This window comes from Schistocerca americana, chromosome 3, assembly GCF_021461395.2.
Source record: "Schistocerca americana isolate TAMUIC-IGC-003095 chromosome 3, iqSchAmer2.1, whole genome shotgun sequence".
In the NCBI taxonomy this organism is placed as follows: Eukaryota; Metazoa; Arthropoda; class Insecta; order Orthoptera; family Acrididae; genus Schistocerca; species Schistocerca americana.
Window position 1 is genome coordinate 530,258,689 of NC_060121.1, and position 121,896 is coordinate 530,380,584.

At 40.8% G+C, this 121,896-nt stretch overlaps 1 protein-coding gene across 1 annotated transcript; it reads right to left on the bottom strand.

Annotated features, from left to right (window-relative positions):
* Positions 1-24,669: 24,669 nt before the first annotated feature.
* Positions 24,670-112,467, bottom strand: LOC124607171 (gamma-glutamyl hydrolase-like). Its single transcript, XM_047139385.1, has 7 exons — positions 112,157-112,467; positions 108,469-108,589; positions 105,579-105,629; positions 72,603-72,832; positions 53,352-53,458; positions 53,035-53,263; positions 24,670-24,868 (listed from the first exon to the last, which is right to left on the bottom strand). Exons 1-7 carry the CDS (start codon positions 112,236-112,238, stop codon positions 24,744-24,746), a joined length of 945 nt encoding a protein of 314 aa, XP_046995341.1. The 5' UTR covers positions 112,239-112,467; the 3' UTR covers positions 24,670-24,743.
* Between the last annotated feature and the right edge of the window lie 9,429 nt (positions 112,468-121,896).

Genomic DNA, 121,896 nt, shown 5'->3' on the forward strand with positions numbered 1-121,896 from the left:
GATTCTTTATTGGTATGGTGACACACACTTTTGTAAATCTATAATAATCACATGAGTGTTTCTTCCGCTGGTTCTTCTTTCTACAATTGTCTTTTTTATAGTAAATATATTATTTACACAAGATCAGCCTGTGGTAAAGCCACTCTGTTCTATTATATTTCAGTGAATTACAAACATCAGCTGTGTCTGCGACATTGACTGAAATCAACGGGGAAAGTTGAAAATGTGCGCCTAACCAGGATCCAGCCCAGGATCTCCTGCTTACTAGGCACATGCTCTAAGCCCTAAGCCACCGAGGACACAGGAATTAGCACGGCTGTACAGACGTATCCAAAGCATGTCCCCCAACAGACCCACATTCTCAACTTACTCCACACACTACGAAAGTAGTGCATCCTGCCCATTAATGTCAGAGCTCGTGGCAAGGCCTATTCCCACATGAGTTCAAGCGTATGTGTGCATCCACACAGAAATGATCCTCGGCTTGTGATTGCCGTAATTATGTATGATGGTGTCTGTTCTATTATAATTTCATTCTCCAGATGTTCTTTTATAATTCAGCTATACAGCCTTCTTGCTGATACAGTAATGTTAATGTTCCTGTAGTTGTTGCAACACTTTTTTTTTAAAAAAAAAATCCATTCTTATGAAATGCTATGAAATTCTTTTTTTTTTTTTCATTTTTTTGAAGGTCTTCTTGCTTAATCAAACACATGTTAAAGAAAATTTAGAGTGTCTTCTGTTGTAGTTTTTACCAGCTCAATGGAAATCCCTCCGAAGAAGTAGTTCTTTTTTGGAAGAAGCCCATACAACATGTTCCCTTGCATAAAGAATATCTCTATCAGTTTACAAACCTCTGCACGAAGCACTTACAAGACAGGTACTCATACACCAAAAGGAACACTTACTACATGTCATAAAAAAGAAGATCTCATTGAGACAAGTAACAAGTTGGGTTAAATCCACAGTAGAAAGCTTCAAAATATTTCATGAGGTATGGAACATATATTGAAAACACTGGTTAGATATTTTGGGAGGGGGGTAGTGTTCATCGCAAATGACAAAAATATTGTGTGTATTGAGGTCAAAATTGAGTCTGACCAGGAGGTTGTCTGGATCCAAGTAACCAGCTTAGATGAATTCAAGTTAATCAAATCAATATTTTATTGGCCAACCGATTTTACTATAGTAGCTATACAATAATTCAGATAAAGTCTATGCAGGAGTGCGGACATACCCTCATCACACAGTATTAGTTGGAGGTGACTTTAACTTACCAAGTATAGACTGGGAAGTCTACGGATTCATTACAGATGGTACATACAGACTGTCTTGTACCGCAGATATGAACACATCCTTCAAAACTATTTTGAGCGGCTAGTTCAACAACCCAGAAGCAATAGAAATATTTTACACCTAGGAGCTACAAACAGGCTTGAGCTTACCAACAGTGTTAGTGTAAAGACAGATTAGTGATCATGGCATTACCAAAGTGATTTGGTTATGACAGTTAATAAATCTGTCAAGAATGCTAGGAGCTTTTTATACTGGAAAAAATGGACATCATTTGTGATGAGCACTCAATAAGTAACGCAACACTTTTTTCTGAAAGTAGGTTTGTTTTATTCAGTATTCCAATACACATTATTTCCCACACTTTTGGATGCAACACCCTATTTTTCAACATACTCTCTGTTTCATGCATCACCGTACGCCACCTTAATGGTAGGGTCCTCATGCCTGCATGGTACCACTCTACTGGCAGACATCAGAGCCAGCATCTTACTGCATCAGTAACCTCCCCATCATCTGCATACTGCTTCCTGTAGAGTGCACCTTTCACTGGGCCAAACGGATGGAAGTTGGAAGGTGCAATATCCGGGCTATTGGATGGATGAGAAAAAAGTTTTGTGAGTTCCTCTCAGGTGCACAGATTTGTGTGAGGCCAAGTGTTGTCACAGAGAAGGAGAAGTTCACTTGCATTTTTGTGGTGACAAACACGCTGAAATCATTTTCTCAATTTCCTGAGGGTCACACAATACACTTTAGAGTTCATTGTTGACCATGAGGGAGCATGACCTTGTTGCGATGATGACAGCAGACGCCTTGCCTAATGACTCATCATGCTACATGCTTTTATTCACTGCCACATTCTTCAAAGACATTTTGCAAGCACCTATGAATATCTGCAATGCCCTGGTTTTCCACCAAAAGAATCTCAATAAAAGCTCCCTGCTTGGAGCACACCTCTATTACAGATGCCATTTTGAAAACTATTTACAGTGCCACCACCTATCAGAACTTCATGAAAGCACAGGGGCTGAAGTAGGTGTTATAACCTTAATCACTAATAAATTGCGTGGATATACAAAAGTAGAAACACTAGCGGGTTACATGTTACTAACTCCGTATCTGTCATTCGACTGCCGTGCCGTGACATGCGGCCGGCGCCGTTCATAGTCAGGTGGCGCTCCCGCGCTCGGCCGAGCTGCGGAGCGCCTCTATCGCCGTGTTCGCGTACTAACGTTGCGGCACTTTTGAATGTCATGGCACTGTCACAACACTTTTCCCCCCTTGAAAAAAAAAACTCACTTCCTTGGAGACACGGACAGTGCGGAGACATCCATGGCCTCTTGGGAGGCCCCGAGAAGATCCCGCGGAGAAACACGAGAGTATGGTCGAAAATGTCCAGGACGGAAGCATGCGCGTGGAACGTGCCTCCTGGACGAGATGATGGGTGAAAACTCCGGAGCAGCATCCATAGGTGTCGTGGACCTGGGGGTGTGCTCCAGCGAGATGGGTCCCGGAGAAGGCGGCGTCGCGACTGGGGCCGGTTCCGGCGTACTCGGAAGCGGTAGCGACGGCGGCGGCAGCAACACGCCCGGAAGATCGGCAGCAGCGACAGGACTGGCTTCTCGGGCTGGTGGAGACAAAAGAAGGGGTGGTGGTACCGGCGTGGCCACCACTCGCAGGCACATCTGGTCGTAATGGCGAACAACCATGCCGTCGTCCATACGTATTTCACAAAGCCGGCGGCCGCGAAGAGCCTGGACCACCCCTGGAATCCATTTAGGGCGAGATCCATACCCCCGTGCCCACACGTCGGCGCCCACCGGGTATTTTCCCGCACTAGGGGACACAGTACAAGGCCTGACAGGGTGAAGCAGGTGCAGTAGAGTGCGCGGTTGGCGGCCATGCAAGAGTTCAGCAGGGCCGCGATCACCCAGAGGCGTGAAGCGATAAGAACTCAGAAATTGCAACAGAGCATCATCTATGGAAAAATCACTAAGGAATTTTTTCATTTGGCTTTTGAAAGTGCGGACAAGGCGCTCGACCTCCCCATTCGATTGCGGATGGAAGGGCGGTGCTGTAACATGATGAATCCCTTGTCCAGTACAAAAATCACGGAAGGCCTGCGAAGAGAACTGAGGGCCATTGTCCGTGACAATCGTGGATGGAAGATCTTCTAGCGCAAAGATTTTGGACAAAGCCAGCGTCGTCGCCGCAGTGGTGGGCGACGGACATCGAACAACAAACGGAAACTTCGAGAAGGCGTCAATCAACAGTAGCCAATAAGTGCCGAGGAAGGGGCCGGCAAAGTCAGCGTGCACCCGTTCCCATGGCTGCGCAGGATCAGGCCACGGAGAGGGCAGAGTACGAGGCGCAGCCAGTTGTTGAACACACTGATCACACGCAGCGACCATGTGGGTGATGTCCGAATCAATACCGGGCCAATAAACGAGCCTGCGGGCCAGGGACTTAGTCCGAGAAATCCCCCAATGGCCCTCATGCAATAGTTTGAGAACATCTTTGCGAAGAGAGGCGGGCACCACAACCCGTGGAGATGCGCCATCCGTGGCCAGAAGAACAACACCCTCACGAACAGACAGACGAAGGCGCAAGGCATGGTAGTTGTGAAGGGGATCCGATGCCCGGCCCTTGGTCCTGTCCGGCCAACCCCGCTGAACAAAACCGATCACCTGACGCAGGACCGGGTCCCGCGCAGTAGCCAACGCGACCTGCGAACCTGTAAGTGGAAAACCCTCGACCGCACAACGTTCTTCCTCATCAATGTGGAAACAGAGTATTTCATCTCGATCGAAAACCGGGTCGGGGCTCATCGGCAAACGCGACAACGCGTCAGCGTTGGCGTGCTGGGCTGTGGGGCGATAGTGAATCTCATAGTGAAAACGAGACAAGTATAAGGCCCAACGTTGCAGGCGGTGAGCCGCCTTATCCGGAAGCGACGCCGAGGGGCTGAACAGAGAGCAGCGGCTTGTGGTCGGTGATGAGGTGAAACTTAGAACCATACAAAAAAACGCTGAACTTTTTTAGAGCATAAATGATAGCGAGCGCCTCCTTTTCTATTTGAGAGTAACGCCGTTGGGCATCGTTGAGGGTCTTGGAAGCGTAGGCGATGGGTCGTTCCGACCCATCCTCATACCGATGGGCGAGAACAGCCCCTAGGCCATACTGTGACGCGTCAGTCGCCAGAACCAAGTGCTGACCCGGACGGAATGTGGCAAGACAAGGCGCCGACTGCAAATGAGTCTTCAGGCGGACAAAAGCCTGCTCACACTCGGCGGACCAACAGAAAGGAACGTTTTTGCGTAACAGCTGATGCAGAGGATGAGCCACCACCGCCGCGGAGGGAATGAATTTGTGATAATAAGCAACCTTGCCTAGAAACGCCTGAAGTTCTTTGACCGTAGACGGCCGGGGTAGAGCGGTAATGGCCGCAACGTGCTGTCGTAGAGGACGTATACCCTCACGGGACAAGTGGAAACCAAGATACACAACGGAGGGTTGGAAGAACTGTGACTTGTCCAGATTGCACTTCAACCCAGCTGAATTCAGAACCCGAAACAGTGAACGCAAATTGCGAAGGTGCTCCTCAGTGGAGGCCCCCGTGACAACGATGTCATCCAGGTAGTTGATGCAGCCGGGAACGGAAGCCGTGAGCTGTTCCAAAAACCGCTGAAAAATGGCCGGCGCGCTAGTGACGCCAAATGGTAACCGCTGGTACTGATACAACCCACAAGCAGTGTTGATGACGAGAAATTCCTTGGAAGATGCATCCAACGGCAACTGATGGTACGCCTCCGATAAATCAAGTTTGGAAAAGAACTGGCCCCCAGCGAGCTTGGTAAATAACTCCTCAGGACGGGGAAGAGGATAAGTGTCAATGAGGCTTTGAGCGTTGACAGTGGCTTTAAAATCACCACACAATCACAGACTCCCGTTTGGTTTAGAAACCACCACGATGGGCGATGCCCATTCGCTGGAGGTAACAGGAAGGAGAATCCCCGAAGCTGTTAACCTGTCTATCTCAGCTTTGACAGGTGCACGCAACGCCATCGGAATAGGGCGTGCCCGGAAAAACTTAGGGCGAGCCGTAGGTTTAAGAGTAATGTGGGCTTCAAAATCCTTGGCACGACGCAGACCAGCAGAGAACACGGACGAGAATTCAGAACACAAGCCATCCAGCTGTTGATATGGAATGTCCTCAGATATGAGGTGCACATCATCATCAATGGAGAACCCGAACAACTGGAAAGCATCATAACCGAACAGGTTTTCAGTGCCCGCATGATCCACCACATAAAACGTGAGGGGCCTAACAACAGACTTGTAGGCAGTGGAAGCATCAAACTGGCCAACGATAGGAATTTTCTGCTTATTATAAGTTCGTAGATTTCGCGTAACTAGAGACAAGGGAGGGGAGCCCAACTCCAAATACGTGCGAGAATTAATGAGAGTTACTGCAGAGCCAGTGTCCACTTGCATGCGAATGTCTTTATCCAGAACACGAACAGTAACAAACAACTTATTCGTTTGAGAAAGCACACAGTTAACATCCATGTCCGATGCCTCGTCCTCGTCAACAGGAACTTTAGGGGACTGACACACAGAAGCTATGTGGCCTTTTTTCCTACATGAATTACACGTGGCCCAACGTTTTGGACACGCGGCTCTGTCATGCTGTACGAAACAACGTGGACAAGAAGGAAGGGCGGAACGAACCTGCTTCTGTGGTTGCTGTTTTCGCTGCGAGCGTGGCGGCTCAACGCAACGTTGTTGACGCGAGGGCGCCGCCGCCACATCGTCGTTTCCCTGTGAAACAGGCAAATTGTCCGCGGCGAAAGTGGTTTGCACAGCACCTACATCACACCACGCGTCTATTTGCGCACCAGCAGCGTGAGACACTTCAAACGATTAAGCGATGCTGAGAACTTCCGACAACGATGGGTTTGGCAATTGTAAGGCACGTTGCCGAACTTCTTTATCAGGAGCAAGCCGTAAAATAGCGTCCCTAACCATTGAATCAGCGTAAGACTCATGATGAGTGTCCGTGACAAACTGACATTTCCGACTCAGACCGCGTAGTTCCGCCGCCCAAGCCCGGTAAGATTGATGGGGCTGTTTACGACACCGGTAGAACGCCACGCAACATGGGTGTTTTTTCGGTAATAGTTAGACAATAAGTCACACATTTCTTGGAAGGACAGAGAGGCAGGTTCCCGCAGAGGGGCTAACTGAGATAGCAGCTGATAGATCCGTGGGGAAATCCAAGAGAGAAATAACGACTTACACATAGGAGCGTCGACAACGCCGAAAGCCAAGAAGTGTTGCCGCAAACGCTTCTCATAATCCTCCCAGTCTTCAGCGGCCTCGTCATAAGGAGGGAACGGAGGCGGAGAAGAGGAAGACAGACGATGAGTAAGCGACGTCGACAACGCCTGAATAGCACCCGTCAGCTGTGTTTGTTGTTCAATAAGCGCTTGCATAAGCTGTTCCATGTCTGCCCCGACACGAACACACAATTCCACAACGCAGGAAAAAAAATATCCGACCTCGTCGCCAAAAAGTGTTATAACCTTTAATCACTAATAAATTGCGTGGATATACAAAAGTAGAAACACTAGCGCGTTACATGTTACTAACTCCGTATCTGTCATTCGACTGCCGTGCCGTGACATGCGGCCGGCGCCGTTCATAGTCAGGTGGCGTTCCCGCGCTCGGCCGAGCTGCGGAGCGCCTCTATCACCGTGTTCGCGTACTAACGTAGCGGCACTTTTGAATGTCGTGGCACTGTCACAACAGTAGGAATATTCCAGAATGTCCCACAATCAATTCCACATATTTTTCAACTGAAACTGGCCAAGAAAAAAAATGCATTGCATTACTTATCGAATGCCCCTCATAGTTCAAACCTCTCTCCTGGGGACACCACCTTGACGAAGCACTGTCCGTGAGGGTGGATAGGATTGCGTATCCGCGGGAAGCTGAGGACTATGCCGAAGGTAGAGGACCTACTGCCAAGAAGGCCTCAGCCGATGAGTCAGACTATGAGTGTCCCACAACGTCCCATCTTCCCTATCCACTCCTAGTCCTACCCTATTCCCTGACCCAACCCATGGTGTGATGCGATCCAAGCTGAGGGGTGCATGGCACATGGGAAGATGTGTCACAAACGGAGCCTCAGGGATACCGGGTGACCTCCCTGAGTAATTAGCCTTACACTGCATGGGGTATTCGTGGTGTGGACCTTCTAGATCCCCAAACCTTGTGGGACCAACATGGACATGACTACAGAAAAAGAAACTTGGGGGGGGGGGGGGGGGGGGGCAAATTGGGACCTCAGATACCCAAACATCGGGGACTGAACCGATGGAAGGCATTTCCATTGCTGAATCAGGGTCTAGACATGAGCCAGAAGTGGGAACTGTAACTGAGAAGCTAGACCAGATTAAGATCAAAAGTTTGTCTGAGGTCCAAAGGAAGAAGCTACTCAGGGAACAGAGGGAAAAGGAAGGAAAAGAATGGCTTCCTAAACACAAGTGGAGGAAAGTAAAGGGACTAGAACCCAGGAAAAAACTGTCTCAGATTTAAGGGGACATGCAGACCCCCACAACATCAAAGACAGGTAGTAAGTGGATAAGGGAGGAATCAAAGACACCCTTCTCCCTGGATAAGCGAGTCCAGAAAAACCGAGGCAAGAAATAGGGAAACAGACCTATAGTACAGCAGTCTCGGTTTTTAGGATGGCAGTTATCCAGGAAGGTTATCCACTGGTGGCCATTACCTCACAGCAGGAGAAACTGTACAGATGGCGCTCTTTGAAAATATTGGGGGGGATGCTGGCCCAGGTCCCAACTTCAGGAGGGTCTATCTAGACAGTGGTGCACTCATATTTGTCTGTGAGGGGGTGCACGCAGTAGAACGGCTCAGGGACAAGGTGCCCATGATATCCCCATGGGAAGATGCAAAGCTGCTGGTCAAGACAGCAGCGGAGCTTCTTAAGACCACAAAGATATCATTATGGGTACCCAAGGTCCTTAAGGAAGTCTCTCCCAAGACTCTGTTCGGGAAAATAGAGGCCCAGAACCCAAAAGTCCCGACAGAAGACTGGAGAGTGATTAACCAGAAGGTTGATCCAGAAGGACGTACCCTGGTGGTGGAGGTTGGTGAGAAGTCCCTGAAGGCGATGCGGGAGCAGGACCTGAAACTGTTTTTAGGTTTCTCACAGGTCACCATTAGGGTCCTCAAAGACCTCAAAGATGGCAGTAAGACAGAGCCTGGGGGTGCTGCAGATTAATCTGCAGCACAGTAAAGGGGCCTCTGCTGCCCTGAGCCGCTGCCTGAGGAGACAGGAAGTGGAAATGGCCCTGGTACAAGAACCCTATTTATACAAAGGGGGTTTATCAGGCCTCGGAGGCACTGGAGGTAAGCTGATCTATGCTAGGAATCTAAGAAACTCCAGAACATGCATCTATGTTAGAAATGGCATTTCTTTCATGCCAATGATGGATTTCTGCTCTAGGGACTTAGTGGCCATCAAAGTGCAGCAATGTGAGGAAGGTATCACGAGGGAAATTATTTTGGCCTCAGCATACCTTCCTTACGAAAACAGTTCTCCCCCTCCCTTGGTGGTGAGGAGACTGGGAGAGACTTGCCATCGGCAAGATGACCAACTGCTGGTGGGGTGCGATGCCAATGCCCACAACCTAGTGTGGGGCAGCAAGGACACCAACAGTAGAGGTGAGTACCTTCTTGAATTCCTCTTAGCTAACAACTTAGAGGTCCTGAATAGGGGCAATGAACCTACATTCAGGAATAGCGGAAGGGAAAAAGTAATTGACATAATATTTAGTTCCATGATGATAGGTAGTTATGTCAAACAATGGCATGTGGTGTTGGAGCCATCCTCATCGGACCACATGTACATTAAATTCAAGGTTGAAATGGGAATCAGACAAATGGTTCAAATGGCTCTGAGCACTATGGGACTTAACATCTGAGGTCATCAGTCCCCTAGAACTTAGAACTACTTAAATCTAACGAACCTAAGGACATCACACACATCCATGCCCGAGGCAGGATTCGAACCTCCGACCATAGCAGTCGCGCAGTTCCACACTGAAGCGCCTAGAACTGCTCGGCCACTGCGGCCGGCGTGGAATTAGACAGACCATGACTTAGAGAAATCCCAGGAAAACAGACTGGGAGACGTATGTATAGGAGGGACCTTGACTTAGGCTTATCGGAAATTAAAACCACAATAAGGAAGGCAGTAGAATTTGAGCAAGTAGCAGAGCCCGTTACCTCTGCCATAGTGACCTCAAATCAGGACAACTGCACAATCACCAGGAAGTGCACAAATAAGAGTGTTCCTTGGTGGAATAACAAATTGGAAATGCAAAGAAAACAGGTACGGAGACTGTTTAATATTGCAAGACATAAATGACAATGGGCTAAATATTGTGAGGCCCTTGTCAGTTACAATCTTGCAATAAGACAAGCAAAGGAGGCATCCTGGAAGGCATTCTGTGAGGAAGTGGAAGGCACAGCTGCACAAGCCAGACTTCACAAGATTCTCACTAGAGTACCAACTAATCCAGGAGGTACGTTGAGGAAGGAGAATGGAGAATATACAAAGACAGTACATGAGACGCTGGAATTGCTCCTCAAAATTCACTTTCCTCAATATGCTCTGCCGGATAACACAGACCAGTATGTGACTCCAGAGAGACAACGGTTCTCAGGCACTCGAAGAGAGGAGAGAGGATTGGGAATCAGCCAAGGAGTGTGTGAACTTCAGCAAAACCCAGTGGCGGTGGGAACATTCCAACCGTTCAAGTCACTTGGCCCAATGTTTGGAGGGCAGTGAAGGTTGTCTTCATTCCAAAGCCAGGGAGAATTGATCATACCAAGGCCAAGGATATGAGACCAATCAGTCTGTCCTCCTTCATTCTCAAAACATTGGAAAAACTGGTTAATGTATACGTTGGCAAGAGGAGGCTACATAGGGTCCCTCTACATCTGAACCAACACGCATACCAGCCAGGTAAATCATGTGAGTCAGCTCTCCACCAACTCATCGGGAAGGTGGAAAAAGCACTTCACTTCCAAGAAATAGCCCCTGCATCTTCCTGGATATCGAGGAGGCCTTTAGCAACACGACCTTCGATTCCATGGTACATCTACACCTACATCTACATCTACATTTATACTCCGCAAGCCACACAACGGTGTGTGGTGGAGGGCACTTTGCGTGCCACTGTCATTACCTCCCTTTTCTGTTCCAGTCACGTATGGTTCGCAGGAAGAACGACTGTCTGAAAGCCTCCGTGCGCGCTCGAATCTCTCTAATTTTACATTCGTGATCTCCCCGAGAGGTATAAGTAGGGGGAAGCAATATATTCGATACCTCATCCAGAAACGCACCCTCTCGAAACTTGGCGAGCAAGCTACACCGCAATGCAGAGCGCCTCTCTTGCAAAGTCTGCCACTTGAGTTTGCTACACATCTCCGTAATGCTATCACGGTTACCAAATAACCCTGTGACGAAACGCGCCGCTCTTCTTTAGATCTTCTCTATCTCCTCCGTCAACCCGATCTGGTACGGATCCCACACTGATGAGCAATACTCAAGTATAGGTCGAACGAGTGTTTTGTAAGCCACCTCCTTTGTTGATGGACTACATTTTCTAAGGACTCTCCCAATGAATCTCAACCTGGTACCCGCCTTTCCAACAATTAATTTTATATGGTCATTCCACTTCAAATCGTTCCGCATGCATACTCCCAGATATTTTACAGAAGTAACTGCTACCAGTGTTTGTTCCGCTATCATATAATCATATAATAAAGGATCCTTCTTTCTATGTATTCGCAATACATTACATTTGTCTATGTTAAGGGTCAGTTGCCACTCCCTGCACCAAGTGCCTATCCGCTGCAGATCTTCCTGCATTTCGCTACAATTTTCTAATGCTGCAACTTCTCTGTATACTACAGCATCATCCGTGAAAAGCCGCATGGGACTTCCGACACTATCTACTAGGTCATTTATATATATTGTGAAAAGCAATGGTCCCATAACACTCCCCTGTGGCATGCCAGAGGTTACTTTAACGTCTGTAGACGTCTCCCCATTGATAACAACATGCTGTGTTCTGTTTGCTAAAAAGTCTTCAATCCAGCCACACAGCTGGTCTGATATTCCGTAGGCTCTTACTTTGTTTATCAGGCGACAGTGCGGAACTGTATCGAACGCCTTCCGGAAGTCAAGGAAAATCGCATCTACCTGGGAGCCTGTATCTAATATTTTCTGGGTCTCATGAACAAATAAAGCGAGTTGGGTCTCACACGATCACTGTTTCCGGAATCCATGTTGATTCCTAGAAGGGCAGCAGAGGTGCATGACCTGGGGACCACTGTATGCAGATGGACTTTTCCTTGACTTCCGGAAGGCGTTCGATACAGTTCCGCACTGTCGCCTGATAAACAAAGTAAGAGCCTACGGAATATCAGACCAGCTGTGTGGCTGGATTGAAGACTTTTTAGCAGACAGAACACAGCATGTTGTTATCAATGGGGAGACGTCTACAGACGTTAAAGTAACCTCTGGAATGCCACAGTGGAAGGAAGGTAGAGGCTACCATGATGAATGAAAAGATGGTAATTAAGACCACTAGAGACTGCCCGCAAGGAGGAGTTTTGTCTCCTCTATTGTGGACTCTAGTGGTGAAGGAACTCTTTGAGGAACTAAATTCCAGACAATGCTTCTGCCAAGGATACACAGATGACCTTGTCACAGAAATACTTGGCGAATTCACTGACACAGTCAGAAATATGGCACAAGGAGGGTTGGACATTGTGCAAAAATGGTGCATTAAGGGGAGTTGGAATGCCGGAAAATGGAAAAAATTCACATTTTCAGTTTTTAACCTTATAACTTAATTTGAAATTTTCTGCTTAAAATGGTGCAAAATTTGTTAAGAAATTCCAATTGGAAGTATTTTTATTTAATTTTTCAAAATTACATGTGCGCCCAGCAAAGTTACCCATCTTGTGATTTGTACACATTTAAATCTTCGCATTTCCGAAAACATTACATATAGAAGGCTGTGGATTTCACTCTTCAGTTGTAGAATCTTTGATCCTTCCATAGGTACCATTGTTTTTACGACTAGCTGTGTTTATTGTTCAGTTTTTGATCTGTGAGTGTTTGTTTTGAGCCTCGAGTTTAGTTTGTCGCTCATTTGGAGTTTGTTATCTGTCTTGTTTTGACTTTCAGTGGTGAGTGCGTAGTTTCTACGATGCCTAGGAGTGCATCATTATTTAAAAAGCGAAAGTTTCGCGGTAATAGATTTACAAATAACGTTTGTTCAAGTGATTCTGCTTCAGCACCTGTTGATGCTGGTGAAAGTTCTGACGTTTGTACAGCTGAGATGTGTGAAGGAGACACGCCCACCAGTGCATCAAAAAAGAAGTTATCAAACTGTGCAAGTGAAATTACAGATGAAGCTTCTAATGAACAATATGTTTTAGTCGACTTTCCTGTTTTTACTGAGTTTATGAAGAAATGTTTGTGTTGTAATCTTTGTGGAGGTTCTTTTGATATGAACATAACAAAATCTATAGGACTTTCCTGCAAAATTGCTATAGTTTGTGCCAGTTGTGAAAATGAGACCTGTTTTTGGAGCTCTAAAACATGCAGTAGCAATTTGTTTGAGAGTAATATCAGGCTAATGTATGCAATGAGAGCAATTGGTAAAGGACATACTGCTGCTCAAACATTTTGTGCCATAATGAATCTTCCACCTCCACCTGCTAAAATTGACAATTACACTGAAGTGATAGGAGATGCTGTTCAGTCTGTAGCAGATTTATCAATGAAAGCTGCTGCCAGTGAAGCAAAATATATAAATGAAGGAAACCCAGATATCCCTGTTGCTTTTGATGGAACCTGGCAGAAAAGGGGTCACACATCCAAAAATGCTGTTGCTACTGTTACTAGTGTGGACAGCGGTAAAGTTTTGGACTATGAAGTGCTCACTAAACATTGTTACCATTGTGCATCTGGTAAGATAGAAGCAGCTCACATATGTAGCAAGAATTATGAAGGTACGAGTGGAGGCATGGAGGCTGCCGCTGCTGTGAAAATGTTTAGCAGATCAGAAAAAGAACGGGGAGTATTTTACACAAAATTCCTTGGAGATGGGGACACCAAGGCATACAAAAGTGTTACAGAATCCATGCCATATGTCAATAAGACAATAACTAAACTAGAATGTGTCGGTCATGTTCAGAAACGAATGGGCACTCGTCTAAGGAAACTGAAACAGAATCTGAAGGACAAAATTTTGTCAGATGGTAAAACCATTAGAGGTCGCCTGTCAGATAAAATTATAAATGAATTACAACAATACTATGGTATGGCAATAAGAAATAATGCAAATAATTTGCAGGAAATGAGACAAGCTGTATGGGCCACATATTTACATCGATCATCAACTGATGATAATCCTCAACATTTTGCTTGTCCAGATGGTCCTCAGTCATGGTGCAATTATAGAAAATCTCAAGCTACTGGGGATCCTTATCACCATAAAAATTATATTCCATTGGCTGTTATGGAAGTAATTAAACCAATATATAGAGACTTGGGGCATCCTGATCTTCTGCGAAAATGTCTTCATGGTTGTACCCAGAATCAAAACGAGTCGTTCAACAACCTCATTTGGACTCGTGTACCTAAGAATGTATTTGTTGGGATAAAAACATTGAAATGGGGAGTCAGTGATGCTGTTATTTCATTCAATGATGGTCATATGGGTAGGCTAAAGGTCATGGCAAGGCTCGGCATTGCTCCTGGTATCAACACCATCAGAGGTCTTCAGCTTCTGGACAGCGTGCGAGTAAGGAAGGCTCAGTATGCAGCTGAATTTAATACAAAAAAAGCAAGGGCAGCAAGGAGAAGAAAGCTTCTAGGTGAAGAAGAAGAACTAGAAGATGACCCTGATTACTCTGCTGGACACTTTTGATAATAGAATAAAAGGTATTTGTGAATTTTCATAATAAATTACTTTAATCGCATTTTCTGGCATTTGACATTTTTAGTGTTACATGTACCTTTATCTCATAAACCACTCAACCAACAACATTCAAATTTTCAGAAATGCTGCAAAACAGTTCAAAGAGGCCACTGAACTAGAATCATGACAAGAACTGGCTTATTCTCTGAACTAGGGAAGTTTATGTTATACTTTTTCCAATAAAAAATGGCTTAATGGTAAAAAATTCATAAATACTATACCAACAAAAAGAAAACATTGGTTCTAGTTCAGTGGGCTCACAATATATGCTGAAAACCTCTGCCAGAATTTCAAAGTTCTGAAGATAATAGTTCCAAAGAAAAAGGTACACAAAGTTAGCAAATTTAACATTGGCGAGATAGGGCATTCCAACTCCCCTTAAACAGGATCTGAGAGTTAATCCTAAGAAGACTGTTGTGGTGCCATTTACAAAGAGACTTAGTCAGCATGCAACTTGGAATCCAAAGCTCTTCTATGAAACTCTACCTGTGAAGGGGACAGTGAAATATCTAGGGGTACCCTTGGATGAGAAGCTAACTTGGACCCCTCATATTAAGAGTATCTGCTCCAAGGCAAAAAGCACTTTAGTGAATACTAGGAGGGCTTGTGGCAAAAACTGGGTACTGAGCCCCAAGCGTATGCACTGGATATACACCACAGTGATTAGACCTAGGATTTCCTAAGGGGCCGTAGTGTGGTGAAAGAAGGTAGAACAGTAAGTTGCTGCTTAAGAGCTTACTAAGGTGCAGAGATTGGCCTGCTTAGCCATAACGGGCAGAATTAGCAGTACACCAACTGCTGGAATGGAAGACATGCTGGATATGCCTACACTTCACCTTTGGCTTAAGATGGAGGCAGCAGCTGGGGCATACAGACTTAAAACTGGCCAAAACTGGGTTTCATTCGGATATCCACACACTAACATAGTGAGTGAGGTTAATATAGGTATGGCTGGGGAAAAGCCTGCTGACTATATAATAACTCCCAACTGCTTCGACAAGCCTTACAACATAATAATTGGAAGCAGGGAGCAGTGGGAGAAAACAGTTCGACACCATATGGGGGACATCATTTGGTTCACCGATGGGTCGAAAACAGATCAAGGCATTGGGGCAGGGTGTACAGGGTTCAGCCAAGACTGGAGAGCAGCATCTCTCTAGGGAAACTGGCCTCTGTATTTCAAGCCAAAATTACTGCAATCAGGGCATGTGTGGAGGAGAATACGAGTAGGTGCTACAATGACTGTAGCATCTACATCTATTCAGACAGTCAGGCAGCCCTGAAATCATTGGCACCTCCTGCAACAATATCTAAGATTGTTGCAGATTGCCACAGAGCTCTGGTGGAGCTAAGGGGAAGCAATAGGGTTTACCTATTGTGGGATCCTGGCCACTCAGGGATCTGTTGCAATGAACAAGCTGATAGATTGGCTAGGATGGGGGCAACAACTCCATTTATTGGACCAGAACCTGTCTTGACAATCACCAAGGCTATGATCAAATTAGAACTATGGAACTGGCTTAGGAAACAGCATGTAGGATATTGGACCAAGGTCCATAAACAAAAACATGGTAAGGTAATTATGCCCAAGCCATGTTTTAAAAGAAGCCCTGTAATCCTGGGATTGAACAGGAAAGAAACAAACTCATGACTGGACTGATGACTGACCATGTAAACTTCAAAAAACACCTACACACAATGGGTATAATGGAAGAGGACCCTAAATGTAGGATCTGTGATGAGAGTGAAGAAACTGCATCACACCTAATCTTCGAATGCATGGCATTGGAAAGTAAAAGATACAGAATCTTCGGGACAACTAGACCTAAAGAAATTGTGTCTAACAAAAACTGGTAGAGGGACTCCTTGCACTATTTAAGGGCACTGGATGGCTTTACTAGATATACAGGGAGCGATACCACATAATAAACCTAGTTTTGGTGCGGGCAGTGGCGGGTCAGACCTAAGCTGTTTTAGCTCTCCTGTTAAAATCAATCAATCAATCATAGTTCAAATATGTAGGGTATACAGGAAATATGGGGAAAGTATGAACTGACTGTAAATTGTGCTTTGGGGAAGTATGTGCCTTGTAATTGAATTAAGGATGGAAAATACCAAACATGGTTTAATTATTAAATTTGGTAAATGGTGAGGAGAATAAGATTGTTGTATCATCAGTTCAAAAAGAATGCAGAAATTTTGACAAGCAAAAGTTAGTAGAAATTTGTGAGGGCTATAAAAAGATTGATGCATGAAGTATATAATAACGTCCACAATTATATTTTAGCTAAAGATCTTGCCATTAACGTGAGAAAATTATGATTCTACATAGAATCACTAAGCAAGTCAAAGGCTTCTATTAATTCACTCACCAACCAATTTGGTGTGGCAATAGAAGACAGCAAAAAGAAATATGAAACTTTAAATTGTGTGTCTAAAAAAGCATACATGCAGGAGGATCCTACAGGCGTATCATTGTTTGACTGTTGCTAAAACTGCCGTATGGAGGACATAGAAATAAAAATATCTGGCACTGAAAATCGACTGAAAGAGTTGAAAACAAATAAGTCATCAGATCTTGAGGGAATACCAATTCAGCACTGACCCCTTACTTAGTTTGCATTTATGACAAATCTCTCAACCAGTGCAGAGTTCCAAGTGACTCGAAAAAAGTGCTAGCGATGCCATATGTAAGATGGTTAAAGGATGGGCCTGCAAAATTACAGATCAGTATTCTTAACGTCTGTTTACTGCAGAATTCTTGGGCATATTCTAAGTACATATATAATAAATTTCCTAGAGATAGAAAAGCTTCTTTCCACAAATTGGCACAGATTATGAAAGCATTGCTTGTGTGAAACTCAGTTTGCCCTTTTCTCACCTGATGTCCTACAAACCATGGACGAAGGGCAACATGCAAATTCCATATTTCTAGATTTATAGATAGTGTTTTGACATAATTCCCCACTGAAGACTGTTAGCACAGGGGTGAGCAAACAGAATAGGTTCTCGTACATGTGAGTGGCTCAAAGACTTTGTAAGTTATAGAACACAGTACATTGTCTTGGATGGTGGTAGTTCATCAGAAACAAGGGGATCATGATGAGTGCCACAGAGAAGTAGGATAGGACCAGTCTTGTTGTCTGTACACATAAATGATGTGATGGATATGCTGAGCACCAACCTGTGACTGTTTGCTGATGATGCTGTCACTGACAGGATAGTTTTGTCATTGACTGACTTTAGCAGGACACAAACACAGAATTTATGTTTGGTGCGATGAATGGCAGCTTTCTCTATATGTTGAATAATGTAATCTAATGCAGATGAAGAGGAAACAACATCCTGTAATGTTTGAACACAGTATTATTGATGTGCTCCTTTGCTAGGTCACGTTGATGGAATATCTACGCATTGCAAAGCTACGTGAATGGAACAAGCACATAATATCAGTAGTATGGAAGATGAATGGTCGAATCTGGTTTATTGGGAGAATTCTAACAAAGTGTAGCTCATCTATAGAGGTGTCCACATACAGACCACTTGTGCAACCCATTCTTGAGTACTGCTCAAGTATTTGGGATCCCCACCAAGTCATATTAAAGGAAGACATCAAAGCAATTCAAAAGTGTGCTGCTAGATTTTTTACTGGCAGGTTCAGTCAACATGAGAGTTTTACTGAAATGATGCATGATCTTAAATGGGAATCTCTGGAAGAGATGATGATCTTTCCACAAAATACTATTGAGAAAGTTTCAAGGACTGGCATTTGCATCTGATATAGAACAGCTTCTACTGCCAACAATGTAATGCAATGTACCAGGAAGAAAACATAAGAGACATTACGGTTTATATGGAGGCATATAGACAGCAATCCTTCCTTCACTCTATTTGCGAATAGAACAGGTTAGTGAATGATGTAGATGTAAATAAAGACTGGACATTTCACGGACTTAATAATCTTTCATCAGAATATACAATCAATAAAAGTGTTTGAAGTTCAGATCCTGTCCTTGAATAGCACAGTAGTACGTGTCACAGAACACTGTTATAGAGAAACAAAATTCCAACAACAGTATTACCATTAATATGAAGGGGCAGACTCTTGCTGCAGGACTTCTTCAAAGGATGGTGGATCATGCATTTATGTTAGAAAAGGAACACCATTTACACCAAGACATGACCATAGTGTGATTAACAAAGACAAACACTTTCAAGTATCAACTGCTGAATAACTAGGCTTGACATGGATAAAAAATTAATCACTTTGTGGGTATGTCAATAACACCATTTTTAATAAAACAGCAGAAGTTCTAAACACAGTTTCAGCCACAAAGTCAACATAATTTTATATGGAGACATAAACATAAAGCACAAAATCACACATGAAACTCAATGACAGCATCAGTATTCAATTATGTGATCACAAATACAATCTGTAAGTAGAGTGATGTGTTTGTAAAAGACTGTGTCATGTCAAACAATAACAGTAAAATCAGATATCGAAGAAGGTCTAAACACCAAGCCTGCAAAAGACTTTTATCAAAAATCAAAATGCAAAAATTTTGATGAGACCTAGCAAAATGAAAGTTGGGAAAATGTGTATAAAGAAACCAATGTAGATGTGAAATTCTGTATGGCATAGTGTGTAGGGAAAGGAATGTAAACACAAAATTCAACACTATTTAAACTGAATTTTGAAAAGACATTTACAATAGTTTCCACATCAAAAATAAACAGATAATGGAGAGAGAGAGAGAGAGAGAGAGAAACAAAAGCATAACAACTTGCAGATAAGGGATGGAAATAAGTAAGTAATAAATTATTCATACCTGCTAGCAAACTTCGAGAATGTGTATTTCTCAAGTACTACAAAGAAATAACATTTAATTGAAAAAAGAGAGGGGGGATTAATATCAGCAAATAATTATGTGCTAAGTACAATGATGTTACTACCAACCACAAAGGATGAAGCCAGTAAAACTGTAACAGAAACTGAAACTGTTGTTGCTGTCTTCAGTACAGAGACTGGTTTGATGTAGCTCTCCCTGCTACTCTATCCTGTGCAAGCTTCTTCATCTCCAAATAACTACTGCACCCTACATCCTTCTGAATCTGCTTAGTGTATTCATCTCTTGGTCTCCCTCTATAATTTTCACCCTCCATTCTGCCCTCCAATACTAAATTGGTGATTCCTTGATGCCTCAGAACATGTCCACCAACCGATTCCATCTTCTAGCCAAGTTGTGCCACAAATTCCTCCTCCCCAAATCTATTCAGTACCTCCTCATTGGTTACGTGATCTACCCATCTAATCTTCAGTGTTCTTCTGTAGCACCACATTTCGAAAGCTTCTATTCTCTTCTTGTCTAAACTATTCATCGTCCATGTTTCACATTCATATATGGCTACACTCCATATAAATACTTTTAGAAAAGACTTACTGACACTTAAATCTATACTCGATGTAAACAAATTTCTCTTCTTCAGAAACGCTTTCGTTGCCATCACCAGTCTACATTTTATATCGTCTCCACTTCGACCATCATCAGAGACACTGTTTAACTGTTCTTCCAGGTCCTTTACTGTCTCTGACAGAATTACAATGTTATCGGAAAAAAACCTCAAAGTTTTTATTTCTTCTCCATGGATTTTAATACCTACTTCAAATTTTTCTTTTGTTTCCTTTACTGCTTGCTCAATATACAGATTGAATAACTTCGGGGAGAGGCTACAACCCTGTCTCACTCCCTTCCCAACTACTGCTTCCCCTTCATGCCCCTCAACTCTTATAACTCCAATCTGGTTTCTGTCCAAATTGTAAATAGCCTTTTGCTCCCTGTACTTGACCCCTGCCATCTTCAGAATTTAAACGAGAGTATTCCAGTCAACAATGTCAAAAGCTTTCTCTAAGTTTACAAAAGCTAGAAACGTACATTTGACTTTCCTTAATCTATCTCCTAAGATAAGTCGGAGGGCCAGCATTGCTTCATGTGTTCCAACATTTCTACGGAATCTGAACTGATCTTCCCCAAGGCTGACTTCTACCAGTTTTTCCATTTGGCTGTAAAGAATTCATGTTAGTATTTTGCAGTCATGACTTATTAATCTGATAGTTCAGTAATTTTCACACCTGTCAATGCCTGCTTTCTTTGGGATTGAAATTATTACATTCTTCTTGAAGTCTGAAGGTATTTCGCCTATCTCACACATCTTGCTCACCAGATGGTAGAGTTGTGTCACAGCTGGCTCTCCCAAGACTATCAGTAGTTCTAATAGAATGTCGACTACTCCCGTGGCCTTGTTTTGACTCAGGTCTTTCAATGCTCTGTCAAATTCTTCTCACGGTATCATATCTCCCATTTCATCTTCACCTACATCCTCTTCCATTTCCATGATGTTGCCCTCAAGTACATCACCCTTCCTCCTTTCTGCTTTCCCTTCTTTGCTTAGAACTGGTTTTCCATCTGAGCTCTTGATATTCACAAAGTGGTTCTCTTTTCTCCAAAGGTCTCTATCTTACATCTATCTTACCTGAGTGATACATGCCTCTACATCCTTACATTTGTACTCTAGCCACCCCTGCTTAGCCATTTCGCACTTCCTGTCGATCTCATTTCTGAGACATCTGTATTCCTTTTTGCCTACTTCATTTACTGCATTTTTATATTTTCTCCTTTCATCAATTAAATTCAATATCTCTTCTGTTACCCAAGTATTTCTACTAGCTCTTGTCCTTGATCCTCTGCTGCCTTCACTATTTCATCTCTCAAAGCTACCCATTCTTCTTCTACAGTATTTCTTTTCCCTGTTCCTGTCAATCGTTCCCTAATGCTCTCTTTGAAACTCTCTATAACCTCTGGTTCTTTCAGTTTATCCAGGTCCCATCTCCTTACACTTTTGCAGTTTCTTCTATTTTAATCTACAGTCCATAACCTACAGATTGTGGTCATGAGTCCACATCTGCCCCTGGAAATGTCTTACAATTTAAAACCTGGTTCCTAAATCTCTGTCTTACCATTATATAATCTATCTGAAACCTTCCAATATCTCGAGGCCTCTTCTATGTATCAACCTTCTTTCATGATTCCTAAACCAAGTGTTAGCTATAATTAAGTTATGCTCTGTGCAAAATTCTACCAACAACTTCCTGTTTCATTCCTTACCCCCATTCCATATTCACCTATTACTTTTCCTTCTCTTCCTTTTCCTACTATCGAATTCCAGCCTCCCATGAATATTAAATTTTTGTCTCCCTTCACTATCTGAATAGTTTCTTTTATCTCATCACATATTTCTTCAATCTCTTTATCATCTGCGGAGCTAGTTGGCATGTAAACTAGTACTACTGCGGTAGGTGTGGGATCCATGCCTATCTTGGCTACAATAATGCATTCACTATGCTGTTCATAGTAGCTGACCCGCAGTCCCATTTTTTTTAATCCCTGTTAAACCTACTCCTGCAATATTTGATTCTGATTTACAATCCTGTACTCACCTGACCAGAAGTCTTGTTCCTCCCACCACCGAACTTCACTAATTCACACTATATTTAACTTTAACCTATCTACTTCCCTTTTTAAATTTTCTAACCTACCTGCCCAATTAAGGGATCTGACATTCCACGCTCCAATTCATAGAACACCAGTTTTCTTTCTCCTGATAATAACGTCCTCCTGAGTAGTCCCCACCTGGAGATCCAAATGGGGAACTATTTTAGCTCCAGAATATTTTACCCAAGAGGATGCCATCATCATTTAACCATACAGTACAGCTGCACACCCTCGGGGAAAAATTAGGCTGTAGTTTCCCCTTGCTTTCAGACGTTCACAGTACCAGCACAGAAAGGCCATTTTGGTTAATGTTATAAGGCCTGATCGGTCAATCATCCAGGCTGTTGCCCCTGCAACTACTGAAAAGGCTGCTGCCCCTCTTCAGGAACCACTTGTTTGTCTGGCCTCTCAACAGATACCCCTCCATTGTGGTTGCACCTATGGTATGGCTATCTGTATTGCTGAGGCACATAAGCTTGCCCACCAATGGCAAGGTCTATGCTTCATGGGGGTGCAGACACTAGTATAAAATGGAGTACCAGTGTAAGTGCTGAACTAGGTACACAGAGGATACAAGCTACATTAACAAACATCCACATCAGGGAATTATCCCCAAATATTCAAAACAGGTAAAAGTTGTGCCTCTGCTAAACAAAAGTAACACAGAGTTTGATGAGCTAAATAATTTCTTGCATTTCTTCCTACATTCTTTCAAATTCTACATCATCTGTGGGGCTAGTAGACACATACATGTGCTATTATGGTGGGTCTTGATACTGTGTCTATCTTGGCTGTGATGATCCGTTCACTATGCTGTTCACATCAGTTGAACAGAACTCTTATTCTCTTATTCATTATTAGACCTGCTCTTGCATACCCTTATTTGATTCTGTATTGATAACCATGTATCCATCTGACCAGGAATTCTGTTCTTCCTCCCACCAATGCTTCACTACATCCATTTTCAAGCTATTCATTTCTCTTTTTTAAGTTACCCAATTAATAAGCCCAACATTCTACTCTGCATTCCGTAGACTTGTGCTGATGATAACATCCTCCTAAATAGTTCCCACCACGAGATCCGAGTGAGTGACTATTTGACTGCCAGGATATCTTTACCACGAGGATGCTATCATCATGTAGTACATCTATATATCTTCAGGAAATTGTTGCAGTTTAGCCTTTGCTTTCATCTGACACAGTAACAACGTGGCAAGGCCATATTGGCTAATGTTACAAGGCCCACTAAGTCAATAATGCAGGCTGTTGTCCCTGAAACTAATAAAAGGTTGCTGCCACTTTTCAGGATCCATCTGGTTTCTCAACACAAACCTCTCAAATGTGGTTGCACTTACAGTAAGGCTATATGTTATGTCGAGGCACACACTGTAGCAAGGTCCATTGTTCACAGAACTACTACTACTACACCTACTACTGTTTTTAAGGGGAGATTGTGCCTTATATACCTAAAATGTTAAATTTGTCAATTTATGGTACATTTATCTCAAGAACGGTTCATGATAATATTATAAAATTTAAATGGCTGGTGGAGGAAGAGTCTCTCTCCATTGACCTATTTTTTTAGATAAGTCACTTGCAAAATTTATTTTTTAGAGAATTTTTTGCAAGTTGTAAAATTTTTTCCACATATTTAAGCTTTATTAATTCATAATTTCTACAATATTACACTGAACTTTTTTCAAAAATGCATCATTGACGTTCAGCCCAGTTACTGCAAGTTGTGTAAGTTTCACTGTTCTATGATGGTATATTCCTGAGAAAAATGCACCTATTCTTTAAAATCTCAGGAATCCAGCTTTAAAGATGAACATAGTTTGTTACTGATCTTAGACAACCCTGCACCATATCCTGGGTCATCTGCATTTTCTTCATCCTCCCTGGTTCTCTTAGCATTCCTTGAGTGCATTCTTGCCTTCCTAGGTATCATAGTCACTTCATAATCTACTTTCTTCAGATGGACAGCATCCAATTCGGAAAATATCATCACCACACTTTCCCCAGGTTGTATGCCTAACTTTTGAAGCAGCCTAACTCTCACCACATTGTCATCATTAAATGAAAGAACTGCATCAGGAACACACAAATTCAATGTATCTTTACCTACACATACTGTTTCAGGAATTCTAGATCATATGACACTGTTAAATCATACAAAAAAATGACTCTGAGCACTATGGGACTTAACATCTGTGGTCATACTCCCCTAGAACTTAGAATTACTTAAACCTAACTAACCTAAGGACATCACACACATCCATGCCCAAGGCAGGATTCGAACCTGCGACCGTAGCAGTCGTGCGGCTCCGGACTGAGCGCCTAGAACCGCGAGGCCACCGCGGCCGGCTGTTAAATCATACATTTGGGTTCTGGAAGGACAAGGAACAAGTGAATGTAGTGCACAAACAGGGTAGCCAACTGTGAGCATGAAATATTTTCACAAATCAGCAAATTAGGTTTTTGAAACTCAAGAAGTTGACAGAAGGCAAAAGGGGGGTGTGGCAACATGTGCCACCCTTCAAGTAAATGAATATTTAAAGCCTTTAATGGATAAAATGCCCTCAGAAAACATATTTCTCTAGTAAAATACACTCCAAGGAATATTTACAAGCAAAAATTTTTTTTTTATATTTTTCACCCTACGAAGGTACAATCAACCCTTAAGAAGATAATCTTACCAGCAATTAGCAATAAAGGAGTATTAGACAAAATAGTGACTTGCTCCATCTCATCCCATTTATTGACATATTATTCTTTCAAAAATGTCGGGCGAGTACACCTATAACTGTTAGTAATCAAAAAAATAACACTGTTCATAGATAAGATGATCACCTGTATATGTAGGAGTATATTTATAAATAAGTGCAGACTCTTCAGATTCCACTGATGGAAAGCTGTGAAAGTTCTTACGAGCTGAAAATAAAAGAAACAGAATACTGTTAGATAGTGATTTATCTATATACCTTTATGATGTGGCAATTTCTTGGAAGTAAAATGCATATTGCTAAAATGGAAGCAACATTAGATACTGTCCAACAAGTGCATAACTTTTAGGTTGTACAATTTTATTCATATCGTGAGCTGCAACAGGCAAGAGAGTAAATCTCTATTGCTTTCATAATTAATTATGGTCACATTCATAGTTGCAGGTATTTGTGCAATCTGCACAACATTATAATTTGAGTAATTAGGTTAACTTTTAATGTGAATGCTAGGTGTCAATAGTAAGAACCATCTTCCTTCATCTATATCCTTACAAAATATTGTACAACTGTTTTGAGACCTTCCAATTTAAATTGTAGCTGCAAGGAAATGCCTTCCATATTCTTGAAACATCAGATAACTTTAAACTTTAAAATTATTAATCACAGCAATGTCTCATCCCAGTAGTATTAACACCCAGTGCTGCTGTCATTCTTTTGTTGCTCTTTCTGCCTCCAGGACTTTGTTCTCCTTAACACAATATTTTTGAAATATTTTTACAAGAGAAAAATTTTTACAAGAGACGTTATGATGCTTTTTTATCTGAACCAACCTGCCATTCAATGGGCCAAATCACCAGCCTTGAACTTCAAGGTGGTTTCAAAGGCCTTATTTCACATAACATTTCATCTATAATTAAGTTCCCTCTTCTCTTTCCTTGTAACTATTCTATTTCTAAATCTTCAAAAGATGATGCACAATTACTCTTCCTCTGCCAACACAGAAAAAAAATTAACTTATGCATTCAGAAAGGCCCGCATATTTTTCAACATCTCATTGGAAGATGGCACCAAATATAGTTCTTTACCATGTTAGACCGATTGTCTTTGACACTGCAAATAATAATAAACTTCTGCTGAACAGTAAGTTTTCATCATTTACTAACCATAATTACCTAAAACTATCATACACACTGGGATGAGTCCTCTTTTTTCAGTTTCATCATAAGCAAACTTTGAGATATCAGACTTTATGACCTATGTCAGAAATCAGGCACGCAAATTTGTGCAAAAACTGCCACCTCAATCACTGCATTCTTATTAGCTTACCACTTCAATTCACCCGTTTCTTCCTGCATATAGAGGTCTTTCATAAAAAAGGGTCTTTTATAAAAAAGATATAAGTTCAGACCTTTTGTAGGTTTTCTCAACATACCACCTAATTTCAAGGATGATACTGTTTTAAACCCAAGCTTAAATGCATCAGTATGCTACATGTAAAGACTTCATATCATGATCATTACACAGGTTTACTCAAGTACATCAATTTATCTGTGAACTTACTGGAACTGACTATGAAATTATCAACCTAAACGCTAAGAATTATCTAGTGACCAACAGGATCAATTGCAATGATTGTCCTTTATTCTAATAGCAGTTTAATATTTTGCACTCCTACAGCATCGACTGTACACCGACCTGTGCGCCAACAGAAATAGCAGGCAGCAACACATCTCCAGGAAAACAGAGTTCAGCACCCCCAGTCAACACTGACTTAACCAGCTGCCCATCGCTGGTCAGGTCCAGTTTGGTCACAGACCACAATGCTGAGTAATACAAAGACGATACTTAGCATGCACTCTGTGAGTAGTAATAGTGCATGAAAGTAATTGCATATAGTAGGCACAGGAAAGGCATCAAGCAAGTCAAGGCACTTTATAATGAGAAGTAAAGATATGTTTCTCACATTTTTGGAAATATAGTGATCTATTAATTTGAAAGTGTTATGTCCAGATCATTCTGGATTCCTGCAAACGGCCAATGCAACTTCTCTCCTTCCTTGTTTGTGTCGGTGCTGCCTCCCACAGAAGCTGACACTACACCTGGCACCACGGATTACAGAATCAACACTGTTTTCACTCTTCGCCACTCTGTCACAGAGTGTCACTTATATTTCTTTCTTTTCTGTCAGTGGAGCTTTGCTATTAATTGAGTTTTTTCTTGCAGACTAGCTGCAATACTACTGCTATTCGTGTACTTGTCTTGCTTCTAATTACTTTGTCACGGCGCTCCTCTCATTAAAATGGCCTCTAACTCACCTCCTGTAACACCTGTGTCTATATCTCCAGCTGCTGCTGGCTTTGATCTAATGTAGATTTTTCAGTTTCCAAACCAGAAAATGTCACAGTTGATAATTACAGTCCAGAAGCTCATTAATGCACAAGCTGCTGCTGCTGCTGCATCAACTCCGCCACAACAGCCAGTCACATCCATGGCACTGCCTCCGTGCATTCCACTGTTATGTGCTTTCATTGAACAACAAGAGGAATGGAATGAGTTGTACATTCAGTTCAATGCTCATTGTGCTACACATCAAATGCAAGATACTGTCAGACTTCCTTACTTCTCGGCAATGGCCAACACACAAGTATACCGCCTTGCTTGAAAGTTATTCAGAACTAGTAGGTCAGAGTTGCTAGTTTCTGGAGTTTCAGTTTTGACCCTCACTAGACAATACGAGAATCAGGTACAGGTTGCTGCAGCTCGTTACAAGTTCTTTCAGTTGTGGAAAAAGCTAGAACAGCCATACCATCAGTGGGTCACTGAACTTCAGGGTTTGGCTAGACAGTGCCGTTTTCAATGTAGATGTAGATAGTACTATACTGACGCAATGATTCATGATGCAATTATGTACAATGTGCCATACAGTAGGAACCATGAACAAATTCTCAAAATTCTAATCCTACTTTGAAACAGGTGTTACAAATTATTTAACATCAGGGACTCATGTGATAGTGCCATGGAAAACATTGAGGTAGCTCCTGTCTTCAGTGAAACGCCAAGAGACAAGCAGGTGCAGCCTTGCGACCAACCACCACACACAAAAAGACCACTGCGCTGTGAACAGAGTAAACAAATGTCAACACATGTGTCTGCAGTTGAATCATGTTCCCACTGCTTTTCTGCGCATAAAAAAAAAAGACTGCCCTTCGCGGAACGCGACTTGCTTTGTACAGTCTGTGTGCTTGCAACAGGAAAAGAACTCTACCTGTAAGTGCAGAGCACTTCTCACTCAGTGAGTGCATTTTCATTCTAAACCAGCTACCGGTACTAGTAATGGCCAAATTCAGGATGTACATTCACCCTACCCAAGTGCTGTGTGATGGCAGTCAAAAAAACTGTTTCTGAACTTACACACTGCCCGATGTTGTGTGCAGTTTCAGGCCGCGTGGTTTGAGACGCCATGTCACAGATTGCGCGGCCCCTCGCCCTCGCACCAGAGGTTCAAGTTCTCCCTCGGGAACGTGTGTGTGTGTGTGTGTGTGTGTGTGTGTGTGTTTTGTTCATAGCATAAGTTAGTTGAAGTTAGATTAATTAGTGTGTAAGTCTAGGGACCGAGGACCTCAGCAGTTTGGTCCCTTAGCAATTCACACACACACATTTGTAATTTCAGTTAGACACCAGCATTGCTTAATCATGCCTCTTAAGAACAGTTGGGCTCACCACAGTTGACAAAATCTTGCACGCATCTTGCTGTGTGTAACAGTCATAACATTGCTTGCTTGGTACATGCAGTTTGCCTGCCACATTCCACTCTCACAAAAGAACAGCGACATTTTCATTTGTGAGACTTTGAAAATGTTTTTGAGTTAGATTCATTTGATTTGTTTCGTTTCCATATTCAGGACAATGTACTTTCTATTTCTACATCTACATCCACATATATACTCCGCTAGCCACCAAGCGGTGCATGGCAGAGGGCACAATTCGTGCCAAAGTCATCCCCCCCCTCCATTCTATTCATGGATCACACAAGGGAAAAATGACTGTCTGAACACCTCAGTACAAGCTCAAATTTCCCTATCTTTGAATGGTGATCATTGCATGATTTGAAAGTTGGTGCCAATAATATATGCTCTACATCCTCGGTGAAGATCAGATTTCAGAATTTAGAGAGCAGCCCCTTCCATTTAGGGTGTCAGCTATCTGCAAGTGTGTCCCACTTCAAACTTTCTATGAGATTTGTAAAGCTCTCGCGATGGCTAAATGTACCAGTCACAAATCTTGCCGCTCTTCTTTGGACATTCTCAATCTCTTGAATCAGACCCAACTGGTAAGGGTCCCATCCAGATGAATAATACTCTAAGACTCAAATGTATTGTAAGCAATTTCCTTTGTGAAGGACTGCATCACTTCAGGATTCTACCAATAAACCGCAATCTAGAGTTCGCCTTGCCTGTTACTTGTGTAATCTGATCATTCCACTTGAGATCATTTTGAATAGTCACACCCACATACTTGACGGATGTTACTGCTGCCAAAGATTGGGCATTTATTTTGTACTTGCACATTAATGGGGATTTTCGCTTTGTTATATGCAGTAGGTTCCACTTACTAATATTGAGAGATAACTGACAGTCATTACACCACGCATTTATTTTCTGCAAATCCTCATTGATTTGTTCAGAACTTTTGTGTGATACTACTTTCCTGTAGACTACAGTATCATCAGCAAACAGTCTAATGCCACTGTCAATACCATCAACCAGATCACTTATGTAAATCGTAAAAAGCAGCGGACCTATAACGCTGCCCTGGAGCACACCTGAAGCTACGCTTGTTTCTGTTGAAGTCACTCCATTCAGGACGACATACTGCTCTCTGTCTGTTAGAAACTTTCTATCCAACTGCATATGTCATCGGATAGACCGTAAGCGCGCACTTTTTGGAACAAGTGACAGTGCGGAACTGAGTCGAACGCCTTTCAAAAGTCGAGAAATATGGCATCAGTCTGGGAGCCGGTATCTAGACCCTGTTATATATCATGCACAAAGAGGGCCAATTGTGTCTTGCATGACGCTGTTCCCTAAAACTGTGCTGGTTTCTGCAGATGAGCTTCTCAGAGTCTAGAAAGGTCATTATGTCTGAACACAAAATGTGTTCCATGATTCTACAACAACTTTCAACCAAAATGACAGTGTTACTCAATAGACTAAGGGGTTTCCCAATTTATTTTCTGGCAGACCTGGCACAGCAAATAATTTTGTGGCACACAATAATGAAGGACAATGCGCAACCTATGTTTTTTTCTGGCGCGCCCCTTCCCTCATGCACTTGGAGACAAAGTTGCAAGTGAACTTAAAGAATGGCAGGACAATGATGTTATTGGTCCTACCCACCCTCTTCAATGGGCTCCTTTCTTAGTAATCTTACCAAAGCCTTCTAGAAGACTTTTTTTTGTAGGCACCCCGGTGGTCCCTGTCGCCTACGGTGAACTGGATGGCCGAGCGGTGACCTCTCCAGTTGTCAGGATGCTAGGAAATGACTGTGGAAGTGTCAGAAACGCCAAAGAAACATTATTAATTCATAACACCTTTATTCCTGCCGAGTACAATGTGGCCTGCATAACACAGGCTGGCTGAGTTTGGTGATATCAACGACCTTCCCCGAGTCCTCGCTGACTCGTAGTGATGACACCAGCTCCGGGCCGCACAGTCTTGCTAGCGCAGCACTGCATGCTGTGACATAGCGAAGGAATGTCCTTACTTCGTACTTCGGCCACGTGTGGCTGGTGGCGCCTGGCTGGCCGGCCGGCCGGCTTGGCTGCGGACAGCAAGCCACTTCGCGTATGAGGCTCCGGGTTGGAGTCCCGGCACTGTCGGCACAAGAGGCATTCTCATAGTGCGGAGTGTACTCTATCCCACCCCATCTTCTTCCCTGCTCCTCCTGGTGGTTCGTCCACAGTGGACAGGCGGAACGGGCTGCAGTCCCCCAGCGTCGTCGGCTCACCCAGTTGTGATGGCGGATGCACAGGGCCTAGGCCCTGCACAATCTTTACGACGGCTCACTGATGTGGTCATCATTGGCAGCGAGTGAGTCTGCCGCGATGTGTGCTAATCCTGAGTTGATGATTGACAGCAGCAGCAGAGAGGACCAGAGCTGGTACTGTCCCCTCACGTCTGCTGCTGGATGGGCCGCCCTTACTGTAACATCTCCTTAATAAAGATTAACATGTCGATCACCGAGCTGACCACTACGCAGTGACCCAGTACACATCTTACTGCAAGTCTAACTGCGAGGGCCTTGTTGCTATCAAAGGTGGCGTATTTAAAGGAAGCACGAGCGACATCCTGATGTCATGCTCATTTGTAATGAATGCATTCGTTCCACTTATACTGCTGATTCATCTGTCGTACTCGCCCCTTAGGTGTTCTTGCGACAGAGTTACGTGTTGTTACGGCAGACTTACGCGAAGTTCTGTAATGCAGTACAGCTGACGCTATACCTCTGTCTTGCACTCTACGAAAGTCTCCGTCTAACACAAACCCGCGTGCTAAGCAATTCTCTCTCACCTATTGTGTGTAACCAGGCCATTGCCCCTGCGTGACGACACATTCCAATATATGTGCAATACTCCTACCTCTTGGCTAACCTACTGCCTCTGGCTCTCAGCATAGGCAACGAAACTTTGACAATATTCCACATTTCCAACTCTTTACTATTCCACGACACTACAGTTTTTCTGTTGACTTAAAATCCACTGTGCATCCATAAACAATAACTAATACTTATCCATTGTCTTGCCCCGAGAAATTTAGGAGAGGCTCACTGCAGTCCACTACTTATCAAAAGCTAACTTCCCCGAAGAGTATTTGTAAATTCTGTTAGATGAGGAGTCTCAGAAAGTGTTTGTGGTCAACACACATTTAGGATTGCTCAGGTTTCTGCACTTACCATTTGAACTGTCAAAGGGTACACACATTTAGGATTGCTCAGATTTCTGCACTTACCATTTGAACTGTCAAAGGGTAAGTGCAGAAATCTGAGCAATCCTAAATGTGTGTTGACCACAAACACTTTCTGAGACTCCTCATCTAACAGAATTTACAAATACGCTTCGGGGAAATTAGCTTCCGCACCTGCCAAATTCTTACACTACTTACAACAGCTTACTGCAAAAGTTTCATTCTATTCAAATTACTTAGACGACTTTCAGTTGCAGGTTTGAAATGTACCTGGACAAATGTACCTTTTTTCAGACCGAAATTCAGTACTTTTGACATGCTATTAATCGCCAAGGCATTCATCCCATTCAACTACATTTGCTGGCCAGCCAGGACTTCCCTACCCCAAGGAATGTGACGGAATTGCAGTCATTTTTCGGGAAGATGACATATTATATCCAGTTTATGCCCAATGCAGCCCAACGAGTGTGTCAGGAAGCATTCCAGAAACTTAAAATGCCTTGCTGAGTGAGGGACGCATTGTTCATTTTGAACCCACTAAGTCTGTAGTTTTGGCAATGGACGCTTCTTGGAGCTATGCTTTTGCACAGATTTGGTTAATAGGACAGGCCGATTTCTTTTGCTTCCAAGCTATTCACCAAGACTCAATGTAACTACACCCAAATCGAGAAGGAAGTGCTCGCTACTGTCTATGGCATGACAAAGTTTCAGCATTATCTGTTTGGACACATGTTTTACCTAGTGACACACCATAAGCCACTTCAATCTTTCTTCAATCTGCCCAAATCTGTTGTGCCACACATGGCTAAGAAGCTGCAATGTTTGGCTTTGTTATTGTCATAGTATCAGCCCACCTGGAAGCATGTAAATGCTGACAACCTTTTTCGCCGTCTTGTTGGTCCTGATTCTGAATCCTATGCTACTGCTGTAGCTCATTGTTAGATCGAAGTGCAGGACACTGAACTTCTACAGACTTTTCCACTGCACTGTAGGAAAATTGCACAGGCCATGGAAGCAGACCCTGACTTGAACTTTTTGTTGTACTACATCCATACTGTTTGGCCTTATTCAGTGAAAAAACATTCAGAATTCTTTTGTGTGCCGATATTTTGCTCTTCGGTATAGCCTCTCCATCCAGCACAGTGTGATTTCATTGCAGATTTACTCTGGACAATTGCACGTGATTATTCATAAAGGGTTGCAAAAAGATGTGTTGCGATCGCTCCACCAAGGGCATTGGTGAATTGTACACACAAAACCGTTAGCACGTCAGCACTGTACATGGCCAGGCATGGTGTTGTGCTTGTGCTGAAAATCTATCGGCCCCACCACAAATGTTTTCAGCTTGGCCAAAGTCTCCATCACTATGGCAACAAGTGCGTGTTGACTTTGCTGATACTTTTGGAACACTAGTTGTCTTATTGTTGCGGACTCTTTTAGCAAATATCTGTTTGCAGTGCCCATGAACTTGACTACATCATGTAGTATCATTCAGGCTTTGTCATCTATCTTTGCTTGGATTTTTTTTCCCTGAAGTGTTGGTTACAGACAATGGACCACAGTTTATGCCTTAGGACTTTGAACAGTATTGTACAGCCTATGGTATCACTCACCTTACCAGTGCTCCGTTTCATCCTCAGTCAAATGGAGAAGCTGAGCAGTTTGTACATTACGTTCAAGCAACAGATGAACAAACTACATGCCTCCCACACATGGCAACAAGCACTGCTGCTCTTCCTCGCAATGTACCACTCACAGTCCTGAGACGGCCCATCGCTCGCGGAGCTTCTACATGGCCAGTGTTACCATACACTGCTCTAGTTGTTGCACCCACTGCAGCGCACTGAGCCCCCCACGCTCTGCGAATATCGCTTTGTGCCTAATGATTCTATACTGTTCAGAGTTCTTAGTTGCACCGGATACTGGGAGAGAAGTTTGGGCACTTGCATGTATGTAATTCAATGTCCCACTGGGTTACTGCACTATCATCAGAACAAGATCCATGCTTCTCAGTGGTTAGACACTGGACACGAATTCGGGAGGACGACGGTTCAATCCCGCGTCCGGCCATCCTGATTTAGGTTTTCCGTGATTTCCCTAAATCGCTCCAGGCAAATGCCGGGATGGTTCCTTTCAAAGGGCACGGCCAACTTCCTTCCCTGTCCTTCCCTAATCCGATGAGACCGATGACCTCGCTGTCTGGTCTCCTTCCCCAAACCAACCAACCAACCAACCATGCTTCTCGATTGTGAGACATGCTTGTCGATTGCTAGATTCTTTCGCAGATTTTCTGTTCCCAGATTTGCATCCTACAAGGATATTGCGGCCAGTGCAGACACTGCTGGGAGCCTTCTCTTCAGCAATGCCTGTGGAACCAATGTAGGATTTGCCACTGCAGCAGCTCAACTTTCCAGTGCTCATCATAGCAGCCCCCATGGAGCCGGGTCCGTCACCACTGCCATCAGCATCGCCACCACCATTGTCATTGATGCCTTCTCCGTTTCTCATCAGGCCAGCTCAGGAAGAGGGTGGGCATGCTCTCAGGAGATATCCGAGCGACATTCCCCTCAGAGTGCAGGGCGGATGTTGGGGCGCAGCCGGGGACTTGGCATCGGTCCCAGTTGCACCTCCCAGCTCTTCATGCCACCCAGCTTCCTCCCTCCCCCTGTTGTCATAAAATGGCTCCCTACACGACAACAGTGTGGCAGTCTGGGGTGGAGGAACGTGCAGTCCCAAAGCTTCAACTGCACACCGATCAGCGCAGAACTGCAAAGCGGCAGCAAGAAGGCACTGACCCGCATACCAATGGAAAGAGCGGACAGTGCCACACCTCCAGGAACACAGAGTTTATTACCCCCTGTCAAAACGATTTAACTAGCTGCCCATCACTGGTCGGGCCCAGTTTAGTTGCAGACTTCAAGAGCATCAGTACTGAGTAATAGGAAGATGATACTTACGTACAGTCTGCAAGTAGTAATAGTGTATCAAAGAGCGACCTTGTGGGAGTATTCACTACTGAAGATTCAATGAACATGCCAGCCGAAGTCGAAAAGTTTCGAAGTGAACCACAAAAAGTAAACAAACTGCTGTACGGTGAACTTCCGACTGCTAACATTGTAAAATACGGAAAAATATGTGTGTTAGGCGATAGCCACGGCCGTGGAATTGCCGCATTGCTAACGGAAAAATACAATTACAGGGCAAACGGTTTCGTGAAGCCTGGGGCTCCATTAAGTGAACTGAAAAACGTTACAAAATTACGTGAAGTAACTAGTTTGTGTAAGGATGACTTTGTTGTATTGCTGGGAGGATCAAATGATGTATATAGAAATGAGTCGTTCAAGGCTAGAACAGAATTGAGAAAATGCCTCAATACTTTATCTCACACGAATGTACACGTTGTAAATATCCCGCATCGTCACGATTTACCGAGGTGTTCGTGTGTAAACAGTGAAATTCATGCCGCAAACAAGAGCTTCAGTGAAATATGCTCTCACTTTGTAAATACAGACGTTATTGACATAAACAGTTTGGAGCGAAGGCTCCTACAGTTCACGGTCTTCATTTGAATGCATTAGGAAAGGAGATACTTAGGGAAAAAATTTTTACTCATATTTCGTGGTGCAATGAAGTACCCAGGACAAGTAGAAATCAATCGCAAGTAACAAAGCGTTCTTTTCATGCAGCGAACAATATAGCCATCAATCAGTGTCAAATCACGAAATGGTTTAAAACCAATATGCCAGAAAGTAACATTCAAGCTGGGAAACAAACTCAAAATTACGAAATGGTTCAAGCTAAAAAGAAATGAAGCACAAATTTTGCAAGCTCCAAAAATACTGGAAGACAAACAAGCTGCTGTACGTGTGTCTTCCAGAACAAGGAAAGCTCCAGAGAGGAACAGTGATTTTTTATGGCTTGCACCAGGGAAATCACTTCAGCACCATCCAGATCCAGTGCCATCAAGAATCTAACTATGGATGTAAGTACACAACATCAAAGTGACAAAGAAATATACAAGCCAAGTGAGCAAGGTGATGGGATGCTACAGAAGAATCCAGACCTACCCTTTTGTGAGAATGGCTCATTTTTAAATATTAGGTCTTTAAAAAATAAAAATGATGATCTTAGTAGTAACTATATAATGCATTGTAAAATAAACGGTTTCAGTGCTGAATACTCATGTGACAGAAGCTCTAAGTTGGATGAGCTACAAGTTTTTTTATCTGAATTTCTAAGTGTTAAAGTAATTTGTTTAAATGAACACTGGCTTAGTAGTGATACCATAAAAATCTGAAATAAAATTGAAAACTTCAAGGTAGCTACCAGCTTTTGTAGGATAAATAAGTCACGAGGAGGTTCATGCATACTCATTCATTCTGATTTAGATTACCATGTAAGATGTGATTTCAATTGTTTTAATGAAGAGTGTATTTTTGAAAGTTGCTGTGTTGAGTTAAAGGACTTAAATGTTGTTATAATATCAATTTATAGCTCAGTCAGCCACATGCATGACAATATTTTAACGAATTACGTATTTGAAAATGGATATAAATTTTGTCTAGATCTAGAAATTTCTGATCATTTAGCATTATTCATTGAGTTACCCAGAGCAGGTAGAGAAGTCCCATGCTAAAAAGCTTATGTAAAAAGGATCTTCAACCAAGAAACTTTGACTCTATTCCATGATAAGCTCAAGGAGACAGAATGGCACTTTGATAAAAATATTTCATGCACGGCAAATTTTTAAGCATTTCTAATGGATTTTCTAAGTGTTTTCAATGAAATGTTTCCACAAAAAACTTATTTTAATAAAATGACAAAATTAAAATGGACCACTAAAGGTATAAAAATCTCCAGTGCTAAGAAAAGGCAGCTACATAAGGAACTAAGACATAATAAAAAAATTGAATTTATTGAATATGTTAAACGATACAAAAGTACATTTAAGTAAGTTGTCAAAGCAGCAAAGCAAATGACAAATAATAAATTAATCTAAAACATGAGAATAAATCAAAGGCAGTGTGGTCAGTTGTAAAACACGAATTAGGTATCAAAGCCTCTAGACAATTAAGCTTGAAGATGAGATCATTGTAAATCCGGCTCAAATTTCAGAATGCTTCAATGAGTTCTTCATTAATGTAGTGAAACCAGATGTTAATGTTGCAGATTATGGGAACAATGTATGTCCCTTTGGACTAAATCATAATTCTGAATGCCTCACAAAATTCAAAACAGTTTCAACAATAGATGTAGAAAAAATTATATTAAAACTAAAAAACAAAAATTCTGCAGGTTGGGATGGAATACCAGCAAAAGTCCTTAAATTTGTGTGTAAAATAATAGGATACCCACTATCTAAAATAATAAACCAATCCTTTGAACAAGGAAGCTTCCCAGAGGTGCTGAAGTATGCGGAAGTAAAACCGTTGCTCAAAAAAGGGTCAAGAGAGGATATGGGGAATTATCGTCCCATCTCCCTCCTTCCAGTCCTTTCAAAAATCTTTGAAAATGCTGCTGCTATGCAGATTCGAAATTTTATCGAGAAATATGATATTATTATGGAAAACCAATTTGGTTTCCAGCGTGGCAAAAGTACTACTGATGCAATTAACAAGTTTATCGACAAGATCAGCACATCATTAGACAACCATAATAAAGTTGCAGGAATCTTTTGTGATCTCACAAAAGCCTTTGACTCTGTAAATCATGCACTGCTTATCTATAAGCTTGACAAGTATGGGATCAAGGGTAATGTTCTAAATTGGCTTACTTCATACTTATCAAATAGGAAACAAAGAGTAATTGTCTCATCAAATGCAGCAAATTACTATTCAAAATGGAAAACAGTAGCCCAAGGTGTCCCTCAAGGCTCGATTCTAGGACCTATTTTGTTCTTGTTCTATGTTAATGATTTACCGAACAATATAAATGCTCCATCGATTTTATTTGCAGATGACACATCTGTATTAATTGAAAACCAGGAGCCAGAAAACATCCCTCTTGACATAATAAACACAATGAACAAACTAGAAACATGGTTCCAACTGAATGGATTAAGACTGAACATCCCCAAAACCCACATAGTCCAGTTCAGAACAAAACAGTCAAAGCCCCAAGAAATTTAAATAACTCATAAAAATCAGGATATAGAAGAAGTAGATTCTGTAAAGTTTTTAGGGTTAAACCTAGATAAAAATTTAAATTGGAATAAACATGTTGACTACCTGTTAAACAAATTATGTAGCTTTGCATTTGCTATGCAAATATTAGCTGGTGCAACAGACATGAATACAAGGAAAATTGCATACCACAGCTACTTTCAATCAGTTGTAAGGTACGGTATTATTTTTTGGGGAAATTCAAGCAATATATTGCGTATACTAAAGCTACAGAAAAGAATAATAAGGAACGTGTGTACCGCCCATCCAAGGACATCATGTCGCCCACTATTTGAAAAACAACAGTTATTAACAGTTCCCTCCTTATATATCTATGATATTATCATCTTTCTATATAGCAATTTAGAGTTATTCGAGAAAAACTGTTTCAGTCACTCATATAACACAAGAAACAAAGACAATTTTATGCTTCCCACTCATCGGTTAAACCTATATGCACAGTCTCCTCAGTATATGGCAATGAAAACCCATAACAAGCTAAAAGGAAAGAATGTTCTGAGTATGAAGCTAGAGACACTGAAAACAAAGCTATATGATATACTTGTCAAACGCTGCTACTACACTGTTGATGAGTTCATGAAAGATGAACTGAACATTTGAGCAGGATAAATTTACATATATGTAAATGTAGCTGTCCTTCACAAAAGGGAGGAAAGAAAAATAAAAGTTTACATTAATGCTAAAATTCTTTGTATCGATTAGGCCTAAGTTGTATTATCCATTTTTTGACGTGTCTCCTGTACACTAATCATATGATTAGAAATTGTATGTTATGAGACGAATAAAACACTATTCACTATACACACTATTCACTATTCACTTCTTGTAGGAGGCTCAAGAAGCACAACAAACCACTTCATAATGAGAAGTTAAGTTATGTTTCTTTCACTTTCAGAAATAAAGTGATCTATTAATTTGAAAGTGATGTGTCCACATCATTTTGGATTCATGCCACTGGCCAGTGGCACGAATCTCTCCATCCTTGTTTGTGCTAGGGTTGACACCCACAGTAGCCAAAACAACAAATACATACATGTCAAATATTATAGGAATAGATGCAGATTCCTGAATATTTTAAGCATTTCTTCAAATATAGGTTTTAATTTATGTAATTTGTAGCTTCATATCTATGCTTTAGAAGTTAACTTTTTCTGAAAAACAGTGTTTATTAAAAACAAGTTTCAGCTACATTGCTCTCATGGCAATTTCACTAGGACCAACATAAACATTTCTGAAAAGTCGGAATTCCTTAAAAGCAGGTTTATTAAGACGTATTTTACTGTATTATCTCCTGTGTTTGCAGGCAAGAAATAATGACTGGCTGAGATCTCAGTACACGGTCTTTGCAGGACCAGTCACAGTTACAGGCGACTATTTCAGCTTCCACAGACTTAGTCGAGAAGTTTTCAGTATTTACCTTTTTTAATGACAGGTATCAATGTTGATGCTAATACTGGAAACTTAAAAGTCTAGCTAAATTTTGTACCTTGAGCATAGATTATCCTCTTACTTGTATAAGGGGCAGTCGAATGAAAATGAGACTGCCTATGGAATCAGGATTATACCCCAGTGTGCATCTCTTCATCCAATGGAAATCAACAGTTATAAATGTCTTACTTCAGGGCTCTAAAAACATGGAAGTCACATGGGGAGAGATCGAGACTGTGTAGAGTATGTGTAAGGGCTTCCCATCGAATCTTCTGCAGCACTGTCAAAACAACCTGCCAACAAAATTCCCTCTCCCATATTCCCAAGGTTGTTTCAACTACACTACAGCAGTTCCACTGGGAAGTTCTTACACACACTCTGTACAGTCCCGATCCTTCCCCATGTAACTTCCATATTTTTGGAGTCCTGAAGGAAGACTTCCATAGCTGTCAATTTGTTTCAGACTAAGAGGTGCACCCTGGGTATAATCATTGTTCCATAAGCAACCACAAACATCTTTTCTGTGAAGGTGTTGACCATCTTGACTCACAGTGGGATAAATGTACAAACACTTACAGTGGTAACTTCACTTTTTTCCATTTATCTCATTTTCACTTAATTATACTTTATTTCAATGAAAACTGAACAGTAAGGACTTCATACTGCATGATTCCTAAATGCTGTACGCATACCAGTGAAGAACAGGATGCAACTGTTTCATACACAACTCTCCCACAGATCATCTGGCCATTGCACAGTACAACAATGCACCCACACTTCTGGCATTTGAAACAGCTCAATAATCTGGGGACACAGCCAAGGGAAACAAGCCTGAAATGTCTGGATAAGATAGGTGAACTGAAAGTAACTATAAATATATTTTTAAGCTAGCCATTTATATTCATGCAATTTCTCACTCCTGTTACACCTCCTTCTTCTCAACTGACTTTTAATTTTTAAACATCTATCCACAGTAGATCTGTCTAAATGAAACAACATTCTTGCTGAAATTATGTCCTGTGAAATATTTTTTGCAATTTGTAACAGTTGGACTTGCAGAGAAATAGATGTTTTTGCCAGAAGTTTATGACCTCTGTAACATACTCGATGTTGTGCTATAGTTCATTGCTTTTTTAGAGCTCCCTTTCATGAAGGAGTATCCTCTAGGGAATTTGGTCAGATTTTTAGCTATCAGGCCCATCCCAGTGGGAAAGTTTTCAGTTTGTTCACTTCTTATGTTCCCAACTGAAGCTAGAGAAAAGGAGCGAACTCAGGAAGAGTCCTGCCCAGTAGGTTTCCACGAATGACTGTTTCATCTCAACAAGCACACAGGCCATCAACATGCAGCTCACCTTGAAACAGAAGGGCTTTTAAAACAATGTTGTGCTATATGATGGAGTTCAGCCAAGAGCCTCACTCTTTGTGAAACACAATGTTAACTACTGTGCTCAATGCATTTCCAGATTTTACTGGAGCAGAAGACCAGCGATGACCAGATCTTAGGTCAGCAACCTCATGTATGCCAAACCCATATCCAGCCCAGCCTGGTTTAGTTTCCAGAGATGCTCACCATTTATCATGACTGACAAGCACGTGTAGTTCATCACATGCAAACTCATACAGGGCACACTGTCTACAATTTGTCCTCAGTGAAAGTGTGTGTGGTTCAACATGACTACAGATCAATACAACACCACACAACTCATTAGATATCCTGTCTGCTGAGAATACTTTCAGAGATGTTACATTACAAGCAAAACATATAAGAAAACGATTTTATTGAAGACATAATACTTGATTTTATCCATGACATAAGACAATTACCAGTAAGCCAGTGTTCACTTTTTTGTTGAACCCCCGTATAACATAATAGAATTAATGAAAAGGTCACTCCTGCTGCTCTGTAGAACTTTATTAAGTGCATTACCAGTTTCGGCTTTTTTGTTAAGCCATTCACAAGTGGATCTGAAAAGAGGAGAAATAAAGTCCAACAGTACAAGTACAAGTTTGATAGATTTGAAGCAAGTTTGATAGCTTTCTTGTCTAATTATGTCTTGAAAACATGGTTGTCTCAAGGCTAGTTCAAGACAGTCTTGAAACAACCATTTTCCTGTGTCATCATTAGACAAGCAAGATTTTAAATCTACCAAACTTGCACTTACATCTTTGGACATTACTTCCCCACTTTTCAGATCTATTTGAGAAAGGCTTAACAAAAAAGCTGAAACTGGTAGTGAACTACATATAAAGTTCTACAGAGCAACTATAAGGGGATTTAAATGAAACCCGGTCACTAGTGTAAAGTAACGGTAACAATTTTATTAACTCAAAAATGTAGTTATATACAGTACATCATCATCACCAGTTATCTGCTATATTAGCAGGTCCTTTGCCTCTACATTTTCTGCGATTCATTGCATCCTTCTTAAGGCTGCTGTATGTTGTACCGTCCATCATGTCATCCAGTATCTGGAATCTCTTCCTTCCTCAATTCCTTTTCCCTTCTACATAACCTTCTAAAACTGTTTTTATCAGTCGGTCATTCTTTCTTAATATATGCCCAATTCAATTTCTTTTTCTTCTCTTTATTACATCTAGTAACTGTCTTTTCTCTCCCACTCTTCTCATACCTCTTCAGTTTTTACTCTGTTCATCCAATTTACTCTTTCCATCTTCCGCCATGTCCAGATCTCAAAAGCCTCCAGCCTTTCTCTGTCTTTTTTCCTCATAGTCCATGTTTCAGCGCCATATAGAAGAACACTCCATACAAGACTTTTATGAGCCTCTTTCTGAGTTCTCTGTCCAGACCGCTGCAGAAGATTCTCCTTTTCTCATAAAATGCCTCTTTTGCCATTGCTATCCTTGTTTTAATTTCTGTGGTGCACTTCAAGTCAGTGTCTATCCTGCTTCCAAGATACTCAAAATTTTGCACCTGTTCTAGTGTTTCTCCATTCAGCATAATTTTTATTTCCTTATTTCCTCCTAGTGCCAATACTTTTGTTTTATTTGTGTTAATTTTCATTCCATTTTTTTCTGTTAGTTGCAATGGTGTCCACCAAATCCTGTAATTCTTTTTCCCCTGTGGTTAGAAGGATCATGTCATCAGCAAATCTCAAACACCCTACTCTTCTTCCTCCAATTTCTACTCCTTTGTCATCTAATGAGCATTGGTCAATCATATTTTCCAAGTAGAGGTTGAAAAGAGTAGGTGATAAACAGCATCCTTGTCTTACTCCTTTTCCTAGTCTGATCCAGTTTGTACTTTCTCCTCTCACTTTAACTGAAACTTTTTGATTAAGATATAATGAGTATATAAGTCTGCTGGTTTTCCAGTCCACTCTCTTTTCCCTCATTATAGTCGCCAGCTTGTCCCAAACCACTTTGTCAAATGCCTTTTCTAAATCGATGAAGCACATATACAGGTCTCTTCCTTTTTCAATAAACCTTTCTCCCAAGATTCGTAGGAGCCCTATTGCATCTCTGGTGCCCGTATTCCGTCTCAAGCCAAACTGCTCCTCGCCAAGATTCTCCTCCATTACTTTTTCAAGTCTTTTATTAATTTTTCGTAACATCACTTTGGCTGCATGTGAAATGAAGCTGATTGTCCTGTGCTCGCAGAATTTCTTGGTTCCTTGTTTTTTCGGTACTGGAATCATTACTGTTTTCAGAGAGTACACATATACAGTACACATACCCAAAAATAGTCACCAAAACTGTCGGTATATTTATCCCATTGTGACACTAGCCAGTCGATTCCATCCTTGAAGAAGCTAGTAGGCTGCTGTTGGATCCAGGCCTGGACCCAGTCACACACTACATCGTCTGTTACAAATCTATGTCCGCGAATAGCTTCTTTTAGAGGTCCAGTCCCATGAAAGTCACATGGTAAAGAGTCGGAGCTGTACGGTGGATGTTCTAGCATTTCCCACCAAAACTGTTGCAATGTCGTCTTCACCGCATTGGCTGTTTGTGGGCAGGCATTATCATGCAGGAGGATAATGCCATTGGACAACATGCCTCAGCATTTCGACTTGATGGCTCATCTACGGTTCTGTAAAGTGGCTTGATGACGCTGGGCATTGACGGTGGTTCCCCGTTCCAGAAACTTGACAAACAGTGGCCCTTGTGGTCAAAAAAGGAAGACATCATGACCTTACCAGAAGTGGTGTGTATGGCCTTTGCTTTCTTTGGAGATGGTGAAGTCGCATGTTTCCACTGCTTGCTCTTGACATTTGCTTTCTGGTTCAAAATGGTGACACCATGTTTCGTCACCTGTGACAATACATGACAGAAAGCTGTATTCCTCCTCATGATAATGTTGCAGATGACTCAAAGACAGCACCATTCAAGTATTGCGCTGTTCGGCGGTCTGTTAGTAAGGAACCCACTGTGCACAGATTTTTCAAAAGTTCACGTGTTGATACATTATAGTGTGGGCAATGCCCACGCTAATACCCAGTAACCAATGGATCTTGTCCATGGTGATTCCGCGATTGTCCAAGACTAAAGCATTCACTTCCGCAACCATTTCCGGTGTGATGATGTGATGAGCCTGTCCAGTACGAGCATCACCTTCCAGTGACTCACGCCCCTCAAGGAATCGTTTGCACCATTCCACAACACTTAAACAACTCAGACTGTACTCACCATACACAGCCTTCATACGTCGATACATTTCATGCCCTCCAACTCCCTCTGTCATCAAAAATCGAATCACTCCTCATTGTTCCTGCTTACTCGCCTGAGTGTTCGGCAGTGGATGATAACTTGTGTGACCACCTTCTTTTCAGGGTGAAACCACACTGACACTATGCAACATCAAATGATACGCACATTTCAGTCTCTCTACCAATAGATGGTGCCACCATGCCCGCAGTTACATGGTGCCACCTACATGTAAGGCAAAGACAGATGCACTGACCAGGCTTCATTTGAATGAACCTCATAGAACAGACTTTTCATTAATTAACGAAGAGTTGCAGAGTATGCCATCCCCTGGAAATTCAAAAAATATTGAATGAATTAGTGTAAAGTGTTGTGCTCAAAAAGGGCATGTGAAAGTGACAATAGAATCACAGAATGTGGAATGTAATGTCAGAGATTATTATAAACCTTCTCTTTTATGTGTTAACTTTTGTTCATTCTGATTCGGCTGCGCTCGACAGAGAGAACATCGCTACACTAGCGTATCTGTTTAAATGATGGAAATATTGACTTGCTGAAGCTGTGTGTATCATGTAAGTGTGTTTAAATAACATATCAACTGTTAATTTCAAGTTGTCATGGTTTCCTTTACCTTCACTTTCCGCTTGTGATATGGAATTGAATAATAAGAATTTTTCTACCTTTGCAAAGCTCTGCAATTGTTGGTTATGGGCCATCAGCTGCTATCATGCCAGAACAACTTCATTTCAAATATTACAGGCTTCACCCAATGAATAAAGAAGCACTATTCATATTGTTTAAGAGAGAAAGCGATACCAAATTTTTTTTTTTTTTTTTTTTTTTTTTTTTTTTTTGTCAAACAGAGTATTAACTGAAATAATCAATTATTGACAATATAATTTAAATGGATAGATAAAAAATCTACTCACAAAGAGGCAGCAGGAGAAACACACACACACACACACACACACACACACACACACACACACAAGTTAAACTCTCCTCTGACCCAGGGTCCCAGATAACTTTTAACTTTTCTGAACTGTACCCGTTTTCCTAAATCTCTCCAGTCCTATTCCTTCACCCCTCTTCTGTCCCCTTCAGCTCTTCTGCCAGAAGAAGGAGCCACAGGTTCCAAAGGCTTGTAAAAGTTAAACCTTTTTGTGTGTGCATGTCCTCCTGTCGCCCTTAGTGAGTAGATTTTTTTATTTATCCATTTACATTATAGAGCATTAACTGAAATAGTTTCTTTCATGAGAATATGTAACATTTCAATCTGGTTAGTCTTGCTATGAAATAAATTCATAAAACAATCTCTGAACGAACCTACATGGTAAACTAATGGATTAATGACCCATTTGAAAGTATAAAGTAATATTTTCAGTCAAAGGTCAGCATATGTTCCCTATAAATTTCTTTAGTTATGTTGGTGTGTTGCACTGGTGGCTTCTTCCATAGCACAAAGGTTTATGCCAGGTGAAGTATACTGCTTATTGCACACTGTGATTAATAGCATTGGGTATGAGACTTACTTGCAAATAATGTTGCATATATTAAAAACTTTAATGAATTTTCTTTGCCTAAGTAATGAATGATTATTATTCCTGGTTGTTGCTAACTGCCCACTGCTATGAGTACTTCTATGCATAACTTGATGCAACTAATATTATCACGCTGAGCAGTGGCTGTGAGCCTGAAATTGAATAACCTTGCAGAATTGACTATTTGTTGCTGTCAATAAGCAGAAATGGGAAGCAGCCAGTACAAGAGAACATGGAGGAACACATAATGGAATGCCAACTATGAGGACAGCAGAATCCAATGTAGCAAATAGTACAGGAAATAAAGGGTGTCTGCACAAACCTGTGTGCCATTTACCAGTGTACATAATGTCAAAGAGAACTTCAGTTGGTTTCATGTAACACAACTTGAAAAAAGAACATGTAGTACAGAGACTTCAATTTGTAATGCTATTTTCATTTGTGATAATGATATTTACTGTGGACCTGTTTGTGAGCAATGACACGAATTTTCACCTGAGTGGTTAGCTGTAGGGTTTAGAAACAGTTAACTCATTTGAAGTGCACAAAATGTCTTTACTCTCCTAAATTAATTAGCATGTGTGTCATATCACCCAAACATGTTGTCATCATACTTCTTTTAAAAATGTTGTACACCAACAGAACAGCAGAACAATTTGTGCACATGTTGCAAAGACTGTTTCTTCCAGAGTTGTGGCATTTTGTAGTTCCAGTAGGATGGACTGACAAGGGACACCATTTGCGTAAAAATTAACTTCCTAAAGATGAGAACAAAAGCAGTGCTACTGAGCTTACATCTGACATGTTATGAAGTAACTGTCACAGAGGGCTATAATAGCTGTCAGAAAAGGAATCATCAAATGAAAAGCATTATATTAACCAAAATACTTTCTCTAACAGTAAGATCTCTTTTGTGAATTTTCACACATCAACAAGCATAACTGTAATTTGGTACACATTGCATATAAGTGTAAATATATTTCATACTCTTGTTAAACTGTCTGAAAATAGTTGGAAGATCTTGTTCAAGATTTCATTTCATCAAAAAAAAAATAATTTATTTCTTAACTTCTATGAAGGGAGGTCATAAAATTTCTACCTCTGACTAAACTAATGTCAATATTTGAAGGTACACATATGCATTGGAAGCACAGGTTTTTTTCTGTTGTTCATGCAATTCTTTCTGCATTGTGTTCCTTGGCAGACTACTGTAGCAAAAGGAGCAAGTACATTGCTGTGCTGAATAATTTGGTCACATGTGCAGTCATTAGCATTTACAAAAGAAACTGACAAAGTTAGTTCAAGATGAAATGGAGATAATGAATGTGTGTAACGCACAGATCCGTAAGACAAACAATATAGTATCAGACCATTTCTACTGAAGCAATCAAGGATCATCACAACAGCTGAAGCTTTGGTGTTATACAAAAGCCAAAGAACAACTACTGATATCAAGTGTGGCATTAAAGAAGTGTGTCAATGAAATAGCTAAACCCCTTACCTATCTTACCGATTGCTGTGTTAATGAAGACGCTGTGTTAATGAAGACATGTATTCAAGTGCCTTAAAAAATGAGTGTAATTCAGCCGATCCATACAAAGGGAAGTAAAGAAGTAGTTTCAAATTATAGACCAAATCACTAATTCCCACCTTCAATAAAATATTTGAAGCAGTTATCCTGTTACAACTCACAGCCTTTTCCTCAAGACATACAATGCTTATCCAGTCACAGCATGGATTTAATTCCCACCTTCAATAAAATATCTGAAGCAGTTACCTTATTACAACTCTCAGCTTTTTCCTCAAGACATGAAATGCTTACACAGTCGCAGCATGGATTTAGGAAAAAACTAATTTCAGCCACTTCTCTTACCAGTTTCTTCCATGAAGTATACAGTAAAATAGAATTGGGTATCCATGCAACCAGAATATTTCTAGACCTAAGCAAAGCTTCTGACTCAGTAAACCATAGGCTTCTATTATAAAAAAAAAAGAAAAAAAAATTGCAAGCATATAATATCAATGATTCATCAATGAACCTACTAGCCACGTAGCTGATAAATTGGAACAGTGTACCAACCTTACATATCAAATTGATAATAAGGTTTTAACATTCAAATCCATAAGTGAAACAGTGACGAAGGGAGTCCCTCAAGGCTGTTCTTGGCCCTTTCCTTTTTCTAGCATATAGTAATCATATTGCACACTCCTTTAAATCTCACACTGTAAATTATACTGACGACACCTCAGTTTCATTCAATGGCAAAGGTTGTGAGAAAGTGGAATTTTCAACAACTAATAGGGTATTAGAATTAAATACATATTTCCTTGCACAAAGACTGAAGGCCAATGTAAGTAAATACCAGATGCTAATATTTGCAACTGGCATCTCACACTAGGGCTGTTGACAAAATATGGACATATCAATAATTTTTCCGAAAAATGTCGATGTATATCGCCAATATTTTTTTGCCCAATATATCGATGTATCAGTATTAAAATGGCAATATCAAGTTCCAATACTTTTATTTTATATTACATTCTTTTTAATAATTTTTGATAAATATTTGAAGTTATTCTTTTTAAATTGCAGTAGAACATAATTTTACTTCCACTGTGTGAAGGAGTCTTACTACTTTTTGAGCTTCATCACATCCAAACTTTCTCTTTGACTGTGTGAAGGAAGAAGAAGAAGTGGTGGTGGTGGTGGTGTCAATGGCATAACAAGATTTCCAATGTGAAAAAATAGCACACCAGTTGCGTTAAAAAACAATTTTTAATGCAACTAGTGTGTTATTTCTTCACATCAGCAGTCTTTAAAAACAGTTGCTGAAAATTAGGAACAAAAATCTAAATGAAAAGATCGGCCTTTGCAGTAGCGCAGACATGTGAGAGGAAATGCTGATGATCAACACTCGGAGCTACCAAGAGAAACTGCAATTTTTGGCTTCACTACACATTTATGACGCTACAACTGCTAGTTCACTGGCGTTGGCAGAAATGAAAAAGCAGGGAAGTCGACATGAAGTGTCCCAGACAAACCCACATGTATGTCCATCCTTCTGATTGGAGATTTGAGGGACTTCGCTGCTCACTTATGTAATAGAATGGAACACCTACAGTTGCCCTTATGATATTATTTATTATATGGCTACCAGTTTCAGTGCTTCAGTACAGCATCTTCAGGCCTTGATTGATGCTGGTGGCCAAAATCTATGAACTGGGTTTTGCAGACTATCTGTAACAACTAGTTGATGGTTGGAAAAATAACATTGTTGTTACAGGTAGCCTGCAAAAACCAGTTCATAGATGTTGGCCACTGATGAATCATATATACAATTGCAGTTAACCCTATCAGCTACAGTTAAGGCCTAAAGATGGCTACCGAAATGAGTAGCCATATCATAAATAACATCATAACTACGGCTGTAGGTGTTCCATTTTTTACAAATCCTGTAAGTGACAAAATCAAACAACAGACCCATGAGACACCTTTTATTGTGCCACTTACATGGAATTACCATTTTTAGTAAAGTGGTTATCACCAAGAGTGAACGTGCATTGTTTTCCTTTCTCTTCTTGCAGTAAAGGGGATAGGCAGGTTGAAGCTTGTTGATGTACAGAACATGTAATAATAAATCAGTATTTATATAATGGAAGGAAACATTCCACGTGGGAAAAATTATATATAAAAACAAAGATGAGGTGACTTACCGAACAAAAGCGCTGGCAGGTCGATAGACACACAAACAAACACAAACATACACACAAAATTCAAGCTTTCGCAACAAACTGTTGCCTCATCAGGAAAGAGGGAAGGAGAGGGGAAGACGAAAGGAAGTGGGTTTTAAGGGAGAGGGTAAGGAGTCATTCCAATCCTGGGAGCGGAAAGACTTACCTTAGGGGGAAAAAAGGACAGGTATACACTCGCACACACGCACATATCCATCCACACATACAGACACAAACAGACATATTTCTGCTTGTCTGCTTGTGTCTGTATGTGTGGATGGATATGTGCGTGTGTGCAAGTGTATACCTGTCCTTTTTTCCCCCTAAGGTAAGTCTTTCCGCTCCCGGGATTGGAATGACTCCTTACCCTCTCCCTTAAAACCCACTTCCTTTCGTCTTCCCCTCTCCTTCCCTCTTTCCTGATGAGGCAACAGTTTGTTGCGAAAGCTTGAATTTTGTGTGTATGTTTGTGTTTGTTTGTGTGTCTATCGACCTGCCAGTGCTTTTGTTCAGCAAGTCACCTCATCTTTGTTTTTATATATAAATCAGTATTTAAATATACATCTCTAAAACTGGAGCTATATTTACAATTAACGGCCAATATTTTTATAGACAGATACGTTGTTATTTCTTCCATCGATATCGATACTTTTTTCAATATACTGAGAGCCGATAATGATATTTTTATAAACATTGATATACTGGATTCCCAATATTTTTTAAAATATCAACAGTCTTTGATATTTTTTGTGGGATCTAAAATTTAAAAACCTCTCTCACACCAGCCTGATTTAGCTTCACTGATCAGGATAGTAAAAAAACACGCGTATATTAAGGGAATTTTCATTCACAAAGCAGGCTTATCACATTCACACAGTTCAATACTGTTCTATCCTGATTAAATTGAGCTTAACTTAAATTCCATAAGGCAGTGAAGCAATTTCGAAGTCTCGGTGCGACGAAAATTGTCAGTCGATCTCCTGAAAACATTTGTAATAATTATTAACTTTCGGTGATCACATGGGGAAGACTGGAGATCTGCTGGTAGGACCATGTTAGCCTATTTATTGGACGTTATAAACTGGATATCTTGAGCATACAAAACGGCAGGTTTGTCCATTGTAAATCAGACGTTCCCCACTGATCCCGTGCAACACAGCGTAGTAAGCAGACACTGTCAATAATAATCAGTTACATAATACGCGAACACACTTACTTTAGTTCAGTTCATGTATTAAATTCCTTATCATACAGAATCTCATCAAGATGGCGACTCGCTCAACAATACATACATATACATCTTCGTTCTTTCATGGCTAATCGGCAAGATCTCCATCGTTCTTTTCATAAGAGAGAACAAAGATAGCAGAGAAGCTATTCCATGGAGTAAATGCATGCTCCAAGGAATAATAGGGCCTGAAACTACTTTTCATTGATAATCATCGTATACTAAAGTTTAGGAATCGGTAAGATAAGAACAGATATTTCGAGATATGTACTGAGTTATATAATTTATAAAATTTCTGAAAATATCGAGGAGAGACTGCTGCAAGAGACATTACAAGTCCTAGCTCACACCATTCATGCATAAATTAGTTATGAGGGATAGTGGCAGAGGAAGTGAACAGCTGTAAATTCCTAGTGTCTATCTGGATATTGCTGTGTAATGACGTAGGCACTGGGCTGTTATTTTCTGTCTGAACTGTCCAAAATGGTGCTCACTCACAGTCTGAAAACTGTATGTTATGGACAATCTGTCTCTATCTTACCTATTGCATGGGGTTGTGTTGTAGACATACACCTTAGAAGAATACTGCTGCTACAAAAAAAGAGTTACGGGTCACACAAGGACTGGGCTATAAAAGTTTTTGTCATGAAGTTTTCATACAACACAAATTCTTCACCATCTATTCTTTGTACCTCTATAAATTAATTACTCTTTTTTGTCTCTAAGAAAACTGAAGTAATTAAATATAGTGATATACATGAGCACAACATAAGGTCCAAAGACAAAGAATAAAAGTAAAAATGACAGACCGGAGCCTATGCACTAATGGGGTGATAAAATATAATAAGCCACCACAGTCTCTGAAAAATAGTAATAAAAATAATTCAAATCAAAACTAAAAAAAGTCTTAATTGAAATGTGTCTGTATTCACTTAACAAATTTTAAAGCACAAAACATTAAGAGCCCACTGATGTGCTGTAACATCATATGCAAGTTAGACATAAAATGTTTCAAGTGGTTTTATAAATCAGCAAGAACATTCTGATAAAATATAGAGTTCAGAATAAGTGGTAAATTAATGTTTTCTGCTGTACTAATATATTTCTGTCAAGCATTATTGATTGTGTGTAATCACTACCTTAACACTAAGACCTTTTGAATTTGACATTTCCAAAACCCTTCATATTGATGACTAGATGCAAAAACAATTAAATAAATAAAGATCCACTACCAGCCAAACAACTGTCAGAAAGAGTGGTGTTAGTATAAGGTCAGTGCATAAGAACCTGAACGATCTACTGTACACAATCAGAATGTCAGCATGATGGGTTCCTTGTTTGTTAATGCTCATTCAAAGGTAGGAATGCTGTAGAAACGTTGAGAACACGGAAGCACAAGGAAAACAAGGTTTTCAGCCATGTGATAATAAAGGACAAATGTTGGTTTCACAATTATAACCCTTAAACAAATAAAAGGTGCAAAAAATTCCCCCTGTCAAAGAAGATTGGTTGTATTTGGGAGGAGACCAGACAGCGAGGTCATCGGTCTCATCGGTTTAGGGAAGGACAGGAAAGGAAGTCAGCCATGTCTTTTCAAAGAACCATCCCGGCATTTGCCTGGAGTGATTTAGGGAAATCACGGAAAACCTAAATCAAGATGGCCGGAAGCGGGATTCAACTGTCATCCTCCCGAATGCGAGTCCAGTGTGTGTCAAAGAAGACAAGGACAGAATTCTCTCCTGGAAACATTATGCTGCCCGACTCTTGAGATTGTCACTGACTATACAAAAAAGGAACAGGAAATTACAACAGATAATTACAAAATATTCTGATTACTCTGTAGCCTGGGATCAAGCAGAAGAGTTAAGAAATGAGTGAGAAAGATGTGCAACTACTGCATGACTATGCACCTGATCACCTTCACTCAAGAAACTATGACTCTGTTCACACTTAGTCTATGAGATCTTACCACAACTGCCTTGCTTGGTATATCTAGCACCCAGTGATTTCAACCGTCATGTTTTCTTTGTGTTACTTTTCCATAGTCAAACTGGAGACTTCTCTTTTCTTCCATGTGAAGGTATGAACTTTACTAATGGCCTTCTAAAATATAAATCAAACTATGTCTTTCAACATTATTGCCCAATTCTCACTCTTTCTCTCATTTTTCTTTCTCTCCTTCTTGTAAGCTTCATCATTAATAATCTCAAATTCTCTTTGGTCTTGATTTATTGATTTATTTTATCAACCTCAAGTCCAATTTCTTCCTTGCATTTTTTCTGAACTCTTTTTACTTTGCATACAAAACCATTCTACCTCCACTATCATCTGTGACAGGTTTCTGTATTCATTTTGCCCTAGTTCTCCTCACCCTTATTTCCCTACCACCTCCACCCCTCTCAGACTACATCATTATCATGCTGTGATAAAAAGGTGGTTACATTGTCATCATTACTTTCCTCATTGACAATGGCTACACCAAACTTACTTATAAAATCTAAATACACAATATTCTTCATATCATATATCTTCATTTAAGTTCAGGAGATTTTTTGCTTACGTGGCAGTTTATATCCTGTCCTTAAGTTAGTGCATGAGGTGAAAACAAATGCAAATAAATAATAAGAATTACTTACCTTCATTCACAAAAAAGTTTGCAAAGTACTGCATCGCAACCACTGCATCTGAACTATGGGGTATGTTTTTATTTGATTTCCATTCATATGCATTTTTTTCTGGATGAAAAATGACACCATAAAAAGGATACAGTCTTGACTGGATAGATGATATAAATTCCACACCATTTATATCATGGTTCACAGAGAGGACATGCCACTGCCCACTCAAGCCAAATTCCGTTAAGTTCTATAAACATAATACCAGAATATGTAAACATCACTATTATCTATATTAACAAGAGACTGAAATATGCTGTTTTTAGTACCAGAATTACCTTTCGAGTTACGCAGAAGTTGTGGTAATTGGCAGTAATATTCTGTGACCCAAGAGCAGTTATAACATTCTGTGGAGCTGCACCAAAAAGGCTGCTTTCATTGAAATCTGCCGTGAAAAACAAATGTTTATATGACAAAATGAATGTTAAGTTATTTGGTATAATAATCTTCTGGGGGTGTAAAGGAGGGGTATGCATCAATAAGAGGAGGCTGAGTATTAAGGATTAAGAAGTTTTTTCATATTATTGCATATGTGCATTTAAGTTATGAGCAGACTTGAGACTTCACATCACAGTCTAATTGCAATTAGTAGAAACACAAACCACAAGCAATTTCAGAAGGGCCAACACTGAAACAGTGACAAAGTTACAATTGGCAACTGCAATTTAGAATAGACACACAGATGTAGACCACTCACAAAAAATCACAATGACAGTCTACTACACACAAGGTTTGTAGTTTTCATACTGGAGAGCACTGAGACATTTATCGATGGGAATTAATCTAGACTGCAGCCTACGCTACAGATCAGCCTGCTACCAAAACCAAGATTTCTGGGTGGGTGGGTGGGAGAGAGGGGGGGTGGGGGGGGGGGGGGGGGGGGGGTGCAGATGTTGGGGTGGGCAATATCACTAGCCAAAAGATTTATTTAGAATCTGCACCGGTGTGACAATGTCACTAGACAAAAACAACACCGTCAGCACAAGGTACCATATGGGCCGATGGGGGTTTGACAACAAGCTGGGGAGTGGAGCTCTGCAAAAGGAAATGAAAACTCGCCATGTGAGTCAATCTATAGGAAAGCAGAAACCCGAAACCACATACAGATGTGCGTGGGGGTAAACACAACACACAACAGGCATGGAAAGTTGATGACAGCACATAGAAACAGCACGCAGCACAAGGTGCAAGGCACGATACATGGTGGTTGAACACGGCATTACAACTGCCCCACCCAGCTGACTGTCACCACTTCCATCAGTAGGTCTGTCCAAGCATCACATGTGGCCCCAATACTGCTACAATAACTACACCAGCTGATCTGTCTCCATCGTAATATCCACTGGCAGGGATACTAAATCACTCCCTTCTAAAAAGGCCGTGCAAGGCCAAAAATAGCCAGCTTAGGTCCCGACCACTGGCGCAAAACCGGAGAGAGCGCCAGAGACCCAGGCAGCAGATTGGCTACTGAAGACAACAATGCCAACGCCACTGGCTCTGCCAGAGGGGCAGAAGGGTGCATAGGCAGAGGTAACAGTCAGTACACTGGTAGAGACGAGCCACATCCACAGACTAGGAGCAGGAGCAGGAGAAGGAGAAGGAGGAGGAGGAAGACGAGGTGGAGGTTGGGTCAGAGTCCATGGGCTCCACATCGGGAGACATAGGAGCAAGCCTCACTGGGCCTGAGGCCACAGGCAAAGGGAGGGCACCACAGGGCATGGGGGAGATGGCAACAGGAAAGCACAATGCTGCAAATGGGAGCCTGCACCTGGAACAATGCCGTGGCCAACATTGCCACTGGGCTGACTGGAATACTGCCACAGTGATGTCCCAACAGGGCACAGGTACAACTGATTTGCATGAGAGGTCACCTGCACCCAACCAATGCCCTGCACAAACAACTGCCGATCTTTGTGATGCACCACAACACCTGGCATCCATCCCTGATGCTGGCCTAAAGAACAGGCACAAATGGCAGTCCTAGGGGCAAAATGTGGCAGGCCACAGTTGTCCAGGACATGTGACTCAGAATGCAACAAATCCAGGAGCCCCAGTCTGGTTTCCATGCAAACATCCTGCCGAACTGCAACTGGTAATCACGTCACTCTGTATGGTAGCCAGAAACCTTGACAACACATCATCGCAGGAAGAGGCAGACACGACTTCTTCATTAGGATCTTGAACATACAGATTCCATCTACCAAGTTAGAAGTTGAGTGAAACAGGGCAGTAGTCAGATGCTGGATACTGTTTAGATACAAAAGTCTTGTAACTCCCACAACACAAACTGCTGATTGTTATCATACACTAGGTTCCTGGGGGATCCCTCGATGGCAAAAATAACTGACAATGCATCAACAGTGGCAGTTGACAACATGGAAGACAGCTTGGTTACATACAGGAAATTTGATGAAGCATCAACCACCAACAACCACATACTGCCCAAAAACGTACCTGCAAAATAGACACCCACCCTGTCCCAATCGCATTCTGAACAGTCAACAGGAAAATAGGCACAGTGGCGAAAACTGGTTCTGCGCACGGCGGTCAAGGGGAAAACTGGCATGGTGGCGCAGCCTGGTTCTGCGCACAGACTGCAAGCCTGAAGTTTGAAGCTGCAATCGATCACCAGCAGTAGACTTGATGTTCACCAATGCCTCCATATGAGTCATACTCCAGTGCGACATATACAGCAACTGGAGTAATTGAGGATGCAGCATGGGGGAGGGCAACCATTCGACAGCACTGCTCCTCTGTCACAAGCATGAGGGCCCTATCGATGACTCTGAGTTCATCACATAAGAGAAAAAAATGTACACTGTGCTGGATCTGCACACAAAGAGACGCACTCAAGCCAATCCACCAGGGCAGCTGAAACAATTTTCTTATAAACTGGGTCAGCAGCTGTGTCAGTCATGACCATTCACACTGTCCATGGAAAATCAGTTTGCTGCAAGGTATCATCCAGTGCAAACACAAGAGCCACCTTACGATTGAACTCTGGGTCAAGCTACACCGGTAGTCACGAAAGCACATTGGCATTTGCATGCTATACTTGGCAGTGGAGGAGTAATGTAATGTAACAATTACTGACAAAAAGGGACCACCTCAGAAATCAATGGGCAGTCATATCTGGTATCTTGGAACAAGGGCCATGTAAGAAAACCAGTATCTTATGGTCAGCGATGAAGCGTAACCTTCCCCCATACAAGAAAATGAGAAACTTTTTAATCCCAAAAACAACAGCTGGCTCATCCTTTTCCACCTGTGCTGCAGAAAGAGTCTATGAGGCACAAGTGATAGACTTTTTGGTGCCATTCGGATTCTGATGGGACTGAACTGCAACAAAGCCATACTGGGAAGCATCACAGGCCAGGGTAAAGATTTACCCAGTGTAAAAGAAGTCAAACAAGGAGCAGAGCTCAAACACTGCTTGAGGGATTGAAATGCACATTGACAATCTGCAGACCAGACAAACTTAATGCCCTTTTGGCACAGCCGGTTAAGAGGATAGCAAATGTGTGCAGCCTGCAGAATGAACTTAGGATCAAACGAAATCTTGCACATAAAAGACTGGACTTCCTTCAGGTTTCTGGACGCCAGCAGATTGACAATGGCTTTGATATGTTCGTTTGTAGGGATAAGGCCATCTTTGCTACGCATCTGTCCCGAAAAATGCACCTTTGGGGAGAAAAAACTACACTTCTCCAGCTTACAACAAAGGCCGTTCTCCAGAAGGCTTTGGAACACTGTCTGCAGGTTTCGTAAATGCTCCTCTTGTGTAGAGCCCACATCCCAGATGTATCAAGGTAGTTCACACAACAGGGAATGTCTGGAATCCACTGCTCCAAACATCGTTGATACATTTCCAGTGCACACAAGATTCCGAAATGCAAGCAATTAAATTGACAAAGCCTAAAGACTCTTTTGAGTAAATAGAAAGTCCAAGAGGCTGTGATCAACAGAAATTGCACGTATGCATCGCACAACTCAATGCTTGAAAAATACTGCCCCCCTCCCCAACCCCCCCCCCCCCCCCTCCCTCCCAATGATTTCGCCAATAACTCCTTCAGCTGGAGAATGGTAAAGGAATCTGCGACACATTGCACACTGACAATCTGTTTAAAATTGGTGAAAACATGCACAGCGCAATCAGGCTTCTGAACCACCACCAAAGGGGGGTCTCAGAGAAACAGGAGCAACAATTCCTTGTTCTTGTCAACATTGCAACTCAGCCTTTACCTTGGAGAGCTTACAGAAGGGAATGAGGCATAAGCAACAAAATTTAGGCACCATCGATGACTTAAGTGAAACATTAACCTTGAAATTTTCTGCCCAGCAAAAGTAATCTAACACAGCTGGTTGCAAGATTGTAGTAAAGAGTTCAAATCCTGAAAAGGGACCAACAAACACAAAACAAACTTTGTCAATTATCTGGATGCCAAAAACAAAAAAAGCGTCTTATCCAAAAATATTTTGCACCAACAGGGAGTTGACCACTAATAATGTAAGTTGTCGTTTCACACTCTTATAACATGCAGAGACAGAGAACTGCCCCATATAAGGATACACTGTTTAGTATATGACACAACTTGACATACGGCCATTGCAACATCAGGTAGCCCAAGAGCCTGAACATACCTAATTAATGAGTCTGATCATCACTCCTGTGTCTACCTGAAATTCTACTGGGTGCCCATCCACTAACAACATCAGCAAGATAGACCAGGATGCCCGTGCAGGGCGTCAGAGACAGCCCACAGTCGAGTGAAGGCACAGAGGCAACCAATCACTGACCCGCAGCTCTTCAACTGTCACAATCAGATGCTAAGTTGCACACTTGACAGTATACCACAAACATGGCCTCCATGTGTAGGCAATCTCGTTGAACATGTACCAAAAATTGGGGTAAGACTACTGGCTCGCCCTATGAGTGTAAGGAGAGCAATACCAACGACCCGCGAAACGCTTAGTGCAAGGATTATGACACCGCAATCAATGCAAACGTACCGAGCCTGACATGGGTAACAGGCAGGACCACGACGCAACTGCATTGGAATTGTCAACAGTTTCAGTTCAAGGCAACTCAGTGATGGGTAAGGCCACATGGAACACCGGGGGCTGTTTACCATGCACACATACACATTCCACCCACCAATCTTCGAAAAAAATGTCTGATGTCACTGCCATAAGCTCATGCCATTCCACAGTCTGTGTAATGTCAGCTAAAGAAGGATCGAAAAAGGTTAATTCTCTAGTTTGAACCTCAGGATCAGGTGTTAACCGGACAATAACATCACAAATTAGTGAGTCTGCATATCTGGTAGCAAATTTGGGCCACTCGAAACAACAATTGCATGAAGGACCCTGAAAACCAGCGAGCCAGGCTGCATACGACTGCCCGAGGCACTGATGGTGTTGGTTAAATTGCAACAGTGCTGCCATCACATGGGTTTGATGTCCAAAACACTGCATAAGCTACTGACAAAGTTTGTCAAAAGGGGAATTTCTTGGGATCAGTGAAGGAATATTAAAGCATACAACTGTGTCTTCTTTCCATTTCACAATCAACTACAAAATAACATTAAAAGCTAATTCCAAGACAAGAGCGTATTATCCATTGACATCACATTTACTGACACTTTATCACAACAAAACACATTACAAACATTTTGGAGTTTTAATGCAGTGTATGTTAGCTTCCTGCACATTTCTGAAAATGGAACACCTAATTTTATGGGTGTTCAATCTGCAGCATTTATGAGTTTCTACAATGAAACAGTAATGTTCCCATGTTGTCTTGCATCTTGTGCTGTTCTGTCTTGGCTGATAGAAGAAAACCAAACAACAACCAGCAACTTAAATCTTTGTCAAACTAAAAAACCGTAATTGTTGGTTTTTATATTTATACTTGTGTCTTATGAAAATATGAAATTTAAGTGATATAGCATGTCTCTCCAAAAGATGTCAGCTTTAATATGGCCTGTTGTGCTAAAGTGTTACAAAATGTGATGTTCATTTAGCACTCTAAATAGGTAGTTACAACAAAGGAAATGATTCTCATCATATATTAATGCACATTTTGTGTATCTTAGTTTATTTGATTATGGATGAAATCAGCTAGTGTCACTTTCTATGCTGCAAAATGATCTATGACCAATTCATTGAAATTTGGATGATTCAGCAGTACTTTTTCAAGAGAAAACATCACAAGTGCACGAAGTCTGTCATCATTCATAGTATTTCGCACGAACGTTTTCACCTGTAAGCAACATTCTGCCTCTCCAGTCATCATTCAGAAGGTCACTATTATCTGCAGAAGTTTAGCACTTGCAAGAAAAAAAGCTTTTACCAAGTTGTTCTCATAAAGAAATTTTGGTGAGGTCATAGCACCTGATGCTTTCATAAAACACTTTTGGTGTTACAATACATTCATTTCATGAGGTAAGTCTGAAGACTAATTTAAACAAATTAACAGCTACTTTCAGGTTTTTTTTCTGGGAAAAGTAATGTGGCAATTTGGCACACTTATTTCCTGTAAGCATTCATGAAACTCTCGCTGGGTGGTGATACTCATACTATCATTAGCGTATTCTAGCGTACTCTAGAGAAACATTTACGAACTTATTCCTACAGAGGACAAAACTGCCAATTAATTCTAAATGTCAATTAGTGATGCATCAAAGCATAATAGAGCTATTCAGGGCCATGTTTTGATATTGAAGTTTCATACACTCTGTTCACTCCTTTCTGATGTAAACAGTGGAACATGTAAACAGTTGTTATTTAGTAATGGTAGGCATCCTTAGACTAAACAATCAGAGCCTTTGGGAGCTCCATATGAGCAAATGTTTGAGCTCCATATGAGCAAATGTTTGATGATGCAAGCTGTGCTGATCTGCCGTTAAATGAAGAAATGCATGTTTTACAGCCATAACAAAACCTTCACCTTTCGTAGAGTGACACTACATAGAACTAACTAGTATTCAAAGCACAGTCTTGACATGGAAAATCATTCTCACCTTCTCACAAATGGTGTTCTAATTAATAGTGTTGCCTTGAAATTGCTTTCCATTTATCCATATAAGGAGCAACGTTTCAGCCTCATCCTGAATACAAAACCATTGTTTAGGTACTCTTGTCACTCCCTTTAAAGCATCTATCTCTTTAATCTTGTCCTTGCCTCTAACTTCAGACCTTTGATGCAAGTGCTTCAGCAGTTTACCATTAGGATTTTCATACTCTCACCTGTGGGTGGCATTTTCTTTTATCTTACACTGATACTTCTGGGTTTCCTCAGGCTATTGTTATCTGGAATTGATGGAAGGTCACCTAATCTAAAAAACCCTTGTGTGCACCCCACACACAGTCAGGTACCAGAGTGTGTATTGCACACCTGACTCATTTAGGGAGACCCTGCAGTTCTCAACCTTATGGCAGAAGTCCAGGAAGTCACAACCTAGCTCATCACAGAACCTTCAAAGTATTTGGTTCAATCCTTCCAACCGACTCAGAACCAAAGGGCCACAATCAGTTCTGGGGACAATGCCGCATAGTGTGAAATTCATTGAAACTACAGGTGAACACGTGGTCTTCTCAACCTTCTCTGCCAGTCACTGGAATGATCCAAGTATGACCTCAGAGCCCAGACGACAGGCATCATTTGTTCCAGTGCACTACAGTCTGCAGCTGGTGCACCCTGTTCCCTCAATGCAAGACTTGTGCCTTGTTATTAAAGACGGAGTATTTTCTCCAAGCAAAAGGTCAATTAGCATTAAGTAATCATATGTTTTATAGTTTTAAGTTATGAAAATTCATTTATAATTAGTATAGTGAAGGGTTGTCCCAAAATCTTTCCTTTAAAAGAGGAAATCTGTAGTGTTACTGCTGTTTAGGCAAATAACGTTTCCCACTCCCTATTTATGACAAGGAAAGATGACAAGGACAAAATAGTAAAGTAATATCTGGTAGGGGAATAGCTAGCAAAACACATACTGTGCACGGTCATTTTGTTTCATGTTTGTGCAGAGTCGAATGAAGAGGTGTGTGGTTCAAGTAATTGGTAAGTAAATGTCTTCACCTTCTGTGGGTAAGCCTTTTACATTTTGACATGATGGCTTGGTGGTGTCTTGACTGTCAAGGAGCAGATACACTCTCCAAGAATGAAAACAGCAACGAACAACGGAAGCTCTAAAAATGAAATGAATTACTTCTTATTGAGTCTTCAAGGCAGATGTTGTACTTCATTTATATTGTATCTACTCCAAGTTACAAAGTAATCATAATCTGTTCACCCATTGATACAAATAGAAGACAGTCAATTATGAAAACTCATTTTGTAATTATAGTATATATCATTTTCCCGACCATCAATAACAGCTGCAAAGGCAAAGAGTGAAAGTTTTCCAGGGCTACAAATGATTCTACAGAGATATTGCTTTGAAGGACCTCCACATAAAGAAGATAGTTAACGGTGACTGAGTTACACTAAACATTAATTAACACACAATGTTTCGGGTGACAGATCAAATGTGAGTTTCAAACACGTATGAAGACGGTCAAAACAGACATTTCAACAGGTCATATTTTTTAGTTATGGTTGTTGTGGATCATATGCTACAGAGTAAGTATTTGCTATCTGAGTGACATAATATCAATTCCAAGTTAGCTGACAAAAATTTAGCATTCTGTATTATAATACAAGCACATGATTTAAGGAAGACAATGGGAACTTTATTTACTAGACTGTGTCATAACAGAATGTAAATCATCAGCCTAAAACACTTTAGAGTAGCTTGCAAACTCATTACTTCTAGCAAACCTAACAATAATAATCACATACATACCATGTTACTGATGTATATAGTTGAACCTCACTTAAGAAGCACCTCCCTTAACACGCAATTCGCTTAACAAGCAAAACAAATTGTAAAATAATGACTCGCATAACGAGCAATGTTTCCCATAACGAGTGATGATTATTTAGTGTGACGTCACCAGCCGTTCATGTGCAGCAGGGGAAACATTCAATAATATGAACACCTCTCACTGTTGGCAGTGGCATATGAACAATACCTTCAGAATGTACCGCAGTCTGGGTTCAGCATTCTTTCTGCTACCATCTTATTGCAGCTTGTGATCACACATTTTTCTACACAAGTGTTCAAATGTGCAAATTTTAATAACCTCCTTAGAAATGTCCCCGAAGATAAAGCCACACGAAGACAATCATAAGAGAAAGAAAATTATGAAATTACAATGAAATGAATACCCCTGGCTGCATACAGGTGTTGATATAAGTCAACGGGGACAGTTGAAAATGTGTGCCCCAAGCGGGACGCAAACCCAGGATCTCCTGCTTACATGGCAGATGCTCTATCCACCTGAGCCACAGAGGACACAGAGGATAGTGCAACTGCAGGGATTTATCTCTGGCACGCCCCTGCCCATTATACTAATTACTCACGGCTTTACTGTCGATCCCCATAAGAGTTTGAGCACTGTTTGTCCATCCGCACAGAAAAAGATGATAAAATGGCCAGTAAGCCTTAACTATATATATATATGAAGATGGTATCTGTTCTTTCGGGCATGTCCGAAAGAACAGATACCATCGGTGACCATGCAGCTTGTTAGAATAAAATTACAATGAGACGAATACCCCTGGCTGCATACAGGCGTTGATGTAAGTCAATGGGGACAGTTGAAAATGTGTGCCCCGACCGGGACTCGAACCCGGGATCTCCTGTTTACATGGCAGACTCTCTATCCATCTGAGCCACTGAGGACACAGAGGATAGTGCAACTGCACGGACTTATCTCTGGTACACTTGCCGTGAGACCCACATTCGCAACTTATTGTCCCACACTATATTCATAGTGCCCCTGCCCATTATACTCATTACTCGCAGCAGACATGTCCGAAATAACAGATACCATTTGCAGTCACACCATCTTCTGTGTCCTCGGTGGCTCGGGTTGGACAGAGCGTCTGTCATGTAAGCAGGAGATCCTGGGTTCGAGTCCTGGTCAGGACACAAACTTTCAACTGTCCCCGTTGACTTATATCAACACCTGTATGCAGCCGGGGGTATTCATTTTGTCGTAATTTCATTCTAATGAGCTGCATGGTCACCATATTCATATATATATAAAGAAATGAAACGCAGAATCATTGAAAAATGTGAACTTTGTGTGAGCACTGCTGATTTAGCACACACATACAATCAGTCAACATCAAATATTTGCACTATCCTCCAGAACAAGGACAAGATTAAAGAGATAGATGCTTTAAAGGGAGTGACAAGAGTACCTAAACAATGGTTTTGTATTCAGGATGAGGCTGAAACGTTGCTCCTTATATGGATAAATGGAAAGCAATTTCAAGGCAACACTATTAATTAGAACACCATTTGTGAGAAGGTGAGAATGATTTTCACCGACCTCGTTAAGAAGATGCCAGGATCATCAGTGGCCACAAAAGTGTTTAAGGGAAACTGTGGGTGTTTCAAGAAGTTTAAGAGAAGAAACAGCATCCACATCATTGTGAGGTACGACCAAGCAGCCAGCTCTGACACAAAGGTAACAGAGAAGTTCATCCGGAGCTTCAAGATGCTCGTAGCTTCTGAGGGTTATCTGCCACAACAGGTTTTTAATTGTGATGAGACGGGTCAATTCTGGGAAAAAGCAGAGGAGAATACACTGCATGGTCATAAGCCAATGAAAGATGTCTGACACTGCTACTCTGTGCCAATGAAAGTGGCGACTTGAAAATTAAATCACTACTTGTTTACCATTCAGAAACTCCATGAGGCTACAAGAAGTGTAAAGTCCAGAATATCATGTTAAATGTGATACCGAGGTCCAACAATAAGGCTTGGCTGACACATGATCTTTTTTGTGATTGGATCAATGAAGTCATTTGGTCCTTCAATAAAAAAATATTTGCTTGAGACAAATCTGCCAGTCCATGTCTTGCTTATTATGGATAATGCTCCTGTCCATTCTCCAGGCCTACAAGACCACCTCCTTGAAGAATTTCATTTCACCGAGATCCAATTTCTGCCTCCCAACACCACACCATTACTCTAGCCTATGGACCAAGAGATTATCTCTAACTTTAAGAAGCTCTACACTAAAGCACTCTTCAAGCATTGTTTTGAGTTGACTGAACCTACCAATCTCACTCTCAGAGTTTTGAAAATATCACTTCAACATAGCTGCCTGCATCAAGATGATTGAAAAGGCGTGGGAAGCTGTTTCCAAGAGAACTCACTTCTGCTTGGAAGAAGCTCTGACATTGTCGAATGTGATTCTGAGGCTTCTGAGTTAGTATCTATGAAATGAGATTGTGTCTTTGGCCAAGAGCATTGGACTAGAAGTGGATAACAATGATATCATGTGGGAGATCACAGCCAAGAAATGGCCACTGAAGAACTTACGCAGTTGTTAAGTGTTTCACAGCAGGAAGTTGTGGAGAGGAGTTCAGAGGAGTTCAGAGGAGGAGGAGGAGGAGGAGGAGGAGGAGGAGGCAGTATAAGCAAAGCAGTTATCTTCTGGCGCAGTAAGAGAAATGCTGAAAGCATGGGAGTCGGTTGCATCATACACTGAAAATCGTCACCCCCAATAAAGGAGCAGCTACGCGTGCTACAAATTTATTTGATTATATGCTGTGTCCCATTTTCGCCAAGTGTTGAAGTGGTGGCAGAAACAAAGCACTACAGACAGCTTCCTAGTAAAAATAATTAGTTATGTATCATGAGTAATCAAGTACATAATACTGTATGCATAATTTCTTTGAATATATGGTATGAATAAGATAAAACTTTAGTACTTTTACTGTGTGGTATAATAATAATAAATAATAATAACATATAATTAATAAGTTAGCTAATTTTTTTAAATGTGTAATCAATAATTGATTAGTCAGGAGGAAAGCTAATAAATGAAAATTAAAATGAATTTAAATATCTCATTCTCATACACAAATCACTTTCTTAATCTTTTTTTACCTTTTTTGTTGTTTGAAGTGAAGATCAGTAGACTCTTAATGTGCTGGAAAAATGTTTAGTCTGCGATTTTAAAATCTCAGGGGAATGGAAAAATGTCTTCTCTCCTTGTGAGAAAATTCAGACCAGTTCTAAATTAATTTCGTGGGTATCGTGTTGACAACGTAAGAAAAAATGTAGTAAAGCAAAATCTGTAACGTTTTATAAATTGGGGATTGATAACTGTTACTATGAAATGAAAGTGGAAATGCCAAACTAAGCAATTATTATTTCACAAAGTAAGTTTCTTATACAGACATCTGACATCTCGAACACTAATCTCACAGTTTTGAACAAAATAAAGAATTGTACCATATTTCAGCAAAACACGTAGAAATTATAGTAATCTCAGCTCAATTCTGGAGCGAAAGAAAAATATTCATAGTAAAGTCATTTCGGTAATCAGAATTGCTGATAATAATGACACAACTAAACAAATTCCTAACACGAATACGATTTCAGTTCATTTGAAACAAAATGGAAGAATATAGGAGTCTGATAGTGTAAGATACTGTCAGAAAGGCGCACAACTAAAGAGAGAGAAAGAAAAGATGAGCGTGCACTCTTATATAGGACAAAATGCAGCTGATAATGCTACGCCGTTCTCATTATCCTGGGTGTACATATTCGCTGACTTGCAGTGCAGTTAACTGGCACGAAGATTAAATTATATCTTTAACTTCTGATATTTTGATAGGAAAAGAAAATAGTACATTATTACGTCGCGGGCAGGACACAATATTACAATGGAACGCATTATCATATTTTACATTAATTTATATGCGATAATTTGTTTCACTTAATGAGTGTTTCACACTATGAATAAGATTCTGGAATGAATTACGCTCGCTATGCGAGGTTCCACTGTACATTGTACCAAATATACTGAATATGAACTTCAAAACTGTATAAACCATCCTTCAAAACATTGCTCATACACTGATTGTATTAATAAATTAATTAAGATGCATGCATGCACTGGTACATTACAGAAAGTACAACATTGCAAACTACATTATAAAACTGTAAGAAATTTGTGCTAAAATATTCAGGTAATCCCAAAATCCTCCAAATGAATGGCATGAAAGGGCTATTTGGTTGCACTGGTAAAACTAGTTCAAAATGCATTACTCATAATGATTTGCTAATATACATTACTTATTCTTAACATGAATGCACTACAAATATCAAATCTTAATACAGAAGATGGGGACAACACAGCACAGTGGCAACGGTATAATCACTATTCACATTACACAACAGGAACACACAGGCTTTAACACATGTTCTTACTTACGCATGCTGGTATGTCTATAAATTTTCCATCCCCTTCCTTAAATCATATGGCTGTGTTATAATTCAGAACACCAAATTTTTGTTGATTAACTTAAAACTGATTCTGAGTCACTCACTCAGATACCAAATGCTTATTATGTAGCTTATGATCTCTGACACTATGACACAAAAATACAACCTATGAATCTGTTTTTCCCCCCATCAACAGACTCATCTGTCATTTAGACACCATACGCAGCATCTTGAACCAACAGCTGTAAATAACAAAAGCGCATTCAACCAGTCAGTTGTGAGCACGCGGTGTTAAGTGGACATGCAGCCTGGCGCAACATCTCTAAATCAAGTATTCAAGACATTCTCTTGAATGTTTTGAATAAAGGAAAAGTGTGTACAAGGTTTGTCCCATAAACCGTGACTCCTGAACAATTGCTGTTCGTGTTCACCTGCCACAAATTGATTGTAAAGCAGAACACAGACAATTCTTTTCTGGATAAAATCATCACAGATGACAAGACTTGATGTTATAAATACAAACTACCACAAAATGAGACAGTGCAGAATTCACATGAGGAGTCAATAATTTGACAACATAAGTGTTATGCTAGCCAATGTTAAACGCGAGTTGGACAACATCCCAAAGGATTTTTCTGACAGTTTCACATGTTTGAACGTATGTAATGTGTATTGCACTCAAGTGGGGGCAATCTATGTACAACACTTGAAAGATTAAAACCAACATCTTAACATTTTACTATTTTTTTTTTTATTACTTCAGTCTCCAAACTTTATGGACTGATGGGGTACAGTGTAACAAATAGTGGTTTAGTGTGATTTGTGTAAAAGATGATGATAACGATAACACCTTGTATAGTTTATGTCATTTTTCTGATGTACACAGTCTTGTTCTTGATTAGTGTAGACACAGTCTTGCAGTTAAACACCCAATAAATGGTTATTTGATGATGTCACACATGTATGTCAGATATATTTTAGGAAATGCCTAGGACAATGGGACAGGTCTTGCTTCTAGAGATATTACACAGATATGAGCCATGGGCCAAGGGATTGGAAGCACGGGAGGAATAGGGATGGACAAGAATATTGCATAGGTTGGGTGTGTGGTCGTATACCACTGTCGGAGAGGTGGGGACAATAGTAGGGTGGATACCATGATGAGAGGCAGCTGAAATGATGGCAAAGAACATTATTCAGCTGTTCCAGTCCTGGGTGGTACTTAGTCATGAAGAGGGTGAACCTTTGTGGCTGGTCAGTAGTCATGTGCCTGATGGTAGGTGACAAACTGTTTCTGGGCAAGCTAGAGAATGTTATTTTGATCCGCAAAGCTCAGTGAGACAATTGGCATATTTGGACAGAGAATGCTCATTGCTGCAGATGCAATGACTATGGGTGTCTAGGTCATATGGAAGGGACTTCCTGGTGAGGAATGGGTGGCAGTTGTCGAAAGGGAGGTATTGTGGTCATTGGAAAGTTTGATGTGGGCAGAGGTGTTGTTCTCCATGAAGTGAAGGTCAACATCAAGGAGAGTAGCTTGTTGGGCTGAGGAGGACCAAATTAAGTGAATAGAGAAGGTGTTGAGATTCAGGAGAAATGTGGATAGGATATCCCCACCCTCAGTGCAATCATAAAGATATCATCAATGAATTTGAACCAGGTGAGGGGTTTGGGATTCTGGGTGGTTAAATTCCTCTAGATGGCATGTTAATAGGGAGGCATAAGATGGTGCCATGTGGGCATCCACGGCAGCACCGCAGAATTGGTCATAAGTGATGCTTCCAAACCAGAAGAAGTAACTCTTGAGTGACAATATAGCAGTTGTGTTGACAAGGAAGGAGGCTGTACGTCTGCAGTCAGTCGGGCACTGGGAAAGGTAGTGTCCTATGCCAACAAGGTCATGGATACTGGGGATGTTAATGTAGAGGAAGATGACAACAGTGACGAGCAGGGCACTGTGTGGTAAAAGGACAGGAATAAGAGCTTTGTTCACTTTTAAATGCACTTTAAATGTGCCTTTCTGCCACTCCAAAGCTCGTCTACATGATGAATAGCAACCAATCCTGTTTAATATAACTGGATGCGGAAATTTGCAATCTTTTGGAGCCAATGGTTCCTTCTTCTGGCAGAAAGATTGAAGGAAAAGGTAGAGGGATGAAGTAAAAGGACTTTTGAGCTTTAGGAAATGGGAGAGTTACAGAAAAGTCACCCACAACCCTGGGTAATGGGAGTTTATTGGACAGGATGAGACAGAAAGACTGATTGTTGTTGCCTGCATTGGAAGAGGTTTGAAAACTTGAGAACTTAAAGATGGAAGACAGGGTAATAAGCAACAATGAGATTACTGAAAAACACCATGTAAGTGTGAATAAGAGCAGAAAGCTAAGTGAATTACACATAGTAGGCAGGTGAGGAGGGAGGGGGTGGAAGAGACAGGTCAAAAAAATAAAATAAAATAAATAGTTACTGAAAATAAATGCTAAAACCACAGAAATTAATGTAAATTTAGGCCAACGAACTGAGAGAGGAACCTGGGAGGCCAACTGCTGACATATTTGCAGTGACATGGCACCAGGAGTGCCACTACAAATTTGGGGAAGACCTTGATACAAAAAAGATATCTAATAGCATCTGTGTAAGATCTGTCAGGAAAGCACTAGAAAAGAATGGAGTGGGAAAAGACAACAAACAAGAGTGTCATAAATGTACTATGGAAGTTCAAGTTGTGTGAAAAAGGGAAATGAAAGGACAGATTGACTCCAGCAAAGAAATGCTGTGAAACAGGGCAGTGTAATGTCACCTCTGCTCTTGGTGGGAGAAAAAACTGGAGAAGACAAGATGAAAGCAATGGTGTTTGTAGATGACTTGGTGATCTGGGGAATCAGGGAGGTGGAGATTCAGGAACAGCTGCATGCTTGGGAAGAAACTGTGAGACAGTGTATAATGAAGTTTAATGTAAACAAATGTGAGATCCTGATTACAACAGGAAAGAAAGATACAGGTAGACAACTGGCAGAATAAGGATTGGAGGTGAACAATGGAAGAAGGGGCAAAGTATCATGTAGATGGGAAGTGTGTTAGAGGAAAATGGAAAAAATGAAAGAGGTACCAGTGAACATGGCAGACAGGTAGAAGCATTCGTCTGAAGTGTTAGAAGCCTGGTGTGGCACAAAGACATTTCACAAAAAAGCAAAGTAGTAGTTTACAGAAGTTACTACATTCCCATACTGACCTATGCATTTGAAACATGGGTAATGACGAAAGATGAAAGCAGGTTACAAGCATATGAAATGAAATTCCTCAGAAGTATGATAGAAATAAAAAGAAGAGACAGGATGAAGAATGAAAGTGTAAGGGAAATAGTGGAAAAGCAACACTCACAGAGCAGTACAGAAACATCAAGACTAAGCTGGTATGAGCACTTAAAGAAAATGAAAAACAAGACGATTCCCAAGAAGATATGTGAAATGCAGGTGCAAAAAAATGATGAAGAGGAAGACCAAGGTATACAAGGCTGAAAGGTTGCAGGAGTGTGTTGAAAAAGAGGCGAGAACTGGACCAGAGCGAACACAGAAAGATGGTGGGGAAACAGGACTAGGTGGCGATGCTCATTTTCAAAACAGGCCCAGCCTCGGGTTGGAAACCTTTAAAGATGATGATGGGTGTTGAGAACCAAGCACATGTAATGCCACCAGCTTCCATCTGCAGAGTTATGAAAAACTCATGTCAGCTGCTCAAAGATTGTACACGTCCACATCTTTAATATTTGTGTTCTCCTGCCACCACTTAGAGAGAAGACTTTTTTATCTACTCATTTATATTTTCAAACATTGATTATTTTCACTAACCTATACTATTTCACTGTTATAATCAACACAGCTTTGACAAAACACTAAATGTCAATCAGTAAGGAATTTCTTAGAATTCATATGAGTTGAAACAGAATTATAATATTTTGAATAGCACTGTATCTATAAGGGACATTCACAATTTAACACACAAAAATAATCCTCCTGTAAATTGTGTCTTCTAGTATTCTGTATTATGGTGCAAAGATCGTTAACTAGCTGACTGAAGAGATAAGACAAGAAATATAGGGTCCCAGCACATTAAAATGAAAATTAAACAGAAATGTCATTAAAAATCTTAATAAGTATCTGATAAACTAGAGCTGAGGAAAAAAACATAATGACATTTATTGTACAAAGGGTTCCATTATTACTTGTTTTGATAATTATCAGTGTATTCATGGTCAACAGTCTCCCTAACTAGAAAATAAATCACACAAACATCAATACCCACGGAAAACAATGCAATTAACACATACGTTGTGCAGTTGTCACCACCAAATGTAAGCCAATGAAGCTCACACGTCCCTGCCTCATTTGTATATAAGAGACAATTCCACACTTGAGAGTCGGATGTCAACGGGTACTGTGAAAATGAGTGAAGGTGGATGACGCAATCCAACGTAGTTGAATTGCAATGAGACAACATTTACATCTGCTATCGGCAAATTTATTGTTGTTGAAACTCAGGAAGATGTGACCATGTAATTAAATGCTTGATTTACTGTTGTTTGTAGACTGTATGACATGAATGTTTATGATGGGCCGACAAAAATAAACATCACCTTCAAATTTTTGAAGGCAGTGTACACAAAGGGTATGGTCACAACAAAATTCAATTTGTCATTGGCTCATTCTGTTCCACAAATCCCATCATGAAGGAGAATGTTCAGCAAAGTGGAGTGAACTGAACACCCTTTCTTCAATGGTCTCACCAGCAACAGGATGCTAAACCATATATTCTTATTTATGATTAGAGGAGACAGTAGCAAAGAAGCTAATTATAAACACTGTATTAACAAATGACTATCATAATTTTAAACAAGAAACAGAGTTAGAGATGTGGATTCTATTCAAAGTAAACTTTTCATTTCCAATATCACAAGCTAGCTGCCTCTGAACAGTTCATCCACTTGCACCCTACATAATGAAGAACATATTGTAATGAATCAAATAGTGCCTGTAGCTGAGTGTCACGTTCCAGGTACTGACTGCTGTGGTCAATGATCTATGCTGATACAGCACCCTCAGCAATGAGCCACTTACATTCTCTGCTCTATTTCTGCAAGACAATGACCAAGTCCTAGGACAATGACCATTCTTTGAGGTGCTTCCACATAATGAAAAAATGTGGCAGTACTACCTCTTCTGCATAATCAGCCCCCTGACAGCAGTACTTATACCCACTGGGGCAGCCAGTCATCATCCGACAGCTGGGGTACATTATGACACCCACCCTGTGTCGGACACTGCTGTGTAGGCAACAGCAGTACCTTTGGCACAGCTGCCAACATCATCACCAGGCCTCAAACCCTCAACTGTTACCTGATCACTCAGGCTCTTGGCAGCCCTGTGCTCAGCCACCACTGTGGAACTTCTCAACAGAATCCAATCACTTTCCATGTGAACTAAGATTCCCCCATCCTGTGCCTCTGGGACATGACATAGCCAGTCATAGCTGTCCATCCTTCAATGTGGAGTTTGGGGCACTGTGTCACCCTACTGTCACTTGGATGACTTCCCTGGGACAACAGCAGACGCCAGAGTCATGTCTGTTATGGACTCAGTTACACAACACATCCACAGGAACTGACGCAGCATCAGTGGGCACTCAGTACGTGCTGCTGCTGACTAGGACAGCAATACAAAAACAGCTGTGGCAGGAGATGCTGCAGCAGTGTTTTTTCTCACCTGCCGAGGTCCCAGAGATAAACAGCCATGGTCAAGAAGACTGAATGATAGTAAATAATATACAATAAAGGTCATTTATATCCATGGACTGCTTTCTTCTGTTACATAGACATCCAGCTTCAAAGAGAATCTCGTGCCCACTCCATGCCATACGAACACTCTGTCACAATATGTCACACATCTGTTGCTACAAAATTAATGAAAGTCCACATTTTTACCACAAATTATGTAATGTAATGGATAGTTCACTCAATACGCTCTGTTGTCAGAAATGCAACTATCATGCTCAACTGTGCACAATGTGTCAATCAGCAGTCACTATGAAATATGCTATGCATTTACAATTTCCAATTCCAACATTTCAACAAATAGATCACATCAAGTTTCAAGAACAGGTCATTAACAGATTACTTACCATGTGTAAACTCTAGAGGAAGAGCAACATCATTTGCAGAACAGGAACAACGATGTTCTCTTTGACCAGCTGCTAAATATAGCATCAGCTCAAATCCCAAACATGTGCCCCAAAGTGGAAAATAATCACCATTTTCATTTAAACCAACGGTTAAATTGTACAAAATTTCTCCTGCTGCTGCATAGCCATCAGTATTCGTAAAATATGAAGCACCACCAGGAAACAGAAGTCTGCAAGCACACAATACATATCTTCAGATCACCACCACCACCATTATCACCATCACCATTTAGCGCATTAACAGGCATTTAAGGCCTACAGCAGAAAAAAGAAATAACCACACTACAAAAGAAGAAAAAACAGCAATCTATAAAAAAATACAAAAGAACACTATAAATGCACAATGACAATGGAGGTCAGTCAATCTCAACAGAGGAGATATCTACTGCAGATGGTAGTCCATCATTGCCAGTCTTCAGCTTCAGCTTCCACTGCTCTCAGCTCCACTGCTTTAAGAACTGTTAATACTTCATCCTTCCATCACATCCTTGGATGCCCCCTTGGGAATTTCCCAGAAAACTGAGAATGGAGGATGCAGTATGGAAGAGATCTATCAGCTTGAAGGATGTGACCCAACTACTGCAGCCTCCCGTACCCTAATATTTGGCCGATGTATCATTTTTCCAACCACTGGCACAGGTCTTCTATCTTTCCTCATTCCCATTTACCTTCCATGGTGCTATAGACAGGCCCACAGATCTTTTGAAATACCTTCTTTTCGAAGAGACAGATTGTTTCTTCAGTTGTTGCTGACGATGCTCAAGTTCACAACCATTTGAAAGTACTGGTCGTACTAGTCATGTACAGCTGGATCTTATTCTTCTGTGATATCAGTTGTGACATGAATAAATCGTTCAGGCAAAAGAACATACGATTAGAGTTTATTATTCATTGATGTGCATCTTTTGTCAGTATCAGACCAATGTACTTGAATTCTTGAACTCATTCTAAGGTATTCCAACCAATAACACGGAAGGAAGGGGAGCTTGACAGCACGATAATGCAAAATATTTGGTTTAATCATCACTCACCACCAGCCCAAATTTCTTTGGATTGTGCAGAAATCAGTGTATACTTTCTCCACGATGTCACCAAGAACAATATTGTCAGCAAATGCCAGGATTGTGTGTGCTCCCACCTTCAGATGTTGTTGTTGTGGTCTTCAGTCCTGAGACTGGTATGATGCAGCTCTCCATGCTACTCTATCCTGTACAAGTTTCTTCATCTCCCAGTACTTACTGTAACCTACATCCTTCTGAATCTGCTTAGTGTATTCATCTCTTGGTCTCCCTCTACAATTTTTACCCTCCACGTTGCTCTCCAATGTTAAATTTGTTATCCCTTGATGCCTCAGAACATGTCCTACCAATCGGTCCCTTCTTCTTGTCAAGTTGTGCCACAAATTCCTCTTCTCCCCAATTCTATTCAATACCTCATTATTAGTTATGTGATCTACCCATAAAATCTTCAACTTTCTTCTGTAGCATCACATTTCGAAAGCTTCTAATCTCTTCTTGTCAGAACTATTTATCGTCCATGTTTCATTTCCATACAAATACTTTCAGAAACGTTTTCCTGACACTTAAATCTATTCTCGATGTTAACAAATTTCTCTTCTTCAGAAATGCTTTCCTTGCCATTGCCAGTCTACAATTTATATCCTCTCTACTTCGACCATCATCAGTTATTTTGCTCCCCAAATAGCAAAACTCCTTTACTACTTTAAGTGTCTCATTTCCTAATCTAATTCCCTCAGCATCACCCGATTTAATTCGACTACATTCCATTATCCTTGTTTTGCTTTTGTTGATGTTCATCTTATATCCTCCTTTCAAGACACTGTCCATTCCGTTCAACTGCTCTTCTAAGTCCTTTGCTGTCTCTAACAGAATTACAATGTCATCGGCGAACCTCAAAGTTTTTATTTTTATCTCCACGGATTTTAATACATACTCCAAATTTTTCTTTTGTTTCCTTTACTGCTTACTCAATATACAGATTGAATAACATTGGGGAGAGGCTACAACCCTGTCTCACTCCCTTCCCAACCACTGCTTCCCTTTCGTGCCCCTCGACTCTTATAACTCCCATCTGGTTTCTGTACAAATTGTAAATAGCCTTTCGCTCCCTGTACTTGACACCTGCCATCTTCAGAATTTAAATGAGAGTATTCCAGTCAATATTGTCAAAAGCTTTCTCTAAGTCTACAAATGCTAGAAACGTAGGTTTGCCTCTCCTTAATCTTTCTTCTAAGATAAGCCGTAAGGTCAGTATTGCCTCACGTGTTCCAAACTGATCTTCCCCGGGGTTGGCTTCTACCAGTTTTTCCATTCATCTGTAAAGAATTTGCGTTAGTATTTTGCAGCTGTGACTTATTAAACTGATAGTTCTGTAATTTTCACATCTGTCAACACCTGATTTCTTTGGGATTGGAATTATTATATTCTTCTTGAAGTCTGAGGGTATTTCGCCTGTCTCATACATCTTGCTCACCAGATGGTAGAGTTTTGTCAGGACTGGCTCTCCCAAGGCCATCAGTAGTTCTAATGGAATGTTGTCTACTCCCGGGGCCTTGTTTCGGCTCAGGTCTTTCAGTGCTCTGTCAAACTCTTCACACAGTGTCGTATCTCCCATTTCATCTTCATCTACACCTTCTTCCATTTTCATAATATTGTCCTCAAGTACATCGCCCTTGTATAGACCCTCTATATACTCCTTCCACCTTCTTTGCTTAGAACTGGGTTTTCATCTGAGCTCTTGATATTCATACAATTGGTTCTCTTTTCTCCAAAGGTCTCTTTAATTTTCCTGTAGGCAGTATCTATGTTACCCCTAGTGAGACAAGCCTCTAAATCCTTACATTTGTCCTCTATCCATCCCTGCTTAGTCATTTTGCACTTCCTGTAGATCTCATTTTTGAGACATTTGTATTCCTTTTTCCCTGCTTCATTTATTGCATTTTTATATTTTCTCCTTTCATCAATTAAATTCAATATTTCTTCTGTTATCCAAGGATTTCTACTAGCCCTCATGTTTTTACCTACTTGATCCTCTGCTGCCTTCACTACTTCATCCCTCAGAGCAACCCATTCTTCTTCTAATGTATTTCTTTCCCCCATTCCTGTCAATTGTTCTCTTATGCTCTCCCTGAAACTCTGTACAACCTCTGGTTTAGTCAGTTTATCCAGGTCCCATCTCCTTAAATTCCCACCTTTTTGCAGTTTCTTCAGTTTTAATCTACAGTTCATAACCAATAGATTGTGGCCGGAGTCCACAGCTGCCCCTGGAAATGTCTTACAATTTAAAACCTGGTTCCTAAATCTCTGTCTTACCATTATATAATCTATCTGATACCTTCTAGTATCTCCAGGATTCTTCCATGTATACTACCTTCTTTTATGATTCTTGAACCAAGCGTTAGCTTTGATTAAGTTATGCTCTGTGCAAAATTCTACCAGACAGCTTCCTCTTTCATTTCCTTCCCCCAATCCATATTCACCTACTATGTTTCCTTCTCTCCCTTTTCCTACTCTTGAATTCCTGTCACCCATGACTATTAAATTTTCGTCTTCCTTCCCTACCTGAATAATTTCAGATACTCACAAAATTTTGGAAAAATCACAAGTAAATTGGATTTTAATTACTTTGTTCATTAGTGCTTTTTATCTAGAATAACAATGAATGTTTCAAATATTAGACATTCCAAATAAACTGAAACTGTACACAATCTTTTGCATAATTAATTCCTTAAACTGATGCATGAAGTAAATATTTATTATAATTCTATCAGTAACTGATATAAGAATTAAATATTTATTATAATTCTATCAGTACTCAGCTTGAAATATTTAAGTGAACTGTGGATAGGAAATGGAACATGCAGCAATACTGTACAAGCCCTTAAATTCACTGCCTGAGTGGAAGCAGTGGCACTGTAAATATGACAATAAAGATTTTTTAAAGCCTTTTACATACCTGATGGTTTGAAGTTTTTGGGGAGTTTGTTAAAAAGTTGCAAACCCAGGTTAAATGTGCTCTTCTGGCACGGTGTACTACTGGTGTGAGTTACAGGGAGACTTTTGTTCAGTCTGGTATGTCACAGTTTCTTTGCAATGATTTGTCTTCATCAATGAAATGTACTTTAGACATATTGCTCTGATGTGAAAACATGTCAGAGGATGCAGGACAAGCAATGTGAAATCATGTTTGCATAATTCCCATATTTTATTTACACTCATTATTCCACTGACCCCTTGTGCATTCTTAGAGTACTGAGTGAGGGTGGAAAGTTCCCCAGAATATCATATCACAATTTGTGTGTGACTGAATGTAGGAACAATAGGCACTCATAATTGTTTCCATATTGGTGTAATATTTTAGAGCCCTTAAAAAATAACCATCTCTCATTAACATAACATTAACTCACATTACAGTTGCATCATTTGTAGTCACCTTCCTCTAGGTCTACTGGCAAAGGGTGTTGTTGAGGATTTATTTACAGTTTTTACAGTTTTGTCATGACCCTTCTACTTTGCACATCATTATGTTGCCTTAAAAAAACTACTGATTTCATTGGTTTACTGTAGCGGATGGAGTGGGAAAGTTTATTAGTCTGGCTTCCTGTCATGGAAGGATTGGAACCTGCACCATCTATGGCTGCTTGGTAAGTCACAAGTCTCACCAAATTTTATTTTCTTTATGCACATTTGTTTTGTGTGAAAGATGTCAGTGACCAAATAGGAAAACATGTTTGCCAGTTTGATCTCCAACCCATCTTCTATTTCTCTGTAAGATGCAGGATATGTTAGGCTTCAGAAGGGACAAGACAGATGCTCTAAAGTGTTTTTGATACGTACCCTTACTTCTATACTGCATACTGGACTACTTCCATATAAAAACCATGTATACAGCAAATCTGTATGAACACAACTGCACCTTGCACAGAGAGTTGTGTGTCACTAAGTCCTCTTTGATATATTGCGGAGTATCTCAGGAGTAATGCTTCAAAAGGTTTCCTCATCAAATTTTGCATAATTCCTCATTAATCTTACACCAGTACTGAGTCACTTGATTACTCCACATTATGATTTGTCTGCTGTGATTTGGTCCAGGCTTCATGGTGGCTACTTCAATGGAGCTGGAGACGTCGCTGAACGACACCACATCATGTGGCATGAAAAATATTCATAAAGGAACTCACATACCGCATAGCATAGTGTGCTGGAGATGCATCCTGCTGTAGCTACACAAGATACATGATTCCCTCATCTTTTTGAGATGAGTTATTAAACTTATTTTTCACCTGGTCAAATAAGAATTTCCATTCTCTTTTCCTTCAAAAAAGTTTGTTTTGAAAAGTCCTATACGTAACATAAGGTGGGTTCTTTTTTTTTTTACCAGAAGAAGAAATATCTCCTGATTTAATTGTGATATATCAATTATCAATCTCTTTATTCATCCATTAACAATATACATTGTATAGATGTAGTCAATTACTATATAATTACTTTTATTTAATTTGTTTCAAAAACTCGGATAATAAACAAAAATATTTTATGTCAGTAAATATAAATAATATTACTTTTCCATATTCAGAGATTCTTCAATGTTATAAAAACTATGTATTAGTAAAAATTGTTTAACGTCTACCTTGAATTTATGAAATTCTTTAATTTTCCTTATTGTAGCAGGCAGTGCAATAAAGAGTATTTTGGGCTGGTAGTTAACACTTTTTTGGTAGAACACTCATTTGTGGGTGTCTTTGTGAAAATCATCTCTGTTCCTTGTTTCATGGTTATGAACCTGATTATTTCATGTTGAAAATTCCTGGCGAGTTTTCAGAAAGCAGACACATTCATTGATGTATAAGCTAAGAAGAGTCATTATTTTAAATTCTTTAAATATTTCCCTGCATGACACTCTACAGGCAACCCCTTTAACTATTCTAATAGCCCTTTTTTGAAGTTTGAAAGCCTGTTTTGCCATACCTGTATTTCCCCAGAAGATCACATCATATCTAAGCAAACTGTTCATATAAGCATAATAGGCACACAGCAATGATTCAGCATTGCAACAGTCCCGAAGCATTCTTAGCACATAGCAGCATTTACTTTGTTTTTTACACAAAAGTTCTAGATTCTTTTTGCATCTCAAGTGCTCATCCACCCACATACCTAGGAATTTTGTGTATGGAGCTTGTGCTATAAAATAGTTCCCTAACTCAGCTTTTACTCTTCTTCTAGCTTTACTTTTAATATTACTGAAATTCATCAATACCTTATTTATGATCAAAACATTATCGCTAAACCATCTTCCTGTCTCATTTATTGTCGTAGAGACACTTTGCTGCAGATTGACCTCGGTGTATCCGTTTATGAAAATGGTAGTGTCATATCAGTGAACATCACCATTTCTGCAATTGTCAGATGGTTTGGCAAATCGTGTACACACACCAAGAACAACACAGGGCCTAACACAGAACCCAGGGGCATTCCAAAGGTTTGGCAAATTGTTTACATACACCAAGAACAACACAGGGCCTAACACAGGGTCCTGGGGCACTCCATAGCTAGTCTTTCTTTTTTTTAAAAAAAAAAAAAAAAAAAAAAAAATCTTAAATACACTCTTTGCCTTCATGACATATTTGTACTTTCTTTTGTCTATCAGAGAGATAAGACTTGAACCATTTGAAATCAAGTCCCTGGACCCCATAAAATTCTAGTTTCATAACCAATTTGGGGAGCAAAATAACTGATGATGGTCGAAGTAGAGAAGATATAAAATGTAGACTAGCAATGTCAAGGAAAGCGTTTCTGAAGAAGAGAAATTTGTTAACATCGAGTATAGATTTAAGTGTCAGGAATCCGTCTCTGAAAGTATTTGTATGGAGTGTAGCCATGTGTGGAAGTGAAACATGGACGATAAATAGTTTGGACAAGAAGAGAATAGCAGCTTTCGAAATGTGGTGCTACAGAAGAATGCTGAAGATTAGATGGGTAGATCACATAACTAATGATGAAGTATTGAATAGAACTGGGGAGGAGTTTGTGGCACAACTTGACAAAAAGAAGGGACCAGTTAGTAGGACATGTTCTGAGGCATCAAGGGATCACAAATTTAGCATTGGAGGGGAGCGTGGAAGGTAAAAATCGTAGAGGGAGACCAAGAGATGAATACACTAAGCAGATTCAGAAGGATGTCGGTAGCAGTACGTACTGGGAGATGAAGAAGCTTGCACAGGATAGGGTAGCATGGAGAGGTGCATCAAACCAGTCTCAGGACTGAAGACCACGAAGACAAGCAGTCAGTCATGGCTGATTAGAACAAACGCTTTAGATAAATCTAAGAACATCTTGCAGCTTAATTAACTCTTGTCCAAGGCATTTAGGACCATTTTCATGAATTGAAAGACTGCCGTTTCTGTGGATATGTTCTTTCTAAACCCATTCTGAGCATTAGTATTTTATTTTTATTCAGGAAGTCAGCTAGCCTTTCATACATTACTCTTTCAATTACTTTAGAAAAACCTGACAATAATGACACTGGCCTATAATTATTTATGTCAGCTGTACTATCCCCTTTGTGAAGTGGTTTTATTATGAAGAGTTTTAGTTTTGATGGGAACACCCCTATTCTGAAAGAAGTATTAATAATGCCAGTTAGGTGAGTATCTATACTGGTAGAACTATGTTTGATTACCTTGTATGGAATTCAATCAATACCACCAGACATTTTATTTTTTAGTTTATTAATAGCATTTCTAACTTCACATTCAGTTACTGGGTACAGAAACATTGTCTTTTCACAAGCTGGTACTTTTATGTTTTTGTTGTTTGAATTGCATGGACTTTTAATTAGGTTTGGTGCTATGTTCACATAATGTCCGTTGAATATACCAGCAAATAACACTCCTGAATGAGACAAGACATTTGAAAAATGTGCCCACAAAGCACAGTAGGCTGTGAAATGCTGCTCCACATCGTTCTGAGGTAATTCTTTTACAAACACAAGTCTAAATCCTTTAATTTTCAAATCTTTTGTAATGTATTCATGCACAGATGACCTGGTACCCCTCTTCTGTGACTGGAGTCCATTGTAGACTGCTCTGTGAGTGACAGAGGCTAATATTTCCTTTTCCATTTCTTTGTACCCACTATTTGATCTGTATCTAACATTGCCTGAAACAAAACCACACTTCCAGTAACCAAGCAGAGCTGCTTTACGAAGTAACGCCTTCTCAAAGCAATTTTCAAACACACTCATTTTCTCTGGCATTATTTTCCCTGACTTGGAAGTTTCATACACTGTCACACAGGCTGCTAATTGATCCTTGACCATGTAACTGTGTACAGTTTCATCAGCCAGGCTCCACAACTGAAGCAATCAATTAAAAAACAATACTGACAATAATGCTGTGTGATCCACAAAGTAAGGTTACCAATAAAACAACTACTTATTTTCCCAATTTTACAGAGTCAAAGGGGTATTCAGGCTCCTCTGACACGCAGTACACAATGCAGCCACGTACATGGTAGACTGTGAGTGTGGAGAAGTCTATGCAAACAAATGATTACAAATTTCAGAGAATTTGGATGATTTGTTCAAGATTAGGATCTTTACAAACTGAGCAGGTCAATAATGCATTGGTCCACCTCTGGTCCTTAGGCAAGCAGTTATTCGGCTTGGCATTGATTGACAGAGTTGTTAGGTGTCCTCCTGAAAGATATCAGGCCAAATTTTGTCCTATTGGGATGTTCAATTGTCAAAATCTTGAGCAGGTTAGTGGACCCTCCCCATAATGCTCCAAATGTTCTCAGCTGGGGAAAGGTCCGGTGACCTTGCTGGCCTTGCTTTAGTAAGCACAAAGTCATACAGTGGAAACTCTTCCCGTGTGGGGGTGGGCATCATTTTGCTGGAATATAAGCACAGGATGGCTCGCTATCAAGGGCAACAAAATGATGTGTAGAATATCAGCACTGTACTGCTGTGCTGTAAGGTTGCCACAGATGACAACCAAAGGGGTCATGCAATGAAAAGAAATGGCACCCTTACAGCATAGCAGTATGCCAATGGTATTCCGCTCCTGACTGTCGGGCCACGTGGCAGACAACAATTAGGCAGATACCCCAATGCTGTTCAGTGGGTCTACAGACATGTCTCCACCGTGGAATATCATTGACTCTATTAGTACTGTCTTCAGTGATGAGTCCCACTTCGAATTGAGCCCCGATGAGCAGTGAAAATGTGTCATGGACAATCGTGGGATACCAGCCTGACTGTCACCCGCCACACAGCCTGAAAATCAGGAGTGAAGGTTTGTGGTGTCATTTCTTTTCGCAGCACCCTTACAGCATAGCAGTATGCCAATGGTATTCCGCACCTCATTTTGTTGCCCTTCATGGCAAGCAATACAGGGCTTACATTTCACCAAGATAGTGAGTTTCTACTGCTTGTCTTCTGCTTGCTAAACACTACCTCGATCAAAATGGTTAGTGGATCTCTACACTACTCAGAACGTTTGAAGCTTTACAGGCAGGGTCCTCCAGCCAACTCAGGATTCTGACAATCTACCGTGCCAATTGGACACAATTTGGCATTATATCCCTCAGGACATCCACTGACTATATCAATCAATGCCAAGCCGAATAACTACTTGCAGAAGGGCCAGAGGTGGAACAACATGTTACCAACTTGCTCAGTTTGGAGTTCTTTCTCTTGAATACATCACCTGATTTTTCTAAAATTGTAATCATTTGTTTGTCTGTACATGCACATCATACCTACTGTTTTCTGTCCCACTCTGATAATTCCTTCTTGGTGAATCATTATCCCCCCACACTCCCAACTCCCTGAGTGTACTTAGGGGTTTTGCTTCTAGATAGTTAGCAGTCGTTCATTCATTCTTAATTGTAACAAAAGGTTTACGTGGATCCTATGTTGATGGACATGAAAATTCAATACGACAGTCTTCTTGCTATTTATGATTAACTGGTTCATTTTCCCAACTGCTTTTCTTTGTGGCACAGTTTACAGATTTTTGTAATCCATAATCAGTCCTGCCATTAAGTGGAATTGTATCATTAGAAAATAAGATGACCCACATTTAGATTCATATCATTAATACATAAGACAAAGAGAATGGGTCCCATCATTGAGCCATAGAGTACCACATATTTTAGTTTGCGCTCACCTGACAGTGCTTCAGTGGCTGCTTTGGACTTCTAATCAGTGTAACATACTGACGTCTGTTACTTCCAGTTAAAAATGAAAGAACTGACCCGCTTGTTGGTGTGGCCCTACATGCCACAATGTTCAATCTTAGCAAGAAAGTTTGTGTGTTCAACAATATCAGGAAATTTTTGACAAGTCTAAAAATATACATGTTACTAATTGTTTATTGGCCGCCAGATTCAGTGTGATAATGAGGTAGTTATATGTTGTATATTGCCATTTGTGTTGATTTTGCCCTTCTGAGTCCAAACTGGGACCCAGACAGTATATCATTTGTATCTACAAAAGTTATTAGGTTTTCATGTGTAATTTTCTTTATAACTATAAATACACTTGAGGAAATTCCAATGCTCATATAGTTATTTACACCTTTCACAGTCTTTTTGAATGCTGGAATGAGTCTACCTGCTTTCACTCAGGAGAAATGCCAGTTTGTAGAGTTGCACAAGTGTGTCGATGGCATTATTATTATTATTATTATTATTATTATTATTATTGAGACATTTCTTTAAAATTATCACAGATCTACCATCAGTGTTTGTTGAGTATCAGCTTTTTACTTCCGTTATTGTTCTGTAGCCCCAGCTTTAGTAACAGAACTAGAAACATTAACCTGGAACATAATTCTAGTTTTATTTGATAAATGCAAGTTTCATTTTAAAATTCTGTTGTGCCATTTTTTCCCTATACTGTGAAAGAAGATACTTAATCAGTTGTGATTTGGAGGACTGCTCACCTTATTATTGTTATGTGTTAATGTAATATTTGTGTTATTATTTTCCCCAGTCACCATTTTATAAGATCCCACTATGCATGGCTTTTATTTCATTCGTTGAGGTATTTACGTAACCACTGCTGTTCATTCTTTTAACTAGTTTTATGAACTTATTTTGTATATTAATATATGTTTTTTAGTAAGCATGTAGTTCAGATGATGAATTGGGTTACTTACACATTTTGTTGAGTCGTCCTTTCTTCCAGTAGGAGGTTCTTTAGCCCACCATCACCTATTAATGTACGAGTATTGTTTTTCCTAACTGCAGTTTTCAAGGGAAATGCAGTCTAGAAATGGTTTGGTAAGGTCTCTACGAAAAAGCTAAATTTTTCATTTAAGAAATTTATTTCATGCACTTGTGTCCACTTTTCTCCATCCAGTAAACTGTCAAAAGACCTAATATTTTTCTCACTTAAGATTCTACAAGTGATTGTAGTTCAGCATGGTACATTACAATTTATGCTGACCTTTAATACCTGTGCAAGCTGCTCACAGAATAGGTAATACATCGAACAGCTACAACATTGTGCTGTATTCATCCTCATTTACAGTTATTTTGTCCAAGGATGTTCTTGAATCATATGTTATTCTAATGGGAGTATCACTGTGTTATATAAGTTACATCACATTTACATATTTTGTTCAACAACAGGCCAAGTCCTATCCTATCAAACCTATATCACTGTAAGATTATTACTGGGTGAATAAATACATAAATAAATAAAAGTCTGTTCCAGAACAATATGAAGTTGCCCACTCAGGAATATTTGATAGTGGAAACTATCAAATTAACTGTGGTGGTTTTCTTTTTCTACACAAAGTTCTCTGAACTTTGGTGAAGTAATGAATCCAATGTTACGTTAAATAAAGATAACCACTCCACCATGCTTTAAGTTATTTATATAATAATGATTACCAAATTTAATGCCTCTCAATGAAAGAAGTTGAATTATTGCAGTTTTGAGACAATGTTCTGAGGTACAAATTTTTGATATCTCACTGTGTTTGTATTTTTAAGAGAATTTCAAGTTCATCAGTTTTATTGACTAATAACTGAATAATGTGGTGATATAATTTCAGAGATTGCATATTAGTTTCCTGGATGAATCATGTGCACAGTACAACTAATCTTAGTTTAAATTCTGCCCTTCCTAGTATTTATATTGTTCTGAATCAATGAGATATTGCCACTTCGTAGGCATTGCCCTACATATGGCCTCTTCATATGCTACATCATTCTAGTACCCAGCTGCTGTTCCCTGCTAATCACTGCTGTATGAGAGTAAGGTGTCTCATTTATGAACTTTAAGAAGTTAAAATGTCAGCAGCGTGATACTGTCGCAGAAGAAGCTGAGTAGCACCGTCACTGTAGTGTAGAAGTGATGATACTGGACTGTCGCATGGAGGGTCATGAGTTCAAAACTCACCTGAAGTGTAAAATTTTAAAATATCCACAAATATCAAGAATCATTGTACTGGAATGTTCTGCAACTGTATACATATCGTATGTGTTCTGGCTGGAGACAGTTCGCTCCACGCTCTTGTATGTGCAAATGCTGAATAAACCTTTGTTAAGTGAAGTTAGTATTCGTCATTCATCAAATTACACCTTCTTCTACGTGACATTATTCTGGTGCACTCACTGTGTATTGGAACTTGTGACAGCGCACATTATCAATGACACAGTGGCTCCCATAAGGCCACGACAGAGGCGCCGTTTACGTGGCAAGAAAGCTGAGTTCGAACCATATTCAACAAATCGAAATCTATCGGAGACAGAAGAAGACACTACAATGACAGCAACTGTGTGCCACCACATGAGACATCATTCCGGGTTCTCTGGAGACAATGGCCCATTTCCAAACAAGTGGCTCAAGGTATATGAGCGTATAGCCAAATTTAACAAATGGGCTGACACCGTGTGTTTGGCTAATGTATTTTTCTACTTGGAGGGCACTGCCAAGCAATCATATGAGAACAACGAGGACAAGTTCACAAGCTGGGGAGTATTCCAGGTGGAACTGCATAAGTATTTCGGCGACACACGACGACAGAAGTGCAAGGTTCAAGATAGATTAAAGTGCAGGGCACATTGTCCAGGAGAAACTACACCATCCTACATTCAAGATGTCTTGGAGCTGTGTAAAATAGTGGATCCTAGAATGGAGGAGGAAGATAAGGTTGCACATCTCATGAAGGGTGTTGCCGAGGACATGTATCAAGCCCTGCTCCTGAAGGAGGTTTCAACAGCAGACCTCTTCATAAAATGGTGCCAGTATATTGAGACAAAGCATCAAAAAAGAATTACACGCAAGAAGTTTGAACGGCTTCCAAACATCATATTGATGTCTGTGATGGAGGAAGAAACTGATTTTACAAGTGTTCTTTGTCAGAAAGTGGAACCGGAAGTTCAGAAGGCACTTGGATTGCATGGCAAGCAAAAAACCGAGACGCTTCAAGAAGTCATTAGTGAGGAAGTGGAACAGACATTGAACCCAATCTCTCATTCTTTATTTCCCTTCAAAATGATGAAAAAGTCGAGACCCAGGCGAAGTTAGTTCCTACAATGCCGTATAAGGAAGCTGTTTGGGCACCAAGGAAGACTGATGTCTGGAGGACTCAGGATAACTAACCACTGCAGACGACCGGGACATGTGGTGTGTTATTGACGAGAAAGGCGGCAGATATTTGATGATGCCTGCACCAGAAGACAGTGGACCGACCTTAGCCGCCACCAACTTCAGGACGACGAAGATGACTTGCGCCATAGGGTGAAGGAGTTTCGGGTTCCGCTGAATAGGTCAGGAGTTCACTACACTCAGCTGGCGGCTACACGGGTAGTGGAGGCTGTGTGGCGTGAGATGGGCGGTTTTTCAGGTTAGAAGGCCTCGGGAAAGTACGGGGTGGGCTGCAATCTCAAAGGGTGCATGGCAAATACAGAACGTGCTTGAATCAAGGAACAGTCGGAATTGTAGTTGTAAACTGTTGTAGTTGTGCTGGGAAAGTCCCTGAGCTACAAGTGCTAATAGAAAGCACAGAAGCTGAAATCGTTATAGGTACAGAAAGCTGGCTAAAGCCTGAAATAAGTTTTGCAGAAATTTTTACAAAGTCTCAGACGGTGTTCAGGAAAGATAGATTAGGCAGAATTGGTGGTGGAGTGTTTGTGTCTGTCAGTAGTGGTTTATCTTGTAGTGAAGTCGAAGTAGATACTCAGTGCGAATTGGTATGGGTGGAGGTTATACTTAACAGCCGAACTAAGTTAATAATTGGCTCCTTCTACCGACCCCCAGACTCCAATGATATAGTTGCTGAACAGTCCAGAGAAAATTTGAGTCTTGTAACAAATAAATACCCCACTCATACGGTTATAGTTGGTGGGGACTTCAACCTTCCCTCGATATGTTGGCAAAAATACTTGTTCAAAACCGGTGGTAGGCAGAAAACATCTTCCGAGATTGTCCTAAATGCTTTCTCCGAAAATTATTTTGAGCAGTTAGTCCACGAACCCACGCGAATTGTAAATGGTTGCGAAAACACACTTGACCTCTTAGCCACAAAAAATCCAGAGCCAATAGAGAGCATCATGACTGATACAGGGATTAGTGATCACAAGGTCGTTGTAGCTAGACTCAATACCGTTTCTTCCAAATCCACCAGAAACAAACGCAAAATAATTTTATTTAAAAAAGCGGATAAAGTGTCACTAGAAGCATTCCTAAGAGACAAACTCCATTCCTTCCAAACTAACTATGTAAATGTAGACGAGATGTGGCTCAAATTCAAAGGTATAGTAGCAACAGCAATTGAGAGATTCATACCTCATAAATTGGTAAGAGATGGAACTGATCCCCCATGGTACACAAAACAGGTCCGAACGCTGTTGCAAAGGCAACGGAAAAAGCATGCGAAGTTCAGAAGAACGCGAAATCCCGAAGATTGGCTAAAATTTACAGACGCGCGAAATTAGGCATGGACTTCAATGCGAGATGCCTTTAATAGGTTCCACAACGAAACATTGTCTTGAAATTTGGTAGAAAATCCGAAGAAATTCTGGTCGTATGTAAAGTACACAAGTGGCAAGACGCAGTCAATACCTTCGCTGTGCAGTGCCGATGGTACTGTTACCGACAACTGTGCTGCTAAAGCGGAGTTATTGAACGCAGTTTTCCGAAATACCTTCACCAGGGAAGACGAATGGAATATTCCAGAATTTGAAACATGAACAGCTGCTAGCATGAGTTTCTTAGAAGCAGATACCTTAGGGGTTGCAAAGCAACTCAAATTGCTTGATACGGGCAAGTCTTCAGGTCCAGATTGTATACCGATTAGGTTCCTTTCAGATTACGCTGATACAATAGCTCCCTACTTAGCAATCATATACAACCGCTCGCTCACCGATAGATCTGTACCTACAGATTGGAAAATTGTGCAGGTCGCACAAGTGTTTAAGAAGGGTAGTAGGAGTAATCCATCGAACTACAGACCTATATCATTGATGTCGGTTTGCAGTAGGGTTTTGGAGCATATACTGTATTCAAACATTGTGAATCACCTCAAAGGAAATGATCTATTGATACGTAATCAGCACGGATTCAGAAAACATTGTTCTTGTGCAACGCAGCTAGCTCTTTATTCGCACGAAGTAATGGCCGCTATCGACAGGGGATCTCAGGTTGATTCCGTATTTCTGGATTTCCGGAAAGCTTTTCACACCGTTCCTCACAAGCGACTTCTAATCAAGCTGCGGGCCTATGGGGTATCATCTCAGTTGTGCAACTGGATTCGTGATTTCCTGTCAGGAAGGTCGCAGTTCGTAGTAATAGACGGCAAATAATCGAGTAAAACTGAAGTGATATCAGGTGTTCCCCAGGGAAGCGTCCTGGGACGTCTGCTGTTCCTAATCTATATAAATGACCTGGGTGACAATCTGAGCAGTTCTCTTAGGTTGTTCGCAGATGATGCTGTAATTTACTGTCTAGTAAGGTCATCCGAAGACCAGTATCAGTTGCAAAGCGATTTAGAAAAGATTGCTGTATGGTGTGGCAGGTGGCAGTTGACGCTAAATAACGAAAAGTGTGAGGTGATCCACATGAATTCCAAAAGAAATCCATTGGAATTCGATTACTCGATAAATAGTACAATTCTCAAGGCTGTCAATTCAACTAAGTACCTGGGTGTTAAAATTACGAACAACTTCAGTTGCAAACACCACATAGATAATATTCTGGGAAAGGCAAGCCAAAGGTTGCGTTTCATTGGCAGGACACTTAGAAGATGCAACAAGCCCACTAAAGAGACAGCTTACACTACACTCGTTCGTCCTCTGTTAGAATATTACTGCGCGGTGTGGGATCCTTACCAGGTGGGATTGACGGAGGACATCGAAAGGGTGCAAAAAAGGGCAGATCGTTTTGTATTATCACGTAATAGGGGAGACAGTGTGGCAGATATGATACACGAGTTGGGATGGAAGTCATTAAAGCAAAGACGTTTTCCGTCGCGGTGAGATCTATTTACGAAATTTCAGTCACCAACTTTCTCTTCCGAATTCGAAAATATTTTGTTTAGCCCAACCTACATAGGTAGGAATGATCATCAAAATAAAATAAGAGAAATCAGAGCTCAAACAGAAAGGTTTAGGTGTTCGTTTTTCCCGCGCGCTGTTCGGGAGTGGAATGGTAGAGAGATAGTATGATTGTGGTTCGATGAACCCTCTGCCAAGCACTTAAATGTGAATTGCAGAGTAGTCATGTAGATGTACATGTAGATGTAGATGAACAAGAAGATGTGGGTGCAGGACAACGTAGGTCACCACCGCAGCAAGCTAGCCGCTGGAGAGGACACTCCCCAACATGCCGATCAAGGTCTCCATTGCCGTTTAGAAGCTCCAGCTGATCACTTAGCTGTCACAACCTGGAAAACTAAAGGGTGTGACCTTCCTTGGAAGTGAGGCCACCGAAGAAAAAAATCCTCCACCATCAATCACTACAAAAATGATGGTAAACTAAATCGATATCCTCATGGATGGCCGACCAGCCCAAGCTCTTGTGGACTCTGGAGCATCATAATCAGTCATTTCGGAGAAGTACTGTTGCCAGTTGCAGAAAACCGTATTCATCGACAACAAAACATCTCTGCTGAAGGTGGCTAATGGGATATATGTAAAACCTACAAGAAGATGTGTCATTCGTGTGGGTATACGTGGACATACACAGCCCTTAGAATTCATCGTCTTACAAGAGCATAGTCTTGACATCATTCTCAGATGGAACTTTTTGAAAGCTTCTCAGGCAATTATAGATTGTGGTTGCTCGAAGATTATGCTAGATGAGATGAGATACTGTGGACAGGAAGATGTGCATTTGAGTGTGTGGAGACTACGTGTGCTGGATGAAGTGATCATTCCTGCAGTCAGCGCTAGAAAGGTAACTGTCATGTGTCATGCCACGCATCAACCCATGGATCTTGTAGTGGAATGTAAGAGAAGCATACCACTGAAGAATAACTTGGTCATCCTAGCCTCTGTCATCTCATTTAAGGATGGATTCGGTGAATTGTGGATAGTTAACTGTTGCCAAGAACCGCAGATCCTTCCAAGATGCATGTGCATAGCAAACGCTGAGCCGTTAATTGCAGAACAGCTGAACTTCATAGAAACCTCCCATGTCGAGTGTGTGGGCGAAATTAGCACTACCACTATGAGACAAGATCTTCTAGCTCGACCATCACCAGATCTCACTAAGGAACAACAGAAGAAGCTACTTCCCATTCTTTAGGAGTTCTCTGACTGCTTCAATCCACAGGTGAAGAGCAAATTTGACAAATTGACTGTGAAGCACCAGATTAGCACTGGAGACCATCAATCAATAAGCCAGAGTGCATACCATATGTCAGCAACGGAACGTCGAATAATTCGCGACGAGGTAGAGAAAATGATGAAGAATGACATCATTCAGCCTTCGCAGAGACCATGATCGTCACCAAGGGTTCTCAACAGGAAGAAGGATGGCAGTTGGTGATTTTGGGTTGATTACAGGAAGCTTAATAAGATAACTAAAAAGGATGTTTACCCTCTTCCACAAATTGACGATACGCTAGATTGTCAAGGAGGCTAAGTTTTTCTCAACCATGGACTTGTACTTGGGATACTGGCGAATCGAAGTAGATGAGGCTGATTGTGAGAAAACTGCTTTCATCACCCCTGAGGGCCTGTATGAGTTTAAGGTAACGCCGTTTGGTTTGTGTAATGCACCAGCAACTTTTGAATGGATGATGGATAATCTTCTAAGTCACCTGAAGTGGACGATGTGTCTTTGTTATTTAGATGACATTATAGTGTTCTCAGAGACATGTGATGAACACATAAATAGACTGAGGGCCGTTCTTAAGTGTCTCCAACAAGGCGGACTGAAACTTAATCCAAGAAAGTGTCTCTTTGCAGCAAAAGAAATCAAAATACTTGGGCACTTTGTGTCAAATGAAGGTGTGCGGCCAGACCCAGAAAAGGTGAGATCTATAACAGGATTTTCAATTCCTAAAAGCATTAGAGATGTGAGAAGCTTCCTCGGATTATGTTCTTATACTGTCGTTCTATCAAAGACTTTTGTATTAAAGCCAGGCCACTCCAAGAGTTGTTAAAAGCCGATGTTAAATTTACCTAGGGTGGTGCTCAACAAGATTCTTTTCGATGTGCTGCAAAAAGCTCTGATGACTGACCCTGTACTTGGTCTGTATGATGAGGGAGCACCTACAGAACTACATACAGATGCCAATGGGCATGGAATCGTTGCTGCTGTTCTGATGCAAATTTCGGATGGAAAACAGAAGGTTATAGCCTATGCTTCTAGGATACTTACAAAAGCTGAGAGAAACTACTCAACTACAGAAAGAGAATGTCTTGCTGTGATCTGAGCCATGTGCAAATTTTGACAGTATCTCTATGGAAGGCCATTCACAGTTGTTACAAACCATCATTCACTTTGTTAGATGACAGGTCATTAGGATCCAACAGGACGACTCGCCAGGTGGGCACTACGTCTTCAAGAGTATGACATTACCATAGTGTACAAAAGTGGAAGAAAACACCAAGATGCCAACTATCTCTCAAGAAACCCTGTGCAAGACCATCAAGACTTTGATGAAGATAGTGACTGTCTCGCTGCACTCCAGGGTCTCTCTGCTAAGCGGAAGAAGGTTGCCAAGCTATCTCAAATTGTGTTTGCCTTAAATTGATCAGAGGATGTGAAACAGCAATGTAAGGTAGTTAATGGATTACTTTGCAAGAAAAGCTTTGATCCATTTAGAATGAGGTGGCTACCAGCGATTCCTAAACACATGCGCTTAGATGTTCTACAGTAATTCCATGACACACCTGAGGCCGGACATTTGGGATTTTTTAAGACATGCGATAGGATCTGCAAGAGATTTTTCTGGCCAGGTTTATTTAGCAGTGTCCGTCACTATGTGTCGCACTGTCGAGAGTGTCAGAGGAGAAAGGGAGTTCCTCTGAAACCACCTGGCCAACTCATACCAATTCCACCAGCCAAAACGGCTTTCCAGCGTGTCAGGATTGACCTCCTCAGACGATTTCCAATGTCTGCTAGTGCCAATAGATGGATTATTGTTTGCACTGATTATCTGACACGCTATGCCATTACAAAAGTCGTGAAAACAGCCAAAGCATTCGAGGTAGCCAAATTCATCGTGGAAGACATTGTATTAAAACACGGTGCCCCAAGGTCATTAATTACAGATCGAGGGAAAGTTTTTCAATCGAATCTTGTGACAGAGATAAACCGTTGGTCCACTACTCACCACATGACGACTGCCTACCATCTGTAAAATAACGGGCTTACTGAACACCTTAATAAGACCTTGGCCGACATGCTATCAATGTTTGTCAATATTGAGCAGAGCAACTGGTATGAGGTTCTACCTTTCCTGATGTTTACCTACAACACTGCCAAACCAGACACCACAGGATTTACACCATTTTTCCTGTTGCATGAGCTGAAGCGACAACGACAATGGACGCTGTGTTTCCATTACATCCTGATGACATGGACGACAACTACATTGGCCACATGTTAACCAGAGCTGAAGAAACCCAGCAGTCAGCTCGACCCTGCACACTGCAGGCTCAAGAAAATGATCGCCAAAGGTATGACGCGAGTCACCGCCCTCTTGTCTACCAGCCTGGTGACCTCATCTGGATCTTCACTCCTATTCGGAAGGTGGGTCGCTCTGAGAATTTCCTCAGGCACTACTTTGGACCTTATAAGGTTGTAAGATGGTTGTCTGATGTTACTTATGAGGTTGAAGATTTTGAGCCCGACACAAGACGACGAAAGATCAGAGATATGGTCCAAGTCCTTCGAATGAAGCCCTATAAGGATCCTGCAACCCAGGGTAAATTCGAAGCTCCAGTGCCAGGCAACAAGTGGAAAGGTGACGAAGAACGTAGCGGCAAGGGAAGTTCTAAGAAGATCACCGCCAGGGCAAACATCAGTCATCGGGAGTCGAAATATGCAGGACCAATGACTCATTCCCGGACTAGGATGACGTTAACACCGAGACGCTGTTCTCTTAAAAATGGAGCAATGTTGCAGAAGAAGCTGAGTAGCACCATCACTGTGGTGTAGCGGTGATGATACTGGACTGTTGCATGGAGGGTCGTGAGTTCAAAACTCACTTGAATCGTAAAATTTTAATTTCCATATTCGGTTCGAGAGCATTCAAGTAGTATCCATAAATATCTACAATCATTGTACTGGAATGTTCTGTAACTGTATATATACCGTATGAGCTCTGGCCGGAGGCAGTTTGCTCTGCGTTCTTGTATGTGGAAGTGCTGAATAAACCTTCGCTAAGTGAAGTTAGTGTTCATCATTCATCTAATTACACCTTATTCTACGTGACAATACAGCACAACAAAGTGAATATTCTAATTCTACATGAGGTTTAAAAATGATAGAGTATGTGGCATGACACAAAATATATCTGAGCATCAGTGTTTGATTGTTATTGGATATGGCGTTTGATCTGGGTGTGCTGTGGCATGAGGCCCAGGCAGGCGTGCCTCTCACAGTGGGTGGTAGGCATGGCAGCACTGGACAGCACAGTACTGAACGCTCTCCTGATGTGATGTCAGATCCAGCCAGTAGCAAGCACAAAGGAATAGATGTATTGTGCATGTTTGCAAACATGCAGTGCAAACTATTATAGCTACTGCAAAGTTCAATACACCATGTTAAAGAGGAAGAAAAAACGGTTCTGTGGATACATAGATATGCTGTGGAGGTGATGATTGTGATAAGTTACGGTACTGAGAAGATTTAGTTATTGGAAAAATAGCGAATAATTAATAACTATTACAGTTTTGATAATTTACGGGAATGTAGTCGGTAAATGTCTTACGACAACCACTGATATTTTGACAGGTACACAAAACTGTTATTTTCAAGGCACAAATGCAGGAAGGAAGTGCCATGCAAGGGAATTTAACACTTTGGTTTGCTCCCTTAATAACATTGTCCCAATGACTGGAACTGCATGTTAGAATCTCCATGTCATTACATTCCATAGGATGTCTGGTGCCAAGGCAATGTTTGCAAAGGCAGATTGAGCATAAGTGTGTGTAATGCTTATGCTCAGTACACTTGTTCTGCTTGTCCTGAGAGTCTGACCAATATATGACACTCAAAAACTGCAGGAATATGACAGACAGCTGCCTTATGGAAACCAGGGTCACCCTTTACAGATCCTTCTAGGTCAGAAAACACATTTCAGATCAAATTTCCACAAAATATGACCAATTCTCTTGGAAATGCTTCTTGTGTAAGGCAAAAAGGCTGTAGACATAGGTAACCACCTGGTGCATGGTTGGTTGACAGCACACAGCTTGTCTGACCTGTCTTTCACTATACGCATTCTGACAGAAAATGGGTTAAATCAGCTGACAAACTTGCAGGATCTGAGATGACATCGGCTCTGTCAACCAAGATACAAAGTACCCCTTTATGCTAAGCCGGATGATGGAAACAAGATGTCACCCTACAGATAGAAGTTGGTGCAAGATGGCTTCCAATAGATGGCATGTCACGATGTACCATCAGCCTTCCTTGTGACCAACACATCAAAAAAGTGAAGCAATCACCCTTTTCCATCTCCATCTTGAAATGAATACTCCAGTGGATTGAATTCAGATATTCTATAAAACTGTTTAAATTCTTACAACTACGAGGCCAAACAACAAACAAAAATATCTCCTAGTACATGAAAAAAAATAAAGCAGGAAGTTTCAATGCCAGTAACTGTAAGGCACACTCCTAGAAGTTTGCCATAAATAAATTGAAAATAGGTTTGTTAATTCAACACCAAACTTAAACTCAATGAATCATAACTAATTAGATAGAGGAACATGAGCGAAGAGAAAAACCACATCATAACTTACTACAATAACAGAGTAATTCAAACGCAGTCTTTCTAATCACACCAACCTAGTAGTGCACTCAACAGAACAGCAAGTGGTTTTGCTCCACAATCTGTCAAGAGCACCAATGTTACTTACAACAGGCCTAAGATGAACACGTTCCTTGTGGATCTTCAGAAAGCTGATTAATCTGAGAGAGGGGAGGGATGGAGGCACAATAAGAATTAAGACCCAATAATCTCCTGTGACAAGGAACTTTCCTTCAGGAGATTAGTAGTGTTTCCCTAAACACTTTTTGTAGGGTCAGTACCAATCCCGCGAAACGCTGAATCAGATGATAAACACTGCATCTTTTGAATGTAATACTGTTTGTCCAAAATCGTTGTAGCATTGTGCCCTTATTCAAGGTAAAATAACAATATTTGGATCCAATCTGAATGAATGAAGAGCAGCTCTCTCAGCTGTTGCTACATTACTCTTAGGTGAATGTGCCCCAGTCAACAAACTACACGCTTCCCTCCTAACCCTCTCTGCAGCAGCAAGAAGTAATTTAACAGCCTTTTCAACAGAATTTATAACATCAATGACGGGCACATGCTTGGGTGATGGTGCAAAATTTGAAACTTCCCCTAGCATGGATAAAGAGGTGTCATCAAAGGCTTTCTCCATAAGACTGATCACAGAATGTCAAGATATACACAGATGGAAAAAATATCGCAAGACCAAAAAATAATTAATGTAGAGTAATGAAATTTTTGGTTTGTGCAGGGCATGTGTAAGCGATTAACATCATACGTTAACATAAGCATGAGATAAGCCATTGCAAAGGTGACATGCCGGTACATTAATAACTGGCGTAACTGCCTGACTGTTGACTGCAAGCATGCAAATGTGCATACATTGTGTATTACAGGTGCCAGATGTCAGTTTGTGGTATGAAGTTCCAGGACTGTTGCATTTAATTAGTGACTACAGGGATGGATAATACTGGTTGCGGATGACACTGGAGTTGTCGTACAATGATGTGTTGTGGCCACATGTAGTAAGCGTTGCTTCACGCAGTGGAGAATGGCAAAACAGAGGCAGCCGGTGATCGTGGCATTGCGAAGTAGGCACGGCACAGATAGCCTTGTTCACAGTTGCAGTCTACCAACCAGCTGACACAAGGGTGCACACAGACCGAGCGCCGAGCGAAGCCTGGAGAGTGCTGAGTAAGAGAAGTGAGGCCAGCATGCTAAGTTACGCTGCAATATACTGTGGGAGTAATAACAAGAAGCTGCCACCGAGGGTAAAAAACGCCCTCCTGCCGGATATAAATAGTGGAGAGCAGGCAGCAATGAACAGAAGCCATTAGGAAGCAGTTCGGATCTGAGGACGAACGTGGTCCGTGTCCAAATGTTCAATCTTCGTAGGTTGCGATTCCGGAAGTCTGTTCCAGCTCGCAGGAGTCATCCCTTTGCCGCCAGATGTCTACTTCAGCTCTGGGGGTCGGCCCGAGTCTGGTCGGCACCATGGCTGACTAACTACAGCGAGAACTTCCAGCAGGACCGGCCGCAGTGCGGTCTTGGGCACAGGCGCCGCTGGGGACTGACGCCCGGACTCCCCACGGCGTGTGGTCCGTCCATGACGGGAGCTCACGGACGTCTCGACTGACGGCTTCCCGGCCGCCGGTGCAGCAGGCGGCGGCAGCTGACCTCACGGCGACACGGCTCCGTGGGGGTGCCATACTGGGCTGCTAAGCGGCAACGAGTTCATCTCAACCACAGGGCATCCTGACTTCAGTGGAGAACTGGTGGCGCACGTTGCACACATTGTCGGAGAATCTACACAGCAGCAGCCAGGCGGAAGGATCCACAGGGCTGGGCAGCGACGACGAGGGAGAAATTGTAAAGAAAGCTCAATAAATAATTGTAAAACTACACGCCATCTCAGTCTTTGGCGCAGAAGTCGTAACAAGTGGCCATCTGACATAACAGATGTCTCGTATGTGTTCAATTGGAGACAGGTCTGGTGCTCGAGTGGGCCAAGGCAACATGTCAGTACTCTGTAGAGCATGTTGGGTTACACAGCAGTATGTGGGTGAGAGGTATCCTGTTGGAAAACACTGCCGACAGTGCTACTCATGAATGGCTGCACAACAGCTCAAGTCACCAGACTGACATACAAATTTGCAGTCGGGGGCATGGGATAACTGCAAGCTCCTGCTGTCATATGAAATCAGATCCCAAACCATGACTCCTGGTATAAGTCCAGTGTGTCTAGCAAAGCACACGCGTTTGTTGGACACCCTTACCTGGTCTCCTTCTAACCAACACATGGGCATCACTGGCACTGAGGCAGAACCAGCTTTCATCAGAAAACACAACACATCTCCACCCTGCCCTCCAGTGAGCTCTCGCTCAACACCACTGAAGTCACAAATGACGGTGGTTTGTGGTCAGCCGACAGCCGAGCTCTTCTTCAAGTAACCAATTTGTAACAGTTCATTGTGTCACTGGGGCACCGACTGCTGCCCAAATTGCTACTGCAGATGCAGTATGACACATCCCAGCCATACGCCGAACATGACTGTCTTCCCTCTCAGTAGTGCCATGTGGCCGTCCGCAGCCCAGTCTTCTTGCGACTGTACACTCTCATGAACACTGCTGCCAGCAATCATGTACAGTGGCTACATTCCTGCCAAGTCTTTTTGCAGTATCACAGAAGGAACATCCAGCTTCTTGTAGCCCTATTACACAACTTTATTCAAACTCAGTGAGGTGTTCATAATGGCATCTTTGTCACCTTAAAGGCACTTTTGACTATCACCAAGTCTATAATCTCAAAGACAATTAACACTTATGACCATTAAAGCAAATCTGATTTGCATCCACATAATGGCACTACTAGTACTACTTTGTTATGGAATTGGGGAGAAATTTTGTTAGACATCATCTTTCAAATGTAGAAACATGTGAACCAAGTTTCTTTTATGTCACAAAATACCTTCTTAGTGTTGCAATTTTTCTTCTGTCAGTGTAGCACAAGACTCAGAGCTACAGAAATGTTAAAACTTTGCTGAATGCCAAGCAGTTACAGAATGAAATTCCCAGACTGCAACTATGAAGCACCATCCAGCCAATCCCAATTGAAGCCATCATTAAATGAAGCCCGAATAATTCATTGGAAACAAAATCCAACTGTTAGCATAATGGATCCTTCCATAAAAAAAGAGCGAAATCAGGGCATTGCCTGATGCAATTGGCAGCAGGAAATTTTCAAGGCACAAATGCAGCAAAAAAGTGCTGTGCAAGGGAATTTAAAACTTTGGTTTGCAGGGTGTATGACAGGATGTGCACCCACTGAAATATTGGTGGTTGTTGAAGACATCATCCAGTTGCATGCTCATAAGTTATTTGAAAACTTTACACACTGCGAGAAACTCAGGTTTCACACACTTTACCTCTATGTTGGTTGCGGAGGCTGGATAAATTCTACAGTAGTAGAGTACGACTGCAATGTGTACTGTTATTTTGTTGAGGTATTATTATCACAATATTGTTCCAATGTTTGACAAAGTTGTACATCATATTAATTATCCTGCCAAGAGATTTCTAATTGGATTTTTTATAAAAAGTTGTAAGAGACGCTGGTGACAGCTTGAGGTCATTACATGATGCAGACGCATGAGTTTTATAGAGTAGGGGGCCACAGAGGGGATAAAAAGGCCAGTGGCCATCTTCTTCATTCACACAGTTCTGGTAGGAATTGAAGATTATTTTGATACAGGTTCATTTAGTAAGCACGAAAGTGTCCCAGAGATTATCAACCAATTCCAGTGGCAGACACTGCAAGAGAGGCATACTGCATCATGGTGTGGTTTGTTGTTAAAGTTCCAAGAGCATACGTTCCTAGAAGGGTTAACAAATACATTGCTTCCTTCTACCTACATCTTGCAAAAAGATCATGAAAATAAAATTTGATAGTTTCAAGCTCACATGAAGGCTTACAAACGACCATTCTTCCCACAAACTATTAGGAACTGTAACAGGAAAGGGGGAAGGTGACAATGGTACACGAAGTATCTTCTGTAACACTGTACTATGTGGCTTGCACAGTATAAGTGTCTGTGTGTATGATTTACATCATGTGTCAATCAGACTTGGATTTATTTGTGTCAGAGCAAATTTAGGTCTGAACAACTTAGCTATGAACACTACCCATGTTTTCTGACATATTTGGTTATAATATATTGGGGAGGGGGGGGTCAAGCTATTTTCAATTCAAATGATTACATAGCAGAGTTTACCACCAATCTATGAAATTTCATGATATTTAAGAACAATACATTTTGTTTGTTAAACCTTAACCACCTGTAGCTGGGATACATTATTTACACTTGCTGCACCTACAATAAAATTCACATCATTTTAAGTTTGACTGGTACATCAGAGACAATTCTAGTATTTTTTTCTATTTATTATTAAAGTGACAATAACTGCACAAACAATTACCATAAATGAACCTATTTATAAACTGTCACATCTAATATTTCTCATTTGCAGTAAAATTTTACCTGGGCTGCTGTTCTGAGGTAAATTTTAATTACTTAAGTAATAATTTACCCCATCCAATATCCTCATACACTTAAAGCAACACATCTTCAATTTCAACACGCACATTTTAAATAAATGCACCTCTCTGGGTGCTACTCCTTGGGAAAACTTTTCACAAGGTATGACTTTGTGTTTATGAGAAGCAAAGAAACACACAAACTGTAGTAATGTTTTGAGGAACAAGTGAACATTCTCATATAAGTTATGCAAGAAAAGAGGAGTTAAATTAAAATCAGTATCACATTGCTACATATTTACTGAAGTGTTATATTAACAATAATTGTTGCTATACAGATCACATAAAACATCATCATTATTTCATTTTAGCCTTTTTTTCTTTTTCTTCTTGCTGTCCTTTTAAGCACGTGAAACAAGGTTGGCTTAATTTTGTGATCACCCTTTTCCTGAGAATTTAACACACACGGAACTGGTGGTAATGAAAAAACAGTTTTCAAGGTTGCCATTCACAGCACTTGCTGCAGTTTCACACACCATTTGGTAACTGATAAGAAACAGTGACTGCCTTATAACAAGGAAGCTCAAGCTACCTATAGCTATACTTTTGTTCTGTTCCAAAATAGCTCCCTTATAACATCTATCACAATCACGGTTGTTATAATTAAACTTTAGCTACTTTAGAATGGCCCCATGAAAAACAAGTTATCATAGAAAAACGAAACTTTGTGGAAACATTTGTACGGACATGCAAAAGAGAGAAATAATGAATAAATCATTGAAAGAAGTACAGTTAGCTTTCCACATGAGAGCTTAAGATATGTTTAGTATCTTCAGAAGGCGTGACAATGCCACTACTCAGCATAGTCAACATCGGTTCTTCAGAAGCCAACAGTGACTCAGTAACAACTGGCGAACAGAACCCCATGAACAGAATGAACTCAGCATGCGAATTGACCTACAAAAGGTGGAGTGTCCAAACCCACATAGATACGCACATGACAAAATATTCGGCACATGGCTGGTGCAGGAAGCTACTGATTGAGCACACAACTCTCAGCAGAGGCGAAAGGCTAGGTCCACATCAGTTTAGCTCAGGAGCACTGGTCTGCTCTGCTTACAGCCACTCATGAACAAACATTTCCTGCCCATAGGACAGACTTCTGCGTCCTCCATCTCCACTGTTCCACCCATGGGAGCTCATCTGCCTTCATCGGGATGCTACCCATGCCGGCTCATCTGCCTCCATCAGGATGTCCACTGGTGGGGATACTAAAATTTGTTAAATGCATACCATGTTTACGTTCCTGTTTACAAATGTTCCTCGATGTGATGACCACCTGGATCCGTGACAGGGGACTGGACTAAGAGACTGCTCTACTGCTGCCCAAACTGTCTCAGGTGGAATGTTTGCTACCTCCCTCACTACACTCATCTTCATCCTCCAACATGTGTAAGTGTTACCTGTCCTTCAGGTAACACCACAGTCTGAAATCACACAGGTTCAAATCTGATGATCTTAGACACATGTAGATTGTCTGCAACTGTAATGTAAACCAACACTTGTGTTTCAACCCTACATTGTCATAACAGTACTAGCAACTTCTAGCAACACATACTCTCAGTGCACAGTGTGAGCATCATTCCTACACATTTGGGTACCCATACGATAAACAGCTTTCTATCTATGATGCCTTAAGCAGCAAAAGTTTGATTATAATCACCCTGCACTTTGTTTAAATTTCTATGATTATAACTAAGCCAATAACATTATTACATTTTTGTGTAAATATGGTATCACAAATACTAGATCCTATGCAGAAATAAAACTGCTGAATGCAAATTAATCGTACCTTACAGATTACAGAAGGAAATTTAAACAGAAATTGTCAAAAGTAAAAGATACAGAAATTGATGAAGATGTACAAAGTGTTATCAATGGCTCTCACTCTGGAAAACAACAAAGTACCCAGCACAGAAATACTACTACTACTACTACTACTACTACGTGATCAGGCCCAGTGGACCGCACGCATCTACAAGTTTCCTCCTACACTGTATTCTGTCCATTGCTGCTATCCACGATCCATTCACATCTATTGACACTTGGTTTAAATCTTCATGGAGTCCATCCCTCCAACGCTTCTTGGGTCTCCCTGGCGGTCTCTTTCCTGTAGGTGTGAAATCCAGGAGCTTCCGAGGCCATCTGTGATCCTCCATCCGGGCCACATGGCCGGCCCACTGCATTCGTTTGGCTTTGACAGTTCCTGCTATGTTGGGCTGCTGGTATAGTTCCTCAAGCTCTTGGTTGTATCTGATCCTCCATTACCCTGTATCTGCATCCAGAACCGGACCGAAGATCTTCCGAAGCACTTTTCTCTCAAAAACAAGGAGCTTATGGAAGTCCTGTTTCCAGATACTCCATGTCTCACAACCATATAGAACAACAGGCTGGATCAGGGTTTTGTACAGTCGAATCTTGAACTGTCTTGAGAGATATTTGGACTGAAGCAGTTCTGCTAGGCTGTGGTAAGATCGGTTTCCTGCTTGTACTCTGGCATTGATCTCTGCTTCACATGACGAGTTCTCAGTGAAAAGTGCCCCTAAGTATTTGAATTCTTGCACTCTCTTGTAGGAATGGTCCTCAACCTGCAGTGATTGTAGATGATCAGCAGTCTGACAATGACCACGCGTCATAACGAGGTACTCTGTCTTGGCTTCGTTTTATGTTTAGCCCAAATTTGCTGGCAGCCTCCTTTAGTGCTTTGGTCATTTGCTCCAACTCCTCTTCCGACCTAGAGAGTAAACAGATGTCGTCTGCATAGGCTAAGTATGCCAGTCTCTTTCCTTCAATTTCAATCCCTTCGTGCTCTTGGAAGGTCTCGCGTACGATCTTCTTGAGGGCAAAGTTGAACAGGATAGGGGACAACCCATCTCCTTGCCTGAGTCCTGTCACAATTTCAAACTCATCAGTTACGCGATTTCCCATCTTCACCTTTGCACGTGTTTCGTCCAGATAGATCTTTATCAGATTGATGAGTTTCTCTGCTATGCCAAACTCCCTTAAACAGTTGAGCAGGCTCTTGCAATGTATGCAATCATAGGCCTTCTTAAAATCAACGAACAAAATATGCAAATCTTGACCATATTCACCCAGTTTCTCAGTGAGCTGCCGGAGACTGAAGATGTGATCTACTGTTGACCGTCCTGGCCAGAAACCTCCCTGGTACTCCCCAATCACCGATTCTGCCACTAGTTGAATTCTACGTATGAGGCAATTGGACAGGATCTTATAGCAGACGTTAAGGAGGGTGATTCCTCGATAGTTGTCACATTTCAGTTTGTCGCCCTTCTTATGTATTGGACAAATCAGAATCAGTCGGTGTATTTTTTCTGCAAGTTTCTCTCCTCCTGCCAGAATCACTTCAGCCTGTACTCCATCTTCACCTGGACTCTTATTCTGTTTAAGGTGTCTGATTCTGGTTTTTATCTCATCCAGGGAAGGTGGGGGACAGTCTGCATCGGCTGTAATTGGGTACTGGAAACCAAACTGCAGTTCGGGTTCATCACAATTTAGCAGCTGTCGAAAGTACTCTTTCCATCTCTCAGCTATGTCTCTATCATTCGTCAGGATCTCATCACGGAAATCTTTGACAAATTTCTGCTTGGCCTGGTGACCTTTGCAGAGGTACTTCACCTTCAGAAACATTTCCCTAGTCTTTTGTCCTCTGAAGTCTGTTTCTGCTTCAATGATGATATTCCTTATGTATTTCCTCTTTGTTCTTCTCAGAACTGCTTGTGCAGTCTTTCGGACCTCCTCAAATTGTGCTTTGGCCTGTGCCAGATTTTTCCCCTTCAGCCACTTGTTCCTGGCTTCCTTTCTCCTTTCCAGGGCATCTGCACATTCCTTTTCAAACCAGACCTTCTTGCCCACTGGGTTTCCCATGAGTGTTTCCTTTGCTGTATTCCTAACTGAGCTATGGATGTTTCCCCACATTAGTTCAAGGTCCTGATTCACGTCCATTTCACTGAGTGCTTCAAAGCGGTTACTAAGTTGCAACTGGTATCCGGTCTTGGTTGCCTCATCTTTCAGTTTCTCCACATGGTACCTTTCCACTCTTTTTAACTTAGGCCCTGTTCTTCCTTTACACTGTATGTTTAAATGGCCTCTGACCAGGAAATGATCACTCCCACCTTCGGCACCTTGCACTGTCTTAACATCTAACACTCATCTCTTGGCTCTGAGATCAATGGCAACATGGTCTATTTGATTTACAGTTCTCCCATCTGGTGACACCCAGGTTCCTTTATGTATGTTTTTCCGCTGGAAGTTTGTGCTGGAGATGAACAACCCTAATGATGTCGCGAAGCTGATGAACCTAACCCCATTGTCATTGCTTAGGTTGTGTAGACTGTCTTCCTGTTGTGTCTTGGAATATTTGTTCTTTCCCAGTCTTGGCATTCATATCACCAAGGAGGATCCTCAGGTGTCCATTTGCTATAGCATCCATCACTGCCTCTAGCTGTGCATAGAACTCGTCTTTCACTTCACATTCGCTCTCCTCCGTGGGAGCATGACAGTTCACAAAAGTCGCCTTAATATGCTTTACGTCCAGTGTTAGAACAGATATTCTTGGGTTGACTGGAACGAATTCTGAAACATTAGTGGCCAACGTCTTACTGCAGAAACCAGTGCCTAACATATGGCCTCGTTCACAGGCTCCATACAGAATTGTACAGTTTTCAACATCAATGCTCCCAGCATCGTCCCACCAGATTTCTTGCAGTGCAACTAGGTCTAGTTCGTACGTCTGAATTTCCTTGACCACACTGATTGTAGCTCCTGTCTTGGGGACTCCTTACATTCCACGTTCCAAATTGTATACCGTTTCTTTACCACTGACGTCGTCTATTTTTGTCAGTAATGTTCCGAGGCTTACTTGTAGTCTTGAAAGCATATTTAACTTTTTACAAAGAGAGGGCGTTGGCCTCCCATCCAACCTGTGGTGTTACCCTCACAGCTTACAGGACTGCTGGCTTTTCTTAAGGGGTGGGCTCCCCTCAGGAGTTGGGTTATAAGTGGGAATAAGAAAATTGGAAAGACGACCTCGGGCCTCGAAACCTAATACCGTTGGGGACGAAAAAGCAAGAGTTGGCCAAGGGAGGCCGACAGGGAAAGAGAAAGAAGTAGTCTGACACAAGTAAGTGGAAGCAATGTCAGACTCAGCTCGGGTCACCGCGGTCACCAACCGCGTACTTCTAGCTGAAGTCCCCTGAATATTAACAGAAGAAATTGTAACAAAATAGAAAAGGATTAATTATAGGATAAAAAATCAAATGTAAATAGCCAAATGTTGTAGGGCCCCTGCATTGGAAGAGAAAATACACAAAGTATTGCAAATATCTTAAGAAATGATTAGACACTACAACGATACTTTTGAGCTATTGGAAAACAGAAATGAAATATTTCTGGGGAAATTTATAGGAGTAATGCACTATCAACTACTATCAAGGAAACAGCAAAATTGTGAAAACAATGAAAAACAAAAACACCATAAATATCATAAGCAACCATGGCAATAAAGCTATGAAAACTATCTCAACACAGAAATTATATCTTTGTGATGGTGCTGATGCTATGAGCTACAAATGAGGGATAATTTAAGAGGAGAAACTGGCAGAAAATAGACAGTGGAATAAGTTGCAGTGTGTGGATCCAATAGTGCTAACAATGCTGCTTTGTTATTTTCTACTTTTGCAGGTTTTCGTCATTCCCAAAGTCTCTGTATGATACTCTACTGCAGCAGAATGCAGATGCATTACAATTAAAGAGGCTAAAACCACTTTAATTCACAATTACAAATGTCGTACCAAGTATGGGTCAAACACGACAGAACAATTTAGTTTTGTATTTATTTATGCCCACTTACCCATTGATTCTACTAATTACTTCTCTGTAATAGGACTCGGTCTGGTTCACCCTGCACAAAAATTTTAAACAAAAGTACATTACAATCAGCACTGTTTGCACATCTCTTCCATTCCCTACAGAAAATGACACAGATGCAAGATCCTCTTCCTTCTCTACACTAAATAAACTTAAATTTTAACAGATATTTCCAAAATTACTCACATTACAATCAATGTCTAACAAAAACAAGTAAATTACTGCTGTCTCTCTGACTCTCCGAATACCTTGCTTCCATAAGAGAAAGACAAAATCAGCCAAAATTATAACAATTCTGGCAAAAGTTATGTACTGGAATGCTCTTGAATTCTTTACAATGTGACAGGGATGTAATCATTAGGCTTCATTTCGAGTCACTTTGTTAACACAACCAGATTTTCTGCTTTCACATTCACTGGCTTTGCCACTCACAAACAAACTATCATCTTCCAGGCTAACCTCGACTTCATGCTGTGCTACAAATCAGTCTATTACCACAACCAAGACTACATTTGGGGGAGGGGGGAGGGGGATGAAGGGGTCCAGTATATAGCTTTAGTCAAAATTTTACCACTTTTACAAAAATAATAATAGGATGGTAGCCTACTGCTCAGTAAAAATTCATCAAATGACGAAATTAACATGTATGTCTAAGACTGAAAATAACAGCAAAGCAATCTAAAAGGTTGCAAAGAGAAGACATGGAAAATGCACAGAAAAATATAACGACTTACAGCTACTGGGCAGGGATAAGTCAATACACAGATCACAGGAACTAGAAAATAACTTGAATGAGTGATTTCAAATTATAACAAAACTTCCTTAAAACAGATATAGCTTCTGTAATAAGGAAATATGCAGAAAATATGTATATGATACCCACCACAGAGAATGAAGTCAAACAAACAGTAGAAAAGATAAAAAATACGAGGGCATGTGAAAAAGTAGTGTGTCTGAATTTTTTTTTATGTAAAAACTCTTAAAGCTTTTTCAAATAAATCAAATGTTATTAACATTCTACATCTTTATTCTTCACTTCTGTACTTATCACCTGGCAATGAACAGATTTCTTCCATCGAGAGACCTGTTTAAATATACCGTACCACCACTGTATAATGTTTCACTTTGTTGATGAAGCCAAAGCGTCACCTCTGCTCGCAGCACTTCATTGCTATCAAAGTGAAGTCCTTGAAGATGTTCTTTAAGTTTTGGAAACAGATGAAAATCAGATGGAGCCAAGCTGAGACTGAGTGGACAATGATCAATGACAGTGAAACCAAGGTGTTGATTGTTGCAGATGTCAAAAGTGCTTATGCATGGTTTGTCATGCTGAAGGGGAGGGTTTTCCATGTGTGGATGAACTATTCAAATTTGAAACTTGATTACAGTGTGCTATTTGTCATGCTCTGGCATAGTTACATTGTACGTGCACGCTTACATGCTGCAATTCAGAGTCCTCCAGTAGCAGAGGGCTGAAAATATGTGAACATGAAGAATAATGCAGTAAACGAGTTTTCAGCTCACCAACATTCCTGAGTATAAAACTAGGCAAAAGTCCTATTGTTACAAAATAAAGGTACTTCATGCACTAGACAATAATAATAGTGTCATGGAGATATTTCATACATGGACAAGGTCACTGACAATGATGAACATAAAATTCCAATAAATGAGCTATAATCAGTAATAAGAGAAGCAACACACTACTGGTCCAATCATATGTGTAAAATATAACACAGAGGGTAGAGACCACAGATTTCTAATGAATCAAACATTTTTGTGGAGTATCTATCAGATCTAAAAACATCAACATAGAATGTCCTCAAGGTAGCATCTTGGGACCATTGTTCTCAAGGTAAATCAAAACCTTTCCAGACCTCCACATGAAGAAAGCAAGTAAAAATCCCCGGACTTTACAAGTTTATAAGTTTCCTCAAGGTAACATTTCAGGACCATGATTGTTCTCAATGCAAGACAAAAACTTTTCACACTTCCTTATTGAGAAAGCAAGCTCACAAATGGTCAATATGCAACATACAGACAGTAAATACCATGAATGGCTGATTAAATACAGATAATAATATATTAATTGCAAATAATTCCACACATAATAAAACAAATACACGCCTTTTGGGAATTAATAGTGACTGCAGTTGAAGTGGAATGAGCACACAAAAGTACTAACAAAGAGAATGTCATTAGCATGTTTTGTGCTCGGAGTGCCAGCTATGGCATGTAGCAGCAATTGACTTGTAGTTAAATACTATTCCTATGTATACTCAGTCCTTAGCTAGGAAATCATTTGTTAGATGTCTAATGTATCCAATGCGCACAAAATTTTCAAACTTCAGGAGGCATAGGAATAGTAGCTAATTACCCAATTACCCATTAGGCTTACTGGGAAAGATCAGTTTAAAGAGCCAGGGTTTCTAAATACACCTTCTGAGTACAGTATATCTGCCAAAGCATTAACATCAAGATCAATATTAGCAATCATGACACTAACAATGAAATCTTTGAACTGAAAACAAGGACCAGAATTGAGTAACGTTCAGTAAGAAACATACAAATAAAAACTCATAACAGTATTTTATACCACAGAATCAAACAGTGCAATATACTGCTGTGAGTAAGTTAAAAGGGTTCATTAAAACCGATGTAATAGCTATAAAAGTGGCTCTTTGGAAACATAAACAATGTACTGGTACAGCAGGTGTACTGCCATGGTCCTGATGTCACCTCATAGAGAGAGAGAGAGAGAGAGAGAGAGAGAGAGAGAGAGAGAGAGAGAGAGAGAGATTTATTGAAAATTTTATGTGTAAGTAGATCTGTGGACAACAAAACAGCTAAGTAACTAATTTACAGCAACTTACCATATAGGTACTACTCTACCTCCAGCCCCCTCCACATACTTCACATACGACGCTGCGATATAGCTAGAATGATTTCCAAATATTCCTGAAACTGTTGGCGATAGTTCTTGAGATAAAATCCCTGTAAAAAAAATGGGAATGTTACTTATTGATACTCTAATTGAGTTGATTATGACAACGGGTTGCCATGTCATACAATGAAAAATTAGGGAGTATCTGCAAACATTTTAGAAATTTAAGTATTGTCAATGTTGCTAATTGTAATCGCAGCCTTTTCACTAGGCATGGGCAACATCTCAACACCCCCAGTAAGACTAGTTTGTGTAGCACAATTATAAACATCGTAAAAGACAGGCTTAGACACTTAAATGGTTGTGAACCAATCCCAGTTATGTTTACAAGTCATAGTTTTTTAGGGAATGGCCGGGCCCTACTCTGACACAAGTAGGTATAGATGATGGTATGAAATTAAATCTAGATTTTAACCCTGCTAGTTGTGGAGATTTAATTAATAAGCCTGCCATTTTTGAAGATATAATTAATAAAGCGAAGAGAAATATATGATGTAGGCATACTTACACTAGTAAATAGCTTTGCTAATTTGTTAGATATTTTGTGTTTAAGTGAACATTGGTGTAAGAAAGAAGAATTACCATTTGAACAATTATATATTAGTTAGCAGTTTTTGTAGGGAACAGCATAATAATGGAGGTACTGCAGTGTATATTAAAAAACATTCTTGGTGTAATGGTTTTAAATTGGACCTCGATTTTCTTTGTCATGAGTTTGATTTTGAGGTTTCAAGTTTCTGTTTGGAATATGCTAAACTGCTAATAATTGTACTTTATAGATCCCCAACTGGAGATCCTTCTGTTTTTTTAGGCAAACTTGATGATTTAATTTAATTTTTTGTGTAGGTCAAAATGGGAAAAATTTAACATCGGTATAGGGGAATATGTCAATTCTGCATTTGATGTAACTGAGGATAATCGAAGTGTGAATGCATTAAAAATCCATTAAAGCAATATAATTTTAATTTTTTAAATTCCAAAATGACAAGAGGATCACCATGTCTTGACAATATTTTTACAAATGTCGATGGGGTATATTGTACCACAGGTGTTGTCACTTTTCAGTTTTCATATTATGATGCTGTGATATGTGACTTAAGTAATATTAAATTACCTAATAAGAGTACTGTTGCTGGTAAAAGTACTAAGTCAGTAGTTTCTAGACTTCTGAATGAAGTAAATTTATGCACTTTTAAGAATGCATTATGCACTTTTAACTGGAAATGTTTAATTGACAGTTATTAATGTTGATCAGCTGACCTTATGTTTAACAATTTTTTTTTCAGTTTTTTGTTCACTTTTTGAGGAGTTTATTCCAAAAGAAGTGTGCAAGGTCAATCCCCTTTCACATAAAAAAGGCAAATCTAACAACCAATGCGAGTGGTACACCCCTCAATTACTGTATATGAAAAATAAAGTACTGTTTTATTTAGATTTGTATAGATAGTATAAGACAGAAAATGCTAGATTGGTGTACAGTGAAGCTAAGAGAGAATACAAACCAAGTGCCAATAATGCAAAGAAATCGTACAATTTATGTATAATTAACAGATCTATAAATAAATGTCAAACAGCATGGAAAGTAATCAATTCACTTTCCAACAATGGCAAAAAAGAGGTTGTCAACTTATCCCCAGATAGTTTTGACAATTTTTTTACTCAATCAGTGGAAAAAATTTGTAGAAACATAGTAAAACCCAATGAATCCCCTACAGAATTGATGAAGCTTTTTGGGGAAAAAAATCCATTTTAAAATTTTAATTTTAGGGAAGTAAATCCCGAAGAGGTTCTTATTGTTTTGTTGTGGTCTTCAGTCCTGAGACTGGTTTGATGCAGCTCTCCATGCTACTCTATCCGATGCAAGCTTCTTCATCTCCCAGTACCTACCACAACCTACATCCTTCTGAATCTGCTTAGTGTGAAGAGGTTCTTAGAGTTGTTAAAGCTGTTAAACTATCTGAGAGTGTTGATATTTTTGATTTGTCCAGCAATTTTATAAAAAGAATAATTGAATGTATTATTGACCCATTGACCTACCTCATAAATTGTCTAGAGTAATTCCTATTTTTAAGAAAGGTGATAAAACATGTCCCTCTAGTTATAGACCTGTATCCATTACTCCATTTTTTTCTAAAATTATTGAATCTATTATGTATTCCTATTATGTATTCCCAACTTTGTTTCTGTCTTCAACAATATAACCTAGTATGTAATGAGCAGTTTGGTTTTAGAAAAGGCAGGTCAACTGTGGGTGCCATGGACATACTCATTGTGCTGGAGGTATTTGAAGCAAGGGGATATGCTCAGGCTACCTTTTGTGACCTTAGCAAGGCTTCTTATTGTGTTGATCAGGGGGTACTGATAGAGAAACTGTTTTATTATGGAATAAGAGGTGTTAGCAGTAAAATGTTTAAATCATTTCTTAATGACCGGCAACAAACTGTATGTAAAGGTAACGATATGTCTAGTGTAGTCACACTTAGATACAGTGTGCTACAAGGCTCAATTTTAGGCCCTTTGCTATTTGTATTACTGATCAACGATTTACCATCTTTTATCAACTCTCATCTCATATTGTATGAAGATGACACTACTTTTTTTAACAGTAGTTCTGATTTCAATGAACTGAATATACAGTATCTTAGGCCTCTATTTGGTTTAGGGCTAATGGCTTTTGTTTATATGAAGGTAAAATGCAACAAATGTTTTCAGTCTTTGTAATTTACCATGTACAGACAACCCAAATAGTATCAAATTTTTAGGTTTAAACACAGACAGTAAACTCTCATGGGAACCACACATTCAATAATTAAGTGCTCGACTTTCTAGAGTAATTTCTTTGCTGAGGAAATTAAAGAGCTGTGTCCCAGATTATTATGTTAGATCAGCATATTTTGCATTTTTTCAGAGTATCATTCCTTATGGAAATCTTTTCTGGGAGAACAGCAGCTATGTCCATGATATTCCTCTGCTACAAAAAGAGTGGTCAGGATTATTACAGGTTCAAACAAGGGGGAACATGCAAAGTCACTATTTGTAATATAAGGTTGTCTTACAGTTGTTAATCTGTATATATATCATGTTCTAATTTACATAAAAATAAATTATCTAGCCAGCTCATAAAGGAAGACATCCATTGTTCTAATACCAGAAATAGCAATAAAATAGATGTGCCATTATATTGATTGTCAAAATCATTAGATAGTTACAATGTTTTAGGCTTAAAAAGTATAATTAGTTACCTTTAGAAATAACTAATTTACCTTTAAATTTATTTAAACGCAAATTGTATAACAGATTTGCTGGTTTACCTTTTTAGTCTGTTACTGAATTTTTTGAATGCAATTCTATGGGAAATTGCAGTATGAAGCGTGAATGAGGAGATACCTGTCGATATACTAAGACAGTCTATCCAGTGTATAAACTTATATATACAGTCTTTTACTTATTAATATTGACTTTATCAATTGCTTGTAAAAGTTCAATGACGCTAAAATTTATATTATTTTTTCTATTATTATTATTATTATTAATATTAATATTAAAAATGGCGTTTCCTTGGACAGACACATACCCGCATCCGTGGGTATTGTTAACGGCAAGTTATAATTGTTTACCTATTACCGGTCTGTCATTCCGTCTGAGTGGTATTCCTTTTACAACTGTAAAAAGGATCAGCAGACATACGGCAATATGCATAATTAACAGTTTCAGTACGACTTTGTCTTCCGTACTTGCACAGATAATACTTATCGCACAATTATCTTTCGAGTGAGGCTTCTGATAGGAACAGGCAAACAATAACACTTTTAAATTTTTAACGCGGTTTCACAATGTGTATCGAACAGCTCGATGCATCTCAAATTCTCGATGAGCAATCAAGCTAGCTAAGCTGCAGTTTTTCAGAGATGCATTATACAATTACGGTAGATACATAAATTAAGACAGAAATCGAACAAAATTCTTAACTGTTTCATCTAGAGTAATTAAGATCGCTGCACATAATAAGCCTACTTGACAAACACATTTGAAGAAAATTCTATGACCAACACCCAAAAGTGCTATTGCTTCTGCATTATTAGACTTTGGACTTTTCTTTCGCATTAACAGATTTATATTTGGGAGCTGAGGTAGTGAGGTCTGCCCAGAGCTCATCTCAGCGACTGGAAAAAAAATGGGGAGGGACATTCACTGAGCATTAAAACAAAACAAAAATGCCTGTTCTTGGAGTCCTTGGTTGTGCCACGGTTGTACCATATCGAAACAAACTGACAACAAAACACAATAATCCCTATGCAATCGGTTTCGCACACGCCATTTCATTGTTATCATTAGATACAAGGTTGGCAGCAGCGTACACACTACACAATAACTAGCAGTCCTTTCGAAGCCTTCAACTTACACTGACAGAGCTCGATGGAGTCTGCTCTACAGGCAGCGCAGCGATTAAGGGAATGATTATTCTTATTTTACGGGATCAAATTGGCCATCGGTTTCTTGTTGACATTAGAATGTATGTGTACGTTATATGACTTTATCAATTCGTTAAAAAGCAAAAAAAATCCGCATTAAAATAAACCGCATGTCGTTAATTACAATTACAAATGAAATTTTATCTTCGTAAGTGTAATAGGGACGCCCATAATTACAAAAGTATAATATAGTGCGTCCGTAAACTGAAGTTCAAATTTCAACAAAAGTGCGCATGCGATAGGTAGGTTATAAGTGGGGAGGGGGCAAACTGGGAGGTGATGTATTTTTAACACAGGTAGCCATAGAAAAGTAAAAAAGTGTTTTAGTTCCGACCCCGTTAAAAACCTGCGTAATACCGACATTTAAATTATATTCTTGAGATAAACACACCTGATTGCACAATATTTTTCCATTTTTCTGAGAGCCAGGGGGGATTAGGGAAGACGACCCCCCACACCTTCTTTGCCACGACTGTGTGGGCCCTTGAGTTTCAAAACGCTGTATCAAGAGAACCAGTGCTCATAAGGACGTCAAATGTGAACAGCGTATTATTAACGCAGAGGAAATGTCATGGGAAAAAAACCAAACACAAAAAATATTTACGGTGCTGTAAGCGTCTTGACGTAAATGGCTTCGGCTATAGCTGCCAGATGAATCGCAATGCGGTCACTATGGTTTGTGTTGCACATTACACCATTCGCACTGTTCAATGTGTATTACTGCACAATTTCGGCAGTCAACAGTCTTGGCACTGTTAGGTAAGCCCATCCACCACGGCGAGTCGTAGCTTATATCGAATGGGACAGATCGGGTTTAATTGTCCTTGGGTCAAAAACTACATAAAAACTACATCAATTTCTAATTGTAGTGAAACTGACGCAAGACAAGTTCACTACGCTGTCCACCTTTTCCTGTCACAAGTTGAAATCGAGATACAACATGTTCCACAATAAATCGGCAGTATCGGGAGTGCCGCTCAGAATGTGTTGCATAATGCGTGCCTTCAGTCCAGCTACGGTCGTATTTGGAGCTTTGAACACGTCATCTTTCAGATAACCCCACAGCCAGAAGTCACACGGAATAAGATCGGATGATCTGGACGGCCAGACTATAGGGAAACGACGCTGATAATTCTAACATTTCCGAAATGCCTCTGCAGCAGGAGCACCGCCTTGAATAAAAATGATCCTACCCATACATCTACGCTGTTCAAAATTTGAAATAATGTCGTTGCGCCGAAGTCTGTCACTGTATTTACCAGTGACGCTGCAAATAACAGGACCCCCAGGATTCATCTCAAAAATCAAATGGCTCTGAGCACTATGGGACTTAACTGCTGAGGTCATAAGTCCCCTAGAACTTAGAACTAATTAAACCTAATTAACCTATGGACATCACACACACATCCATGCCCGATGCACGATTCGAACCTGCAACCGTAGAGGTCGCGCGGTTCCAGCGCCTAGAACCGCTCGTCCACTTAGGCCGGCGGATTCATCTCCTCCAAAAAATATGGCCCTACGATTAACAACGCCGCCGGCCGCGGTGGTCTAGCGGTTCTGGCGCTGCAGTCCGGAGCCGCGGGACTGCATCATCATCGTCAGTGGAAGGCAACGGGAAACCACCACTGGAATCAGTTCCCTAAACGCTCATGCGGTGGACGTATCTGACGAGGGTTCCCCCATGACAATACCTGCTGTAAGGCGGAACACAAGGTTAAGTAGTGGGAGTCCCCGCTTTCTTTACCCGGCTACGTCACAAAGAGTAAGTACAGGTTGTTTCAGAAAGTTATACTGGCACCCATAAATGAGTAACAACGCAGTGCTAGGAAACAGGCGCGACTGCTACAGTCGCAGGTTCGAATCCTGCCTCGGGCATGGATGTGGTGATGTCCTTAGGTTAGTTATGTTTAAGTAGTTCTAAGTTCTAGGGGACTGATGACCACAGATGTTAAGTCCCATAGTGCTCAGAGTCATTTGAACCACTTTTTAGGAAACGGGAAGGCATGTTTATGTTCCACTACACGTAATAACAGTAAAAGGAACCTACGTAAATGACCATGGGCCACGTGCGCTGCTGGAAGAAAGTCTTCTTGGCGTTCCCATAGGGCAGTTGTTGTTCCTCCGAGAAAGGTCAGGTCCCCTCACCATATGTGCTTCAGGTCACAGACAAACTTACACGCAATGCTACGACGTGTTGTACTGGCTGGCGGTCGGCGCGTGCATTCTGTATCGGCTCTAAGTAATCCTACTTCCAGCAATTCTTGTAACTAATTAGCAAATTAATCACTAAAATTCGATTACTTCATGTAAAGCCAAATTATTAATTGGAATTATTCACTACGTCAGATATAATTAAACTCACGTAGGACCTCAGGGATTATGTTATTAAAGATGCCAGACCCAGAATGCCTGTAACTATTTTTGTAATTACACCTACTAGAAATTTCCTGTACGCTATAAACAAAAATGACCGTTTTGAGATTCTGACAAAACGAAATTTCCGTATAAAATGTGAAGCTTGGTATGCTATTCCGCAGCCTTTAAAGTTCTCCAGTTTATGTTAGGGCGAAAAGTTACTCAGTAATTAGTAAGAAATCTATAATTTTGTCTCAAGTATCGTTAGCAGCATTTCATCACTTTATTTTCGACTCAAAACCCAAAAACCGTTACTTTAAACTATGTTCATTATTAACAGACAATTGTTTGCTTCAAAATTGTCCTGACATAATATTTTGTAACGAAACTTTCTAATTGTAATTCGATTAATCTAGTTTGAAAACAATGAGAGTAAAAGCGCATGAATTGTCAAGAAAGCATATAAGCAGTGCAGCATGTTAAACCAAAAGGAAAAAAGAGAAAAATTGAGATTGTGTTGTTGTTCTGTGATGGAAAGTCTGTGTAGTTATGGTTTTTGAGAAAGTATACGACTGTCAAACTGAAGATTTTCTGGAGTTGACCATCTAAAATATCAGATCCTCACACGTGGAGTTCTCTGGACTATCTGGCAGTGATTAATCACCCTAATGTACAGTTTCTGCAACGTGGTGGAGATTTCCCTTGTAATAGCTAAATAATCAGCCCTCTAAAGTTTACGTAAAAATGACTGCGAGTTAGTCAGTTTCTACAAGTGTTGTGAAGTTTAAATTAATCAGAAGGTGGCTATGTTAGAAGGTGCAGAGCAGTGCACACTGTGGGCAAAACTGCCCACCTGCAGGGAATGGGAACTTGAACAAAACGTTGTCGGTTTTCCAGCCGCGTCAATTCGAATACAGTCCATTAGCTTTCGATGGCCATCTCCGCCATCGTCGCCAGGAGTTCACTGAATGCCGGGGCTGCTACAGTTTCTCGCTTATATAGGCATGATGACATCAGCAGCAGCCTATCAGATCGATCCAATGTGGCGTGCGCGCGTAAGTCAACCCGGACAGCTATCGGAGCTATTGCCCATGGCACCACTGGTGAAGTCAGGTGGCGCCAGGGACAGGCGCCACGTTTGAAACTGCCGGTCCCGCGTCGTGGATCTTTCTTTGCTTTCTTTCGATGTCCAACGCTCGTCCCCATGCCCTGCTGAGTATGTATCCCTGGTCTCTGTTGAAATAGTAAGTGTTTAAACGAATCTCGGCCGCTTCCTTTATAACGGAGTCCCAATATGTAGACGCATGAGCCAACACTTTTGTATTCTTTGACTGTATTTTATGTCCGTTTTCTATGTGACACTCCGCTATGACCGAATAGTGAAGCTCTCTTTGTTTTATATGGCACTTGTGCTCGGTACAACACTCCGCAACCGTACGAATTGTTTGTCCAATACACATGCTGCCACATTTACAGGTTACACCATACACTAGAAGAGCAATGTCGTCTTTAACAGGGCGCAACATATCTCGCATCTTGGGGCCGGCCCGGAACACTGGTCTTAGCCCATGTTTCTGCAGCAGACGTCCTAACTTACTGCTAGTTGCTCCACAGTATGGCAAGAATACAGCCGTTTGGCCTCTTCTACTGATTCACCAGGTGTGTTTCGCCGGCGGCCCTTGAAAGCGTTTGCGATGTCTCTCTTGCTGTATCCATTTTCCCCAAAAACACGTCTTAAATTCTGCAATTCAGACTGTAGGTGATCGTCGTCAGAGATAATCTTGGCTCTATGACAGGACAGCTTTCTTGTGTACAGAGTGGTGAAAACTATTGGCGTTCAAGTACCGATCAGTGTGTGTTTGTCTCTGGTACACTGAATGACCAAGCTGGCCTCCTGCCTTCCAATCAACCAAAACACCCAAGAATGGTATCTTGACATGCCTCTCCATCACGACAGTAAATTTAATGTTGGGATGGACACCATTCATATGATCGACGAACTGCTGTAGTGTATCTTCACCATGAGGCCCTATCAGGAAGGTGTCATCAACGTATCGTAAAAAGCAAGACGGCCGCAATGTCGCAGTTTGTAGAGCCTGCTCCTCAAAGTGCTCCATGAAGAAATTTGCGACTGCTGGAGACAGTGGTGATCCCATGGCTGTGCCGTCCGTCATCTCATAATATTCATCGCAGTACAAAAAGTATGTTGTCATTAGGACGTGACGGAACAACTTAATGATTCCAGATGGAAAATGTTGGGCCAAAAGAGCCAACATATCTTGTGTTGGCACCCTCGTAAAGAGTGACACAACGTCCAGTCTAACCATTAGGTCGTTTGATCCTATCTTCATTCTCTTGAGCATCTCAACAAATTTCTACGAGTTGACAACATGGTGTTCGCAATGTCCCAACTTTGGTGCTAATAATCCTGCCAGATGTTTAGCAACTCTGTAGGTGGGCGAACTGATTGCACTAACAATGGGCCTCAGAGGAATACTTTCCTTGTGTATCTTTGGTAATCCATAAAGCCTGTGAGGTCTGGCGGCACGAGGCAGACTACCACCTGAAGATCCTACATTTATTAGAGGGCGCCACGTACCACAAGCTTAGTCGTGATCCCACACAGGCCATTATCAGAAAGACAGGGAAGTTATTGAAGGATTCTGGCTTACCAGATGAAATGGTGAAGAAATTAACGCCTTGTCCCCAATCTTTTTATGGAAGATTTTGAGGACATGGCGCTGAAGACGGCATCCTTAAAACCAACCTGTTTCTGGAGGTACGTTGACGATACGTTTATGGTGTGGCCTCATGGGAGAGAAGCTCTTCCGCCTGCTAGATCTTTTTAATTCCCTGCATCCTAGCATCGAGTTTACCATGGAGGTGGAAAGTGATGGAAAGCTTCTATTTCTAGATGTTCTGGTGTACAGAAAGGATGATGGGACACTGGGACACAGTGTTTATCGAAAGCCTACGCACACGGACCATTACCTGCCTCCTTCTAGCTGTCATCCATCGTTCCAGCGTACGAGGGTCCTGCGGATGCTGGCGAGAAGATGGAGAAAGCTTGACACAAGAATTGGACCATCTTAAGGTTGTGTTCAAGCAGAATGGCTATACAGGTAAACAGATCCGTCGTGCTTTCCAGTTTGGACCTTCGCCTGAACCACCAGAAGATACCTGAAAATCAGTGCCTTTTGCTGGGAGCATTTCCTCGAAGATAGGAAGAATTCTGAAAAGATATCATATAAAAAGTATTTTTCGTCCACCAGCCAAGATTAGAGTGCTTCTTGGCTCTGTTAAGGATGACTTGGGTTTGAGGAAGCCCGGTGTGTACAAGATCCCTTGCCACTGTGGGAAGGCTTATATTGGTCAGACAATCCGGACCATTCAGGACCGATGTGTTGAGCACCAGCGGCACACACGGTTGCTTCAACCTGAGAAATTTGCAGTGGTGGAGCACTGTCTCACCGAGGGACACAGAATGCTATATTACGAGACACAAATGGTTGCCCCAGCATCTCGCTATTGGGAGTGTGTTTTAAAAGAATCCATAGAGATTCGTTTATCTCATAATCTTGTTAATAGAGACAAGGGTTATCTTTTAAGTAAGACTTGGGACCTGATGTTATCAGACATTAAAAAACAACGGCCTGTGTTTCGATCGTCGGAATAAAATTTTTAAATTTTTTAATTTTTGATAGCAATATCTCGATTTCGCCTGTTTCCACCACTGGCGGGGCGATATGTTTATTTGCGCTAGACAGCAGTTACGGCACCTTCTCGCGCACGCGTTGTGGACCTTCTGGGGCCTATATAGAGGCCGCCGCTTGTGCTGGGAAGTCAGTTCCGGCGAGTCGTGCACCAGCACTCTCACCTGAAGATGGCGGCCAGTTGGACCACGCAAATATTGTGTCATGAAGACGTTAGGATCCGGCTGCACACCCGAGAAGAATATTATCAATGGCATGAATACCTGCTGAGGAGAAAGTCACGACGGTAGGACAGTGGTAGTTCAGCAGCTTCGGCACACAGATTCTCAGCCGGGCTAGTGTAAAAGACACCAGTTGCCAAACAGATGCCATAATGGTGGATAGTGTTCAGATGGCGTAAGAGGGATGGACATGCAGACACATATCCAAAACACCCATAGTCTAGTTTTGAACAGACTAGGACCGCTACAAATGGAGGAGGGTGGTTTGTTCTGCACCCCAGGAAATATACCTTGAGGACACATAGGACATTGAGGGACAGCGTCCAGTGGGCTGCCAGGTACGACACATGGGAGGACCAAGAGTGTTTCCTATGAGCATGAGCCCCAGGAATTTCATAGTTTCAACAAATGGAAGAGCAACAGGCCAAATATGTAAAGATGGTGGGAGAAAACAATTACGCCATTAAAAATGCACGCAAAAGGTTTTGTCAGTGGAAAAACGAAAGCTATTGTCAATGCTCCATGAGTAAAGACGATCGAGACATCGCTGAAGACTTCACTCAGACTGGTCTGTGGAGAACTGCAAGAGATGGAAAAATCATCAAGAAAAAGGGAGCCGAAGATGCCTTGGCAGAAGACGGGCCATTATGGGTTAATGATGATAGCAAAGAGGACGACACTCAGGACGAAACCCTGAGGCACAGCATTTTCCTGGTAAAGATGTCCGACAATGCAGCACCCACATGCGCCTTGAAAACTTTGTCTTTTAAAAATTCCTCAAGGAAACGGGGCAGGCAGCCATGGAAGCCCCACGTGTAGACAGTATGGAGGGTACCAGTTCTCCAGCAGGTGTCGTAGGCCTTCTCCAAATTGTAAAACGTGATCCAATCTGAGATTTCCGCAGAAAACCATTCATGACATGGGTGGACATAGTGAAGTGACGGTCAACTGCAGAACGGCGCACTCGAAATCCATACTGTGCAGTGGTTAGTAAATTGCGAGACTCCAAGAGGCACCATACCAGCCGGGCATGAATCATATGTTCCATCACCTTGCAAACACAGCTCGTGACAGAGATGGGGCGGTAGCTAGAAGGAAGGTGTTTGTCCTTACATGGCTTAGATAGGAGTATGGTAGTGCCTTCACGTCAGTGTCAGGGAAACGTGCCCTCTGTCCAGATGCGGTTGTACGTATTAAGCAGAAAGTGCTTGCCCACAAGAGAAAGCTGCTGCACCATCTGAATGTGGACAGCATCTGGCCCTGGGGCAGATGATTAGGATGAACAGAGTGCATGATATAGCTGTCTCATAGTAAAGGCAGCATTTTAGCACTCATGATTCTGAGAATAGAAGGGTAACGTGTAGTGTTTCGGGATATTTCTAAACATCCCAACAATTCGAAAGCCATCGACAAGAGATGTACCTATTCATGTCATAAAATAGGAGGGGAGAGAGGACAAACAACCAAGTACTAAATAGTATTTGACGTGACTATAATAATAGGATGAGAAATAGAAAGATAGGGTACAGGTGCATAAAATGGATTAATAGAAGAGGGCAGTAGAAACAGTAATGTTTTGAATCGGTAATCTAGCTGGAGCTTGAGTTTTAAGAAAAGGGAGGACAAAAGAAATAACAGAGTGCAATTAAGAATACTTAGACATGTAGTGTTGTCAATAGATGAGTTGAAATACGAAGAAGGTAATAAACAAAGGACTTAACACCTGAAATAGAGTAGAGACATGGAAGTCAAAAGGGAACCTCAAAGTAAAGTGGGAGAAAGTAGAAGGAAAAGTTATGGAAGATATAAATATATGTGAAGGGTGGAGCTTACACTGTAATTAGGAATGATGAATAAAAGGCAGATAGGTGGACCTAAGAAAGGCTGACCTATACTGTGCAGGCTGACCTATACTGTGGGCGCCAAGAAACGGATTGACCTGTATCATAGTAGATTTGGAATTAATATGGGGCACTACCACACTGAATGAAATACAAATATTTTACAGTACTGAGACAAAGAAGTTGTCTTTAGTGGAAGTGAGGACAAGTTTTGTTAAAAGGGTAATCCACAGATTATTCTTAAAATTGGGTATAAATAACAAGAAGTTTTTTCCCAATAGTTTATAGTAAAGAGGTGAAAGGATCTGAGTGCAGTGGTGGAGACAATTTACACCTCAACATAATTGCGCACAAAGGCTTTGGAATACAAGTCCGTACTCTTGGTTGGTGGGATATTAAGGAAGTTAAGTTCTCTAAAAAGAGAAGAACTAGATGTCAATATAATGGAAACTCGGAAAGTTTATAATCAGTATAATAACGAAAGATGAGCTACCTATGTAAAGAAGGTTAATTTTGCGTTACCTATTTAAAAAGGAATAATATTATGATGTGTATGTATATCAGAATAAATGCCTCTAAAGTATCCAGTAGATAGTAAATTGTCTTAAATCGAAAACGAAAATGAGTAATTGGTTATGAGGTCAAGAGGATCACAAATAAAAGGAACTTAAGAATAATGATATCAATATAATAGAAGGAAACATTCCACGTGGGAAAAATTATATATAAAAGCAAAGATGAGGTGACTTACC

Coding starts and splice junctions, on each gene's coding strand:
- LOC124607171 (XM_047139385.1), bottom strand. CDS start 112,238: ATGCATATTGCCGTATGTCTGCTGATCCTTTTTACAGTTGTAAAAGGA. Junction 53,459..72,602: donor TCCTCTAGAGTTTACACATG/GTAAGTAATCTG, acceptor TTTTCACGGCAG/ATTTCAATGAAAGCAGCCTT. Junction 53,264..53,351: donor ACTTCTGCGTAACTCGAAAG/GTAATTCTGGTA, acceptor TTATGTTTATAG/AACTTAACGGAATTTGGCTT.